We start from the raw sequence: 144,179 nt of genomic DNA, 5'->3' as shown, positions 1-144,179 counted from the left end.
CAGTCATGTGTTGGTGGATTTAGCTGTACAAAAGGCTGAATTCTTTCAAAATGGTTTGATGCACCTTTTAGCATAGAGGAGTATATGTTTGTGGTGTTTTGGGTTTTGATTGTACTATGAAAACAATAATAAAAAAACTGCCCAACTAAATTGTCATGCACTTTGTTGTTCCTGGTCCCACTGGGCTAGAATGTCTTGGAAAAATAGCCCTGAACCAGATCTATGCTAAGTCACCAAGGTTTTGCAGCTTCTCGGATCATTTAGCAATGTTTATCACATCCTATTTTGACTAAGCACTTATTATTATTTTTAAAGGAGTGGCCTACTAGTGTGGAACATAAGACATGCACACATGAAAACATGTATTCAATGAACAGGAATACATCATGAACTGTGTCGTTTAGGAAATGACAACGAGGAAATAGGAACTAGCCTATTTCAATTAAACAGAAGGTACTTAATATAACAAGAGAGTAGGAGACTGTTACAAGAGCTACAGGTTTTGGGGAGGTCAGGTATTAGCTCTTATAATTTATATTAACCCATTATTCTTATCTATATTAGCCACATGACTTAGTACCTTTTTCAGCAGGGTAGGTCACATCCTGCTTCTCCAGTGTCTGGACAGGACTATTGAAAGAGCTTCCTTCTTCTTAGAATACTCCTGTTCTTCTTGCCCCGCCTCTACTTCCTGTCTGGTTGTCCCGACTATACTTCCTGCCTGGCTACTGGCCAATCAGCATTTATTTAAAATATAATTGACAGAATATAGACCATTGTCTCGCACCAGGGGTCCTTGCTATTTTGGGGCCAATGCCTAGCCACATACTGGAAGCCTGTATTTCCACCCAGTGGCATTTCTCCTATGGCTACTCTTTCTGAAACCTGTGCCGGCTACTCTCACTGCCATCAAAATAACTTCCACAAGAAAGGTAGTCCTGACAAGGACTCCAGAGGCATTGCCAACACCCACGTTCCAGGCTCCTACTGCGGCCTTGTTGACAGAATCCAAGCTGTTCAGAGGGGATTGGAGATGCACTGTTGACTGTTCATGAAAGAGCGGATAATCGGCATGGACACTGAGGTCTGCAGCAGTGAAATGGTGAGAACAAGCTGATTGCCTCTTAGTGTGGAGACAGATGACCAGGGGTCTGCTCTCATTGCAGGATACTATTTCTTCCTTTTCTGTCTACTTTTTCCGTTTGAGAACTTTTGTGCATGAATACCATATTTGTATAATTTCTATGCCACCTTCTCCAACTTCAAATTCTTCCCATGTCCTCTCCTATCCATGATTTTTTCTTCTTTAGTCATTATTGTTACGGCGAGGTGGTGGTGGTATAGACCTTCAATCCCAGCACTCAGGAGGCAGAGGCAGTCACATCTCTGAGTTCAAGGCTAGCAGAGTGAGTTGCAGGACATGCAGGGATGCATGGAGAAACCCTGCCTTAAAAAAAGAATAGAAAAGAAAAACTAATTGTCATATTGTTAAATGTATGTGTGCATGTGTGTATATATATGTGTGTGTGTATGTATATATAATATATAAATACATATAATAATATATAAATATATATATAAATACAACTCATTGAGTCTATTTATTGCCACTCCTTTGTATAAGTGCTTAGGACTGACCACTCGGGATTGGATACCTGTCAGGGGCCTCATTCCTGGAATGAGATTGATTTTCCTTCTTTTAAAAGCCATTGATTAACTATAGCTCTTCATCTAGGTGTGGGGTCTCATGAGATTTCTCTCAACCATGTTGAAATGTCAACTCTGTTGTCATTGTGCAGGTCATCTTTGGACAATGTTGCTGTTAAGACTTCATGGGCATAGTTAGTTTTCTATCATATGTAGCAGATGTCTGAGCAGTTGAAAAATCCATAGGAAAACATTTTATGTCTTCTAAAACTACATATAATATTTGTATGTATAATAAGTATACATAAAGTATAATAAATTATATAGATAGTTTCAATGAAGTTAAAAAATGCTTCCTCCGAGACACACAGACTAAGAAAATCAGTTCTAGACTTGGCACACACCCCCCTTTGAGTTGTAGGCTACTCCTGTTGCCCATGGCTGCTTCCCAGAAGTGGAAGGTAAGATTGTATTACTGAAGACACCACACACTTTGGATACATGCTGAGGGAACTGAGTTAGAACAGACCTGGAAGCCTCCAACCTGGGAACTGGCTGTCCTAGTATCGATCCACGCTGAGCAAGCCCTTAAGGGAGAAAAGTAATTACCAGTCTTGTGCAGCTGTAATGTCTGTTTCCTGACTGTAGACACGACATGACCAGCTACCTCACATTCCTCTTACCAGAACTACAGCTGATCTCATCCCCATATCGTTCCTTCTGCAATGGACTGTATCCTCAACCTGTTAAATCAAACCAACCCTCCTTGAGTTGCTTCTGTTAGGTATTTTATCTTAGGAACCAGAAAAACAGCTGAACCACATGGCATTCACTTGGCCATTCACAGCTAGACCTCAGGAGGTCCGGGGGAAAGAGAAAGCTGAGGACTGACCCTTCACTGTAACATTTCATTTCTGGGGGAAGGGGGTCATATTGAGGATGTTTGTCAAATATCAGTCTCTGTGTACAGGAATTCGGGAGGTGTTTGAGTTGCATTATGTTCTTCATGAGTGTGTGTTTCATGCTATATGATATTAAAATTATTTAGAACAGAACAGGTAACAAAAAATTAGAGAAAATCTGATCATGATAGTTTTAGTCACCCTGAACTGCTGTGAGGATTAGATGAGATACTGTGTCTAAATTCTCTGGTACAATGTCTGGGACTCAGAGGAAATGGACTCCTTACCTCCCAGATTCCCAGCTTCACTTTTCCACTGTAGTGATGTGTAGTTCACCAAAGGCTATCAGTCTCAGTATTTCATTTTGTCAGCACAACAAGCCAGTGGTTTCAGGAACAATATTATTCCCATTTTAAGATCCTGGGACCCAGTTATTGTAGGTCACTGAAGGCAGGGTGAGGAGAACCAGGGTCTCCTGATGGCTTGATCTTGGCTGTCTCACCTCTAACTTGGGCTGGGCAACAGTGACTTTTCAAGAGCCAGAGAAAACTTGTTTGAGTCACTACCTCTGGGCAAAGCTTTCTTTTAAGGGAATAGAAAAGAGAGATGAAGTGGAAACAGCCCCTCAGTCAGCTGGTGAGTTGCTCTCTGCCTGGATACTCATGAAGTTTTTAAATTCACACAGAATACCATTCTCTCTATTCTGCAGAAGGGTTCCTCACAGATGCTGTTGAAATCCAGATGGGTTCAATGATATCACACCTGTAATTGTGCTTTGTCAATGATTTTGTTGTAATATAAAACACCATTGTTATTTCATCAATAGATTTTTGGGCTAAGTGCTTTGATATTTCAGCATCTCTCTAAGGTTCACATCCTTTCTAAGGTTCCAATAAATACAGGTTCAAGGGGAAACCATAGTTCTTTTTGGAACTGGTAAGAATGGGTATCTGATGAAGACTCCTTTTTGCTTACAAAGAGTTAGTTCAACTGAACATAGAGATCATGAAGTTATGCTCTAGTGTGTGTGATATGTGGACCACAGTGTCCTTTTCAATTTCTCAACAACCAACTTCAATTTATTCAAAATTCTTTCCATACAGTGGGGGTAATTTCTAATTTACAATATCCGATATGATTCATTAATCTAGAAAATTAGATTTTAAGGGGAACATGGCATACATTTCCAAAAATTAAAATCGGGTTCTCTGTGTTCATTCATTTGCTTTCAAAGAAATGTTTAGGCTAGCAAATGCAGAGGAAAGTGATTTAGCAACATGAGTGCCTCTGTTTATAATGCTTCATGTATGATTTAGTCTTCATGGGGCTCTCTAGGAAGCAGAGGGGAGGGATGATAGTGAAAACTCAAGAGTGTTCATTCAGAGTGAGAATAGGCACAGGAAAAGCATTCTGGGCACAAAGGCTGACGTCTGGGACAGGTAGTGTGGAGTGTCACCCTAGGGCTTGCCACCAAGATCCCCAGAGGAGTCTCTTAGAGAATGAAAGTGAAGCAGGAGACAGACTTCCAGGCCAGGCCATTGGAGGATGTTGTACGTAGAGCCACTTAAACCCAGAAGCTGCTCTAACCTCTCTCACTGTACAGAAGATATTGCATGGCCCCGCCGCGGACAGCAGTGCCATTTTAATATGCGACATATTGTAAGCACTTTGAAACACCTAATGAATATAAATGTACAGTGGTGGTGTTTTTATAGAGAAATATTTTGAGGATGAAAACAATGATGTGTAGAAAGTGGTTACACATCATACTTTCTGCTCACATTCCTTTTCTGCATAGACCCAAAGCACTCTAACGACGGCCTTCTGAAGCAGTCTGGAACCATTGGGGGCAGGGGCAGTGAATCATTTTTAATCAATTAAGTAATGGAAAAGAAGATCAGGAGAAACTCATAATCATTTCTGTCTTGCTGAGCAGTGGGGCTCATTTGAATTCATCTATACTAAGAGTAATTCCCTACCTCTTCGTGGCATGCCTCATCTCTAAAACAGTGCCTCCCCCGCTACACAGCACAAATGCAAGATTAAACTAATTGGCTATGGCCTGAAATTATTATAAAAGTTATTCAACTTCTCCAAGATTCCTGTTTTCACATCCAGAAAGCCATGTGGCTTTAGGATTACTTTTAATATTAGAAAATTAGACACACTTATTTTTCAGTGTAAGTTTTTGCTGTTCTTTACAATTTCCTTCCTGGCACACCACACCTCCATTCAGCTCATTTCTATAAAGTTATATTTGATCACAGTTATGTAATTCTCCCACTCTAAAGAATGGACACAAAAGAATACATACAATAATGCAATTATGAACTCCTGCAAGCCTTTTTGCAATACCAGCCTTAGCTATGGAGGCTGAAGAGATAGCTCAGCTGGTAAAGTACTTGCCACACTGATTTCAGATCCCTAACACCCACACGAGAAACCATATATGGTGGCATGCCCTTGTGATCTCAGAATCGAGGAGATGGAGACAGGATATCTGAGATCTGCTGGACAGATAGTCTGGTTAGATCAATGACCTCCAGGTTCAGTGAGAGACCTAGTCTTACAAAGTAAGGTGGAGAATGATAGAGAAATCATCTAACATCAGTGCCAGCCTTCCACGTGCACATACCCCCGTGTACATGTACATCTGTACACATGCACACACACAACAACAACTTTTGCTATGTAATTAATCATATGTTAAAACAAATTTCCAGCTTTTAGCTCAAGATTTAGGGGTTGACAATTTTATCAGTTAGAGCTAGGCCAACCTGGCCAGTTCTCATGATCTCAGCTAGCTCACTGGGGCATATTCTATCACTCTAGTGGTAGAAGCCCCTTTTCATGCATTTGGTTGTTAATCAGAAGGCTACACAAATAACTGGAGCAAATATCCTTCCTATTCAGTCATTAAACCAAGTTCTTTACACTGTAATGATCTCAGGTTCCAAAGGCAGCAAGACAAAACAAGCCCAATGTTTAAGCATTTTCAAGTCTCTCCTTGGAGTAAGTCACATGATCAGGCCCAAAGCCAGAGTGGGCCAGTACTGCCTAATGGTATGCAAATAAACGGGGGAGGATACTCACAACCTATCTCAGCATCATCATGGACAGCAAAACAGACACTTTTCTAACCTTTCTGCACTGTGATCTCCTTGTGAGTAAAGGGATCCCTTCCTGCATCTTGCTTTGCTAGAGACTTTGGAAACAATCCTCACACACACCCTTCCGCATGGCTCAAAAAAATTCCACTTGGGGGGACTTTTGTCTCTCACCATTACAGCCTATTCTGAGAGGTCTAGATACCTTAAAATTGGACTAATTACAAGAGCTCTTCAAAGTGCAGCTTCAGCTGGACAGCAGTCACCAAGTTACCCCACAACACGAGCTTCGATACTACCCACAATACCAGCTGAAACACGCATCAGCTTCACTGATGAGAGGGACCCATCACGTGGGTGAATGGATTGTGTCTACCCTTCCAAGACATTTAGATCACAAGTACCCCCACCTTTCTGATGGATTGGACCACATGTATCTTAATATGTAATGTGTTTCCTCTATGAAACTGCTGGATCAAATGATTTGCATCATTTTAAACAGATATCACCTGGCTGCTTTCCAAAGGACGTGACAGCTCACAGTTGTTTCAGGGACTGGAGCATGTAATCATAAATCCTCTGGCATGAATGGGCCATGGGGTTCCAAGGTCATTTTGGCAGGCACATGAACCTCATTGCTACTTTAATTTGTACTTCTCCAAGCCACTGATGAAACTGAGGGTTTAAATACATACTTTGACCATTTGTGTATCTTTCCTTTGAATTACTTATCCATATTGTAGACAAATTTTCCTATTCAATTGTTTCTCCTTTCTTGTTGTTTTGTAAGAACTTTTCCCATGTAATTAGAATTGTTGTTTTATTTTTGGCTGCTCTGCAATTTACTTTAGTACAGAGTTTGCATATTGATTTTTTGTCATTTGGAAATTATTCTACATATGAAGCAAGTTTATTTGTTTGAAAATGGCTTCTGTTTCCCTACCTGGAGTATAAAATTTTTCCTGAGCAAGCTCCTTTGTTTTGTTTTTTGTACTAAGAATTTTATGGTGTTATTATTTACATTTTCGTCTCTCGTCAAACTGGGATGCACTTTGCCAGGTGATCTAATATAAAGGCCAAATGCTACTTTTTCATCAAAAATATCAGTCACACTCCTATCACTTCTTAATAATTCATCCTTCCTCCATTGAATTGAAATAGCATTTTTAACATCTATTAAAATTTAATATGTGCTGGGATTTCTTTCTCTCGTCTATTTCCCTGACATTTCCATTTTGATTTGATTATAGAATACTCTAACAGCTGATACAACAATCTCCCTAACTATTGCATTTTTACAGACTAACATTGAACAATTTTTTCACTCCATAGAAAGTTTTATATAATTAAAAAATTTCATGTCACTAATTCTTTGGAAAATAACATTTTATGTTATTTAACTTAGCCAAGAATTCACAAAGTTTTTTCCATTTGTTCCTTTTTAAAATGTTCTTCAATATCATTTGGCAATTCCCTTCACATAAGTCCTTCATCTTTCTCATGAAATTTGTGTCTACTAACTTCATTCTTTTTTTCAGTGTCTCACCTGGATCATTCCCATCTCTAGCTTATATGGCCGGGCAGCCACCTCAGGTCACCCTCCTTCCTCAGGTGATGAGAAGAGGCTGTTCCCTTCTTGGAGCAACCATATATTTTCCAGATTTTCTTCCTCTGCACAGGTCCTTCCAAGTAACTGAACTCGAGTCCACAGAACATGGCAGACACAGTATTCAGAGTTTAGGCTTCCTCAAAAGCAGCAAAGCTTTCATTACATGCTTGTCAGTTGCTTACTAAGCTAGGAAGTAGTACAAGCTTCTTAAAGCGTACTGCAGAGATTGATTAGCCTAAGTTTCTTCAACTCTATGGGATGAACACTTAGTCCAGTCTATCTAACTTGACTTCACATTAAGGAGACGTTAACTTTAATACAGCAGGCCTCTGGTTTCGAAGATTCTACGTCTGCTAGTGCTGCTTCGTGCAATGCTTCATGTATGTTGAGATGATGATGTGTACTAATATAGGCTAGCATGAGTTACTACTGCTATCTCATTGCCACCTACCTTCTAAATACTCTTCTCGGATGGAATGGTTGTTTTCTACAATGCCTAGAGCTTTGAGGGTGCAATCATAGTAACAGTCCAGAATGCATAGAGAGCTGTGTCTCTTCCAGGGGTTGAGTGGATTATATTGTTTTCTTACCTTACTGGATTTGTTTACATTTCCAATATAATGATGAAATATTAATAGTAGGTATACTATTGCTTTCATGTGTCTAAATAATGAGCTTTATATTCTACTCTGGGCTGTTGTGAGCTACTGAGTTCTGAAAACCTGTATTTAAGAAGTGTCATTAACTAACATATCTTTTACTTGGTAATTTAAAAAAATTATGTGTGTGTGTGTATATATATATGTATATATATATATGCCTCATCTATCTCTATTATATGTTTATATATTATGCAATATTAATTGATAGAATGAAGTAACAATTTTCTGATTTGAACTATTTGCTCATTCCCCAATACATTTATCTTTCAGTTATATTATAATGCTCTCTTGGTTGAATTCTACTTGAAAACAGCATATTTAACTATTGTTCTGCTAAAGGAACATAGCAATAAAATGAACCCCAACAGCATTCTTCTGTGCTCATAGATCAGCTCAGCCATCACCAGAGAATCTCCCTCTTTTAGCAGATGGGAAAAAAATACATAGACTTACAACTAGGCAATGTGCAGAGAGTGAGAGACTTTGGAGCACTCCGTCCTAAATAGGATGTCTTCATCAAACCCCTTCCCTCAGAGAACTTTGAGGAAGATACAGTAGAAAGAGTATAAGGGTCAGAGAGGACAGGTGACATCCTTCTGGACACAATGGGGCTGATGCACACATGAGCTCACAGAGACTGGGGCAGCATGCACAGAGCCTACATGTGTGGAAGCCAGACAAGGTACCAGTGCTAACAGGGGGAAGTGGACGTGGGCTCCCATTCCTAACCAAGAAGATATTGCTAACTGACAGTTGTTAGCAAAGGAAAGATCAGTTTTCTCAATGGAGTTTCAGTAGGTATAAAAATTGTACGTACTGGTAGGCCCCATGAAAGAATCAAGCAGAAGATAGAATATTAGGACTCAAATGTGGAGGACACAGAACAAATAAGCAAGGAATATGAAAAGTTAAAAAAGAAACTACAAACAAGGAGTATGCATGAAATGTGGGATACCATGAACAAAACAGACTTTCAAATTGTAGACATAGATGAGGGAAAAGAATCCCATCAGTTGAATAGACCGGATCTTCAACAAGACAATAGAAGAAAACTACCCCAAATGAAGGGACGACACACCTGTACAGATATAAGAATAAGAAGCACACAGAATGAAAGACAGACAAGACCATGAAAGAGAAATTCTATGGCATAATGTAGTTAGAACACTAAGTATACAGAACAAGAAAGTGACCAAAAGCTGTGAAAGAAAATAATTTAAGACACATATAAAGGAAAACCCATCAGAATAAGAGCTGGCTTCTCAATGGGAAATTTGAAAGCTGGAAGAACCTGGATCAATGCATTCAAAATTCTAAAGAACTGTGGCAGTACTCTAGAATAATATACCCAGTAAAAGTGTCTGCCATAACTTGAAGATAAATAAAAACTTTCCACAATATAAATACCCTAAAAATTTATATACAAAAAAAACCTAAGAAAAGTACAGGAGCCAGTATTTTAGGTTGATGAGAGGAATGAGCATACAGAGAGACTGTGGGGAAAAAAATACAAAATCATAAGTATCACTGAGAAAACAAAATGAAAGAAATCAAAAACACCATGACTTCAGTTAACACACAAATTTCAATAATAACTTTAAATATCAATGGCTTCAATTTTCCAGTCAAAAGATTAGTTGAATAGATCAAGAAACAAAATCTCTGGGCAGTGGTGGCACATACCTTTAATCCCAGAATTTGGGAGGCAGAGGCAGGTGGCTCTCCATGAGTTCAAGGCCAGTGTGGTCTACAAGAGCTAATTCCAGGACATCTAGAGCTGTTATACAGAGAAACCCTGTCTTAAAAAACAAAAAAGGAAAGAAAGGAAGGAAGGAAGGAAGGAAGGAAGGAAGGAAGGAAGGAAGAAAGAAAGAAAGAAAGAAAGAAAGAAAGAAAGAAAGAAAGAAAAGAAGAAAGAAAGAGAGAAAGATATATCTGTTGTTTACAAGAAATATATCTGGTCATGTTGAGGAATATGCAAATTCATACACATATATGCATGCAATAACAATTAGTAAAAAAAGGCCACAAATTATAAGAAGAGAAGAATATGGCAACATTTGGAGGATAAAAAAGGAAAAAATATTGAAAAAAAACTAATGATATTTTTTACCTTCTTTGTTAATTATTGTTAAATATTTGAATACCTACATAAAATGTTTTCTCCTCTGAAAGTTTGAATACACACCATGATATGTAGAGAAGCTAGCATGACTTTAATGCACTACTCCTTTGTATACTAAGACAGTTCTTTTGAAGGTAAATAAAGGTAGGTGTGTATTTACAAAGAAATAAAACACACTTTAGCTTCAAGGATAGGTACCATCTTAGAGAAAAAAGGTTGGACAAAAGCAATCTAATCAAATAGAATCAGAAAGCAAGCAAGCATTGCTGTCCAAATATGTCACAAAATAGACTTCACACTAAAACTAATCAGAAGAGATGAATAGGGACACTTCATTCTAATTAAGAAGACAGTTAACCAAGAAGACATTACTATCCTAAACATACATGCACCAAATTCTTCTACATACAATTTCATACAAAATGTACTATTAGATTTAAAGACACAAATTAGCATTATTCCCCAATCGTAGGTGATGTAAAGACTGTACTTTCTCCAATAGACAGGTCACCTGAACAAAAAACTAAACAATGAAACATCAGAATTAATTGACATCCCACAGCAAATGGACTTAACAGAACTCTATTGAAGAAGGATGCTAAAAAGAATCTCACACTATCTCAGAATTGAGTATAATAGTTATTTCTTTAGGGGTAGACTCACAGATCACAATTCTCTGCACAAATGGGGAACAGGAACCGAATCACGCCGCTGGAAGAGAGGGCGAACACACTCTTTACATCGGCATATATAGTATAAGAGGTCATTCCCAAGTGGGCAGATAAAGGCTACTGGCTGTAAGAATTCCTTCAGTACCTCCCCCTTTAGTTTAAATAAGAGAGTTTCAAGCCTAATACAAAATTGTATACAATAAGAACAAATATCAGGTATAAAATAAGAATTACAGCCACCATAAACAGTAACAAGCAAGAAACATGGGATAAATATCTCAGCAATTATTCTATCCTAAGGAGTTTAAGTCTTGTATTATAAATAACTTGGCCAAGTCATAAGAGGAAAGTAGCTACAACTATCCTGTCTTCAACCCCATCGAACACATGAGAAGGAAAATAATATTACTTGAGTAAGCAGGAAGTGCAATCAAGCAACTTTCAAAAATGTACAACAAATGACAGAGACAACTGGCTACCTGGGCAATCACCCAAAGTCTCAATTGCAATGTTGAAGCAACCAACTTTGGCTAAGGCCTAGAGTAAATGACAGACCACTTTCAGAGGCAGAAAAAATTTCAAAACCATCTTACCCTGTCTTGGCAAGATCTGACAGCTTTTTTTTCTTGTATCCTGCTTGTCCTGTCCGGACATTGTGCATCTTGTCAGTGGTCGATGCATAGGCAGTTCCTTGCCCAAAGGCCAGTTTTGCCAAGAAGAAAACAAGCTCCAAGAGGAGCTTCTTCAGTGCTCAACATTCTCTTGGGAGTAGATCAGTGCTGCCAGGAGAAATTGTGTCTCACGTCAACACTCTGTAGCATATTTCCCCTACACACCAAGGAAGGCTCACTGTACAGCATAGGGAAACTTTTCTGTAATAGACAACATGTTGGGACACAAAACAAACCTTTCCAAATTCAAAAGGACTGAGAGCATCCTGGCTGCAATGGAATGAAACCTAAACTTGACAGAAAACATCTCTGGTAAATACACAGATGCCTGGAGATTATACAACTCATTACTGAATGAAGAATGGGTCAAAGAAGAAATTAAGAAAGGAGTAAAAACCTTCCTGTGACTAAATGAAATTGAAAATACAACAAAACTGAAGTCTGAGGTACACTGAAAGCAGTTCTACAAGAGAGGTTCTTGTGAGAAGTTCAAGAGAAGTACCTGGATTACCACTCAGCGGGAAAAAAAAAAGACAAAGACATCTTGAATTTTGCATGCAACCTCACTATCCTGAGTGAGGTAACGGAGACCCAAAAAGATGAACATGGTATGGACTCACTAATAAGTGGATACTAGCTATAAACAAAGGATATTGAGCCTATAGTTCATGATCCTAGAGAAGCTAAGTAATAAGGTGAACCCTAAGAAAAACATACATAGATCCCCCTGGAAAGTTGAAACAGACAAGATCTCGTGACAAAATTGGAAGCATGGGGATGGCAGGAAAAGGGAGGGTAGAAGGGAAGAGGAGGGAAGAAGGGGAGGAGTGAGGAGAACTTGAGGGAATGGGATAGTTGAAAAGGAGGAAAAATAGAGATTAGAGCAAGGAGAGAGATATCTTGATTGAGGGAGCCATTATAGGGTTAGCAAGAAACCTGGGTCTAAAAAAATTTTCAGGAATCTACAAGGATGATCCCAGCTAAGACCCTAAGCAATAGAGGAGATCTTGACTTGCCTTGTAGTCCAACTGATAAATATCTTAAATATTACCATAGAACCTTCATCCAGCAACTGATGGAAACAGAGGCAGAGACTTGCATTGGAGCAATGGACTGTGCTCCCAAAGTCTAGTTGAAGAGTGGGAGGAGTGAGAATATGAGCAAAGAGGTCAAGACCATGAAGGGTTCACCCACTGAAACAGCTTATGTGAGCTAATAAGAGTCCACCAACTCCAGCCAGACTGGAAAGGAACAAGCATAGGATCAAACTAGTCCCTCTGAGTGTGGTTGACAGTTGCATGGCTGGGGCAGATTGCAGGTCTACTGTCAGTGACACCAGGATTCATTCCTACTGCATGTACTGTTTTTTTTGGAACTCATTCTCTTTGGATGGATATCTTGCCTAGCCTAGATATAGTAAGGAGGGCCATGGACCTTCCCCAAAGCAATGTGCCGTACCTTCTCTGAGGAGCAAATGGGGGTGGGGTGGGAGGGTATGTGGATGGAATGGGAGGAGGGGACGGAGTGGAAACTTGGATAGGTATGTATAATGAAAAAAGATAGTTTATTTTCTTTTTACAAAATAAATAAAACAGAGAAGTGCTTATTAAAATTAGGAAAAAAAGCACACAATCAAGACTTAATGATGCATTTTAAAAATTTGGAAAAACAAAGACAAATCATATAAAAACTCATTTGAACTCAAGAAATAAGAAACATCAGGACAGAAATCAATGAAATAAAAACAAAGAAAACTAGACTGAACCCACAAATCTAAGACCTGGCTCTTTTAGAGGATAAACAAAACTCATGGCCAAACTAACATAACAAAAGAGGTGATAAAATTTAACAGAAACAGAAATGAACAGGAAAACATTAAAACAGATAGCAAAGAAATCCAAAATATTATAAGGAAATACTTAGAAACCTATATTCCATTAAGCTGGAAAACTTAAAAAATATGAATTTCTAAATTTAGACAAATTACCATAACTAAACCAAAAAGAAGTCAACAACCTAAACAGACTCATAATAAATGAACAGATTAAAATAGTAATAAAAAGCCTTTTATTCTCCTCCCCCCAATCTGTCTTCAAGGCAAGACAGATTAAAAATAATTCTACATGTTCCCCTCTAAAACGGTGTTGCAAGGCAGATACTAGGATATTGCTGTCATCAAAATTTTAGTTCTTTTATGTTGAGCAAATTGTCTGAGGGTCCACAGGCAAAGACTGGGTCTGGGGGAATTTCCAGATCCACAGAGCTCTGGCTTTTCTCCAGTGGTGACTTCTCTCTTCCCTTGAATGTGATATTATTCCTCTTTGTTTGCTTCTAAGAAGAGCTAGGGGAAGTGTGTGGAGTCCAAAGCACTTGGGCTCACTGATCATCATCATGACACAGTGTCACCCTGAAGTTACCTAAAGGGCACCGTGAGATGGTCGAAACTGTGCCCATGAACCACAGCAGCAGGCTGTGAAAAGGGTTAGTGTTCTAGTTCTCATATTGGCTTCTTTCCGTTCCTCCCTCCCTCCCTCCCTCTTTCTCTGCCTGACTCCCTCCCTTCCTCCCTTCCTCCCTTCTCTCTCTCTCTCTCTCTCTCTCTCTCTCTCTCTCTCTCTCTCTCTCTCTCTCTCACACACACACACACACACACACACACGCACAAATGACACATATTTCAGGAGCTGATGTGATATGTTGATACATGCTATTTAATGTTCAAATCAAAGTAGCTGACCTGTCTGTCACCCTCAATATTTGACAATTATTTCTGGTGAGCCATTAAAAGTTTTCTATTTTTAAATTTTCTATACACAGGGACTTATTTCCTTCATTTCACTTAGCTCCTGTCTATCTTTTTTGGTTATCTCACTGAATAAACTCTCCATTGCTTCTCCTTCATATGCTTTATGACTCTCAAACACTTTTGTAGACTCCATATATATAGATGAAATTCTTTTGTATTTATACTTTGTGTCTGGCTTATTTTACTTAACATCCATCCATGTTTTCTCATAGGACATGATTTCATGCTTTTTATGGCCCACTAGTATTTCATTTTGCATGTATTACATTTTATTTATCCAGCCACCCATCAGATGATAAACATAATGGGAGTGTAGCTTGAGCATACTGATTTAATCTCCTCAATTCTGTATGTAATAATGAGATTACTGGCTCATACTGTAGTCCAATTTGTAATTGTTGAGGAACTTTCGCACCCTTTCTCTGGTTGCATTTTCTTCACATTAACGCTAGTCATCACTCACCTTTTGATAATGTCATTCTAACCGACGTAAGATGGTATTCTATTATGATTTTTCTTTTGCATTTCCTACTGTTAAATGTTGCATCAGATACAGACCAGTCATGTGTATGTTTTCTTTTAAGACATGTCTAGAGGTTGGAGAGATGATTCAAAGGTTGAGAGCACTCACTGCTCTTCCAGAGGAGGCAACCTCAGTTCACCTACATCCAGTGGGCTATAGCCACTTGTAACCCCATTTCCAGGAGATTCTATGTCTTCTTCTGACCTCTGTGGTCACTGCACACATGCGGCATACACTCAAACACACAAACAGAAAGAGAGAGAGAGAGAGAGAGAGAGAGAGAGAGAGAGAGATGATAGAAGATAGGTAGATAGAAAAATAAATTTATAAAATATTTTTAAAAAAATAAATGTTTATTCACCTATTCACGTCTTTGCTCATTTTTTATCAGGTCATTTGATATTTGCCGTTGAGTGTTTTAATCTCTGTGTAGTTCATCAGGTTGTCAGGTGGACAGTTTGTAAGTATATTTTCCTATATGTTGCCTCCCATCATCTTAACAGCTCATCTAATGGCAACAGCTAAAGATCCACCAGCAGCTGAATTTGAATTCTCTCATTATCCCACAGAAGAACATTTATCAAATCTCATATGGAAGACCCACAACTGTCTAGTATACACAATAAGGTTTTATATTATTTTTATCAGGTGCTCCTCAAATTAAAAAGGTGGAGGTTTATAAACTATCACCTGAATTACCATATATAAATCCATATATTTGCTTTTATATGTCTGATTTCTAAATGTTGAATATAGGTTTGTCTGATAAAATCTTGATACCAAGACAGAAGTGGTACCAGGACATGTGCCCTTTGCTGGTTTCTGAAGACACACTTTAATCTGTTCTGAGAATAATGGCATGAACCCAAACCAAGGTGCGGGAAAATGATGGAGCATGTTTAGAACACTGGAAACTAAGAGAGAAGTAGAGCAACCGTTTTAGACTAGTGTAGGCAAGCAAGGGTGGACTGTCCTAGCTGGCTTTTTATTAGTGCAGAATCCAGAATCCAGATACAGAGCAACTCTGGAGGGAAGGGTTAATTTGCCTTATACTTCAGAATCATAGATCACCTGTGGTGGGAGCCAGGGCAGGAACTTGAGAAAGACAGAAACCTGGAGGTAGGAACTGAAGCAAAGGCCGTGGTGGAGGGCTGCTTACTGGCTTGCTCCTTATAGCTTGCTCAACCTGCTTTCCTATAGCACCCAGAACCACTAGCCCAGAGGTAGCTTCACTCACAGTAGGCTGGGTCCTTACATACCAATCTTCAATCATAACAATGCCCTACAGGTCAATTTGATGGTTGCATCTCCTAAATAGAGATTCCCTGTTCCCAAACTTTTGTTTGTGTCCAGCTGTCAAAAGTTATTCAGCGCAGAGCTTCTGGATACTATTTCGACTGAACTCCATTTAGTTATTCTGACTGAACTCCATTTAGTTATATCTTGGTTTTATTTTTCCTGAGTTATTTATCTGTCTTTGTGAGGCACATAAAATTGGTCGGTCTTTGGCTTCCAAAGGCCAGCAGATGGACTGCAGGAGATAATGGTGAGTCCCCAGCATGTTCCAAGAAGAGGAAGGATCTTCCCAAAGAGGAAATTCAAGTAAAACTACATGTAAGTAAACACAGGTGAGTGTGGGCTGGTGTGTGAGGTGCTAAGGTGGCGTGTGAGAAGAAAGCAGTCACGAGACAAGGAAGGGAAATTAGAATTAGATTGTAGGAGGCTCTATAATACCACTGAAATTTGATATAAGACAAAGGTAGGAAGGTTAATTTTTTGATGTATGTTCTGGTAAGCCTGCGGGCACTGGAAATTTTTGTTTTGTTTTGTTGTACACTTTTATCAGTATACTACCCCCTCCCCCACAGTAGAGATCAGTCTAACAAAGAAGGTCATACCCTTCAAGGCTTTAGCCATTGAACAAATCCTCCCTTCCCAAAACTGTAGGCATCTGACTGGAATTCAATTCTCCATCCTGTGTCAGGATTATCTTACTCCTAAGCTACCCAGTGGATCTGTATCTCTGTGGTCTTTCCACCCCTGTCCCCCAAACTTCCCTTCACTCTGCATACCATGTATGTTCAAAGAGATGTCCTCAACCCCCTACTCTCTGGAGCTCAGAAATCAACCACAGAAGTCGAAGCTAGCAAGCTCCTGAGAGGTGATACCATAAACCATCACAGATGCACTGGATTTAAAATCGTATTTTGTCTAGCCACAGCATATTATAAAAGTAGAATGCTTCAAGGCTTTTGAAAAATAGAAATAAACAAGACTTCATGCCAGAGAGAAGAAACAACAGATGAATAAGGAGATTGCCTTGCTTTATTTCTGCGTGCCATAGCCTCTCACAATCAGACAGCAAAGCTCTCAGCTGCTCTGCACATCCCTGTGAAATACCTACCAGAGCTCCTCACGGGCAGGCCCAGCTGGTGACATCTCTTCAATACTGGGACAACTGGGCATACTAAAACTACATTTTCAATTTCAATCAAAATGATTTATTTTGAAAGATTGGGAATCCAGGCTTCAAAAACACGTTTTGTATCAAAAGATAAGATGTGTGTGTAATAACGCCCCATGGAAGCTGATTGTTTCAGCTGTAAAACAAGAGCTCTAAAAAGGAGAAGGATTTGGAGAGTAAGGTGGGGTATTTAAAAAGCTCTGTATTTCCTAACTTCTTTCCCTCTGCAGAAAAGAGATAGCTTATTTGTTCAGCCGTAATTTTAGCAGCTTCCTTTTACTTGTGGTGAGGACAGTGACTCATCCCCAACGACGGCTGGAAGTCAGAAGTCGGACACTGAAAACTCCCAACTGACAGGAACATTAACTGACGCACAGTTCATTAACCAACCAGTTAAGCTAATCACTCATTTATTGGATGCCTAAATTTTTCATGCTGCAGGAAATGGGAAAGAATAATAAAATATAATGTCTTCTGTTTATGGTTTTGTTTTTATGTGTGTTTGTTAGTGTGCAAATATGTACACGTATGTGAAAGAACTTTTCTATTTCTGCCTGGAGTTGGGAGTTACAGGTGGTTGTAAACTGCTGTATGTGGGTGCAGAGATGTGAACTCGGGTCCTCTGCAAGAGCAGCAAGTGCTCTGAACTGCTGAACTGTGTCTCCAACCCAGAATATAATTTTTTGAAGATTACAGTCTAACTATATAAAGGAGACCTACAAATGAATAACTAAAATGCTGAAGAATAAGGGAGCAGGGAGATATTTAAAATTGCTTGCTGCAACTCCAGAGAACCCAAGTTCAGTTCCCAGAATCCATATAGGAGGCTTAACAAGGTCTTCTAACTCCCAGGGGATCTGATGCTGTCCTTTGGCCTCTGTAAGTACCTGCATGCCTGTAGCATACATATACATAAACTAAAACAAACCCTTATAAATAAAAACAATGACCTCCGAGCAATCCAGTTTGTTAAATTCAGTGCTGAGGGGTTATGAACTTAGCTGAATATGGGATTTGGAAGGAGGCAAAGGAGAAGAAACACCAGGGTTTTAAAGTCAAGAGGGATAAATGGGAAATGTGGCAAAAATCAATATTTATATTGCTCAAGGGGGTAGCCTTTCCTCTGCTAATCTTTTCTGATATAATCGAAATACCTGAATTTTTTGTACTTGTAGAATCTACAATGATAATATTAATGATGATAACCTAATATGGTCTATCATATAAAAGCTAATGACACATGTCTGTATGCTATATTGAGCCCACAGACTAGAAGATTTCAATTTCTTTAATAGTCAAATAAAAAAGAAAATAATTACACTGTAACAAGTAAGTGCTTGGGTTTAAAATTAGGCAACCATAATGTAAAGCTAATTAACTTCTCACAGCACCAGATATTAAAAACAGGTAATTCATAGTGTTGTATGACATATGATACAACACACATGTTTATTATGATTGCCAGAAAATCACTAAAACTCATTCAATGTCAGTTCCTTTCTCTCTCATTTTTAGTTTGAATTGGTAGTTATTGCGTGTAATCAAGGAGTACAATGTGATCATTTGAAATATGTGTGTACCGAGGAATAGTCAATAAAGACAATATCTTCAATGTGCTATCTTTGCACATTTAAGGTCTACTTTGCTTTTGTTGTTTTTGGAACCTACAAAAACTGAATTTCTAGAAGTAGAGAATCACATGTCTACCAGGAATCATGTGGCTGCCAGATGTTGTAGGTGGGAGCTGATGTTGAGAATGGGGACAGTACTCACATGGTGGATACTACATGTAGGTGGGAGTGGATGTTGAGAATGGGGACAGTACTCACATGTGACCACTACATGTAGGTGGGAGTGGATGTTGAGAATGGGGGACAGTACTCAAGCATTTTAGATTTGGAGGAAGGGTGGGTCTTAAAGATAGGCATGTAGCTTGGCAGCGGGAAGGATAGTTATTAAAGATAGACATACAGTATGGCAACTCTAGTCAACAATAAGTAGTTACATATTTCGAAACTACTAATTTCCTTTTATTTGGAAGTTAGACCTAGAGGCAAGATTACATTCAGGTGTGCTCATGTCACTTGGGCACGTAAAGCTTCTTTACACATGAACTTTCATCAGACAATAAACAAGGGTAGACAATCCTCTCTGAGGGATGGCAATGGTCATTGGCTAGCAGCAATGAGAACCACTGTTCATGAGTTATTCTGTAGTGCTGACATTTGTCTATCACTATGTTGCCATCAATGATAACAAGTATTTCCAAACAAAAGATCAATTTATATGAACTGCTTTCTCATCCTGAGTAGAATCTTACTTGAAAATAAGATGAAGTTTGGCTATTACTTTTAATTACCAGATTTTAAAATAATCAACACCATCAATTGCTGTGGAACAATGATCTTATACCCTGTAAATATTTTTTACTTGTATTTTAATAAAATGCTGATTGGTCAGTAGACAGGCAGGAAATATAGGCAGGGCGACCAGAACAGGAGAATTTCAGGAAGAGGAAAGAATCACTCTGCAATTGTCACCCTGCCACAGAGGAAGCAAGATAAGAACGCCTCACTGATAAAGGTACCAAGCCACGTGGCTAACACAGACAAGAATTATGGGTTAATGTAAGATGTAAGAATTAGTTAATAAGAAAGCCTGAGATACTAGGCCAATCAGTTTATAATTAATGTGGGCCTCTGTGTGCTTCTTTGGGATAGAACAGATGTGGGATCGGGTAGGACAGAAACCTCTAGCAACAGTCAATATCTCAAAATTTAAAGAAACATTATGAACTTCATTGTTGCTGCTATCAGTGACTACTGTGATCTGCTAGATTGCAATGTAGGAGACATCCTTCAGTTCACAGGTCCTTGCTGAAAGATGGCTATCATGTGGTCAGCAGGTGCTCTTGTGCACTGGCCTTACACCTTTCTGCCATGATCCTGGTTGGATTTGATTCCTTCCATGCTTTTGGCGTGAAAAAATATCCCTTGACTAACCAGTTTACCTTCTACTGTGAACCCAGCATTAACTGCTCTCCCAGCACTTCCTGTTCTCTCACTGGGAGTGAGTCCTAGAAGCCACAATTTCCAACTGTGATTCTCCTCTCCTATTTTCTATTTTTAAGTAACTTTTCATTACTATCTGTTATAATGTTTCCAGGGACATTCTATACTCTTTTAATATGGAAGCTTAAACATATTTTTCTTCTAAAGGATAGTTGTTGGTACTTATTCCCCCATTTCCCGTGAAGTTTGCCATTTGTCGCCCCTAGGATTCACATTCTATTCTTACATACACGTATAAGTTGAATATGATATTCCCTTATATTTTCTTGGTAATCACTTTCTAGAAGTCATTTTAATCTGTTCATCTACATTTATTCTTACATGTTCTTTTTCATTTTTCAATATTCTTAAAAGATTATTGTTGTAACTGCTTACTAATGTAATTCTTTAAGTTATGTCTTACTTAACTTAAATTCTGACTTAAAAATAGTCACAGAGACTAAAGTGACAATCAGGGAGCCTGTGGGGATCTGACCTTGGTCTGCTGCAAATGTGTTATGGTTGTATAGCTTGGTGTTCTTGTGGGACTTCTAACAGGTGGGAGCAAGGGCTGTCTCTGACTCTTTTGCCTGCTTTTGGGTTCCTTTTCCTCTCCTGGGTTGCCTCCTCCAGCCTTAAAGTGGGTGTGGGTGTGTGCTCATCTTATTGTAACTTGTTACAACATGTTCAACTGATTTCCCTGGAAGGCCTGCTCCTTTCTGAAGGGAAACAGAGGAACAGTGGATTTGGCAGAAAGGGCAGAGGAGGGGGCTACGAGAAAAGGGGGAGTGACACTGCAGTTGGGATTTACCAGGTGAATTAATTAAAATGTTAAAAGGGGGAGATATTATTCTAATAGTTTTATTTTAAATGTTTTAAATCTTTATTTGGTTGAAAATGGCATAGACTTAACTAAGCACTTAGGAGTATACAGTTCGGTGAGTTTTAACATATAAGCTTGAGGGGTAGCATTAAATGATTAACTAAAATATTTCTGAAGATGATTTTGGCTAAGTGATCAGATCAGCACAAAGTATGTGCAGAAGAGAGGCGAGGAACCAGTCCAAAGGTTTCCATCTGGTGCCTTTCAGATATTAAATGAAGAGAGAATGGAAGAAAACAGCAATGCGTGCTTCTTTTATCCAGGAAGAACCCAGTGTTTGACCTAGAATTTTCCTCCAGATGGATGCACATACTATTATGTAAAAGACATCTTCCCACTCATTAAGTGGAAATATTCAGTGGAAAATATTGATACAAAATTATCAATTTGATTAATATTAGGGCTGATATCAAATTATCCTTTTGTCCCTGCTTTGATGTTCTTATCCTATAAAGAATCCAAATACAGATAGTAAAACTAAATCAAATCAATAAAGATTTAAATCTTTATTTAAATTACCTGATGCTGAGTGTACACACTAAAACTACCAGGCCTGAAAAGGGACATGCAGAGAGTAGTCTTCTGTCTAGAGAAAAACTACTCAGCCCCTTCCTAAACTGTGGGTGCTTAGGGAGTCTAAACACCCACTGACCACACTGAGAAGGAGAACATGAGCTGATGGAATGAAGTAATCCTTGTCTATCAAGACAGTCTTGTCCTGTAGGTCTAGTGGGAAGGGGAAACCACAATTTAGTTAAAAGAAGTGATTTACATTCTTTTTCCAGACAGTCCTCAGCAAGCAACAAATGGCCACTAAACTTATCTGACATCATAGCAGGTCTGCTTTGATGTCTTTTTCAACTGTAGAGAGTTTTTCTTTTTAATTGGACCCTCGGTTATAGTTTAAGTGTAAAATGTTCCCCATGGGCTTTTATGTTTGAACGCTTGGTCCCTAGCTGGCAGTGCTCTCTGGGAAGGTTCTGGAATTTTTAGAAGAATAAGATGCGTGGAGAGAAGTAGCTCACTTGTAATTCATCCTGAGGTTACAGCATACGCCCTCTCTTCAGGCCCACCCTCCGTTCTCGGGCTGTTGGAGCAATGTTAGTAGTTACCTGTCTCTCGATACCATAGCTTTCCCACCATGATGGATTATAAACCCTTAGACTTCAATTCAAATAAACCATTTTTTCCTTAGATTGTCTTTTGTCAAGTAGGTCATTGCAATCCACCAGAAGAGTGACATACATACCCTGATACCTGTGGTCACTTTCAACCTAAAGTGTATATAAACTGGAAGGGACAGTGGTCTCAATACAGTTAATGCTGTTTTCAAAAAGGTGTCTCACTCCATTTCTCTTCTGTACTACTGCCTTCAAAAATGGGGCTTGTCCTGGATACCTTTGGACCTGGGCTGTCTTGCTGAGAGATTCCCTCAAGCCTTGTGTTCAACAGAAACCCCACCTAGACCCTGGTGAAAGTGAAAAACTACAGAAGTGACATTTTCATTCTGCAGCTGAGTCAGGCATTGTTCCACCCACAATTCTAATGAACTTTAATCTTGCTTGTTTAAACAATGGGATTGATGCTAGGGACCCTGTGGAGAGCTAGAGAAATAACAGAGCATGTAACTCGATAAAGTACAGATTTCTCAGAATAATTATGTATCTCAACCTCACATGTGGGCCTTCTATAATTGCTGGTTCTATTTCTCCATACAATCGATCACAGAACAAATGTCTCTGTAAACTGAGTCAGGACTGGACAGATAACACCTTGCACTAGATCTTAAGATCAGATCCTCTATGTGTTAAGCAGCAACTCTACCCTGGCCCACTCTCCTGTCTCTGTTTTGCCTTTATTCTCTAAACAAGAGGTGCCATGACACAGCAGCTGCATTGCTTTACATGTAATACTTAGTTTATAAATGATTTGGAGATGAGAGCATTGAACAGGCTCTATGTGAATGCTACACTATCTTATGTAAGATACTTCAACATCTCTAGATTGGGCATTCAAGAAGTCCCTAGAACCAAACACGCTATATATGCCTGAGGGAGAATAGCACTTTATCAGTTCACAGGTTCTTCATTCATGTTGTAGTATTTGTGAGGATAATTTCATATCTTGAATACAGCATGATAGGAATTTGCCTTCTTTATCCTCTCCTCTTGTCAGGACTGAGTGTACCCCTATATGAATGAGCATTCATGATGTGAGCATGACCATGTCAAGCAAACGCAGACTTCAAATTCTTCCTCCCAGATGACTGCATGATGTCACCTTCTGTGACTTCTCCCTTACAGAGACCTCCTACCAGTATTATTTGACCTCTTTGATTGCTCATGCTGTATGTGTTAAATGCACTGAGTACCTGGGTTTTGGTTGCACCTCCATCAAAGCACACAGTACCCCTGATCCCAATTCCATGTCACTTGTGGCTATCTTTCTTAATGTCCCATTGCTGTCCTCTAGGGTTCTAGGACCAGCCATTCAGGATGCAGCATCATATTCGGGCTCCAAGTCCTTACGTGTCTCTGAATTATCATGTGATATTATTAAAAAGCAGTATTAAAATTGAATTATTAAGGTGATAAAACCCCAAATGTATTCAAAGAGCAATAGGATGTTGACTGTAAAGATGCCTTGCTTCATTTTCAGCAAGTGCATGCATTCTAATCCTGAGAATATTTGTGCAAACGTGGCTATCCTTTTCATTACGGCTTCTATTGTAAAAAAATAAAGAAGTACTCTAGAAATTCTAGTTATTGTTGTTCATGAAAAGGGGGAATGCTTGAGGTACTTCTGCATTCTCAGTTATAAAAAATATTTCATGAGTTTATTGTACTGTATCAAAATGATAACAATCTTTTTAAAGGTTAGCATTATTGTTGCTACATGAAAGCACAATAAAATTTGTTTCAGTGTTCTATTTAGGCAGACAGAAGAACAACCCACTCTAGGAGAGAGATGGACCTTGCACCTGTGCCAGAGGATCCACAGTTGCTGTGCTGTGAGAGAAACACGTGACGGGAACAGATACACAGAGAACAAGTTACTCGGGACCTGATCCAACAAATTGAGCCTATATTCTGTTCATGCTATCTACGATTGCTTCTCCCCATTATGTTGTAAAGCCTAAGACACGGATAGGCAAAAATTACAGAGAACACAATATCCTACACTGTCAAGCTCTCCATTTTTCTTTTTAAAGTTAGAAATTTCTTTGGGGGGGGGGTGTCTGGGTGCACAGTCTTGGCTATAGCAATACATTTTATCAAGATTTGTACCATCAGGAAATATCCATGGCTCATCTGTCTTCATCATCATCCTCTCCTAGACTGAAAGAAATACCTAGAGAACTAGAGGGTCTTTGAAAGTTTTCTAGATCCAGTTTGGTTTGGTTTGGATTAAGACTAAGGGACAGTCAGATATGAGAAAGGCAGTTATGCAGAGAAGGTGGTGGGATCTATGCTTTCTTCTAAAAACCGAGAGCCTCCTGACTTTACAACAAGAACATTTATGAAGACTCATAGCATGCAGAACACAGATAGACTCCATGTTTCAGATTGCAGATCCTCTAATCAAGATTCTTTACCATTTCCTTTTAAATGAGCAAAAAGATAAACATCCATGATATAACCTACAAGGGGAAGGATACATTTGTAACAGAGGCTGTGTATACTGAGAGACAGCCAGCTCTCAAAGCTGTTGCCATCATTCTAATCTGTTAGGGAAGTATGCCAGTTAAAGTTTAGAAGCATGTCTCAATGAGACAACTTTCCACAACTCTTTCCTCCTCTGGCACTTTCCAGAGCCACCACTGTTTCTCCAGGATCATTGCTTACTGCTACTTCACACAGCTGCCCCACACAACAAACTGCCCATTTCTAAACCAGAATGATCCTGTCATTTGTGAAAAGTCAATTGTGCCAGTTTTTCTTCTCAATGAATTTCAATGATCTTTTGTTTTTCAAGATTCACTCCAATGTTCTTGGATGGCCGCAGATGTCCTGTGTTGTTCTTCACATCCTGCAAGTTCTTATTTTGATGGGTTCATGCCAGCTATGCTTGACCTTCCTTTACATGGAACAGGACAATACTATCTCATCCCAGAATTTACATATGTCCTATTCTGTTCTGTTAGAAGGCCTCTTTGTGGATTATGTAATGATTTGTTATCTGCCTAAGCAAGAGCAACAAATAAATATCCCCTTCCTTTTGGTTTGCTCTTTGTACCATCCACTCCCATAGGATCTGTCATCCTCCTTGCTGACCTCCTTCAACAAAATTGGCGCCCATGTGGCCAACTAAAATCCACTTAAAACCTGAGAGAGCTTGAAAAGGAATTCTAGACACAATAATACAGAGTTTAACACAGCTTCTTGCTGTTTGCTGGCAGCATGCTGCAGCTCCTTTAAGAGAGGCTTTCCTGATTCAGCAGTAGCAGAAAAAAATCTGCACCATTTTGAAATGCTGGCTTTCTAGGCCAGTGCAACCTCTGGCTCTTTTAGGAGGCTGAGCATTTAAATGGAGTTTGTAAGCAGCATGTTACAGAATGCTTAATGGCTCAACATAGACCAGCTGCAACTTGAAACTGGGGCATGGCTTGCAGAGGTGGTGAATGGACTTCCACCATGTTGAACTGTATATACCCTAGTAATGCTGCAGTTCAAGTTCATAAGAAGCACTTACTATTTTAAGAAGCAGTCCTGGTCATAAAATAATTATAAATACACAATAAAGACAAATTCATCCTTCAGGGTTCCTGTTCATGAAAGAGTCTGCTAGACATTCTACAGAACACAGAAGAAAGTGACTGACAAACTGCCAATATAGGTAGAAGTGTCTTCATGGAAAAATCTGCTAAATACTATATGCCTGTAGGCTGAAATTGGATGTTCCAACATTACAGAATAACTTTGGGTGAATATCCAGGCGGCAAGAATCTTCTTTTTTATTAAACAGAAAAGGGGAGGTGATATAGGATTCCCCTCTGTATGCTATGAATACCATTGGTTAATAAAGAAACAGCTTTGGGCCTATAGCAGAGCTATAGGGGAACAGAGCTAGGTGGGGAAAACTAAACTGAATGCTGAGAGAAAGGAGGCAGAGACAGAGAGAAGCCATGGAGCCCCACTGGAGCCAAATGGAACTTTAGCCGGTAAGCCACAGCCATGTGTCAATATACAGATTACTAGAAATGGGTTAAATTAATATGTAAGTGTTGTAATAGGAGCGGCGGGCTGCGTCCCCGGCACCCAGCGGCCCACATGGCTTATGCCCCAAAATAATTACATGGAAACTGTATTCTTTTAAACACTATCTGGCCCATTAGTTCCAGCCTCTTATTGGCTAGCTCTTACATATTGATCTAGCCCATTTCTAATATTCTGTGTAGCACAACGAGCTGACTTACCAGGAAAGATCTTAACCTGCATCTGTCTGGAGTGGGAGAATGATGGCGACTCACTAACTCGGCTTCTTTCTCCCAGTATCCTGTTCTGTCTATTCCGCCTACCTAATTTTCTGTCCTATTAAAGGGCTAAGGCAGCTTCTTTATTTAACCAATGAAATTATTAACTCCTCCATCATTTCCCCTTTTTCTGTTTAAACAAAAAAAAGAAAGGCTTTCACTTTAACATAGTAAGATTACATATAACAAAAGAGTTGTCAAGCAAGAATTACAGTTACAATATTTATATCTATCTTTTATCATAACTAAGGAAAACTATAACTATCTATTTATTCTTCAACTCTATCAAAGACTCCAGAAGGATATAATATTACCTAAGTAAACAAGAAATAAGAAAACTCTAGAAATGACAGAGACATCTTGCTGCCTGGACAGTCACCCAAAGTTCCTCTGTACCGTTGGGGCATCCATCTTCAGCCTACAGGCCCATAGTTTTCAGCAGACATTTCCATGAAGCAGGAAAATTCCAAAGACAGTTCAGTCACTTTCTGCTGTGTCCTGCAGAATGTCTCGTAGACTCTTTCATGAATCAGGAACCCCGAAACACCATCTCACCTTTAGGCAAGTTCAGCAGTTCTTTTTCTGCGGGTTCTTTGTGTCCAGTTTATGCAACAGTCCAGGCATGAGCAGTTTCATGCCCAAATGGCTATCAAACTCCACAAGGAGCCTCTTCGATGCCCATCATCCTCTTGAAGTAGATTGGTGCTGCCAGGAGCAGACATGTCTCATTGTCATGAAAAGCCCTAAGTTATTAAAACATTAAATGCCATGTTCTGTAGTCTTTGAAAGATATGAAGAATGCCTAATTGAAATATATCTCTATATATCTAGAAAATCTAACTAACATGACTACAAGCTTGACTATTATTTATGATTATCCATTAGCAACCTATATTTCCTAATTATACATTATATTTTTAAATGAACTACACAATCACAATACCTTAATCAAGATCAGAAATATGTATACATATAACAAAATTGACCTTAAAATTTATACCAATGCAAATTATTCATATCTATATCATATCCCCCTTTAAATGTAAAAGAATATTCATAAACAATATTTGGGAATATGGGCGCAGTGTTTTTCTCTCCAAACTGCTTACAGCTGAATGGGGGCGCTTGTATTCAGATCTTTCATGGTGTAACCTGTGTGTCAGGGTCATCTCAGTCGGCAGTTGAATGAAGTAATTTTCTGAAGGTGTTTACAGCAACCTTTCAGGAGGGCGTGGTCTATCATACCATATTGGGATAGACGCAATCCACAGAGTCTCATCCTCTGTGAAAACAAAAGAAGACCCTCTCCAAAGCATCATATACTTAGACCCGTATTCTAAAATCATAATACCCTTATATCCATTCTGGTTTAGCTTGGCATAATAATGAAATGTCTCTCTGTACTTAGCTCCTTTACAGTCAAAAATTTTAAAGAAAACACAATAATACAAAGAATCCAGACTCTCTGTGAATTTTCCATTTTTACGTGGCTTATTTTTCTTTATTTCTTTTAATCTATAACTATCTGTACTCTGTCTCTTTAAAGACTTTACCCTTTTTTTAAGACATTAACTTTATTTTTTATATATATTTTTTTCTCTCTCTCAAGCCTACGTACATTCATCCAACAGTGTCTGAATCTGTACTATTGTGAATCTGTAAATTTTTTAATATCCAGGAGCATTTCTTAAAATGTTAAGCAATTCTCAAAAACTTAAGTTGCACCATGTAGGGGTAATATGGTACCGCCAGTGTCCTGCCCAGTCTAAACCTTAACTGCGCTGTTATTATGGTAATTACAGTAGTTCCTGCCTGAGACCAGCTCCTGCCTCAGAGCCATTTGGTGTCCCTGAGCCACACACAGTTCCAGGCACACAGCAGTCCACATTGCCATCAAGCAAGCCGTAGCAATTTATTCCAAATGCTCCATTCAAAAGCTTTGTCTCCCGCAGGAGCCAGACAGAGATCGCAATGGCGGCATAGCCCAGAAAGCCGGCATTTTAAAACAGCCAGTTTTTTCCTGTTGCTGAGTCAGGACAATTTCTTTGCCGCAGGCAACCCACAAACAGCAAAAAGCTGTCTTAAATTCTCTCTGTGTCCTTTTTAAGCCCTCTCAGGTTTTACATGGAGTTCATAGCACGTTGGGTGCCACTCTGTAGTAATAAGAGCGGCGGGCTGCGTCCCCGGCACCCAGCGGCCCACATGGCTTATGCCCCAAAATAATTACATGGAAACTGTATTCTTTTAAACACTGTCTGGCCCATTAGTTCCAGCCTCTTATTGGCTAGCTCTTACATATTGATCTAGCCCATTTCTAATATTCTGTGTAGCACAACGAGCTGACTTACCAGGAAAGATCTTAACCTGCATCTGTCTGGAGTGGGAGAATGATGGTGACTCACTAACTCGGCTTCTTTCTCCCAGCATCCTGTTCTGTCTACTCCGCCTACCTAATTTTCTGTCCTATTAAAGGGCTAAGGCAGTTTCTTTATTTAACCAATGAAATTAACTCCTCCATCATGTAAGAGTTAGAAAACAAGAAGCTAGAGCTAACAGGCCAAGCAGTGCTTTAAATAATATAGTTTCTGTGTCATTATTTCAGGTCTGAGCTGCCAAGCAGCTGGGAAACCAACAAGCAGTCTCATTACAACAGTCCCCAAACATGTTGAACCTTCCCTGACCCAGGATCTACTCTCCTTGGGTTACTTTTCCCCAAGCTATTCTCCTAGGCTGCCTGCTTTGGTTCATATCTTTGCGTAAATACCATTTTCTGTATGAGAAAGGAACACCGGGCTGTACTTCCCATTAGGACCACTCTTTTATCCCTTAATTCTTACCTTTTTTTAACTGAATAATTTTTAAAATTCATTATTTTTCTGATGTTATTGTGTTTACTTTATCATCTGCCTCCCTTTACTAGTTATAAATTTTCATGAAAGTTAAAAACTATGTTTTTTTTCTTTACCCTCTTTGGATATCAGATATCAGGACACTGTGAAATAAAAACTCACTGTTATTGAATGAGTGTTATGGGTGGATGATGTTTTGTGAAGCATGAATAAATATCTACATCAATCCAGTGGGGGCATCAATGGATTGACAGACCAACATAGATGATGCACCTGAAGTTCAAACCCGTGTCCACACTCTTATTCACAGACTAAGCTCTCTGACACAGGATGAGGACCCTTCCTAGCATTGCCAATAGTTGTAGTACAGCAATGAGTGAAAGCAAATGAGGTAGGTACTAGTCAAACAGGGAAGTTAGTGACACTCATTTTAAAAAAAAAGACTAAAGACTTCCAACCTTGCAGGTCCTAGAAAAGAGAAGATCCCAATTAGTGGATAGCAGAATTTACTGGTATCAATTTGCTTACAAGGGAAATAAGTTGGTGACTTTAACAGATTTTAGAACGTTTGAAGACTATTTAAAGGGTTAGGTGGTGTGCTTTTAAGATTGCATCTACGTGCTAGCCTTTTAGTGACATGTAGCCAATGTAGTCTAGAAGACACCAGCTTGCCAGAGTGATTTCACCAACTCTTCAAGAAAAGGGAAATCCTTCATGCCTAAACTAATTTTATCTAGAGGACAGCTTGCCATCATGGATATGAGTATCTCAGGAAGCATTCTCCTGGCTCTAGGTCTATTTTAATACAGATAGAACACAGATGAGTAGCTACAGCCAGGCATGCGAGGCAGAAATATCTCTTGGAGTAGAGGCAGCTGTCTATAGTACCATCCACAATTCTACCTGCAGTTGTCTTCAGACTGCAGTGGTTTTTCACACTTATATGTAGATATTGCATACAGGAAGAAAGACAGGGTCATTTTTAGAAAAAAAAATGTCTGTGATCAAAGAGATTTTTGTGGGTATGTGTGTCACCAAAAAAAACCTCAGAAAACAAACAAAAATGCATAAAATCCTTAACCAAGACTACACTTTGCATCAGGACAACCTTAGAACCCACCTGTGTTCTGTTCAGGTTCTTCCCACAAATCCTACCTTCTTGGATCACTTTTAGAACCATCTCCCATCCTTCATGTCCAAAACATTCACTCTCTTCACTAAATCATCTTCTGTCATCAGGAAGACTAAGTTTAATTGATAAATCATTTTCCAGGATCCTTACTGCCAGCCATGTCCCAACTAATCCATCATTTCCTCAGACCAATAGTATTTCCCATCATTTCTCTCCCCAGCACAAAATTCTCCTATTTTGTGGCTTTATATTCTAGAGCTCGGGCACAAGCTTGTTGTACTGTTCAACAGGGATATTTATAAGAATATATAATGTATAGTGAGCTTTTCCCATCTCCAGAAACCCTGGCCATGTCATGTGATTGTAATATAGAAATATTGAGAAGCATGTGTTAGCAAAACTGTTAAGAGCCAAGATGTTCTGCAGCAAGGAAGTCATCCTTGTCTCCCAAGGATCATGCCTTGCTTGTACCTCCTCTTCCACATATCACTCTGTCTTCTTGACATGCTATGCTGCCCCAGCTTCTGGATCCTCTTGATAGCTAAGACTTTATATACTTTTCCACATATCACTCTGTCTCCTTGACACACTATATTGCCCTAGCTTCTGGATCTTCTTGATAACTAAGACCTCTATTCATCTTTGTTCCATCCATATAAAATGCTACCTTTTTCTCATTTGACTGTTTTTTGAACACCCATATATATTTCTCTTGAAAAATAAATGAATAAATATTATACATTATACTATAATCCTGAAGTAGAATCAATTGCTCTACCTTTCTGTCTCTGTTTTACCCTTATTATCTCCTTTCATTACACCTATAATACCCAATTCCACGTTTTTTTCTTAAATGGTTAGAAATTCCTTGAATTCAGTGATAATATTATCCCTCTGTGTTTCCAGGCATTCAGTAATGTTCCTGGCACATTGACAATGCTCAATAAATGTATGTGTTGAAGAATGAATGTGAGATTGATACCATTTTAAGAAATTTCTGTATATTCTTTCAAATCAGATTAAAGTTGGTAATGTATTTCCCCTGGATAACATATTACCCAGAAAAATAAATCCTTAGTTTTGCATCATTGTTATGAGTACTCACCCTTCCACAGCTGAGGGCAGCTAAATTCAGGGGGGTTGTCAAATTCAGATTAATGAACCACTCTCCTGGTGATCAATTTTTAATTTCTGTGATGGGACTCCAGAAAGCTACAGCTAAGCAAGTGTCTCCTATGGTTCACAAAGGATCTCAAGAGCATCACCACACAGAATTGTTTCTCTGGGGGAATTAAAAGTTAGAAAGCTTTCCCCCTCCCTCTCGATACTGAAGAGCAGTCCAAATTCCCTGGGAGGAGGGGGAGGGAAATGGGAAACAGGGAGGAGGTGGAAATTTTAATTAAAAAAGAATAAAAAAAAAGTTAGAAAGCTTTTTGTGCGTCTTAAATCCCGCAGCCCACACCCCAAGGCCTACTGGTGTAAACTGATAGATACTTAGCAATGACGAACTGCATTCTGGCTTAGGAGGTTGTAAACACTACAGAGAGCTCTCCCGCCAAGGTTGGGAGAACACTGTTGATAAGATTCTAGTAGCTGACCACAGCAAAGGAAGCTATAAAACTCTTCACAAGTGAATCACCTGCTGCAGCACTATGTTCCGGGGTGACTGGCTCTTCAGGACAGACAAGTTTCACTCTGCTCTCCCAAAGAGAGGGAGCCTGGGCCAGGTCCCAGGGTCTGAATTTAGTTTGAAGCTCTTCCCTATCCCTATAGCCCATCTTTCTTGACCTTTGAAAACAATAAATCCCCACAGAACAGATCTGCTGGGAGATCCGCCATGCTATTGCTAATCACAATAGGAAATTGCACAGGCTCAACCTGTACTGACATTATCTCAGCCCTTCTGCTTCCGGCCTCATTGAAAACTAATCTAATCAAACCAGGCACAGGAAAAAGAAAGCAGGAAGACCTCTGGGAGGTGCTGGTGCAGGAAGTAAGGTAAGGTGAGGTGAAGGGGTCCTCAACTGTTTGGTCACCTTATCGCTTCTTCTCAGGTCCAGTTGGGTCCAAGCTCTCTCATTAGACTCTCCTCGGAGGCCCCCGTCAAAAATGTTTGCACTATCCTTCTAGAATTTACACTATTTACACTATCCTTTCAGAATACATTCGGCACCTTTTTTATTAATCTTTACATACACATACACGAAACTAGCTGCAATTAATGGGGCATACTTTATGTATGGTGCACTTTATGGAATGTTGTTGTTGCCTCCAAAAATGTAGACACAGAAGGAGGGGAAAGCATGAGTGAGAAAAAAAAAAAAAAAAAAAAAACAGAACTCTAAGGAAGATCTGACCTTGCTCTTGGGTCGAAGAAGGTCTAGGTTTAAATCCACCTTCTGTCCATTCATTTGGACATTACTAACAGTAGCCATAATCTGTTGAGCACATGTTACATATAATACATGGTACAAATAATTCATTAATTATACAGCTACTTATCGAGTATTTCATCCCCATTAATCATCATTATAGGTTCCAGAGATGCAGCTAAATAAGACCATCTTAATACTCTAAGACAAATATGATCTTCATCTACCTTGTACATTTAGGAAAACAAAGTTTTAAGAAATCAAATAACTATTTACAGACACATAAGGGCAACTAGTAGACCCAAGTCTCTGGATTCCAAAATCTATGCACCAAATTGTTTGATTCATGTAACAACTTGTAAACAAATGATATTTTTTGAGATGAAGGTGTCTCTTCTGTCAAATGTGGATATTGAGCCTTCTCTTAAGACAAGTTCTCTGTGTTGACTTCTTCATTGATACATTATTAATGGATCTCTTGACAAGAGAATCTCAAAATGCTTTATAACCCTTCTTTGTGTGACCCTGAGCTGTTGGAAGAGAACAGAGCCTCACTTACATTCCAATGAGTTAACCTCTTGCGTTTATCAAGCAAAAAACAGATAAACAAACCCATTTCATCCAAGTTCTATTTGGCCCTGCCCGACCCCACCCCCGATTTTCCCAGAGGTTCAAAGGAAAGAAGGTATTTTTGTTCTTTGCATTTGTTTTGTTCTAAAATTTTGAAAACAGGGCCAGTGATTCAAGGAAATTTGCTTTATAATTGTGGGGTTTAAAGTTTAGAAAAAGCAGTTTTCTTCAACTAAAGTCTAGGAATAAAATAGGTAAGTGTTTTCTTGACTTGGTGGAGCACACTGAAGTAGGCATCCTGTGTGGGTAATACTACCTTCTTAGTCCGATTATATTCATGTGAAGGCGGCAGCAAAGGGCTGGGAAATGGCATAACCCTTACAGGGGGACCTGCCGCTGAGCTACCTTTTGTTAGAGAAAATACATTAAGAAAAGAAAGATATGTCAATATGTCACCTTGTTGAGAATACCACCCACTATGTCTTCCCACCACAGAGAGTTGTTAGAACACTGAAGCCAGTTTTTCTTTACTTTTAAACTCAAAAAAAGAAATATGCTGGATGTAAAAGGAAGCACCTTACAAGTAATGCACATCAATCATCAAGATGAGTGACAGGTGTCTATCCAGAGTAAAGGAGAGCAAAATGAGTGAAAAGGGATGAGTGAACGTTGTCTATCAGAGCAAAAGTGAAAAAGGCTCTATAAATTGCATATTAAGATCAGTGAATGCTGTTTTCACGATTTAATTCTAATTTTTAAAACCGTTTTTAATTAACCAATTTAATGTTAAAAAACTCGAGGATAGCTGTTATACAACCTCCCCTGAGTTTCACACTAGAGTCCATAGGCCCAGGAACTTCACCAGAGGCCAGAGTAGTCCTAGGGACCTCAGATTAGACATGCCCCACTAGTTGCTAACATTCTTTGAAACCTGCCCAACCATGACAGATGTGCCCCCTTTCCTCAGCTCCATACAAGATCCAATGGCCCCAGCAGCCTTATGAGAGATCAGGCTGGACCTAGGGACCCCAGAAAAGACATAGCCTCCTGCCCACATAAACCCCTTTAAACCTGCCCAACAACCCCAGACTGTACCACCACCACCACCACCCTGGGCTCCAAATCTTGGCCTTAAACTTCGGAAGAAGATTTCTACTTTACCAGAGGCCAGGGTGGATCTAGGGACCCCAGACCTCAAAAACCCCAGAGTGGACACCCTCCTGGACTCGAAGACTCGCAGGTCATCAGAACCCTTGACCATTTAGATGAGAAGATCAAAGAGAAAAGACAGGCAAGCAAGCAAAACATCCATCCAACAAAAACAAATGCAGGAATCAACACTTAGACCTATAATCATCCCAAATTCAGAAGTCTAGCTGCCACTATAAGAATACAATCAATAACATAAGGGGCAATATGTCATCACCAGAGCCCAGCTATCTTATAACAGCAAAACCTGAACAATTCTGCAGAGCCGAAACGTAAGTAAATGACTGTAAAATGATTTTATGAAGATACTAGAGGTCCTTAAAGAGGATATGAAACTTCCCATAAATAAACTAAGGAAAAGACAAGAAAAAAATTGGAAGAAATCAGTAAATCCCTAAAAGAATGCCAAGATAGCCAAGAAAAAGAAAAGATGAAAGAAACTTTTCAAGATCCTGAAAATGGAAATAGAGGCAATAAAGAAAACACAACTGGAAGGAGTTCTGGAAATGGATAATCTGGGTAAGTGAACAGGAACTATGGATACAAGCATCCCCAACACAATATAAGAGATAAAAGAGAAAATCTCAGACCTTGAAGATACCATAGAGGAAATAGATTGATCAGTCAAAGAAAATGTTAAATTTAAAAAATGCCTAACACAAAGTATCCAGGAAATGTGGGACACTATGAAAAGACCAAACAAGAATAATAGGATTAAAAGAAGAAATATGACTTGTTGACAGAGGTTTCTGTCCTGCCCAGTCCCACAGCTGTTCAGTACCAAAGAAACAAGAGAGGTTTACATTAATTATAAACTGGTTGTCCTATTAGCTTCAGCTTCTTATTAACTCTTATAACTTACATTAATCCATACTTCTTTTCTGTGTTAGGCACTTGGCTTGGTACCTTTTATCTGTGAGATATTCTCATCTTTCTTCCTCTTGATCTGGGTGATGACTGAAGACTGAGCCTTTCCTTTCCCAGAATTCTCCTGTTCTGGTCACCTATACTTTCTGACTGGTCTTCCTGCCTATGCTTCCTGTCTGCTACTGGACAATGAGCATTTTATTAAACAAATACAAGTGACAAATTCTTACAGAGTACAAGATCATTGCCCCACAGGGCTATTAAACAGAGAAGTTGGGTGTGGCTGAAGATGGATACCCCAACATTGCAGAGGAACTTGGGGTGACTGTCCAGGCAATCAGCCGCTTCTGCCATTTCTCACATTTTTTTTTGGAAGACACTTGCTTGTACTTCCTGCTTACTTAGCTAATATTATTCTTTCTTGGGTCTTTGAGGGAGTTGAAGATTAGATAGTTATAGTTTACCAGGCACAGAAAGCAAGTTCTGATAGAAGGTAAATTATGCATAAGGCTTTGGACTCACCAAGATAGAATAGATATGAAATATTTTCTCACAATTTGTCAAATACAAATGGACTAGACATTGTTGGTGTATATATTGCCTGTATATATTGCATATAGTCGTTGCACTTATTGTATATAGTTTTCTTATATTAGTTATAGCTTTTTAAAAATTTTAGACAAAAAGGAGAAATGTAGTAGATTTTAATTGTATTTTAATAAATAAAGACTGCCTGAAGATCTGAGAGCAAAATAGTCCCACTGGTCAGCCTTACAGATCAGATGGTGGCACACACACATTTAATCCCAATAGCCACACTAGTTGTCATAGAAACTGGGCAATTCATGCCTTTAATCCTAGTGGTACATGTCTTTGATTCCAGCCCAAGAGAAGAATATAAGAAGGGGTGAGACAGCTCTCAGACAGTCTCCTCTGAGATTTCCAGAAGCAGGATCACCATTTCAGCCTGAGTTAGCTGTAAGAGCTGGCTGTTTTGCTTTTCAGATCTTCAGGTTGAACTCCAATTTTTGATTCTGAATTTTTATTAATTATGCTTCACCAACTCAAAAATCCAGAAAATATATTTAACAAAATCATAGAAGAAAATTTTCACAACCCAAATAAGGACAAACCTATAAAGGTACAAGAAGCTTGCAGAACCCAAAATAGATGGAATTAGGAAAGAAAATCCTCTTTCCACGTCATAATCAAAACACTAAACATACAGAACAAAGAAATAATATTAAACATGGCAAGGGGAAAAGGCCAAGTGCCATATAAGGGTAGACCTATTAGAATCACACCTGTCTTCTCAACGGAGACCCTAAAATCTAGAAGGGCTTGGACTGATGGAAGCAGTGGAGGGATGGGGGAGGGACCAGGAGGACAGGACAGAGGAGAAATTGTAGTCAAGATGAAAAAAAAAATCAAGGATAGATTTGTAGGTTTGGAAGGGGCTGAACATTTTGTTTGTTTGCTGGTGTCTTTAGAGGAACAGCCTGGCTTCAATTTTAACAATCCTGACCCCAACTTTCTCATTTCCAGTTTGTGAGTAATAAGGGCAGTTAAGCTACAGGGCTGTAATGAGAACTAAATTATGCAACCTGGCTTCCCCATAGTCATAGTGACTGGCAGACAGCAAGTGGTCAGAAAAGTAGGCAGAGAGATACACCACACTTACGTACTTAAAATCTGTCAGGTGTGCTAATTTTCCAACGAAGGTACAGCATGTATATCATAATGAACAGACATCATCAAAGGGAATCAGCTGGTTAGAGAATCCAAAAAGCCTTCATAAGAGAGTCAGAGTGTGACAGGGGCCAACTGGAATGTAAAAGAGTATTTCAGGCCAGCAGATTAGTGTGCAAAAATAATACAAGGAAAGACCCAGGTCTGCTGAGGGCATGGCAGCACTCCCTCCCTCTGAGATAGAGCACAGGGTAGGATGGAAAGGTTCAAGAGGGGAATAGGAGCCAATCATGGAGATCTTTGGTGTTGCTTGGCTTTTGCTACAGTTTGGTGTAGTGGCTATTTGCTCCACCTTGGGCTATCTGGCCCAGTAGAGATGGTGCTTCTTGTCTGTCTACCTGTTCTCTTATAAGGAAGGAGGGAGAGATGGTGCGTGTAGATTTTTTTAAACAGTTTGGTGTGTGTTCCTAGAAAAGTTCATTGTTGAAATCTTGTTACCAAGATTGTGATGATAGAATATGGAGCCTTGGGAAGTCTTTAGGTCATGAGGGATTCGCCTTTGTTATAAAGGCCTTCTAAAGCATCTGAACATATATAAAGAACTATATATGTCCTTGTGCCTTCCTACCATCTGTCAAATAAGGACATACAACTATGAGACATCCTAAAAGCACCTAGTAGCCTTCACCAAACCCACTGGCCCCTTGACCTTGGTCTTCTGAACATCCCAAACTGAGAAAAAAACATCTACCATCTATAAAGTTTCTAGTCTATTATATTTTGTTGTAACAACATGAATGACGAAGGGAGTCCTTTAATAAATGTTGTTATGTGCGTACCATCTGCTACATTTTACTTGAAGTACTGTAGGAGAGAAAAAAATGAGGAGATATTGACCAAAAAGCCATTCACAAATAACTCCTATCCAGAGTGAAGAGGTCATAAAGAATTGTGACTGAGCCAGGCAGTGGTGGCTTACATCTTTAATCCCAGCACTTGGGAAACAAAGGCAGGCAGATCTCTGTGAGTTAAGGCCAGCCTGGTCTACTGAGTGAGTTCCAGGACAAGCACCAAAGCTACACAGAGAAACCCTTTCTTTAAAAAAAAAAAAAAAAACAAAAAAACACACAAAAAAGAAAAGAAACATTGTGACCAAAAAAACAAAATATACAGTACCCTGTTCTGTCTCAGACTGTCTCCCCAAGTCAACGGACTTCTTTGATTAATATCCTCATCTCTGCACCTGTGAACTGAGATCAATATTTCTTACATAGTTACCTCACCTGAGAACAAGGGTGAGAGCTGAGAGCATCAGAGAAAAGAATGATGAGAAGCCACAGTGGGAAGTGTACAGCACCAGCAAGGTGAAAGAAACTGTGAGAGAATGAGGATGATGGTGACATCAGTATTGTAGAGGTGATGGTCGTGACAACAGAGAAACCAGAAAGCATCGTGGTAATGTGGAAATAAAATGGAAACAATGAGGGTTGTTATGTGCCTGACTGTGACTCATTCCATCGTTCAACAGGTACTCATTTTATACTGGATATCATTTCAGCTCTTAGCATGCGGGATTAAGCAAAAGAATGTTCTTGTCTAGCTTTTTACTGGGAAAAAATTAAAAATACAAGAATGGTCATATAACTATTTTGTCTTTAAGAAAAAAGAAAAACAGGAGAGTGAAGAGCTAGGGGATTGAGCATGCAATGATAATAATGAAGATGAACCTGGTAACAGTCCAACTTCCTCAGTGAAGTTTAAAAAACAGAGATTGTCTAATGAAATCATGGATCTTGGAAGAACTTCTATAACCACCACTTTACCAAACCTCACAATTCCTGTCTACATTTTAAATATTTTCCTTATACCCACCACTACTTTCAATGCTCACCCTCCATCAAGGAGACTTCTCTTTACAACAAACAGAAATCATTACAGGAAACCTCAACCAATCAGAATGCAGAGTTGTAAGGATCCCACTCCTAACGGATGCATCTATGAAACAACTCCACCTGCACCTCATGCTCAGGGAGCTTTGCAGAAAGGGGGTGGAAAGACAGGAAGTCAGAGGACCAGGGAATTGGCTATGAGACTGAGTCTTCTAGTAATGTCCCATACAGTCTCACTAATGTGACTACCTACACATTATGTAAATTAGAAGACCAATTGACATGCCAAAGCAGGCAAGGCGAAAGCCTATACGGCCTCAGCTACAGTGAACCACAGGAAACTAAGACATGCTGAGAGTAGGAGAAATAGTCTTCTCCAAGGAGGAGCACACCAATTGGTTATTCAAGACCAAATGATCAACCCTGAAGACATACACATACGTAACATTATTGAGACTGAGCAGATTATAGGCAGAAATATATGTGTGCGCATCTATATGTATATATGCATTTAACAACAATTAATAAGAAAGAAGCCATGAATTTGAAAGATAGCAAGTAGGGATATGTGTGAGGATTTGGAAAGAGAAGAAAGAAAGGGGGAAATGACGTGATTATTATAATTTCAACAATAAGTAATTTTTTTAAAAAAAATCAGAGCTCTGTAGTTCGGGTGACAGATTCTGGTGGGTTCTGGCTTTGGTTTCTTACTCTGAGCTTTGTAGGAGGTACCTGATGGAAGGTCTAGGGTACCATGGCGTTTGTATGGGCTGGAGCCGGGTGTAGGCTGGTCAAGATGGCAAAGGAAGAAGGACTTTACAGATGAAATTTCATTAGGTTTGTTCTGAGCTCAAATGATCAACCAGTCCAGGAGATAGACTCTGGTTATATCTTTAATAACACAACACAAAACAAAACAAAACAAAAACAATAATACCAAACAGGCTTTTGAAGCTTGTGCCTTGTCTCTAAAGACTTCTGTCCACACAGAAGTTTCAGGAGCCCAGCACATTTCAAGGGTTGACGATATCAATCTTCCTGGTAAGAAATAATAACCTGGTCCTAATTGACTTTGGCCTTAAGTCTGTGTTTTTGTCCTACAGGAAACAAAGTTTATGGTGGGTGGAGAGAGGTCATTAAAACCCTGGGCTCTCTCTGCCCAAACAAAGAACACACAGTGACTTCACCCATCTTGGTATTGGCAGCTAGTACACAAGTCAGCTTGGGCAAACCCTGAAGTAAACACCTAAACAGCTGAGAAAGACAAGCAAGCGAGTGGCCAGCAGGGAGGCCTGGAGACAATTAGCAGGCTTTGCAAAATGTTTAAATTTGGTGTAAGTAGGAGAAAAACCCAGAGGGGCCTCTGGAAGACCATCAAAAGCAGGGACCGTTGTAGTCACATTTTTGCTTCTCGTCTTTTAGGGTTATGTTTAGCAACTAAATCAGCAAATGTTTGGTTGATTGAATTTAGAACAGAATGAAAGAGAAAATGAGTAGGTGAGCAGAAACAGAAATTAACAAACAGGTGTGGGCCTAAGCCAGGCTTCCTGTTGCCAGCTGAGAGACCCCGGCAGGGGGCTGGCCTTGAGCTTCAGTTTCTTTAATCTGGGAAATGAAGATAATGAGCACGGGTACACCAAAGAGCAGCAGCAAGGACTACGAAATCACACGTGATTTACAATAGTCCTAACGCAGTGCCTGGTGCCCCGCTGTGCTCAACAAACGCTCAGCATTAACAATCATCTTCCTTCTCAAACCCAGGGTTGTAGTCAAGAAAAGATGCCATTCCTCAGGGCTAGAAGAATAAGACACATGAGCATATTTTCATCAAATGACTAGTTACATCATCAATTAGGAAAGCCTTGGTCCCTGTACTGTTGTTTCTGCCCCACTACACCCCAAACAGAAAGCAATGCACATGCATACACATGCTTTTATCAATTACTTCATAGACTTACAGTGTTAGATGCTATGGATGTCATATACACAAATGTACAGCATGGTGTAGAGGAAAAATTCTGTCCCTCCTGGTCCCGCAGTCATTCAGTCCCAAATAAACACACAGAAGCTTATATTAATTCTAAGTTCTTTTGTCTATTGCTCAGGCTAATTATTAATTAGCTCTTACAATTTAAATTAACCCATAATTCTTAGCTATGTTTAGTCACGTGGCTTGGTATCTTTTCTCAACAATGCATTCTCATCTTGCTTCCTCTGTGTCTGACTTGTAACTGCATCTCTGCCTTTCCTCTTCTCGGACTTCTCCTAGTCTGGTTGCTCCACCTATACTTCCTGCCTGGTTACCGGCCAATCAGCATTTTATTAAACCAACACGAGTGACAAATTTTCACAGTGTACAAGAGCATTATCCCACAGCATTAATATTGTGATATTTTGTGAATTCATACCCCAAAAGTTCCACCCTTCAGAGTTTATCCTATTTAAACAAATAGACACATATGAAACAAACAGGGGCTGGAGTGATGGATCTATGGTTAAGAAGAGTACAACATGGCTGCACACACTTTTAAAGGCAATAAGCAATTGCACTGTTTACAGGAAGATCACCAAGGCTTGCTGGCCAGTCAGCCTAGAGTCAAAGTCGCAAGTTCCAGGTTAGGTAAGATGACCTGTCCCAAGGAGAAAAGATGATGAGCAATGGAACAGGGCACACACTGTACTCCCCTGATACATCACAAGGCACACACATCCTCAGCACACACACTATTCTCCTCTGATACATCACAATGCACACACATCCTCAGCACACGCACTATTCTCCTCTGATACATCACACTGCACACACATCCTCAGCACACACACTGTCCTCCCCTGAGACAACACACTGCATGCATACATCCTCAGATCTCCATACACATACATAGATATATACATGCATAAATATTTTTTTAAAAAATTAAATAAGATAGAAATGGATTAATTAGAAAGCATAGAAACAAGAAAACTTAATAAGTCAATGAGTTGTTTCTATACAATAGTTAGGCATTTAGAGTTAGTGGGTATATCCTGAAAGGTAAAAACAATTTGAGAGTGTATTTAAATATATTTAACTCTTATTAAAGGTAAAATTTAAAAATGAGAATCCATAAGAGGTCAAAGTGGCTAAAAGTATTTTGAAATTTCATTGAAGCACCTGATGAAAACTGCAATTTCTCAGAAGATATAACTAACCAAAATTGACTCCAGAAGGAGTAAATGTGACTTTGACAATAATCAAGGCTCTCATTTACCTCTTTTCCTCCAAGGCTGGACATGAACACTGCTGTGTTGAATAAGAACAGCCCTCCTGAGCTTGGGTCCATTGGGGGAGGGAGGGAAGGGCTACAGAGACAACGGAGGCTCCTGAAGCCCTTCCTTCAAGGATATATAATTGTGGTTAGCAGTTGCTGGGTGGAGAAGACCCTGTAGCACTGTTGCTGACTGTAGACTGTCTATGTTTCTATAAATGACCCCTACTGTTGCTTCTGTATGTAATCCAGAAAAGTCATTTCTTCACCAAGATAGACTCAGGTGGAATCATTTCTTTGGGCTTGCTGCTTAGATTGAACAGAGACTCCCTAGACAAGTCATGAAACATAAAACAATTTTCAAATCAACGTCTGTCGTGTCAGATGAATTTTACTCATGAACCCTGCATGCAGTAAAAATACCTATGCTGTTTTAACTCTTCCGTGAAAAATGTGAAACATGTCCAATTTTATTTTGAAGCACACATAACCCTGATAACCAAAATCTGATAACGTAACGGAAAGTCAAACATGTTATTCCTGTTACTGCCATAGCCAATAGAGAATCCAGTTTAGTTAGCTTGCCCGGCATCTGACCAGTCCGGTTTGGTCACCACAACTTCTGGGAGAAGTGAGATAATGGTGGCACACGAGCAAGGTTTTGTGGAGCGAGAAGGTGGGTTATGAGCCTTGCTTCCTTCCACCTGTCTTATCTAATGGGAAGATTCAAGAGAACAAACAAGGCCATAGAAACCCGTTATCAGAAAGAAAACACACACATATAACTGTTTTTTCTAACAAATTTAAAATCATAATGGAAGAAATTCCAAATAAAACATGAAATATCTGAGAAAAATGAAGAAAATTGAAACCTGGGTGCGAGAGACTATAAATCTTTACACGGGATATGAAAAGATGCTCGAATACATAAAAATTTACCTTGGTTTCTTAGTAAGAAGACTAAATTTTAATATGTAAATTTGTACCAAGACAATTAATTTTAATGCATTTCTACCAAAATCCATATGTGGTAGTTTTGAATTAACAAAATGATTATAAATTTAATTTGAAAATTTTTAAATTTAAAATTGGCAAGAAAACTTCGTAAATAATAAATGGTAAGGTAGAATTTTAATTATTGATTTTAACATAGTAATAGTTAAATTTTATTGTATTGCCTATAAGTATACAGCATCTTAAAGACAGAAGATGCTTCAAACGCCTGGAAATATAGGAAACAAACATAATAATTAAAGATGTCACTAGAGTGAGGGGGCTAATTGCTTTTGTATTCTTCCCTATGATTTCTCTATAGTTCCTGAACGTTTAATGATATACATGTATTATTCTCATCAGGACAAATTTGGTATGACTTTGGAACTACCTACAGGTTGTAGGTAGAGGCAGTTAAACTCTATAGAGAAGCAAGTGGGGTACAATCAGTATTAGTTCTACAATCTGCTATTTATTGTATATAAATGGTCCCAGCACAGAGAGAGAGAGAGAGAGAGAGAGAGAGAGAGAGAGAGAGAGAGAGAGAGAGAGAGAGAGAGAGAGAGAGAGAGTTTTGTCTGGGAACTGTTCACCATAGCAACAACTAATTTGAAGGTGGACTAAGGGATGGGCTTGGGCTCTAGAGATGTCCGCCAGTCAATTATGTAGTAATTCACTATTTGAAAGGTCTTGAATCTTGTGGCAAGCTAGATTGGCCTTTTGTTTCTCCTGTTGCTAAAAGGGCTTTGTAATTCTTTGGGGACCAAGGACGCTAAGATTGACAGACTCTCGGTACTTTAGTGTTACTCATTTAAGAAACCACAAAACTGAAACCTAACAGATTGGAGTTCGTGCTTTTCCCTAGTACAGATAGTCACCTGCAACCCTGCCTGCAGGATTCCGTGATCTAAGCTTGAATGGTAGGATTGGAAAGCCATATTAAAGAGTTCATACCCTATAAAATCATCAAATAACAAATTTAATTCACAACAAATCTAATAAAAATAGCAGACCTGCTGTGTAAACTTTAAAACTAACTCTTGGTCTTCTTCACAACCAGATTAGTACCCTAAACCTGCTTACGTAGACACTCTAGATATCGTGACACATACCATTTTTTTCTCCCAATTAAAAAAAAATCTACATGTAATAAGTATGAATATGTTACTAAGTAAAATCATAAATATAGCATATAATAATATCCGTATATAAATATCATTGGCCATACAGCTAGTTGTATTTAAGCAACCCTATTATTTTAGCACTTTCTTAGTAGTATATTTAGAACCATATTATAAATTACTATGTAGTAGACATTGCCCATTTTTATTATATGTCACTCTCAGGAAGTTCTCTAAACCTTATCAGAAACTAGATCTTTAAGACTGATTTTATTTTTAATCACGTGTCTGTGGATGTGTCTGTGTGGGGGTATGTTAAAGTGAGTGCTAGTATTGATGGAGGGGAGAGGCATCAGGTACCAGAGGAGCTAAAGTAACAGGTTGTAAGACACCTAGCATGGGAGCTGGGACTTGAACTTAGGTTCTGTGTAAAAGTAGTGCATGCCCTTCACTGCTGAACATCTCTTTATACAAAAGAAGTTGTTTTAATGGAACTATTAAAAGGCGCAAACTGTCAAAATTAATTCAATTCAATTCTGGTAGATACAGGATGAAAACCATTTGGTCAGATAGATCTTTCATAATAAAAGTATGCACCCTGCTATAAAACAAATTTTTAAATGTTAATACTGAAAGTAGAGTGGGTTTGGTATGCAAAGACACTTAAGAACTGAGGAAATCACCGGAGCAGTGTTCCTAACTGCTGCTTTCCCTGATGTCTTAGTTTGTTCCTGCCATGAAGCCCTGTTGCTTTACCACTGACTTGATAGATACACATCATTTCTTCCCTTCTGAGAAGTATTATTTTTACCTAATGCAGGCCAAGCTTTGCTGATCCCTCTTATAAATCTGTTGTAATATGAGCTGCAGGGCTGCGTCCCTGGCACCCGGCCGCCCGCATGGCTTATGCCCCAAAATAATTACACGGAAACTGTATTCTTTTAAACACTGCCTAGCCCATTAGTTCCGGCCTCTTATTGGCTAGCTCTTACATATTGATCTAACCCATTTCTAATATTCTGTGTAGTACCACGAGCTGGCTTACCAGGGAGAATCTTAACCTGCGTCTGTCTGGAGTGGGAGAATCATGGCGACTCACTCACTCGGCTTCTTTCTCCCAGCATTCTGTCTGTTTACTCCACCCACCTAAGGGCTGGCCTATAAATGGGCCAAGGCAGTTTCTTTATTAAATGAAAGTAACTCCTCCATCATAAATCCGTGTACCATTCCTAGTAAGTAAAAATTCCATTCTGGAGACATCCTTGGCTGATTTGAACAAAGATTTATCCATCCATATTCAGGTTGATTTTCCTCCAAGGTTTTTGGTGCCATCTATTGGATCAGGACTGACCTTTCTCCTGGGCCATTTTGATGAGACAAGATTATCAAAGACAATCTGATGTCTTCTTTTGGAGTGTCACAGCTGGGTGAGCAGTACCCCTACATGTAAGTAATCTGTTCCCTTTGGATTGAAGTGCCAATTCCCTTTAATTTCTTTTCTGTTTTTTCCATATTTGGTTTAGTCTTTTTGCCCTGATTTGTCTCACTACTCAGGGCTCTTCTAGATTCTATTAGCCTCACGCCAACTACTTTTTTCTTTTTTATTTCAGTGACGTGACCTCTCTGGAGAATTTGGGCTAGGTAAAAAACTCAACTCATTATACCTACAATTGAGTGGCTCAAAGTTCCCAAATAAGCAATGTGTATGTTGTTCTGTGGGTATGAATAAGAACGCACAAGACACAAAAAAAAATCTGAAATCACTCCCTGTAAGGGTTTCCCAGCCAAGACCAATAAAAAGTACAAAAGTTTATGGACCCAGTGGTACCTGTGATATAACTACTAGGAAAGTTGAGGCAGGAGGATTGTAAGTTCAAGGACAAGCTGGGAAGCTTAGTAAGGCCATGTCTCACACTGAAGAAGAAAGAAGAACCAAGAGGGTTGAGAGACTCTCTCAGGTGCAGAGCTTTTGCCCAAGCCCAAGAAAGAAAAAAGAAAAGGATGAATAGTCCAAGAAATCTAAATGTACTTAGAGTTTTCCTTCTGGTCTGACCCAAACCCAGGGGAGCCTTCCACCTGTCACTCTGATACCACCACTCTGTTGGGGTCCGGTGCCAGCCTGGACTATAAATTATTTCTCGGGACCAGTGGGGAGGCATGGGAATAAAGGCACAACTCACAAAGCTTTATCAGGAGGGAGATTCTCAGAGAACCCTCATGAAATCCTGAGTTCGCATCCTGAAAATTCACCACCCCACTCCACCCCTGCTTATTCTCCAAACAGCTTTCATACCAAAATGTAAACTGAGGAGGAAATCCATTAGCATTCTGTTTCCTAGGTAACCAGGTGAATGACTTTAGTCACCTTCACACCTTTCTATGGCCTCTCTGTCACATCTTCCTATCTTTCTGCCCTGTATGCCAGCTCTGTCACATAGGCTGAATAAACACCTCTATCCCAGGCATCCTGCAAATTACAAAGAAAAAGCAGAACAACATTAGCATATCCTGACCCTTTGTTTAGGATGGCATCAGTGCTGAAGACTAGGCGACCACCTCCTTTGTGGCAGGTGCAAACTGGCCTGAAATTCTGGCCCACCATACAAACTAGAAATATGGGCCTTATAATATATGGCCCTCCAGTACTCTCCTGCTCCTTCAGTTACTGTAGAATCCTCACCAGCACCCTCCCACTTTAATTCCCACCATTCCCACTGGTAATGAATATGCACAATATCTTCAAACGTTGGTAGTGATGAAGAAATGGCCTCTTTTACTCTTACAATCTTTAACATTGATTAAGGGGGGGTTGATCGTTGGAAATCTCCAAACTAAACTAAAATCAGTTTAATGAAGACTTTGGAAATGTCTGATGTTCTTATAATTCTGAACTCTCTAAATTCTATCAACTGGTACATTATTCTGGTTGACCTTAAGATCCTAAAGCTTGATGAGAAAGTACATGCTGTTTTAATTGTAGAGGGATTGGCAGCTTTACCCTGAGCTCTTCTTTGAAAAAACCTGACTGGTCAATACTCCTGTCTTCTTAACAGAGTGGAAAAATCAATCACCAATTTCAGAAGCTGTGTAAGGGTCATCTAAAGGAACTAGTACAGTCTTCGTAAGAGCAAAGGCATCACACTTTCTCTGTCCACTTTCTTCGATCATGTTCTTAAATTAGAGGCTGCAAATTTAATTAGAATCAGAAGGTAAGATAGCAAACCCCTGTCCCATGAACTAATAGGGCTTGCTAAACAATTTCACAATACACAGACTCAGGGAAAAGGAAAATTATGGACTAAATAAAGCTAATGCTGCTGAGAACAAGCACCTACATTACGCCTACATAATGCCAATAACAAACATTCCGAAGGAAGATTGGAACTAGATGGCTGAAATTGACAGACTGGAATCTGGTCACTGTAGAAAACAGCAGATATACAGTGTGCTTCAAATCTTTACAAAATGAATTTAAACAACAGGATAGAAAGAGCGGCATTTCTTCAGGGACTAGGAACTCACCTCTGGAGCACACTGCAGTGGAGAATTCCTCCATGTGTTTCAGACTCAAACAAACTTTACAAAAGGTGCCTCCAAACTCGGACATGGTAAGATTCAAGAAAACACCAGCTTGATGCCTCTACCCAACTCTGTAAGCAGAAGACTTAAATCTGAGGCTCAGTTTTTCTAGTAACTAGCTACACTGCCTTCAGTAAATTATATTGTTTATTGACCATAGTACTCTTATCTGTAAAAAGTATCTCATAGACATAATCATGGTTTAAAGCTCTGTTTTGTCTAAAATTTTGAGATTGGCATGAAGACATGGAGAGCCCAAAGCACTTAGAGTAGCACTGTCCAGTTGGATTAGAAGAAGGCGTTCCACAGTGTAGAACATTGTTGTATTCTCAACTCTGCTCAGATGGTTCAGGAAAGTCAGTGGAGAATGGTCTTCAAATTCTGTTGTTCAGTGAGGTCAGAATGGCATCATGGGAATATTTATGCTATGGACCTAAACAAAGACTTCACATCTTCAAGTTTATCTGAGTCAAAATCTCAGGTGTCTGAGATGCTGGTGGGATGTCTGCTTCTGACTTCACAAGAGAAAAGCACATCATTACCTTCCTTATTCTGGCCTAGAAGCATTGCTTTGGTGTGGAGAAAGCTGTATGGCTCCAAACAATTGTAAATGTTTGAAATCCCAGTATTGATCCTGAGCAAGTATATGACTACTGACTTGGAAATCAATTCTTTTGTAAGACAGATAGTTTTAAATGTGTTTTCAATAAGATTGAAAGGCAATTCAATCTAAGCTGTCAATAAACAAATCATTACCAATAATCTATATGATAAGTCACTGATATGATTTTCTGTGTGTAGAATTTGGAGGCATTTTTGTAAAAATGTTGATGATGGTCTGTTATTTGTTAGAATTTAAAGAAAATTAACAGAAATAGGATTGATGCTAAATTCTGAACTGTTATCCTTTGAAAAATAATTTAACTGGAGCAGCAAAAATACATTTACCATATATTTTTATTTTCAGTTACTTTGAATTATTTTTAAATATATTTCTTGTTTTGACTAATATATAAGGTAATTATTTAGTGATAATAACCAAAAAGCTAATGTTTAGAGATAATTCTCACAGACAGTGAAAAGTTAAATGCCAAGTTTTACATTCCATTTTGATGCAGAGAAACATAGTGGGGCTTTCTAAGAAATAGTCTTATGTATAAAATTAATTAGAGTGGGGTAAAGTTCTATGTGGAAAATCAAATATGAAGTTATGTTCAAAGACTAGAAAGAACTTATGAGAAATTTTTAACTGTTAAAGAATTGAGTGTGTGTATACTTACAATGAGAACAATAACTATCAAATTCCTATACTATTTTGATGTCTCTATAAACACTTAAACCTTTCTGTGTTTGTGATGTGACATTTTCTTATACACTGGACAATTTGGTGAGTGAAATGGGGGTGCGAATGCTTTCTTGCTCCCCTCAATATATTATACAGAAGCACTGACAGTAGGCATACACTTCTTGCTCCAGAGAAGCCTCTCAATATATCCTGAATTGATTGATCAATTTAGCTAAGGACCAGAGATGATGGCCTAATTTAATGAACAATTGGAACACTCGGTGACTGAAGCCAAAAAAATTATATCAGTAAACTAAGGAGGTCTTGTCTTCATTCTATACTGAAGCATAACAGAAGAAAAACCAAGCAATCTCTAAAACAGCAGATTAGATGGTGCTGTGCAAGTAAACCTCGATTCAACGACTTGACAGTTCAAGCATGGGAGTGTTCGGGGCAGCTATGGCTACTCAGTCAGATCAGGGGCTTTCTTTATAGGGAGCTGGGAATGAGACACACGGAGCTTTCAAAGTGATCCTTACTGACTAGACAGTAAGGTTTAGAATGTTGAGATGAGGAAACCTCCTTGGTTTTCCCCCCTCTGTTCTTACTCCCCTCCCTAAAAGCAGATGATGAGATTGTGGACAAGGAAGAGTGATTTCTTGGTCTAGCTTTATCTCTTCTTTATTTTGGAAGAAAGAATCCTGTTTGCTTCTTTCTGTATATAACTTTTGGAATAGAGACACATGGGGCGAGGAATGTGCTTGGGAAATATGGTTTGTGATCCATCAGAAATTGAAGCTATAAGTCCAAAATCATTAGGCTGTGTAGCTGCAAATTCAGACCCCATCCTCCAACTCACTCAGCTTACTGACAATATCTGCCTGCGCTGCCTCTTAATCTCACAGGGAAAGTGGTGGGGGTGTCTCTAAACTTCCAAATGAAAATTAATTTGTGGTATGGAGTTAAGTGGGAAATATTGCTGGAGAGGACACAGCCCACACACACATACACACACACACACTGTTCTGGAATATTCTTCTACACTATGTGAAGATATGTCACTGTGATTGGTTTAGTAAAAAACTAAATGGCCAAAAACTAGGCAGAACTTTTAAGACAGAGAGAACTCTGGGAAGAAGAAGGCACAGTTACAAGGAGATTCAGAGAAAGCATGACACAGAGGAGATGAGGTATAAGCCATGAGCCACATGGAAGCACATAAATTAATAGAAATGGGTTAAGTTGTAAGAGCTATTTAGAAATAATCCTAAACTATTGGCAGAGCTTTCTTGATTAATAAAACATCTCCATGCTGTGATTTGGGAGCTGGCTGTTGGGACAGACAAAGATTAGCTATACACAAATGAGATTTGACTAGGGAGACAGAGGGATATTTTGAAATACCAAGTGCATTAGTCAGGATTCTCTAGAAAAACAAAACAGATAAAATCAATAGTTATAAAGGGGACTTATTAGAATGTCTTACAAACTATTCTAACAATGACTGTCTACCAACAGAAAGTTCAAGAATTCAGTAGTTGGTCAGTCCACAAAACTGGTTGTCTAAGACGGTTTCAGTATATGCAGGAATCTCTCCAGAAAAATGAAAGTAGGCTCTAATGCCAGTGAAAGAGTGGACTTTCCATTGAGAGCAGGGACAAGCAGGCAAAAGGTAAGAGCTTCTTCCATGCCCTTCATACAGGCTGCCACCAGAAGGTTTGGCACAGATTAAAGATGGATCTTCCTACTTCAAATAATGTAAGAAAAATACCCTTACACATGTACCCAGAAGCTTGTATTTTAGTTAATTTCAGATGTAGTCACCTTGACAACCAAAAATGGCCATCACACCAAGTGAAAGTCTTGTTAATTAAATGTGTCCTATCATGTAGGGCAAGGTATAACACATTTATCATATCCAACCCAATGTATCTTGAGTCTTAACCCATCAAATGGGAAAAAGATGACTGACAACATGGAGTTGCTATAACATAGTAAAGATTCTTCTGAATATACATTGCATAAATATGGGTGGATGGATGGATGGATGGATGGATGGATGGATGGATGGATGGATGGACGGACTGACGGATGGAAGACAGACAGATGATAGATAATGAGACATATGGATAGACAGATAGTTTTTAGACATGTAAAGCATACATGGAAAATCCAGTCCAATAGTATTTTCTCTAATTCACTGCCATTTGTTTGCTAGATAAGTGTGATTATGCCTCTGATATGGTAAGTGGGATCTTTTATGTGATTTCTTATGGTCCTGACTGAAAAGTTCAGTGATTAGGTTGAAGTACTTTCCTGTCATGAGCATACTGCTGTCCTAGCCCAAGGATACCCCCAGAGGATAAACTCTTAGACTAAGTCTTGTCAGACTTTATACAGGGCAGAAATCATAAACTGAAAAATATGATTCTTAGTGTGAAGGACCTAAAATGATATCTAGGCAAGCTTCTGATTGATTGATTGATTCATTCATTCATTCATTCATTCATTCAGCAAGGATTTGGTAATTGTCTACTATACACTGGCTATACATGTACACTTAGTATAAAAGTATAAATTATTTCCATTTACTTCCTGTTCTGTAGTTCCTTTGTGATATGATTTTAAAGCTTATCTCATCAAGAGAGTGTTTTTCAATCCCTTTAATTTGGGATTGATCATGTGACCTGGTTTTCCTAATCTGATTTGTTGATAAGAACCTTAGCAAAACTGACACAACCCGTTTCCTGAAAGGTTTTTATTAACCTTCCTTGTTGCCCTTGGGAATCTTGCAGCCTCTTGGGTGTTAGCTATTCTACCAGATAAAAAATGACACATGAGCACACAATTACCCTGCCCCCATACCCTTGCTGAAGCGGATATGTGTACAGAGCCAGTAAGTGTTTCCTAACTACAGATGTATGAATTAAGCCAACTGATGCCACACTGAGCAGAGATAATTGTCCCAACAGAGCCTCTCAAACATGAGGACCCACAGTACCCTGGGTAAATGCATAAGAGGCTTGCTGCTTTACGCCAAAATGTTTCAGAGGTTGCCCTTGACGCAGAATGAGCTAATTGATGCAGTACTGGACACTGGACAGCAAGAAATGCAGAAAATGGCCCTACTCTTGAGTAATCATTGTTCATGGGGGGGGGGGTAGAGTCAACTGATAAAAATTTAAGAAGGACCAGAAATGGTAAGACTGACCACCGAAACAGGATAAGGTGATTGCAAGCACCTGCAGACCAAGGAGGATCAAGGAAACCCCTCTGAAGAGATGGTAATTAGATGGAGATGCCAAAGCTGAGCTAGACAAGGTTGGGAGCAGGATTCTCTGAGATAGTGTTCTTTGAGTTGTGGAGAGACATAGGATCCCAATTCTGAACGCGCTGGGGTGCCTTGTAGGGGACTGCCAAGGACTTCCTGCCAGATTCCAGATTTCCTGAATTGAAACCACATGGCCTCTTGCTCAGCTAGGACAAAAGAGCAGGAAAGACACAATCAATGCACAGTTTACAAGAGGAGCTCCTATTGTCTTTGTTCAGAGTTGGCATATTTGGCGCTGGCACATGGGGAGTTTTCCACTTTACAGATTTGTCTTGGCTGGAGAATAAACTTCAAGTGTGTCTGAAAGAGACAGGGAAATACCCTACAAAGACAGAAAGATAGATGATGTAGAAACCGTGAGAACCAATGGTTCAGAATAGCTTTTAAGCAAAGTTTACTTCCTAGTCCTATGACATGAAGGATTTTGATTGATTGTTAATTTTTACTTCTTTCCTTGATGCTCAGGCTATCATATGAAGTCTGGTCATAATTTAATAGGAATGTTTCAAAAGGCAGGAAAACTATACAGGAAAGATAGAAGTGCAGTTGAGTGTGAGATGCCCTAACAGTTCTGCAATTGAGAAGTGTGGGCTAGCCTGTTGGATAGTTCTTAGTTAAGGAGAGAGAGAGAGAGAGAGAGAGAGAGAGAGAGAGAGAGAGAGAGAGAGAGAGAGAGAGAGAGAGAGAGAGACTGAAAGTCAAGAATAATATTTACCAGGGACAGGAGAGATCCTCGGTGGTTAGGAGTGCTTCCTGCTATTCCAGAGAACTCAATTCAGTGTCCAGCACCCATGTCAAGTGGCTCATGGCCCCTAACTCTTATCTCTGGAGGATCCAATTCCTTCTTCTGACCTCCTTAAGCACCAACACACATGACATATATTTACTTGACACACTCCTTTATTATTTACTATTTATTACATAATAATAAAAATAAATCTTAAGAATATTAGATAACCAACTGGCATGTTCTTTCCCAGTGAAGACAATTTCTCCTACTCTCAGAAATTCTTAAGTCTATAATTCTTTATATAGAGTTGAGGCTTCTTGAATTGTTCCCCATTCACAATGACCTATCTATTTATGCAATTAATATTTTATAGATTGAATAGGTTATATTTATGTAACTAGAAATATACATAAATATATATGCATATATGCAACAACATTGAAAGAAAAATGGTACCATGAATCTGAAGGAGAATAAGAGCATGAGGTGTATGGGAGGGTTTAGAGAAAGGAAAGGGAGAGGAAAAGTTACTTAATTGCTTTATAATCTCAAAAAATTAAAAAATAATCTATACTCTCAAAAAATAATAAAGAGTAACAAAAAGAATTGTGTCAGTATAATATAATACAAATTGAAAATTACCTAGTACATCAATACTTGTGTGCCTTTGATAAAAGACAAAATCAGATGAAATAGTGATGAAAATACCAGAAAAAACAACATCAAATACATGTATAGATACATCATATGCAACAAAAATTCTAGTAGAATCAATCATTGGACTTTTAAGATCTTTGCTAAAAAATAGAACTAATTTAAAATAAAATTAGTCATGATAAGAAGGGAGGAAATGTGGAGAAAGGGAGGGAGGGACAGAGGAAGAGAGGTAGAAAGGGATCAGAGAGAAAGAAAGGGAAGAAATGAAAAGGTAAATGAACGCAGCTATACAGAGATCATAGTATTAAGTTCACACGAAAATTATACATAGAAGAAACAAAACAAAGGATGCCACCTTTGAGCCAACAATAAAATATATTTGAGATAAACTACAGCACCTTCCTGGGCTAGAAGATCTATGGGTGCTAGGACACAGGGATGTTCTGAAGGGATGCTTTCTCTTCAAAGCTGCTATCATCTTTGATTTTTGATTTCTCTTAGTTTATAAATGTCCGGAATGTTGTTCTAGAGAAGAACATAGCACTATTTCTTACTATTTGCTGGTAGGTTCTTTCTCTTAAGGTTATTTGTATTATCTTTAGAGGTTAGCATTGCGTTTGGATTGAGGTGTGCCCCGGCTGTCCTAGTCATTAGCTGGGAAGCCCTGCCAGTCCCAATTTATTTTTTTCCAAACTAGTCACTTCTGTCAATGCAAGAGTACAAACACAAACGAGGCACGCATTCTAATCTTACTGAGAAATCTTTTAAAACTGCCGTAGGGTTTTGGCTGAGGTAGGCTGCCAGATGGAATTTGTACAGGGAAATAACCTGAGAAGAGGTAAAAAGGCTTCTTCTTCCTGCAGTTAGTTCTAAAGGATCTAACAAAAGACTCAGGAACTCAGCAGAAAAGAAATTGTTAGAAGTTGCCAGCAGCCCGGAGATGAGGCTAACCCCACAAGCCCAGAGATGAGGCTATCCCCATCCTAAGCCAGCCACCTTCCTGGAGTTTGGTCTTGTTCCAGCAGACCCCATACCATCACCAGCAGGAACCGCCCTCTAATCCAAGGTCTCAGGAAGAAAACCACTGGAGAACATGCATTGACAATGAACCAGTCTTCTCTAAGGGTGCTGATTCATGCGGTCACATGGTGCTTTTTCCCCTAGTATGATATTGCCCCACACAAGGACAGTGGTCACATGGTGGGTTACCCTGCCAAGATATTGTTTACACTGGTCACTTCCTTGTCCAGGAGTTGTTTAATGACCATATTTGATAGTTGCCTCATAAAACTGCCCTCACCATGCCAATTTCCAAATGTGCCAACAACATGCCCTCTCCCTTTCTATATCCACTCAGCTTTGATTGCATGTTCTCTAAAATAAAGGAGATAGCTGGCCCAGAAGGGTCTAGGGACTAAATCAATCAGAGAGCTCTAGGAAAAGGCTGAGTTGGAAGGTTCTAAAGTGGCCGGCTCCCAAACAGGTGAAAGGTTTTGTCTGGAGAAACGTGCCAGCTCTTTACTTCAAAGAGAACCATTTTATCAACTGCAATATAGGTACACTAATTGTCACCATCCATGGGATTTTCATGGTGTGAAGGTCAGAGGGATGATGGAGGTGAAAAGTCTCACCAGTATTCAGCAATCAGTGGACGGCCATTCTCAGCTTACCAGTTTCCTGTCTCCGTTCCAAAAGGCTCATGTGGTTAGTAAGAGATTGTATTCCTCTGGAATCAAGTTCTGTTGCCTGAGCTCAGCGCCCTCTCTCCTAGGCCTCATTCCCTCTATCAAGATGGAAACAGGAACCACCAGACATCTTCAGTGTGCTTGCGCTCATTTGTGACTGAACCTAGAAATGAAGTCATTTGAATTCCATAGGTTCACAAAGAGAGGGCCCATCCAAACGGTCTCCAGTGAGAGGAACTGAGTAGGGGTTGAGTGCAATGGGGACGACCACAAGGTCAAGGGTTTGACCTCTAGAATCAGAATCTCTACAAGTCAGCTATGAAATACCATGACATCTCTGTGACTCATCTATAAACTGACTGCTTGTAAAGTGGGGATGATAAGCAAACACATGCTGTATAGATGTGAAGACTTGAGTCTACGTGAGACTCTTAGCAAAATGCCTGCTACTTAGTAATAGCTCAGTGGATGTCATTTTCCTCTTATTATTTGAGAACTCCATAAAATCCTATTCTTCATTTTTGATCAAATTCCCCCTTTGCCTTTCCCTCCCAATCATTCCCCAATACCATTGCCTTCCAGCTCTTACTTTAAACCAACCAACTTCACTCACAACTACCTGTATGTGTGTAGAACCATCTGCTAGAGCATTGGTCACCTGCAGGGGCCATTCCCTGAAAACAAAAACCTGATTCCCCATCCACAAGCAACTATCAGGAGCCAATGGCTCCTCAGCTAGGAGAGGAAATTCATGGGCCCCCATCCATCAAGGCTAAGAATTGTGGCAGACTTGGCTTGTGCAAACAGTCACAGCTGCTATGTGTGCAATGGTGTTGCCATGTCCAGATAATAATAATTCTCTGCATGCATGCCCTGCCTCTAGCTTTCACACTCTTCCTGTCATTTCTTGTTATGATTCCTCAGCCTCAGGGAAAGGAGGTACGATCAAGCTGTCGCATTTGCATCTAGCCATTCCATGGTATATTTATTTGCACAGTGATCAGTTGTGGGTCTGTGTACCACCTACCATAAAAGAAGCTTCTCTGATGAGGGTTGAGAGCTACACTAATCTATGTGGATAAAGTCAAGAACTAAGGAGCAGTTCATTACTACGTCTATTAGTGGAATCACAGTATTATATTCTCCTTAGGATCTAGAACCTAACCAGCCAGGATTTTTTTTCTGTTAGCTTTACCAGGTATTAATTTTATATTATTTTTTGGAGTGGGTTGGGCTTTAAATTCAACCAGAAAGTGCTTGGTTATCCCCATGATAGTTGTTTTGCTATTACAGCACTGACTGAATAGACATATCTTGCCAGAAGAGTTATATAGCAAAGGGTTCTTTGAAGGGTAAAAATATTGATCACTTTTCTTCTCCTTATTACACACAGCACCATACAGAACTATGAAAACTAGCTAGTAGGGTTGGCCCTAGTTTGACTTCACCACTATGTGATTCAGATATGCAGTGTCTTTGGAAATAGGGCTTACCATCGAGTTCTAGAGAGAAACCAAAAGCAATGACAATATCCTATAGTATTTGGGGTGTTTACTGAAGAAGTCAAAAAGAGGTTGCTCATTCCTGGCACTGGACTCTATGTGACAGCCTATGGTGTCCAGGAGAAACATTCCCTGTCTGTTGGAAAAGAGCTTCATTTAATTTCATGTGTACAGATATATACTTCAGGTAGCTGCTGCAGGAGTAGGTTTCCACATGCATTTCCAGGGTCTTTAGTGTCCACCCACACATCTCCTCTACCTTTCTCTTCCACCCCATCTCACTTAACCCTTCCCATTCCATTCTCCCTTTCTCCCCATTCTTAGCACCTGTGTTCTGTCCCCGCTCACTTGATATCTCTCCCATTCCTTTTTACTAGTCTCCTGTTTTCTATGGGTGGGTACTCTGACTTAAATACATGTCTAAGGATCCAACTGCAGCATCCATATATGAAGGAAAATATGTGGACTTTGTCCTCTTGGATCTCAGTTACCTCACTCAGAATGATTGTGCTTCAACTTTTAGGCATAGGGAGAGACTTTGTGGTGATACAGACAATGTGACTAACGGCATCTTACAAAACTGGAAAGCTTCTGTTCAGCAAAGGATACTCTGATTCAAATAAGAGTGCAGTGTACAGAAGGGGAAAATATTTGCTGGCTCTCATCTGACAAAGTGTCAGTTCAGGAATATACAAACAACAAAATCCTAAACATTAAGAAACCAAGCATTTCAATTTAAAATTGGGGCATGTAAATAAATGAAATTCTTGAAAGAAGAAACTCAAATGTCTAAGGAATGTCTTTAAATATTAATATATTAGCCATTGAAAAATGCCAATTAAACTACTTAGAGATTATCTTACCTTAGTCATAGTGGCTAAGATCTACAAAACATATTATGATAAATACTGGCCTGGATGTAGAGAAATAGGAACACTTAGTTCATTAGTGGTAGGGTTGTAACCGGTGCATTCACTGTGGAAGTCATTTCTCAAAAAGCCACAAATAGATCTGCCATATGATCCAGATAAAGCAGTCCTAGGCATATACCCAAAGGACTCTACACCCTTCTGATAAGTAATGGATCTCCAGTTATTGGATGCCTCCACTGATGCAATAAGACAAATCAGATTGAATTAATAAATCCAGATTTAATACACAGAGCAAAGCAACTCCCAGGTCACTCTCAGAATGTCAGGAGAGAAATCACACAGCAGGTCTAGTGATGGGGTCATAAGTACCCTATAGGCGTGATCTTGAGCAGCGCAGTGGGAGGAACTGACCCTTGGTGGACTTTTGTAGTGGGGAGCTGCGGGCTGTGTTCCTGCTGCCCCAGCTCCTGGTCGCCTGGCTAGCTCATGCCCCAAAATAACAACACACAAACTGTATTCTTTTAAACACTGCCTGGCCCATTATATCTAGCCTCTTCTTGGCTAATTCTCAGATATTAATTTAGCCCATTTCTAATAATCTGTGTCGCACCCCAAGGTGCGCTTACCGGGAAGATTCTAGCCTACGTCCATCCTGGGTTGGAGCTTCATTGCATCTGCCTCTGAAAGGAGCTGCATGATTTCTGAGCTCACTTCCTCTTCCTCCCAGCATTCTGTTCTGTTTACTCCGCCTATCTAAATTCTGCCCTATCAGATGGGCCAAGGCAGTTTGTTTATTAGCCAATGACCTTCCTCCATCAGACTTTCTGAGGGGCGGGGTCTGGAATGGGAGGAGTGACATCAGAGCAGAGGTTCTCAATACCTGCTACAGAAATACTTGGCCATCAATGTTCACTACTGCTCTATTCATGGTTTTCAGAAAAATGGAAACAGCTTAGATGTCCATCAGCTGATGGATGGATAGTAAAAGTGTGGTACATTTACACACTGGAATAGCATTCAGCTATAAAAAATGAGATTATAAAGTTTCCATGGAAATGCATAGAGCTAGAAATAATCATTCTGAATGAGGGAACCAAAACCCAAAATATTATCTTCCATATATGTCAGTGCTATAGAAACATGTTCTAGCTGTGGAATGATGCTGGTGTTTGAACTCAATCATAAAAGTCAAGGTTAAGGATTTAGGATCACTCTACCTCTGTGTGCCATACCCCCATTTAAGCCATACTCAGGGTTGGTATTGATTAATGAAATTGAATTTGCAATCCCAGGACTGACTCCACTTATTTCTGTGACTAAAGAGAATCAGGTTAAGGTCAAGTCTACTGTCTGGCAGACCTGTTAGCATTTCTACACCTACATGTAAAAGAAAGGGATGAAAACAGGTGGTCTGAGTGAAGGGACACAGTAGGGCATCACCTGGAAAAAGTCTGGGAAGGGACACAGTAGGGCATGACATGGAAAGAGTCTGGGAAGTGATGGTTTGAATGAGAATGGCCCCCATAGGTTCATATATTTGAACGCTTTGTTCCCAGGGGGTGGAACTGTCTAAGAAGGATTAGGAGGTGTGGTCTTTAGGAGGAAGTATACCACTGGGAGCAGAATCAGAGGTTTTAAAGCCCATGCCTTACCCAGCTAGCCCTCTCTCCGTCTTCTGCTTGTAGATCAAATGTAAGATCTCATCCACTGCTCTAATGTTAAACCTGCCTAACTTCTACTATGGTTCCCATCATGATGGTCATGGAACTTAACCCTCTGGAACTATAAGCCTTAAGTAAACTCTAAGTTTCTTTGGGCATGGTGTTTTGTCTTAGAATAGAAAAGTAACTCTCTCACACACATACTCAAAGATAAACACATATACACAGACACACACAAGCACATACGACCATCTATGTCTCCACATACACATATATACATTCACACACACACATGTTTAAATATGCATAAATATTCACACACTAACATGCACAGATACATAAATAAACGCACACTCTGACACATGTGGAAATACACTAATACACATATGAACATTTTATATATTCATGAATACTCATACAAATACAAGCAATAGTAAATATGCATGTACATGCACACAAGTTCACACATAATACATAATAACTCATATGCACACACACGTACATATAAACACCTTTACAAACATGAAAACTTAAAATTGAATGCATACATTCACTCTCACACATACTTATAAAGATGTCCTGATATGTAAACACACAAACACTCTCACTTATATACAAATACTAGCACACACATGCAAAAGTCACACACGTACAAACGTAAATGCACATTTCCCCATGAACAAATTTATATGCACAAATCCACTCTCATACAGAATACTTGTATGTTCATGCACAACAAATATTCATACAGGCACAGGTCCACATGCATATACCCACAGTTACACATATGCACACAGATCATATACAAACACATGCATACTTTCACACATGCTTTTACACACATATACGTATACACACATGTTTCCATGCACATGTGCACACTCGTGCCCACTTATATATACATGTACACAAACACTTTAATGTATTCATGCATTCACACACAAATATGTACACCCACATACATATGTGCACACATATATACATATACCCCAGAAGGGTATAGACTAACAAGATAAAGAATTGTGGGAACTAAGATGAGAATCAAAATGTGACACAAAGTCAAGGGTAGAACTTACTCCATATGTCCTCCAGCCCACCTTGTCTCCACCTGTCTCCATCTGTTCCTCATAGCCAACATTCTCAGAAATACTTATTATACTTGCTGAATTTTTTCTGTCCTCTTCCAGACATCTACTTCACTCTGTGCTGGACATATTCCCAATACTCCCCAAACAGCTTCTCTGGTGAGACTCTTTTCATAGCTATTTTGTTTGGCCATTTGATAGTACCCTTCACAATGAACTTCTTCTTCCTCATCAGCTTTTCTACTTGTTTCCACAGCATCCTGGTCTCTTGAGTCACCTAATATTTTCTTGCTTCCTTGTTGACTCCTTTGAAAATGTTTTCATCTTTGGAATTATTAAATATTTAAGCTCTATCCTTTAGAGCCAATTCCATAAGATTCAACCTCAGACTCTCTTTCCATTCTCATCCTGGTAATCTTATTTATGGTCTTAATTATCATCTATGTCCAATGACCCTCAAAATTATGTTTCTGAATCAGTCTTCTTCAAAAACTTGTATATATATGTATATACAAAAATCTATTAAACATTTTAATTTCAGACTCAAAAGTGCTTATGATTTTAAAATGGTTTTAAAATTATTTTCATGAACAAACCTGCTATTCCCTGTACCATCAAATGCCTTGGAATTAAGTCAACTACACAAACAGAAACTGGAAACTGGTCTCTATCCCTCTACACCATCCCATCACCAACCACTATTGAACTCATTGCCTAATAGCTGTCTAATCAATTATTTTGTCTCTATCTCTGCTGCCAATAACTTAGTGTCAGACATTTTGCTTAAATATGTCTAGATAGTTGTTGCATTAATTTCTCTACTTTCTCTTGTTCTTTGTATTAGTCTGCTCCTCACACATTGGGCTAAAATATTATTTTTCAGATTATAGCTTGATTGTATGAGATCTGCAGTCTTTCTCCCTCTACTTGTCCACTGCCTGTGCCATGAGGACCCAGAAGATTGTACACAACAGTGTACAAGTTCATAAATTTGTATTTTACTTATTTGTGATCCCTGCATCTTGTTATCCACTGTATCCCATGCCCTCTTCCCTTTGTCTGAAACAGGTCATTGCTCATCTATCTTCACCCAGCCTTCTATACCCAATTCTTTACATTTTACAGCAGCAAAAAATAAAGTAATTCTGCAAAATGCTTTCATAACATCATCACACAAAACTTCTTCAGAGCACTCACACAGTTTATTGCATATATTTTATTGGTTATTAATTCTATCTTCCTCCCCCAAGGAACTGAGACTACATTTATTCTAACTGCTATTTTCTCCCAAGTCTGTGGTCTACCAGTTGGCATATGACAGAGACTGAATCTTTGCTGTTGAATGAAAGTAACACCAGAGAGGGTGACCAGAAGTTCTGTGACTAGAGCTAAGCCAGTCAGCTTTGTTTGCTGGTGGTAGAGTCCAAGACACCCCCAGAATTAACAGAATTTATGAACTTGTACAATGTTGTGTACAATCTTCTGGGTCCTCATGGCACAGGCAGTGGACAAGTAGAGGGAGAAATCCTCTCTGATAGGTAGATCAAAGCAATAGTGCTGTTCTTTTTCCCAGAGAGCAAGCCACCTATCCTTGTGGATATAGACAGAAAATGGGGAATTAGGAGGAGTGGTTAGAAGGCAATGCAGGCAGAAATGCAGACAGATGGATGAATCACAGGACCAAAGCAAGAAGCAGTAGACACAGCATCTGGGGAATCTCTCCACAGAAGGCTTTCCCACAGGGATGCTCCTTTTCCCACAGATGATAAATGCAACACTCTCTACTGTTCTGTCTGACCTTGTCTGTGCTGGTTCTAGAATCTTAAGACTTAGTTCCCTGCAGTATCTCTGCCCCAGTGTCTTTGTCTTACTTTGATTTGTTTTTGGTTTTCATACAGATAGAGCCTCACTCTTAAAGAAAGGAGATAATTGAAAATAGCCTAAGAGCTCTTGTGTCCTTTCCCTGCCTGGAAAAACAAAGAACAAGCAGTACACTGTCTTGTGATGCACAAGTCACAGGTTTTGCTTCTAGCACAGTAGCTCCTGGGGAGGGAGGCATAATAACTCAAGCAGCAAATGTTTGCTAAGAATGGGAAGGAAATCACAGAGAGGAGCCTGAACTCACTCTTCTGTACTGGTCCCAGCCCAACCACCACCCTGCCTCCTTATGACCTTGGGTAGATGGTTATCTCCTCTGTAGTTCTACATTGTCCTTTGAAAGTGGAGTTGATGATAATTTTTATAAATAAATTTGAAAACTTACTATCCTAAGATATTATATGAAAAAAAACATTGTGGAAGATATTATTCCTTAATGGGACAGAATGCAACTTCAGTATTTTATATATTAAGTACCAAGAGATATTGGATAAATTTCATAGCTGTTTTTATAGTTTCCAAGAATAGACTTGGAAAATCAGCACCAATCCCAATGTGATGTCCAGCACCATGCTTCTATAATCATGAATATGTATTTGAATGCTAAGAGAATGAATGGCAATACGGCTTAGGCAGATGATGTCATGGGATAAACACTGAAAGTCTTCCTGTAGCATCAATTATAGCTAATGAAATATAGTTTGAAGTCTGCTTCTCTTTAAACCACGATGAGCATGCATAGATTGAAGCACAGAATGTAAAGTTCCCATTTCTTCCTAGAACTAAGAACTAAGAACTCAAGAGAATTTGGGAGAATTGCTGAGTGATAGCCCAGTCCGCCACATGTATGAATTTATTTTCTTTACCTATTTGGGGATTTGGTGGGAACACTTAGTAGTAACAATCTAAAGAATATAAAGGGACTCGTTAGAGATAAGAAATCCGTCATCTGAGGAAGGAATGAAGAATGTGTGATCCCTTCTAAATCACTGTTCTTTGGTATTTCTGCCAAAGGAATTGAGAAAGTACTAAAGAAAAACAATCAATTTACAGTGATCTAAAAACTAAGGTTTAATGTTTCTGGGCAACTTCATGGCAAAAATTCAAAAATGATTTCCCATGCCCTAGATTAGCATTATTGAGAAAAGCAAGCACAGAGAAGAAGCCTGGGACCTTTTCTCTTGCTCTATCACTTAGATTCAAGTCACGTGATTAGTCTACTTAGGAAACATTGAAGACTACAGATTATCCACTGTGAAAGAAACCCTTAAGACAGAAGATGCAGAGAAAGGGCACAGGGTGGAAGATCCAGGCTCTGAGACCAACATGGTATAAGTAATTTATTTAAGTTCTAGTCACTGCATCTTTAAATTAAGGGATTGAATTCAGTATTTCAGATTCTCAGAATCAGAAAGGACCTAATGCAATTAGATTCAGTCCTTCCCTGATACAATTGTTTGTCTTTTGTTTGAACATTTCCAGAGCTCAGAAGGCTTTGCTATCTCTTCACATCTTTATTGGGTGACAAATGACATTGTTCATCATGACAATGAATAATACCATGCATTTCCTGCTTAGAATTGGGAATCAAGAGACTTGAGTTTTGTCTCCAGATGACATAACCAACTTTTTACATTAATTTTCTGGACCCAGATGTTTTCGTCCATCTCTGCTTTTATATTTTATTTGGGTTGAAATAAATGCTTTGCACTTAAAGAGACATAAATTCACAATCTGATATATTATGGTATACTAACATGAAAACAACTGCTAGTGGGTGGCAGATCCTGCAGCTCCATCTCTAGAAACTGATGGCTGAAGGATAGAAGTCTCTAGAACTTACAAGAAACTCTCAACCATTCTACTTGATCTCCAAGTAAAGATTCCCTCCACCTGTGAGCTTTCATGTACATTCATCTTCTCCTTTGCGAACAGTGTAGAAAGAAGCTGATGTTAACCAGGAAAGAACAGACTCTAGATTTGAACTTTGACCACACAGTGTCTCTGTTATGCTGGTCATAGTAAACTTTAGGATTCAACACCACTTTGTAAATAGAGACTGTGTTTTGTTTCCTGGATGCCCAGACCCAAATAAACACACACAAACTATATTTATTACAACCTTTTTGGCCAATGGCTTAGCATATTCCTAGCTAGTTCTTACATCTTAAATTAATCTATTTCCATTAATCTATGTATCACCAAAAGTTTGTAGCTTACTGGTAATGTTCTGGCATCTCTCTCAATTCCATCTTCTCTCTCTCTCTCTCTCTCTCTCTCTCTCTCTCTCTCTTTATCTCTGTTCAGATTTCCCACCTTGTTTTACTCTTTTAAGCCATTTACCAAAACAGCTTTATTCATTAACCAATAAGAGCAACACATATAGAGAAGTACATCCCACATTATCATATAGAGTCTGATAAGGAAGAAACAGGAGGAAAGAACTAGGGCCTCTTTTAAGAACCCGGATTTTCCATTTTCAACACAGAGGGGTTGTGAAAATCCACAAGACCAGCTGAAGTGTCAATATCTTAAAGCTGGCAAGGCCTAGGTAGTGATACCACAGATCAGCTTCAAACTTTTTAGGATGACTTAGAATGGCTCCATTGGTGTCTACTGTTGAGTCATCCTGTATCCTGGCTTTGAGAGTGCCCTTGTAAATGGACTCTCAGTTTGGCCACATAAATTGCTTTAGCCATTAAAAAAGTAACAAAGTTAATGCAAACAGAAGTTGATGAAATATTTTATGAGTTCTCTTTGCTTGTATTTGTTATTTAATTGTTTGTTTGATTGTTTTTTCTCCCTTGCTTCTCTACACATGTCATGAGAACAGACCTGAGCCAGGTTGCTGGGTGAGAGTGAGAGTCACACAAAGAGTGGACTCAATAATCACAGCCATCCCTGCTTGAGGCTATTGTCTCTAAACCCAATGATAGATGAAACCCAACGGGAATCTGAAGAAACACCCATTCAAGTACAGGTCAGATTGCAGTGCTGTGTTCCACATTGTATTTTCATAGTCCACAAATAACAGAAGATTATTTTAGACGTCTAACTCTCAAGAGTATCTCATTATGCAACATTCTTATGGCAAATTATGAATAAAGAGATATTATATTTTATTTGATATATGAGAAACAAAACTGTTTCTTTAGAAGTCCACATCTGGTAGAAGATGTCCTTGGAGATGACATCACCACATCGTCCCACATCCTGGGACATATCACCAGGTATCATTTGCCAAATGCGACTCTTGAGATCTCTGCCTGCATCCATTCTGTGGCAGACTCTGAGATCCTTTTGAATTTGTTCTGCCCTTTTCCCAAAGACAGAAAACTGCTCTGATAGGCAGCCACTGAGAAGCAATGATCTTTGCTTGCTCACTGTTTCATTTCAAGGTCCTCCTGTGGCCACTTCCAAATTGAGATGGTCAGTTGAAGCATATAGCCTTTCAGAGTCTGTCAAGATGAGGCCTATAGTTCTTAGCATTGATCAAACAAGAGCAATAGCTCTCCCAAATAGTTTGTCTTTCCTAACAGCATGAACCCATCAACCTCATCTAGACACAAGGAGTGCCCAAAACAGAAATGCTAAATATTAGAGGAATTGTCTTAGTGGGTACAGTGCTCACTGCTCAAGCAGAGGGGACTTGAGTTTGGATCTCCAGTGCTCATCTAAAAAGCCAGTCATAGACATATACAAGTATACTTTTGTACTAAGGAGGAAGACACAGGAGGATCCCTGGAGCTCATTGGCCAGCTCATTTTGTTTAATCAGGGATCTCTAAATTCAGTGAAAAAGTCTGTCTCAAAAATTAACATGGGCAGTGATAGAGGAACACAGTTGATGTTAACTTCTGGCATTCACAAACATGTTCACCCACAAACACCTAAGTATACACAGATAATAACAACAAAAGGTTTCCAAAGAATGACTAACCTATAACCAAATGGTTAAGACTGATTTCAGGCATCTTTTCCTTGTTTCTTATCAACATTTCCTACATGGGAAACCATTGGCATCTCAGTAAAGGATAGCTAGAATGTGCCCATAGCTTCCTGGTTAATGACTATCTCTGGGCTCATTTTCATCAGAAGATATCTCAAAGATTTATTTGCCTATGCTGTTGACTTCATAAGCTCTATGCTTCTTGGATCTGAAGATCCAAGGGCATCTGATCTTAAAGATCTGTCCTCACCCCAGCATGAGGCTTTCTGTCTGCTCAGCTGCCTGTCTCTTCCAACTTTAATCACCTCAGTTAGCAGTCTTTCAAGCTGTGGGAAGATAGGGCCAAGGAGATAGACCTGTCCATTCCAAGACTCTGTATCCTCTGCAGAAGGAAATCCTGAGAGAAGTAAAGTCCCAAGTCAGTAAGAAAGGAATACTCTGAACCCTTTAGAAAGGTAGGTGCAGTCTTAGCATCGTGTCCACTCTCTGTATTCAGGACTTGGTCATCGAGAACATCTGTAAATCCAGGCACTAAGCTGGTCAGGCTGCAAAGGTGCTGGACTTCCTGGATCATTCATCATCGAGAATAAAACTAATCCCCCTGTAGAGCACACTAGATATGGAAGAAAGCAGAACCAGAAATCAGGTAGCTGAAGAAAGCACTACAAAAAAAATCCATACTCAAAAACAATAGGACTGAGTAGGTCAAAAGCCCCAACTACAGCAGAAGGAAAAGGAGAAAACAGAGTTACAGACTTCCTGAGTTCAGTTCAGTCTCTTGACACAGATCTGGGAGTTCTCGAAATTATACAATTCCAACAGAAGTTAGAGAGGTGCCAGATTGTGGTGTTGGATGAGGTCTCACTGGTAATTAATTTCCCAGGTAGAAGAATTCTTTATTAATTGTTAATGTAGAAGGACAAGCCATCCAAGTTTTCTTTCTCTCAAGAATCCCTTATGTTTTAACAAGCCATTCATAGGGATATTTACCTTCCTCCAAGAGAACTTGTGTAAAGGCCAGGAGGGCAGAGATCAGTGTACTGAGAAGTATGGTGTGTAGACCTTTGTTTTGTCCTCTCTTAGAAAAAGTATGTGACCTAGGGTTGACATGATTCTTGGTGCAGCTTTCCTTGTTGGTGTCTTGGAAAGGTAGGTCACTCTTCAGGAGTCTTTTCAGGAACCTCCTCTCCCTTGGTGGTCTGTGGTTCTTAATTGTTCTATTTTTGTTAGTTCTGTGGAGGAGATACTACATGGAACTATACATGATCAGCTAGCCAGGGAGCTCTTTCTATCAGAAAGAGTTCTCTCTAAACGTAGAAAAATCCAGTGATGTCAGCTTGCTCCCGAGTTTAAAAGTTCTGACATCAGAGAAAGAAAGGTGTTAAGGGTGCCTACGAAATAAACCCATATTGCTTCACAAGTAGATATGTCATTTTGTTTGGCAAACATTAATAGCACAAAACATGAAGTAGAAGCTCAAAATGAAAATTATCTCCAACCTTTATGTTAATGTAGAACTGTTTATATCATCAAATATATTATAATATATATATCAACTATAAGTACTCACATTATAACTTATTAAAAACATGAAACAAGCTGGGCTTTCACTGTTTACCCTAGAAAGGCAAGCTTAGTTCCAAAGACACTGTTTGCCCAGAGGAAGCATTGGCAATGATCCTTATTTTGATGATTTGGTGTGATAAACACTATTATCTGAGGGCAAGTAGCAGGCAAAAAGCCTTTCAAGAGAGTAACAAAACTAATCTTTACTGGATTTGTCATAAACAAAGCATCCGATATTCATGCAAGAAACGAGGATCCATTCTGGGCAATCAGCCACCGTTCCCCCTCCCAACCTGCAGAGGAAATTCAATGCAATCAAACCAGTCAGCAAACAGTCCAAAGACTCTGGGATTGATTGAATCTACAGCATAGATGTGTTTATAAGGCTTCTAGTGAGTTAGCAGTCAGTGTCTGCTAAAGGGAAGGCAAGAAAAACAACTGAACATCAACAAAGACTTACTTTATAGTCTAAGTAAAGGTGCTGATTTCTGCTTCTGTCTTCCATGCACTGCAATAACTTAGCATGGATCAACAATTTTGCCCCAAGAGGAGCTGTCTAGGAGGTGGTAGATGCTCTTTGGAATAACCACAAATAGATGTGCATGAGGCTTGACTTTAGCAAAGGGTCTCTGAGCACCATTTCAGAGGGGCCCTAGAAGTTAGAATCTATTTTCAAAAGTTGTCTGTTTCAACTCTAGCTTCCTCCAGGGAGTACTGTCCTGGAGATGATTCATCCTTGTTGTAAAAGGGCCCTGGTCCTTGTGGCTAAGACAAAGACTTCAGTCCTATCTTCAGGGAGTGAGGCTCTCTCCCAAGTCAGCACACACTTATATCCTGGCTTTTGTCTCATCTTTTCTGCAAGTTGTAACATTATTGTAGGCAAGAACAAGATACATGGAGAATTTCTTTGCCCTGTATTGGCCAAAACAAACAAAAAATCACACTTTCACTTTATATATGTTTGTTGATGGAGCTGCGGGCTGCGTTCCTGCCACCCAACTCCCAGCCACCTGGCTAGCTTATGCCCCAAAATAATTACACGGAAACTGTATTCTTTTAAACACTGCTTGGCCCATTAGTTCTAGCCTCTTAATGGCTAATTCTCACATGTTGCCTAGCCCATATTTAGTAATCTGTGTAGCACCAGTCTTACCGGGAAAGATTCAACATGTCTGGCCTGGCAGCTTGCTTCATCGCGTCTGCCCTGGAGAAAAGAGGCATGGCGTCTGCCTCACTTCCTCTTCCTCCCAGCATTCTGTTCTGTTTATTCCACCCACCTATGTTCTAACCTATCAGACCAAGCAGTTTCTTTATTAACCAATGACCTTCCTCCATCATATGTTATATTCCTTTTTGTGAATATAGACAAGCATTTGTACCCAGTGACAAGATTTATGGATGAGGGGCCTGGTAAATTATGTGAAAACTTAATGTTTTCCTATTTCAGAGCAAAGCTCAGATCTTTATCTTTGCTGATTTGTTCAGATACAACAAGTGCAAGTGCATGTGTGCACAATCTATTCCTACTCTGCCACCCATCTTCAGATCCCCACTCCAGTGAAATTCTGTTTCCTTCTCCTCCCTGTAAACACATTTGCATGTTCCTTAGGAGGAAGCACGCATCAGCAGTATGCCTGTACCATCATACCGCCATGCATCCTGCCCGACCACAGCCAATGCAAGCACCTCCATTGAAAATCACGCAGTCCTACTTTATACTCTGCTGTTTTGTGACAGGCAGCATTTTTACAGTTAGACTGGACTTTCATTTTGAGTGGAAAACAAAGATAGAGTGTAGGTCATAGTGCAGAACAATGGTTATATTTAGAGGAAATATATAAATATAAATATAGTCAACCATACGAATATGGAGGAGTACACTTGAAAATATTTCCATGTTCTGTAGGGCCCTATTTCCTTTCTGATTATGAAATAGCTTAACAGTCAATAAAAAAAAACAAATTTTATACAGTGTATTTGATCCCAACTGAGCCTTGAAACATCTGATAAAGGAAAAAGTTGATCCCACTACCATGGTATGGAGCCGAGCAGGTCATCCATCAGAGGAAACATGCTCTGCCCTATTGAAGAGCGTTGCTGCCAAATCCTTCTCTGGGCATGGAACATAATTCATGCCCCAATCACAGCTATGGTTATTAAATTGAATAAGCAGACTTTCTGTCCTTCCAAAAATCATGAACATGGATCTGTTCTGCTCAGCCACCTGGGCATTTTCAAGCCTGGATTATCCTTCATCTTTGGCATCTTACAAACTGGTGTTAATCCTTAACTTGGAATATAGATGTCCTAGATAAAATTTGCAGTGGAAATTTTTACAAGCACCAGGATTCAGAACAGCAGCACTCTCCACCGCTCGTGTTTTCTAATCTTCCTCCAAGGCACCGAAGAGCAAGTGCTACCCTGCATGAGCTGGGGCTGCACCTCCTTCCCAGTGAGAGGAGCAATCTTGAGACTGGACCAGATGCTTAAAAAATTTCATCAATTACTTCTCGGAAATGCTCTCCGTTCACATTAGTGCTCATCTTAGGGTTTGTAAAGTCACAAAACAGCAGAGAGAAAGGAGCAGGAGACAGAAAGAAGGGAAGAGCTAGGAAGAAAGAGCACACAATGTCTTTAGATTTCCTGCTGGCACACTCTCAATAGGCTTCCCTGAGTTACCCTGTCCTTTAGAGCTCTACCCTTTCTTGGCAGGATTCAGCAAGCCCATGAAATTGTAACATTACACAAGTTCATCCAAAAAGGACATCTGAAATTATATAGATAGCCTTGGGTGGAATTTAGGTATAGGGATTCTGCTTTTAGTTATTGGGTGTTTCTACCTGTTCTGGAAGTTGCTAGAAGCCTAGACTGAGGACAACAGAGAACAAACTTAAACCCTTTGGACTGCTTGCTCAGAACGAGAATAGGTTTTCCTCCATAGCCTTAAGCATGCTAGACCTAAAAATGGGGGAAAGAAGTGATACAAGGAAGCTTTGCATTAGCAACAGCATGTTTCATCTTGGCACACTGGAATACCATGGCAGTTCCCTGGAACGCTGTGTTCAAGCTGAAAGTGGCAAGGTTGCTTACTCTTTCCATAAAAGAGTCATTGGAGGCATGTGTGAGTTACTCCAACTGTGTAACAAACACTGAAGGAAGACAGCTACCTCTGCTAGAGGACTCAGTGCTCACAGAAGATTAAAGAGACTCCGTCAACAGCAAAGAGAGGGCTTGGCCTGCTGGCAAGTCGAATGTTGGGTTTTGTATGATGAGAATGCTTTTGGGAAGGTACCAGGGCCTTACATAGGCTGGACAAATGGTCTTCGAGCCATAGCCCAGGTGGAGTGTTTTCTGTAAAGCATGTTGCTAGGGAACACAATTCTCTAGACTGACTGGCAGCAAGTTCCTATAATCTGCCTGTCTCCTCTGCCTACTGCCGGGGTTACAGGCATGCACAGCCATGCACAGCTTTTACGTAGATTCTGGGGATCCAAATTCAAATTCAGGCTGAGGCCTCTTGTTTACATAGTGGGTGCTCTTACCCCCTGAACTATTTCCCATATGCTTGTGTATTTAATGCCATAAGCTGATTCAAATTTCTCTGGAGTAGCCGTACTGTTTTGCATCTCCAGTTGCAGTGTATCTTGTTCACTGCAGTTCCAGCTTGGTAGTATCCGTATTTCTAGTTGATCTATTCTGATAGGGCTTCATTGGTATCATGGTTTGAAATCTTCATTTCCCTATCATATAATACCATTAAGTATCTTCTTATGTGTGTGATTGCTTCCTGTGCATCTTCTTTGGTGGGGTATTGTTCAAATAATTTGCCAATTTTAATTAAAAACTTTTGTAGTTAAAAGTTTTTTAAAATATAGTCTTAGAATAAATTATGCGCAGATACACAAAACTCACACATTCTCCCAGTCTGTAGATTGCTGTCCTTTGCACTCTGTGTTACAAAGCCAAACATTCAATGCTTAATGAAGTCCAATGGGTATTTTTCTTTTATACCATCTTGTTCTTGGCAGTCTGTTAAAGAACTCTTTGCCTAACCTCTTGTCTGATTTTTGCCATTAAACCTATGATTCATTTTGAGATAAGTTTTGCTGAAGAGTTGAGGTTTAAGTAGAGACGGCTTTAGGTGGCATGGAATGGCAATGCAACTGTCAGAAAGGTTCCACTTTCTCTTTTAAGTTAATTTTCAGCTTTGCAAAAACCAATTTCCCAAGTATATTGGTATCAAAATGCCATGTTTTGTCCCATAGGCATGTATAATTGCTCTGTGTCAATCAAAACTGAAATAAAACCTTTAAAAATATTGGACTATATTTTATGGGTTTGTCTTTGGACTCCTTATTCTATTCTACAGATTGTATTTTTATCCTTATATTTGGTTACTTTTATAGAAGATTAGTTTGATAGAAGGTCTTTAAAATATCATATTAGTGAGACATTTTCTAACTTTATTCCTTCTTTTATTGCAATTTTATCTCATTTGTCTTTAAATCTGAGTTTTAGGAGCATCTGTTCATCCTATAAGGAACCATATTTTGTGATGCTGACTATTGTATCCCTGTGCATTTAGATTTTGATCTTCTTTTCACATAAATCAACTGAAAATACTCAACTAAAAAATACTCCCAAGTGATTCATCATCAGTATACATTGTTAAACTCACATCTAAGTGCTGATTCTAAAATTATTCTTATTTTGTTATTATACCTGCCACATGGATATTTGTGTCATGGCTAATTGCTGGCTGTTTCATTTCTTCCTATCTAATCTTTAGTCTTCTTTACTTATTGCACTGGCAATGATTTCTAATGTGATGTTAATATCAAAATTCCTTTTCTTGATAGGCTACACCTGAATCTCATAAAATGGAGCAGAATAGTTACAAAGATGTCTCCCTAACTTCCTCCTATTTGAAGTCATGGGAACGCCTGGCCCCATAAATGTTGTTCCAACCACTACTAGGTGATTTCACGGTGGTGAACTGCTTCCATGTGGAGGCCACTATTTTCTCTTCTCCCCCAAGGTCATCTCTACTTGTTTCCAATATTCTGAGGTTTGAGCACAGATGCTAGACAGACTCCCTGAGACCACTATCCATTTCTTACTATGCTATGCCCAAATGTCTCCTTGAGAGGGAGAATCTCCAAAGGCAGAGGAGTAGCTGGGTTGTAGTTGCTGTTGTTTTCTCTGAGGCAGAGAGTGGAATCCGTTTACCAGCACCTCTTACTACCTAGGAGAAAACCGCTCTTGTGACTCAGGAGACTCTGGCCAATTGCTGCAAACTTCTCATCCTGCAGTCATTGTGTCTGCTTCCTTGTCATTCTCTGGCGGGAAAATAATTAGAAACGATGCTATCCCTGAAGGACTGCTGGAGTCTCTCTGCCTAATGAGGCGATAAATCCTCTGCACCACACTGCAAATGCAGAGGGAGGAAAGTTCTTCGCAGGTGGATGTGAAGAGAAACAGTAACTGTGCGCCAGCATCCTGCGGCAGCAGGAGACCCACACAAAATACTAGGCATTGCGCAACCGAAATGAGGCTCAGTGGAAACCCGAGCCCTTTTATGGTTTGCTTTATAAATCTATAGGTGGAGAAGGTCCTACATCAGTTGGGAAAGCATGAGAGCCTTACTTCTTCTGTGTGTCTGTGTGTGTATGTGTGTGCATTGGGTAGAACACAACTCGGTGAGCCACAGTCATACTCTTTATTCTAAGCTACGGCGCCAACATTTGCAAAGACCTGAGTAAAATGAAGAAAGAGTCCTTTTCATTGCTTGTAAAATAGAACCCAGGTCCTTGTACACTCTCCCCTGGAGTTACAGCCTTCGACTTTTAAGCACTGTATTTTAATTTAATTTAATTTTTAACATTTATTTACATTGTTTGATATTGGATAATTTCACACATGTCTATGATGCAGTCTGATTACTCTCTGCTCCCACCCCCTTGCACCCCGTCTCATCCCTATCGACACCTTTCCTCCCTACCAGTCTTCCTGCCAGAGCCACGTTTTGTCTCACGATCCACTTTGCCAGCCAGAGCCGAATACGTGAGGTTAGATTAGAGCTACTCATGACAGCCTGCTGGGGCCACCAGGGGATACGCAGCTGAAGGCAGTGGTTCCTTCTCTCCGTAAGTCAGTGAGTAGCAAAGTGTTCCTCAGTAAAAGTTGGGCCCCGCTGAGTCCATCCTCCATCCATGCCAGACTGCCGAAGGGCACATTCTTCTTCTAAACCGGAACCAGATGCTATCAGTTCATGGCTCCCTAAACTTGAGTTTGTGATTCCCTCCTTCTGGTTTTTTTTTTTTTTTTTTTTTTTTTTGATTTCTATTTTAAACTTGAGACAAGGTCTTGCTAGGTGACCCAGGCTGGTCTTGAACTAGAGTTGTAACTCGATCAGCCATTTAAGTTGAGATACCCATGCCTCAACCTTCAGGGCGGCTGGGATCACAGGACTGCACCACTAGGCCCAACAAGAAAGACTTCTAATCCTGAACTTGCATTCATAATATTATAATAAGTTGGGGTATTTGGGGGGCTGGGGGAGGAAACTTTGTCTCCAAAAACCTCATTTCTAGAAATCAGTTCAACATAAAAAGTGTTATGATCATAATTCCTGGGATGGCACCCAGGGAAGTTAGTGTTTAAAAGCCACTTTTTGTAATCAGACTTTTGGGGTTCAAAGCCTGCCTCTCCCTTACCAGCTCTGATCTTGGCAAGTTTCTTACCTGTTCTCTTCATGTCCCCTGCGCAAACTGTAAAATATAATAATAGGAGCAACTCCTAAGTATTGTAAGGCTTAGGCAACATATGTTTCCAAAGCACTATGAGAAATCCCTGGTCCCAGGACCCACTTCCAGCACACACTATTATCTCCTGCTTTTTATGATGAGCCAGGACAGATCTCTCATCGATGGAAGGCAACTTTCTACTTGAAACTGTAAGCCAACATCACAGCAATGTTGGAGCTGGGTCACATTCATGATAGTTTCTCAGGAAGATTCTTGGACTCCTGCTCCTCAGAGAGGTAGTTTCTTTGCTTCTCAAGCTACATACCCAGTTCTTCCTTTCTGGGAAATGACCCAGCATTCATTTAATAGACAAAGCTGGTCAGTGGTGGCGCACGCCTTTAATCCCAGCACTTGGGAGGCAGAGGCAGGCGGATTTCTGTGAGTTCGAGACCAGCCTGGTCTACAAGAGCTAGTTCCAGGACAGGCTCTAAACCACAGAGAAACCCTGTCTCGAAAAACCAAAAAAAAAAAAAAGACAAAGACAAAGCTGAAAGGACGGAAGATGTCTCCGTACTGGTGGCGTTGGCAACCTCAAAGGAGTGGCTGATAAAGGAGCAGAAAGATGAACGCTGAGAAAACTGAAGAACTCTGCTTCCAGTCCTGCATCAGAATGCCTTAGCCCCATGCCATGCAATGGCGCATGCTCGTCTTTACTCTATCCACCACTTCCGTACTCAAATCTCCAACAACGTGACTTCCCTAGGAGAGCCTTCTCTGAAACATCATGCTGTGCTAGACCAGTTCCCTTGAGCCTCCAGTGTATGTCCAAAGTGTCCTGGATTCTTCGATGTTATGGTTATTTCTTTGCAAAATGCATAGTTAACATTTGTCTGTCCCGGGAAAACAGAAACCCTCTGCCTCATTCATTGTCATAGTCCCAGCACTAAGTAGAGTGTTTGAACTTAACTAAAGCTCAGATAAATATGATGGATTGAGTGAGTGAACAAAGAGACATCTAATGTAAACTGTTCTATAAGCTCACAGTGGCTCCCCATGTGCTCACCTGTCATCTCCCCCTTCTTCCACTGTGTCTTGTGCATGGCAAGGACTTGATTCTAACTTTTTAAAAAAATACGAAGAAAAAAAAGATCGAGTTTCCTCTCAGGCTAAAATGGTGAGCAAGATCAATTTATAACTTAGTCTTTAAAAGAAGCATGAACAGGGAAGTTGGCTGTTTCTTTGCCCTATCTATTCCATTTCATCAAGGTGATCAATCCCTATAATCTTATGGTGGTCTCATGCTTCTTGGCATTTCTAAGAACCTTTAAGATTTCTGTTCTATGTGGTAGTTAGGCAGGCAGAACAGACTAGAATGGTTACATTCGTCTGAAATCAACATGTAGGAAAGGCTGAGTCAGCTGTCCAGACTCCTGACCCACTAAGGACAGCAGTGAAGGGGTTCCCAGGCCCTGAAACAGTCTCACCTGCCCCAGGGAGAGGAAGACCGAGCTCTACAACATAGATAAGGGCGAGCTCTACAACATAGATAAGGGCTGTAATAGCCAACACCCCAAAAATCACCCAGGTAGTTAAGGCATTGACATAACACTTGCTCATTATTTCCTCCATCAGTTTGGCCAAGAATATGCTTTATATAATAAGGTATTATCGCTGGAATTCTGACAGGCCTCATGAGAGATAATGCACACCTAGATTAAAGCAGACTTCAAAGAGAAAGATTTTGCAAATGAGTTGCTGCAAGAGCTTATGGAAATGATCTTTGATTTATGTGAAAACTTAAGATTTTATGATTAAGCAAAAAAGACAAATTAGAGAAATCTACTCCTTCTTATTTTATTAAAAATGCAGAGATCAGCACCTCACAAAACAAGAAAAAATATAAATCATATGAGTTATATGATGTATATGCACATTTAAATATAGAAAAGCTACATGAAGTGATTTATGTAGGTATAAAGTGCATATAAATGCCTAAGCATAAACAGAAATGTGCTGCTTTCATTAATCAAGAGATTCCCACAAAACTTCAGATCTGAACGTCAGTCCAGCATTACCAGATGATAGACATGTGGCCTCTGCTCTCACAGGGACCACACCTTCAGAGCAGGTGAATTTCACAAGAAAATGAGATTTGTGCTGACAAAAGAAAAAAACCTCTTGTCTTTAAAATTCATTTTATGTATTTCTGAAGTGAACATTCAGAATAAAATTAGAAACATATGATGTGCACATATGTACATGTCTGTCTGCATGCACAGACATGTATTGATACATTCATATATGTAGCCACACAAATACTAACATGTCGTGAATTTCTAGAACCCATGATGGGATCCAGCCTAGACCACTCCCTCAGTTGGTCAGTTTTCATCTGTAACACTCTGTTCCCACCTCTTGCAATGCATGTTAATAAACTGGTTAATGACCACTAGACAAAGCCTTGAGTGGAGAAGCCCACAGAGAGTGGGCACAGTGTGAGCTTCCAGTCGGGCTGCTCTGTTTTGAGGTACCTGGCAGGGAACTGTCCAGCTGTGGTCCTTCTATCAGGAAGTAGAGAGTCAAAAGGTTTGAGTTCCATAGAATTAAATGTTGTGGAAACTGTTTTCTGAGGTCAGTCTTGGGAAGATGGGACTCTCTGTGACTGGGACAAACTAGGTCCTTGAAGGGTACAAAGTAGAGTTTTTCTAGGGCCCAGTGAATACCAAAGCTAAGGAATCTGTCACCAAATGAATGTAATTAGCCAAACAGCAGCAGGGGTGCAGACCAAGCAGAAATTAATAACCCAGCATCCCCATGGTTGCCAGGAAAATATAGGAAACTCTTTTTTTTTTATGGTCTCATTTTTTATTGTAACATACTTGAGAATTACTGGAGCCAAATATTTATTTTATCAATGAGTACTCGAATTTACCAAAATAATTTGATAGAAAATGGACACTGTTAAATTGAACTGTGGATGGATAACACAGAATTCTACATATGATATGGGAGGTCTTTCTTGGTTAATGAATAAAGAAACTGCCTTGGCTTGTTGATAGGACAGAACTTAGGTAGGTGGGCAAGCCAGAACTGAATGCTGGGAGAAAGAAGGACAGAGTCAGAGAGACGCCATGGAGCCACCAGAGACAGAAGTAGAACCTTGCGGTAAGCCACTGCCATGTGGTGCTATGCAGAGGAACAGAAACGGGTTAAATTAATATAAGAGTTAGACAATAAGAGTAACAGAAATGGGTTAAATTAATATAAGAGTTAGACAATAAGAAGCTAGAGCTAATGGGCCACGCAGTGTTTTAATGAATATGGTTTCTGTGTGATTATTTCAGTTCTGGGCAGCCGGGACAAACAAGTGGCCTTCCTGATGCTATGTATACTTACATTCTGAACACTTCGTTCAGTATATTGATACTTACGTTAAAAAATATTTTATGTTCCATCTCAATATAAAATTTTACTGAGATTCTGACTGCTTATTTGATAAATCTAGAAAAATGAATCCCCTTTTGTTTTAACATTTAGTCTCTGAAAAATGCCTTCTATACTCCAGGTCTGTCTAGAAGACAGTAAATGGGCACCTTTGCAACATGGTCTGTGGAGACAACGTAAGGCAGAAAAGAGGATCTGGGTGACAGTGAGCTACAAGAACAGTCAGAGATTACTAAAGGTCAGCCAAGCTCATTCTCCATCACCAGTTGTTACAAAATCCAAGTATCTAGTGGATTTGGTGGGTAGGCGAGAGAAGAGTGTGGTGGTCTAACACAGATTGATTACCCAACAGACTTCAGGGTTTCCTTGCTCATGGACACTAAAGTACATCTTCTAGAGTGAGGATCTGAAGCATTAATCAGGAGTGCCAGTAGATTTTGTAAGTGTATGTAGCTAAAGGTTTGAAAATGTTTTTCCATCTAAAAATAATTAATAACAAAATGCATTTCTCCTATAATCTGGGCATAGTCACAAATGTCCAAGTCCCCTGCTTTGGCTCTCAGAACGCTGCCAAGACTGTCTCCCTAATTCTACATTGCCCACGAGGCTCTCTAACTTGAGACCCATACTGGGTGACTTATAATTAAAACGATTGCAATTCTTTCTTTAAAGCTTAATTCCAAACACAATTTCTCATTTGTCGCACAAGGGCATAGCACACACAGTGGCCCATCTGTGGGGAAATTAAGGAGAAACGGGCAGACACACGCCATGCAGAGCTGATATTAAAATAATCACTCACACTTTCCTGGCAACACTTTTTAATAAGTGTCAAATCTTTATGGCTTTCCTTGGCATTTGCATCCTCATCCATCACACAGAATTCTTACCATATTTCTTCCTAAAGGTTGTAAAAATCAATGCAGGGGCTTCCCCAAGATGATCAATTAGTCCACATCCACCCCTGGGCTTCTGATCTACAAGAGCTTTGGTGGCTCATATTGCAGTAAGAAAGCAGGCTGATAACTTTGTGATGTTCTCAGGGATAAGAGACAAGATACAGTTCCAGCCCCAGCCATGTGCCACATCATTTCACTACTGCCTTGACCAAGAAGACTGGAACCTCCTGGACCAAGCTTGATGACAGAGGAGACACATACATCCTCAGTTCTCCATAGACACAGACTGGAGCTAGGTGAGTGGACCAGAATATGGTGAGTTTTATTTTAGGGTACAGGGAAAGAAAGCATCACCCTGGGGTGCTTGGATGCCTGCTGGTTCTTGTGAGATGAGCTCTGTATCATTTATTTATTGTTTAATTCAGATATTTAATTTATGTGTATGAAAGCTTTGCCTACATGTATATATGTTCACCACATGTGCCGACTTCCTGTGAAGATCAGGAGAGGGCAATGGATCCCCTGGAACGGGAGTTAGGATGGTTGTGAACCATCATGTAGCTTCTGGGAATCAAACCCACGTCCTCTGTAAGATCCAGGGCTCTAAACCCCTATTCCATCTCATCAGGCCAGAGAGCGTTTTTGTTGTTGTTGTTGTTGTTGTTTTTATGAAAAGGTGACTAGAAGAACAGAAACCATCAAGGTGGCAGAGCACACTAGCCTGTGGGTCTTGAATTCTAGTCTCAGCTCTTCCAGAGAGAGCTATGAAGCTCTTTTCTGTGGTTCTAGCTCCAGACTTTCCTGCGGGATTCACCTATGTGGTTTCTTAGACTGAAATTGATGGGTGAGGCTATAGTAGAGTATTTAGAGGCCATGATGTTAATCTTGTCTGAGAAGGAAGTGATACTAGAGACAGAAGTGTTTCCAGTATCTTCACTTTTAGGGTAGAGACCTACAGTTCTGGCACTTCTCCAGACACACCCAAGAAGAACAGAGAATCACAAACTCCTGTCCTTTTCACTCATTAAGGCTGAAAACCAAGCCATGGTGAACCCTGGTGTTGCAGAGGTAGCCACGCTACACCATAACTCCTTGGCCTGGGGAATTAGCATAGGGAATGAAAATCCCCTTCCTGCTGGTAGAGATAGGCACCAATTTAGCTGACATGATTATTATCCTAATGAGTATTCTCAAAAGCACAAAAGTCAAAGATTTTGAAGTACATACGTAGTTGTCGAGTTGTCAACCCAAATCTGTTATTTCATAAAAACAATTAATCCATATAAGGAGAAGCTCAACAATTGAGGACAAAGCTAGTAACTCGGAAGAAAGAAAACTTTCTATTGACATTGTCCATCTGGCCATAGCCAATGGCAGCAATATCCTAAATGTTCTTTTGGGAACTGAATTCAGGCTCAGTTGGTGGTGGGGACTGAAATTGGAGTAAACGTTTGTAATGATATTTCATTTATATTTTAATAATAAAGCTTGCCTGAAGATCAGAGAGTAAATCAGCCCCACTGGTGAGCCTTACCAGGCAGTGGTGACATGTATCTTTAATCGCAGCAGCCACACTAGTTTGCCATAGGAACTAGGTGCTTGTGATGCATGCCCTTAATCCCAGTCCTAGAGAAGAATAAAAAATGGGAGGAGACAGTTCTCAGACACAGTCTCATTCTGAAATTCCTGGAGGAAAGATTGCCATTTTAGACAGAGGTAGAGGCAAGAGCCAGTGGCTAGCTGTTTTGCTTTTCTGACCTTCAGGCTGAACCCCAATTTCTATCTCAGGATTTTTAATGATCATGCTACAAACATTATTGGGCACTCTACTGCTGGCTAACAGTAGAGTGTCTTGTCAGGAACCATGTATCAAAAAGCAAGCTATTTAAACCAATATTTTTCTTCCTTATTAGACTTAGCTAAACATATGTGACTAAAAATGAGGGCAAAATGTTAGTTATAGATATAACAATAGTCTCTCACAACTGTAGTAGGGAGCTGCGGGCCTCTTCCCATAGCCCAGCTCCCACATGGTTAGCTTTATACCCGAAATAATGACACACAAACTGTATTCTTTTAAACACTGCTTGGCCCATTTCTATTCATGTGTGTAGCACCCCAAGGTGTGCTTACCGGGAAGATTCTAGCCTACGTCCATCCTGGGTCGGAGCTTCATTGTGTCTGCTCTGGAGAGGAGAGCATGGCGTCTGTCTCTCAGAGGAGCTGCCCTGCATCTGCCCGGGAGAGGGGAGCATGGCGTCTGAGCTCACTTCCTCTTCCTCCCAGCATTCTGTTCTGTTTACTCCACCCACCTATGTTCTAACCTATGAGGACCAAGCAGTTTCTTTATTATTTAACCAATGACCTTCCTCCATCACACAACTCCTAGGTTGACCCCTAAACCCATCATTGACTACCTGTGTGACAATTCATCTGTGACAATTTGCTTCTCTTCCTTCAAACTTATTTTCTCCAGGCCCCTAGTCAGTAGGTATAAAGTTTTATAATACAATGAATGAATTCATCTACTTACAACACTGTACCTTTAGTTACCAACATGGGAGGGTATATCTCATGTCAGACATTCTAATAAAGATAATATTAATAGTAACTAGTATTCTATCTCATAAACTCATTATGAAAAACAAATTTAGTGCTTACTTTAGTATTTTGCCTACTCTAAGGCCCAATGGCTATCTATGATGGGGGCCTATGTCAGTCGTACAGAAACTTACTCACATTAATTCAGTGAGCAGCTTATTGTAGACACACACATTGCAAGACTTCAGTGCTGAGGACTTAATTGTGTGCTTGCAGGTCCATACGTTGAATTCCTGACCACCAATGTAAATGGGGTATCTGAGTGATGAATAGTGTTAGCAGAGGTCCTGATGGTGATGCCTCATGGTGGGATTGGCACCTTTGTAAGAGAAGGACACATCAAAATGCTTCTTCCCTTACTCTCCTTGCCATTTGAGTATAAACTGAGCAAGAGGCACCCATAAGTCAGGAAGGTAGCACATCCCAAAACTGATGGTGTCAACATTTAGCCACCAGATAGGGATGGATAAGACAAATGATTGTTGGGAGTCTGTGGTATTTTGTAATCTATAACAGTACTTTCTTGTTGGGATTCCCAGCCCACAAATAATGGTATGGAAACTTGTTATTAATTATGAAAGCTTGGCCTTAACTTAAACTTTGCCCTAACTAGCATTCATAACTTAAGTTAACCTGTTTTTATTAGTCTTCATTGTTCTACATGGCTCAGTTACCTCTCTTCTCTACCAAATGACCAACTTCTTCAGTGGCACATATCTAAAGTCACCCTGAGTTCCTCCCTTTGCCCAGAAGTCCTGCCTAGTCTCTCCTGCCTAGCTATTGGCCATTCAGCTTTTTATTAAGCCAATCACAGTAATGCATTTTCACACAGTGCCATAAAATATTCCACAGCAGTTATGGCAGCCTGAGTAGCCTAAAACACAAAGGTACCAAGAAAGGCCTGTGAGGGTAACAGCACCTTTAAAAGGTGAAATTGTCAAATCAGAAAGAGCAAACACTCTCCATGTGCATCTACCAGGCACTGTATTATCCTTTTCTACAGCTCCAACACAGTACGACCCTCTGACTTCAGTCCATACAGCCATCTGATTATAGAATCCCTGAGCTATAATTCAGATCTCTTATAGAAGATTCAAGGGTTCAGCATTGTTGGCTTCGACCAGGTTTGCATAACATGTGCACTGGGGAAGATGACCTTTCCTCGGAGCCTCAGGAATTAAGTTCTTGGTAAGGGTGTCAGGCAAGTGGGTCAATGTAACTTTTGAAACACAATAAGGAAAATAAAACATGGTGTTGATTACTCTTGACAGTGCCTACAAATTAAGTTCTGCCAGGAAAAAGATCTGAGCACCTCTGATGGTCCACCTAATGGAATTAGTCCTCAGGACCATTCTAGCTTATTCTCAGCAGCCAACACGCCCTTGTTTACCACATTGCCAAGAACTGGTTCGACAGCCAAAATTCTATTCCACTCTCCTCTAAGGCTGAAACGGAGGTCCCTTCCAAAGGAACATGGATAGCGCTGAAAGGGACAAATGAGTTTTCTACTACAGTCTTGCACCCAGAGTTCAGATAAATGTCAGTCCCCATGGAGCCCCGAGTTCTCTCATCATTTCTAGCTCTTCAGTGTGACCTTCCGCCTGAGAAACCAAACTAAAGCTTATCATTTGCAAATGAAGAATGAGAACAAAAGCTCTTCCAAGGGAAGGTGGAAAAGTCTTTCTTCCTGGGTGACCCTCCTGCTGTAGGAGACAGTGGCTCTTGTCTGCAAGAGCCTGTGCTCTCTCCCTGCTGTTGAGCTTTGAGAAAGAAAAACATTTAGAAAGTAAATATGTAAGTAGAAGCCCATTTATTTCTTCTTATGCAGATGGAAAAGAAGAGTTTCAAAGAAGCTTTTCTATAAGCACTAGCTTTCCTGATAGCACGTTTATTCTGTCAAGCGAGACCACGACATCTCGGAAGACTTTGATTCACCTGTGCTGATCTTCAGCTGTGACTGTGTGTCTCTGTGCATGTTTGAGTCGTGTGTGTGTGTGTGTGTGTGTGTGTGTTTAGGAATAGTGGGAAATTTTCCTGGTGACAGTTCACGGTCAAAAGATATTTTCTATTTGCTCCTGGTGGCCAGGAACAAACAGTGAACACAGGCCTCCACCCCACTGACTGACCATCAGTCACTACATAATATCACAAAGCAGTTGTTATGTTCTTTTTCTTGAGTTAATTCTTTCATCTCTATACATTCTGCTTTCTTGCATTTAATAATGTTAGCAAACTAAACATCAAAGGTAATTTGCAATTACAAGATTAAGTCTACTTTTCCTGCCTTCCGAAAGTGTTTGAATTTTTCACTAAAGCAAGTGTTTTGTGTCTAATACATACTAGATTACATTTTTATATGAATGTATGTATTCTCTAAAATAATTCCAGGATAGCTATAACTACTGACACTTGGGCCATCACCTTCTGTGTCTTTTTGCATGGATAATACTCCATGGGTAGTTTAGGGTGCAATTGGGGATTATCATTAGTTATTTTTTTGTTAGAAAATGCATTTGTGTGTTCTATTGTGTTTGGTTTTGGGTTTATAACCTGTAGTTCTGTGCAGCATGTGGAACCCTTATTTCCCTTCTAAGTCTCATTTCTACATTTGCATTGTTTGTTTTTTGAGGGGAGTGAACTCTAACCTGTTTTAGAGGTGAGATTGTCTTAAATTAGGAAAATCTGGCATTATTTCCCCTGGCCTACTTAATTAGAGATCTTGGGTGTGGGATCATACAATGATGGGAGGCCACACCACCAAAGCCTATTAAACCACAAGCAAGCTTTATCCAGAAAAAGGAAAAAAAAAAATACCATGGGGCACACAAAGCTATAGCTCTGACCACAGCCAGAGATGATTGGATTTCTGTAGCTGTGGCAATGGGAACTGTTTTGGGGCCTCCTCTTATAGTAAAATCAAGTATGAGTCAAAGAGTTTTACAACCTTGAAGTCAGGCTTAAAGTCACACTACATTTTAAGTTTTGCAGCTTTGGGGTATAGGACATTAGGATGTTAATTTGGTGGCTAACACAGCCACTTTTTACTGTCTCTGAAGGAATGCAAGGCAGAGAGTAGAGTCACATAGGGGGACAGTTAAAAATTAAAGGAAAACAAGCACAGGGTCTCATAGAGGAAATAGTTAGGAGCTAACCTTTGTCTGCAGGACCTGCCTTGCTGGGAAGCCGGGAGGCAAAAGACAATTGTTAAAAGTTTACCTGTACACAGCAGCTGCCAGGATGTCTGCTCTTAAGGCAGAAAGTGTTTGTTAAAGGTAAACAGTGGCTGCCAGCTTTATTTTATTTTTTTTCTCCCAAAATGTGTTTGGGTTTACAGCTTTATATTTCTATGTTCCTGGACCAGACCCTTTATTTCTATTTTCTATTCCTGGACTCTTAAGGAGGCTTTGCTTGTAAGCAACAGAGCCAATAAGATTTAAAATACTTTTCTTGACTTAATAAAAACACAAATTCTTTTTTCTAAGATTATACTTAAGAAATTATGAATAGAGTTACTTCTGCTACCATTCTAGTCACCATGAGAAAAAAATAAATCTATAGTGAATATATTTCACAGAGAAACAAAGCCAAGGGATATAAATGGTGAGGCAATGGATCCTAGATCAAAAAGTTACTAAATCATTACCAAAATAGTTGAGCAACTTGAGTTTCAATCTGTGTGTAGGAATTCTAATGTTCTATAACCACACTGACATTTGATACTGTCTTTTCAAGTTTGGATAATTTCAAACATGAGTAGCATTTTTTATACCTAACTTCATTGATAATCTTTATATACATCAGCTTTTCATCTTCTTATCCCCTAAGATGAGGTAGCTATTCAACTTTTTTTCTATTTTAATTAGACTACTTCTTATCATTGATATTTAAGGATTCTTTATGAATCATGGATCTAAGTACCTTTAAAATTTGGATTTTTCTAACATTTTTCTCTGTGCCAGCAAGTGATTTCAGAGAATAAAAGTTACTAATTCTAACACAGTTTAGAGTAATTATATTTCTGCTTTATTGATCACTCTATTGGTAATAGATCTGGGACATCTTTGCCCAATCTAAGGTCATAAAGAATTGTCCCTGAATGCTATTCTATAAGTTTCATAACTTTGTGTCTTACATTGAGGTTCATGATCATTTTGAGTTCACTTGTAAAGTTTCTTGTGTCTTGTTCTTCAATGTAGTTCATGTTTGAAATGGTTAAATTATCTTAAGTCCTGGTCTTAAGATTTCTTAGCTGGAATTGCAGCACAGCTTTTACACTAGAGCATATTGTACTTGACTACTGACGTAAAACATTTCTGAATCCCACATCCAAGACGGTTGATATGGGATCCCCTCTGTATGTCGTGAATACCATTGGTGAATAAAGAAGCTGTTTTGGCCAGTTGCTTAACAGAATAGAGCTAGGTGGAACTAGGAGGGTGGGGATGGGTAGAGGAGTTGGGGGAGACTAAACTGAATGCTGGGAACAAGAAGGTGGAATCAGGGAGAAGTCATGTAGCCCGGCTGGAGACAAACACTGAAACCTTACCTGGTAAGCCACAGCCTCGTGGCAATACACTAATTAATGGAGATGGGTTAACTTAAGATATGAGTTAGCCAGAAATACACTTAAGCTATTGGCCAAGCAGTATTGCAAATAATATGGTTTCTGTGTGATTATTTCAGGACTAAGCAGCCGGGAACAAACAAGTGGCTCTCTGTCAATTGTGAAGCTTCTATATTCTGACTATTGAGAGTAGGTGCTATGATGACAGTCAAGTGAGATTTGACAGCAGTTCCCTCTCATGTTTTGAGGGGTCTCAGTCTCTGGGCTGAAGTCATGTCCCTAAGACACCTGGATGAATATTCAAGGAATGCACCCTCCAGCCTGGAGTTCTCTTTTCACAGGCGCTGCTCTCCAGGGCTCTGTCTGACCAGAAACATCCTGCATTGACCTCCTACCCCTAGTAGGTACCCTGTACACTCACTCTAGAATACTGCGCTCAACCAGGATCCCTTCTCTACACTGTAGTCTAAATGAGAAACTCATAGAACCATGCTTCTGCTTGTTGCTCATTGCCTTTCATCTGTTATCAGCAAAGCCAGTGGTTCATGTACTTTGTCTGTCTTGTTGTCTGGTCTGGTGTTCAGCTGTTTCATGAGAGTGGGTAAATCTTTGCAATCCCATATTGGTTTTCTACAGTATGATTTTTAAGAAATAGGTTGGTTTTTTTTTTTTCTATTTTAGGTCAACTAATCATATAAAAGCCTACCCTACATACAGACAAATGTTATCCCAACTTGCTATATCTGCCAGCATTTACACAGACGGGAGGCAATCATTGATTATATTCTCATGGAAGTGTATCTGTGGTTGGCTCTAATATAATGATTTTTGAGTAAGTATTTATCATTGATGAATTTGCCAAATGTTTTTAAGCAGCTATAGTCACTAAGGAAAAGTATAGGGGGAATAAATTTGTGAAGAAAATGTTAAAACCCTTGACCTCAGTGAAGCAACTTGTGTATGTAACTGCTAGAGACAGCTTCTTGCATGTGTTAACTTTCTATAACATCACTGTCATGTGGAAAAAGTGGTGCTCTCCATTTAAAGATGGGGTAACTGGGCTGGGGGCAAAACTTAGGTACAGCACCTGCCTCAAACATATCAAAGCTCTTAGTTTTAGTCTAGTGCTGAAAAGAAAAAAAAGAAAGAAAAGGGGGAAAGATAATCTTATTACCTTACTCAAGGTGCACAATTATTTCATTTTAACTGTGAGAAACTGAGAGCTAGGATTTAATGGCGGTGGTTAGTTCCAGAATCTTTGTCCTGGGTGACTACATGCTGCTGTTACTGGAGAACAAATCAACAAAATGTTGTGTTGGAACACACCAGGATTCATATGCGCCACAATAGCAAATTAGGCCTAGTGAGGAGATACGATAGAATATGTTCCTACACAGTGTCCCAGACACTGGGTTTTCAAAAGGTGACATAAGAGGTCTGGAGCTAAATAAAACAACAAGGGAGGCATAGACAATTGGGAAAAGCATTCCAACCAGAGAGAATAAAAGGCAAAGACCCCGAGGATCAAAATGATGCTCTCCAGGAGTCTCAAGGAACGCTTTGAGGTGGAGCAGTATGAGAGGAAAGATGGTAGTTGGCAGGAGGAATGTATGTGATCTGTGTAAAGTGTCTCTTGGTCCACAGTGGCTCTCCCTAAAGTAGTGGCTCTCAATCTGTGAGGTGCGACCCTTTTGGAGTTGCCTATCAGATATCATGCATATCAGATATTTACATTACAATTCATAACAATAGCAAAATTACTGCTATACAATTTTTTTAATTTATATATTTTAATATATATTTTTATATTAAATTCATTAGGTAGCAATGAGATAATTTTATGGTTGGGGGACAAGCATGAGGAACTGTATTAAAGGGTTGCAGCATTAGGAAGTTGAGAACCACTGTCCTAAAGGGTAGACAAATTGTCATTATCTTTATTCTCATCACTATTAGCATATGAAAGCTCTGAGAGAAAAAACGACTTGAGAGACTGGAAGTATTCTCCACAGGACCAGAGAAGCCTTATTAGAATTAGGATGCAATCTGAGTGTCTAAGAATGAGACCTATTCTCTTCCAAGGGACACCTAGAGTCCTCTTATGACATGTGAATATGGTTGGAGCAGCCTGTGTCTTGAGATGACTCAGTGCTGAGCACTGAGATATCAGCAGCTCCAAAAGAGAAAGTTAAAAACTAACTTTCCCTTCGGAAGAGTGTTCACGTTCTAGACAAGCCTCACAAGAGTTAGGTGATCTCAGAATCTCTCCACTCCCTACCCTGGCTTCTCACCAAGGTCTGGACTGAGAAAAGAAGATGCCACCAGGACTTTAAGCCACTTAGAGCAAATTAAAGTCCAAAAAATCCTGCATTCTTTATATTGATCGGTTTTATGATTTAAGCATGACAGGGACACGGCAGCTCATCACAGGAGACCAGCTACTTGCAGAAGAAACGGGGACAGCCATGAACAGGTCTTTTCAAATGCCAAGCAGGATTTCCCACACCAAAGCCTACTGAGTCTTCTCAGGCAGCATCCGACACTTCTAGCCTTGACTCTCTTTCTTTGGGACCTGAGATGGCTGTGATGCCTGGGCTGTCCTTTCCTTCCACTCCATGGGGAGGAAGCACAGGAGAAAGATCTGAGCTAAAGCCTGTTCTGGTCTGCTTGTTTCCAAATGTCTTAGGGAATTTCAGTAAGAAAGGCCTGGCCCTAGTCCAGACCATGTGAACAGAATGCCAAGGAAGTACCTCAAGGCTAGCTACCAGATGACCATTAACCAAGGCCATGCAGACTAGCCCTCAGACCCCAGCTGCTCGCAGACCCTCTGGTGAGGCACTGTCTCAGAAGTTCATCAAGTTAGAAGGAAACCACTGGTTCTCACTTCCTGACACAGAACACCTGGAGCTTAGGAAGCATAGGCGCCTTACCACTGATCCCTCCCACAGTAGGCCCAGCCTTGCTTTTATTTCCTTTTTCTTATGCTCCCATTTCCTTGTCCTTTCTTTCTGCTTCTCCCCCCCACCCCTGTCTGCTTTCTTTTTTCATTCCCTTTGCTCCTCCCTTTTCTGCTATCCTCCCTCCTCTCCTCTTTCTTTGCCTCTCCTATCTTCTCTTCTCCCCTCCCTTTCCCTCTCCTCCCCTCCCCTCTACCTTCCACTCTTTTCCCAACCCCTCCCTTCCTCTCCCCTCTCTTCTTCCCTCTTCTCCTCTCCACTCCTATTTTCCCCACCCCTCCCGTCTCCTTCCTTTCCCTCCCCTTCCCTCTCCTCCTCTTTCCTCCCCTCCTCTCTCCTCTCCTCTCCTAGAATCATTCCTATGTACAGTCAGGTTTGGAAGTCTCAGAAGAAACATCATGATCAGTAATCATAGGGCCAGACAGACAGTGAGAAAGGGCAGAACAGACTGCCTGGGTAGTGAGTGTCAAAGAAACTCAGGTCATTCTGAAAACAAGTGGCCACTCCTTAACTGTCAACTCCTTCCCAGTAGAAATAAAATTTTTTTTTGCTATTTCCTATAAGTTTTCAAAAGACAGAAATACGACTTTTAGCTTTAATCACAAAATTCCCTAGTTTTTAAAAGTTTGCAATTAACACAAAATGTACACATCTCTGCACAGAACAGAACATACCCGTGGGATGCTGGGGCCCAGAGATGCTCAGGTTCTGTTCTCTGCTTCCAGCTCTGAAGACTGTAGATGATGCTAGGAGCCCACCTGTCCTGAAAGAGCTCATGGCTTTGTATTCAGGCCCACCGGTCCTCATGGAATTCTCTTTTTTGATGATTTGCCAGATTTTGGAGACCTTGGCCTGACGATCCCATGTGAAGACGCATACTTGGCATGCTTTCCTCTGCAGCATCCTCCTGATAGCTGTAAGAGCTGCTTTGATGAACAGCAGCTGGCAGTGCTTATCCTTACAGAGTTCATTATCCCTAAGTCTTCTCCCATCCACCCCACCTACAACTGTAAGGTGAGTTGTTTCCGAATTGTAACATTTGTAAGAGGCAACAGAGGCATGTGTTAAAATGTAGTCTCCCCTCAGAGCACGCGTCCCATTGTTCATTACTAAAACCATCACAGAAAATGAGGAGACATCTCAGTGAGTGAGGTAAGTCTGGATCTCCAGCAGTCATACAGAAAACCCAGGCAGGGCAGCACGTGCCCCAAAACCCTAGTTTTAGAGTGCAGAGACAGGTCCTGGAACCTCAGGGGCCAGCCTGGAACTGTAATATCTGGAGAGACCCTGACTCAAAAACCAACGTAAGGAAGCAATACTGGAATACAGCCCAAAGTAAGCATCTGGCTTCCATACATAATTGCACACGCATATGTACTACCCACCAGAGGCATACATACAGAAATATACACACATACACACACATACATACACATATACACACATATAGAAATACACACAACACATATACACATATACAGAAATATACACACATACAGAGAGAGAGAGAGAGAGAGAGAGAGAGAGAGAGAGAGAGCACCAAAATCTTTTTTGAGAATGAACGTGACTTTGGGTTGATTAGTGAAAACCCATCCAGGTGGCTAGTTTATCCTGGCATTTCCTGCACAAATTATAACTCAGTAGCCTGTGCTGGAACTGGGATGTCCGGCTTTTAATAAGGCATTTCCAGCTAAACCAGAGAGAGGTGGTCTGTGGGCTACACTGCTGACTTAGTGAAACAGGAGAGAGTAGAAAACTGCCCATCTCCAGGGTGGAAACAACGAACCTAGGGAGTGGTCTCCATGAGCTCTAGCTGCCTTTCCAGACTGGCTGCATTATCAAAGAGCGGCCAGTCAGCAGGGGAAGGGAAAACACATTCTAATTGCTAATCTCACACTTTCCTTTTTCCAGACTCCTCACAAAAGTAATTTGTTAGCTCTACTTGATTACATAGTGCTTGTCACTCTTCAAGTAAATGCCTGAAGGCAACTGGTAATTAATGAGGTGCATATAAGCATTGTGATGAGCAATAAATATATGCTGAAAATATGCATATTTTTATGAAAATATGCTGAGATCTAGCACCCCAAACTGAAAGCACATGTCCAGAGGGTTTCCTTTTTGTTTATTATTTTACAATCAGGAATTGTATAACGAGCTCAGACAGGGTTGACTTTCTATGTTATGAGCCCTGGGGTCTCTCTATTGCACTGATTTCAATGGGTACAGAGACCTTATTGAGGGAGGCTGTTTCCAGGAGCAAAATTAACTGGTAGGATTTACATTGTGTTTCTATTTGTCACAATCACAACACGATTATGTGTATATAAAGATATAGACATGCATATATACACACATAGATATAGATACACAATACAGTCTGGTCAAGAGGTGGATTTCTTTCTTGATTTTTGTCTTTAGTTGGCTACTCTTCTTTGGTGAGCACAAGGCAGAGAGCCCAGGGTATAAGTGGCCCTGATGGCCTGCAAAGGTAATATATATTCTGTGCCTTCTTCTCCCAGACAGCTGGCTTAAGTATTTACTGCCTGCACAGTGAAGTTGGATACCTAGGTTTGAATCCTGGCCCTATCACCTGTCTCTGCATCCTAGAACTTTACACCTGTGTGCCTCAGTTTCCTCACATGTCAAACGGGGCAATAACCTCATTTGTAACCTCATTACTTTTATAAGTAATAAGCTAATACTCATGAAGTGCTTAGGAGTGGGCCTGCCATGTAGTAAGAACAAAGGGTGAGTCCATGGGGTTCATATGCCCTGGTCTCCTAGGGAAAGAACCTCCACATAGGAAGTTGGGTTAGGGGACCTTGTGGTTGACTTTGATCTCTCCATTTTCCTCTGTGAACCACTTGCTATGTTTCCATTGTGCTATCAAAACTGCATGCCAGCTTCTTCTCTTACACTCACACACACACACACACACACACACACACACACACACAAGTGAGGCTTTGTAGCACAGCATGAATTTTCAATACAGTCTGTCTCATGAGATTATATGAGCTGGTATTTTATTAGAAACAAATTCAGCAGCTAAAAGGAAAGCTTGGCTTCACCCAGGGAGTTTCAGAGTCCCAGTATGGAGTGGATCAGAACCATAGGCCTTCCAGTTCCTGTTGGCACTTACCATAAGAGCAGAGTGTATTGCTGTCAATTGCACCCTGACTCTCCAGGAGTCTATGAGTGGGCAGTTTCTACCAAAGTCTGCCCTTTCACTTTCTACCTAGTCGTTCACCTTTGTCTTCAGGAGGGATGAAAACTGCAAGCTCTTTGCTTTTTCCCCTTTAGACATTGTGTGCTGAGACTCACAGGCACCTTTATTTTCTGCTCCGGCAGCTGCTCCAGGCAGAAGACGCCTGCCAAGTGTTCCAGATTGCACACGGGCACTTGGAGCTCACGCTTCGCTGTACAAAAGTCGGAGCTGACGTTCTAGAAAAGAGTTAACACTTTGGGTAGCAGCCTGGCATCCTCTTCTGTGTGGAAAGGGTATTCCCAGGGGAGGTTAGAGCCTCCATAGTAATTACAGTCTCCTTGACTTGGCATAACTTTATGGTTTCTAAGTTCTTACACATGTGTGATTTCATTTGCATCTTTTAGCAACCCCAAGAGGCAGTCCTGACAAGGATTAGAGAGAAGTTGCACAGAGATGAGAGAGACGCAAGCTTCTGAGATTCATGCTAGTTTGCCTCTTGATTTTCAGACTTCTGAGCTTCCCACTAGTAGAGTGCTGCATTCGTACACTGTTTTAATGCACTATTATAAAGTAGTAACATAAGCAGAGTGCCATCTTTACTCCCATGAGTTAGAAGGGAGGTTTCCATTGGCACCAAATCAGTCCCGCTACAGTAACAAATGTGCCCTAAATGCCCAGAAGTTTAGTCACTTCGTGTTCTCTTATTCTCTAAATTATCAGAGTCAGATTATTCTCTGGGATGGTTTTTCTTCCATGTGGTAATATGGAAATTCAATTCTCTTCCATGCAATAATTCTGTTTCATATTATAATTCTTCCATTAAAAGTATGGCTTTGGTTCCATCAGTCAAGTAGCTGGTTTGCAGTTGGTGGCTGCTGAGAAGAGAGATGAGTGTCCGGATGCAGCTCCTGATAGGCCACCTGTGCTTCAGTGGTTCCCCTGAAACCTATGCGCACACTGACTCATTATGTAGAGTCCATGATATCTGTGTCCTTGAACGTTTTGTGGCTGAGCCTGGGAATAGAGCACATCACCCCTCCTCTCATGAAGCTTTTCAGAACCCAAGCACGACCTCAACCCAAATAAAAGAACTACTCCCAGGAAGAATAAACAAAACAGATCTTAGCAAATATAACCATCTTTTCCACAACCTTAAATACCATCCTTGCTCAGTCCCAGTTGTCCATGAGAGGTACAGAATTAAATTTAATGTTCAAACATTTTCACTTCTCTGGTGTCAATGTCTGCAGGAACAACTGATCTATTTCCCAAAGCTCTAAACAAGATAAGTGAGACTGTTGTAAATCATAATGGGGGAACAGACCAGCATGAGGGCAGAAGGGCAGGACTCCAGGAACATCCCAGAGACTCAGGGGAAATACCACTCACTCATTTTCGGAGTCTCATCTGTATCTACAAATGATCTGGGCAGACTTCTAATACCGAAGCATACTCTAAAACAAATCATTAAGAACAGTACCATATACTTATACAAAGGAAGATAAATCAAGCTGAGAATTAGCTATGCTGACTACTGAAGATAAATTAACCATTACAACTGAGTTAGGTGTGTACTGGAAGCTAAAACAGAAAGAGCACCAGGAAAGGGCATTTTGAGCTTCATTATGTACTCAGTTATGTGAACTGCATTGGTGTGTGGAGCAAATAGATTGATAAGACCTTTATAGTCATTTTCACTCATTGGTCAAAAATTATTAATTAGTAGTGACTATATATTAGAGATTTTGCATTGGACCAGGCAAGTATAGATTCTAGACATATATTACATACATTGCAATTTTAACCAAGCTAATCTACCCATTTATGATGAGAAAAGTGGAGGTGTGGGCTGAAATGTCCCTAACATCATCAGTGGCCAAGTCTAGCCTCCAACTCAGCCCTGTTTGACTCTCAAACCTGTGCTCTTTTTATAAAATGATAGCTCCTTTTATCACATAAAAGGAAGCATGCAATTAAGTAGACACAAGAAAAAAGTAAATGGCTATACTCTATTTTTATTAAAAGAAAAAAGTTGACATCTAAAGGAACTTCAAAGTTAGCAAGCCCACAACTTTCTTTGCTAATTCAAACCATGTGTGAGTCAAGACTCAGTTCACCCCTGGGGATGCCAAGAGACCTGCATCCTGCCCTTGACAGGGCAGAGGGTGGTAGAGACGTTGGGAGAAAAGGACTCAGGTGAACAAACTGAGACCCATTGGAAGGCTGCAGAGCAGAGGTAACAGAGGTGAGCTGCTGTGTCTCCAGAATTCTAGTCTCAGATTGGCCGGCAGTGAAACTGAAGCTAACACTGTGGAAAAGAGTTTTCACTTTTTTAAGTAAGAGCACTTCAAATCATGAAGAGAGGAAAATATGGACTCTGCCCATTTGTTTTCTCCTTACGTTTGCTGATGGCACTATTGCTTCTCAACATTGCTATATCAAACTGCATCTCAGTAATTAACAGCTATTCCCAGTTGTCACACTGCATTGACTGAGAGGTTAACAGTACAGCCGTCCCTAAAACTAGAAACAGACATCCTGGACAGGGATGGGCAATTGATAAACCTCTTTTACCTCTCAAAGGCATGTATCCACTGACTAACACTGGGCACCCTATCAATGTCAAGAGATGAAAAATCCTTTGAAACATAAACCTCTGGGAAGCTACAGTTAGAAGTCCAACAGAGTTACAGTAACCAGACACTGCAAAACCCACTCATTTTTGGACAAGGACAGATAACCATCTATAAAAGGAACTGAGAAAAGCAGTTTCTTTTGTAAAATATACAATGTCTTTTAGTGATAAAAATCACAGTTTTGTTCAATTTCACACTCAGTGGGATTAGGTTTCTAGAGTGAGATCTCCTCCCAGGCATAATAAGTCCCACACATTTTAGTGCAATGAAGGTATTTTACTTGCCCTGCAAAGCTTAGGAAAGAGTCTGCACTGCAACTCTGGCCACGGAGAAGGAAAGACTTAAGACTAGTCAAACTTGTTCTACCATTCAGCAAACTGCGTGACTTTAACATTTGTGGACTATCCCTCACAGGTGAAGAAAGAGAAATATCAGCATGAAAGTGAGCACCTCTGTTAGCCATCTTTCCTGCTGGAAACACAGCCTGTGATATGGAGTACTTGGAAAGTCACATTACAAGAAGCACATTATAAATACCATGCCACCAAAGCAGGACAAGAGAGTCTATAACCTGAGCTACTGAATTAATCAACCAGCGATGTATGATATGGAAGCTGTCCTTTGGAGCTGAAATATCCTAATGTGTCTAATGAGAATCTGAGAAATGGCAAAGGGTAGGAGAGCAAAGGAAGCAGACTAGAAGTTGGGAAAGAGAGAATAAAAAACTTTGAAGATACAAAGAGATACAGGACAGAGAGTCCTGGTCAGTGAAACTTTCTGGCCCCCTTGCAAGGATAAGCCCGTTCCTAAACCTACATGCACCTCAGTGAAAATTAAGACTCTACAAAAATCATTGGTATTATCTTCACAGAAAATTCCATATTTGTTTATTTCTCTTTAAAAGTCTTGCTGTGCCCTTCAAAGCATTCAGGCTGTTGCCCCACACAAATGAAGAGGAGCATCTTGGTGGGTGGTAGAGAGGAACAAGCACAGACACAAACAACAGCACAAACCGAGTGACCTGGCCCTTCTATAATACTGAGATCATCTGCAACCCAGGAGGGGGTGATTGTTAGCAGAGAGCCATCAATAAAGACCCTAATGGAGCTGCAGGAAAAGCGAGCCCAATCTTGTGCATGCCTTTCCAATTAAACAGATGGTATCTGTATGCGAGAAGAAATGTCTGTGGGGAGATGTCCTTGTAAGGATTAGGTTGTAATACCAAACTTACACCCTACCCCCACAGTCCTAAGAGCCACATATGAGGTCCTTCCACAATGCATGCTTTATAACTAGGATGGGCTCGTCCCTGACGGCAGGTAGTGTGACATGCTGTAAAGATGAAACTGGTGGGGATTGCATCATAAAGGTATTTTTCTCGTCTCAGTTTCAACTGCCAGAGATTGAATAAGACAAGTCAGAGGTCAAGATTTTGGCTTTGGGGTTGGGTGATCCTAAGTAATGTCAAGAGGTTTGCTGTCAGATTATTAAAAGTCCTTTAAGGATAAAAGCATAGGGACCTTAGGGAGAAGGAGCATAGCCAACTCATGGGAGAAGAAACTCCTTTGCATTTACTGGTTAGTGATTTAAAGCAAGGCACAAAGATTTTGGGCTTCTGTTTCTTCATGAACAATCACAGACATTATATTAGGCTTGTATAAATATAATGAGGTTGCATTATAATAACCTAATCAAAATGACAGAAATAAGTAATATTCATTAGATATCTATTATGTAGCACATATTTTGAGAGGCATGCCAGTGAGAGAGGAGATGCCATCATAGTGATGAGAAATGAGAAGTGTTGAAGTTGTAGGGAATATGAATTTCTTATTCAACTGAGGTGAGTTAGTGGTTTTAATAAGCAAGAGAAGAATTTCTTAGATAAATGAAGCAATACCAATACGGAGCAAGGTGAGTGATGAACAAGATCCATGCCCTGTTCTGATTCCTTCCTTTGCGTTTGAATTCCCACCATGAATTCTGTTAAGCTTTGCGCCCTCCCAGCAATTTTCTAACATGTGCATTTGCTTTGTTTCTACACCCATTCTCCCTTCTTTAGTTTGCAACAGCCTCGAGCCTCCTCTAGAGATCTGCACATTTCCCAACACTCTATAGTTCAGACAAATCTTCACCTCACGGTCTCCTAATATCCTGGCTATACTGCAGAGTGCAGGTGAGCTGGGTGAGAATTATTTGAGCCAGTCCTAGTTGGTCATTAAACGAGGTCATTAACTGATGACCATTTGCCTGCAAATGTCAAGATGTTATTATTTTTTACCACTGAGTAGTACTCCATTATGCAAATGTACCACATTTTCCTTATACATTCTTCAGTTGATGGGCATCTAGGTTGTTTCCAGATTCTGGCTATTATGAATAATTTGCTATAAACATAGTTGAGCATATGCCTATTGGAGGAAGGCCACTTGTTCATTTCCTGGCCACCCAGCAGCTCAGACCCAAAATAACCACACAGAAATTGTATTAATTAAATCACTACTTGGCCCATTTGCTCTAGCTTCATATTGGCTAACTCTTACATATAAAATTAACTCATCTCCATTAATCTGTGTATCACCACATGGCTGTGGGCTTACTGAGTAAAGTTCCCAGCATCTGCCTCTCCAGGGCTACAGGGCTTCTCCCTAACTCCTCCTTCTTTCTCCCAGCATTCATTTTAGTTTTCTCCATCTAGCTAAGTTCTGCCCTGCTATATGTCCAAAACAATTTCTTTACTAACCAATTGTATTCACAGCACACAGAGGGGAATCCCACATCACCTCTCCTTTTCTGTTTAAATAAAAAGGAAGGTTTTAACATTAATTTAGTAAAATTACATAAAACAGTTATCAAGAAAGAATTACAATATAATATTTATATCTATTTTATCTTTTATCATAACTAAGGAAAACCATATTATTACTATCTATTATTCAACTCCATCAAAGACTCCAGAAGGATATGATATTACCTAAGGAAACAGGAAATGCATTGTAAGCAACTTTCAAAACTCTAGAGTTGACAGAAACATCTCACTGCCTGGACAGTAACCTAAAGTTTTTTGTAATGTTGTGGCATCCATCTTCAGCCTACTGGCCCTTAGTATCTGGAAGACTTTTCCATGAAGCAAGAAATTTCAAAAACAGTTAAACCTATATTGACAGTTTTCATTCACTTTCTTCTGTGTACTGCAGAATGTCTGGCAGACTCTTTTAGGAAGCAGGAACCCGGAAGGATCATCTCACCTTTAGGCAAGTTTAGAAGTCATTTTTCTGTGGATCCTGCATGTCAAGTTCAAGCAGTACAGGCAAGAGCAGTTTCTTGCCCATGTGGCTAACCAGTGCCATAAGGAGCCTCTTTGATGCCCATCTTTCTCTTGAAGTAGATTGGTGCTGCCAGGAACAGATGTGTCTCATTGTCATGATAAGCCCTAAATTCCTAAAACATTTTAAATGCCATATTCTGTGGTCTTTGAAAGGTTTGAAGAATGCCTATCTATCTGAAATTCATCTCTGTATATCTAGAAAATCTAAGTAACATAACTACGAAATGGACTATTAAAGATGACTATCTATTAACCTGTATTTCTTAATTATACATTACATTTTTAAATGAGCTGGAAAAACACAAAAATACCTTAATCAAGAGCAGAAATACATATACTCAGTATAACAAAATTGACCTTAAATTTGTATCAATAAATCAAGATCCATACCAAATTATTCATCTCTATATCATACCCCCTTTAAATGTAAACAAACATTTATAAACAATATTTGGGAATATGGGAGCAGTTCTTTCTAAACTGCTTCCTGATTTTCGTTGGGTGAAGTATTTTCATTGTGGGTATTAGGAAAATATCCTAATGGGCTGCTCCACCAGTGCAAAGAAATCCAATTAGGTCAGATTAAACCAAATTAAAATGCCCATTATTTTATTAAATACAGTGCTCTTGGGTGGCTGAGCACATGGTGGGGAGACAGAAAATGGAGAACACATGCAAACCCAAAACCATGTGTTCGTCCTCTGGGAGTCTACTTAAATACCTGTGGGAGTGGTCCTGACATGCTGGGATTTGGATCCAGACCAATGCAACTCCCAGACCAGGGGACTAGGATGGATGCCAGGGGCTGGAGCTATGCTCCAGACTTAACATTCCAGACTCTTTGGATATAGGGGTGACAGGAAATTGAGGTGATAATTATGAGCCACATTTTAGGCTCTCTTTGGGAAAAAGTGCATAGACTCAAGTCTGGCTACTTCCTGCAGGCATGGGGCAATGTGGGGGAGGGGAGAGCTGGGTGTGGGTGGGTCCACATTTAGCAGGAGGTATGGCTGGAAATGCATCCTATTTGCTGTCATCCCAGAGATGCCAGGCATTTGTTTCTTGAGGGAGATAAGAAAGCAGGTGTCTAGGAGGAAAAAAAATATTGTTATTACTGGTCCTATGAAATGGGGCTAGCCAAGAGATGAGACCATAGCAGATGAAACCAGATTTTAGTCGGCAGGTATCCCTGATCCAGAAGAGGTAGTAGGTGTCCTTGATATAGGAGAGCTGGTGTCAATGAAGTCCCAGGAGCTGGTACAGGTGCTTTGGGTGTTGTCCTGGGAGTATTTTGTAGGTTGGTCTTGACTTAGGCAGCAGGAGTAACCTGCAAAATATGCTTAAAACTGGCTGGGGTTAAAATTAAAAACCTTGGATTTTACCAGACCCGATTTTGGTGTAGTGATAGAACTTTTCCAGGAACCTGTAAGAGAGCTGGAACAGATTTTATATTTTGGTGTCATAGCAAAAGGTGATTACTTTAGGTTAGAAAGCTATTAGAGGAAATTGGGAATGCTGAACCTCTGAAGGCTGAAACCTGTTCATCCTGGTTTATGAAGCCTGTTAAAGTACCTTGAGTTGTCAAATGTCTTTAGACAGATCTGGGGGGAATAGATGAGCAAAAATTGAGACAGCTTTTGGCTAGCAGACAATCCCAAGTCCTCTCCTTGTCCTTGGAGAACTTCAGTCTTAGAAGCAGTATTTGCCATTGGCTGTTGAGTGTAAGAGACCCAAAGATTTTTCCTGTGAGGGTGAAGATTGTTTTACCTGTCTTGGCAGGACAAGCAGATCATTTCCCTGGGTAAAGGCCTCTTTTTGCTTCTGTGTTGGTGGCTTTGCCAAACCCAGAGGCAAGTCTGGAGACAGCAGATCTTCTGTCTTCTTGTAGAAGCCATAGGGTGCTGCAAAGACTGGCATGTCTCTATGTTAGGAGCTCCATTTATGTTAAAATGCCATGATCTCAGATCTATAAAGGCACTTGAGAACCAAGTATCATTACCTGGTATTTTAAACTGGGCATATAAGCTAAATTTTTAGAGCTGTTTTAATCTGGAAGCACACATATACACAAAACTTAAATTCACATCACAAAAACACAGTTACACACTGATATAAACACATCATGGCCACATTATTTTAACAGAGAAACAGATAGGACAGCCTTAGGGACCTGTGTCAGCTGACTAGGTGTTGCAAGTGGGAACAGAAACATAAGGATGAAACATTTTTGTAGAGTTTTAGAGTGGAAGGACAGGGAATAAAACAGATTTGTTGTCAGAAATAAAGGGTGGTGCAGTAGCAGTCTGAGCATGGACAGCAGATACCAGGGAACCAGCTACGGAGAACGGAAGTCCAAGCACCCAGCCTGTGCTGGGGACTAGATAGAAACCTGTGTTGACACAAGCTAGTGAAACTGATGAGCAAGTCCTCTCGACAAACCGGCCGCATCAAGTCTCCTTGTCAGGACAAAGTGCTAATGGGGAATTGGATGCTTTTATGGGTGCACAGCGGCAAGCAACTTTGGAGCACTTTGGAATGGAAGTGGGGGCAGTGGCCACTTTTATGGGCATGAGCCTTGTAGACTTAGACTTAGATCTCTGAAATGTTTGTGCAGAGGTGGAAGCTACAGAGGGGCAGTAGTGTGTGTGAGGGGCAAAGCGCTGATGACGAATAAGCAAAGAGAAAGAGGCAGAAGTGGGGGTGGGACGAAAGAGCCTTCAGTGGTCAGTGAATGAACACACACAGAGAGACAAAGCATGCGACTGCGAATGAACAAAGAAAGAAAAGCAGAAGAGGAGGGAAAGAACGGAGTGACACACACACACACAAAAAAAAAAACAACAACGCTGGCTTTGGATCTTAATTTGCTTTAAGTTAGATCGTTGCAATTTTAAAAAGTTTTTAAGAGCCCACTTAAGGGTGTTTGAAATCTGCTAGTAATTGAAAAAAAAAAAAACACTTTAAATTCAGGGTACATGAGAAATTGGCTGGGAACATCTTCCATCACCCCCCCCCAAAAAAAATCTCATCTCAGCAGGAGGCCTGGCCACTACTGTGTGTGTATCAGGTTTTTGGCATGGCCCGTGACTTCAACAAAAGCCCAAAAAGTGAATGGGTCACCCCAAAATCTTACCTGCATGCAGTTTAAAAGAGGAACTCACCGAGTGAAGCTGAACTTGCCTGGCGGAGCGCATGTGCAGGAGGCCCATTTTCCTGCATGGCCCTGGACCCTGGGATGTGGGGCCTGGGCCTGCAGGAAAATTAAGGCCCCTCAGTGGGACGCTCCATTATGTTAGGAAAAACTCCTAAAACAGGCGGCTATGCTGGCACAAAGAAATCCAATTAGGTCAGATTAAAACAAATTAAAATGCCTATCATTTTATTAAATATGGTGCTCTCGGGTGGTTGGGTGCATGGCGGGGAGACAGAAAAGTGGGGAATACATGCAAACTCAAAACTACGTGATCCTCCTCGGGGAGTTCACTTAAATACCCTGTGGGAGGGATCAGGACCTGGCATGCTGGGTTTGGAGTCCAGACCAATGCAACTCCCAGGCCATGGGGATAGGATAGATGCCAGGGGCTAGGGCTATGCTCCAGACTTAACAGTGCGGGTTCACGGTTTCCTTTTAGAGGGTCTTAGTGCATCAAAACACATTAGTCTGGAATTAATCCACATGTTCTCATCTTCTGTGGAAACAAAAGAAGAACTTCTTTTCCAAAGCAGCATAGCCTTAGACCCAAATTTTGAAAACAAGATACCTTTATAATATATATGATGATTTAGCTTAGCAATCCCCAGAATCAAATGTCTCTCTGCAGTCAAAAAATTCAAAGAAAACACAATAGTATACATAATCCAAAGTCTCTGTGTATATTCCATCTTTGCATGGCTTATTCTTTTTTACTTTTTTAAATCTATGACTATCTGTACTCTGTCTCTTTAAATACTTTGTTTTATCTTTTACAAACCATTTACTTCCTTTTATAACTCTCTATATTCTTTTTCTTCTCTCTCCCAAGCCTATGTACATTTGTCCAACACTGTAACCCATTTAGAGGTCTTTTCATCTGAATTTATCTTTATTGTGTATTTGTAATTATTTTCTGACCAGAAGTGCTTCTTAAAATGCTAAGCACTTAAGAATCTAAGCTGTGGCATTGCTAGGGTATATATGGCACTACCTACTTGCCTCGCCCAGTTCAGCATTGTGGAGCTATTCACTTCCTTGGAGAGCCACGTACATTGCTCCATTTTTAGGTACACAGCCAGTTTATGTTGCCATTTTGTTTGGGTTCTGTCATTTATAATAAGAAGAATCCCGATTACCACTAACCTAAAATGAGTGCATAATCATTCAACTAAAAATATATAAAAGTATTATAGAGGGTGAGGAGATGGCTAAATAAGTTAGTGTTTGCTGCACAAGCAAGCAGACCTTAGATTGACCGCTCAGAACTCACACAAAATGAGAGGCTGGATGTGATAGCATATGCCTGTAACCCCAGCACTGGAGAAGCCCAGTCAGGAGGATTCCTGGGATGTGGTAATGAGCTAGATCAGAGCCAGCCTCATGTTCAATGAGAGATTCTGTCACAAAACAAGAGGTGGGATTAAGAAAGATGCTTTATTTCATCCTCTGGCCTCTGCACATAGATCTGCACATGTACACATTAATTTTTAGTAGAGAAATATCACAACATAATAAAATTATTATGTTATGAGTACACAGCATATTTCGGCCCCCTTATACCTTTCTGAAGTTCCCTTACAATCATGTGGAAACATCTTCCTGGGTGTTCCTAGACCCAGTGACTCATGACTTCCTGAGAAGATTGTTCTCCTTAGTCCAGTTTACTAGAGTCATGGTACAGGCAGCCTTCCCAGATACCCAGAGTACTTAGAGATGCCAGACTGCTGAAAGAGATTTAAAAAGAAAGACATTTGGGTCTCAGAAGGCAGACCTGTAGACAGTTCACGTAACAATCACCCATGCTCAAGAAAGGCATGCCAAGAGACAGCTATAGCAGAAATAAGATATCAAGAACAGTCCTGAGCCTGCTGGTGCCAGGAAAGCTAGTCCCAAGGTAAAAATATGCCTTAGGCTGGTTTCCATGCATTTATTGAACAAAGTGTTTGATGGCCTTAGAGATTCAAAAATAAATGATCTCTGGTCCCGAAGAGCCAGAAGCATGGTGTGTGTAGGGGATGAATTTTTTCTGTCCCCTGGAGCGCAGTTAGCTTAATAAACTGATTTGGCAGTAAAACCCCGAGCATCCTGAATATGTGTTGCTATTGTTCCAGGCAACAGTGTCAGTATCCTGTGAAGCCAGCAACTTCTTCTCTAGACTAATGGTGAGTACTTTAGTGAGTTTCAGGCACGATTCTAAGCACTTATCCTGTCGAATCCCAATGCTGTCTAGTCACGAATGCATGCTGCTATTGTTTCAGGAAATAACTTCAGCATTGCATGGAGCTAGCAACATCTTCTCTAGACTAATAGTGAGTACCAGGTGTGATTCTAAGCACTCAGCTTGTCAAATCCCAATGCATTCTTGCTGTGGCCTTATGACTTAGTAGGGATCGTTATCTGCAAGCTAGTGATGAGGAAACTAATCCTCTGAATGGCTACATGGCTATACAATTCACAATAGTCCTCCATGATCTCTTCTATGAGCTAAGGAATAAGAAACGTACGCTAAAATAAATCAACACACCACTTTCTTCACTATGAAAGTCTTGTCTTTTGAACAAAAATCAGCAGGACTAGAAATGTGATTGGTGATGTAACATTTGTACACGCTGGTTCAAGTTCCTTAGCTTGCTACATGGTAACCTTAGTATGTGGACTGGGAGCCATCTGTGAACTAGACTTTAATACATCCTAGACCCAGATCTTAGACTTTCACAAAGGAGAAAAGCTAGGATTCAAACTCAAACATATCTGGCTTCAAAGTCACCTCTCTTAAAACTGCTGTCACCTACCATATCCTAACATTCATTTCTGTAAATTCATCCAATTTCTGGGCTATAAAAGCTGGGTTTATCAAGACCTTGGGAGGCAGTACAAATGTGGAAGTTACAGGACTTTAAGGGTATCAGTCAATATGCATGTTCCAGCTAAGGTTCCTTCTCTGCCCAGATCTAGATAAAGGTTGAAATTCAAATTTTGGGAAAATTTGGGTAGGATGGAATGAGGAGTTCCCCCAGTGGTGACTTGAGGGAGAGCAGAAGAAAAGGGAGACAATGGGGTCCTCCATTAGCAATAAGATCTGCCATCTTGAAAACTGTGGCAGAAGGAAGCTATGCTACTTGCCTGGGTTCACAGTTATTAAACTGAAGAGCCAAGACTTGAGTCCAGAAAGGGAGTTCTGATCTATGTTGACTCACTCTGCCTATACATGCTCGGTGACCTGCTATTGCGCAGGCATACTCTTGGGGGTCACCATGATCCCACCCAGTCTGTGCAATGTGAGACAAACTCTTAAACATTTCTACATGATGGTGCTTGTTCTTTGTAACTGGAGAACTGTCCTACTTCACCTCTACAGACGAAAAGGGGGAAGATAACAATAGAAAAATCACAAAGAAAGCACTGTGTCCACAAGCATCAGATGCTCCCTGTGCCTAAATCAGTTTCCTGAAACTGTTCATGGAATTGCCACCAATGTGGTGCTGGGGAAAGTGGGTGAGGACAGGCTGACTTGTTCTTCCTTCCTGATCCCAGGCTCCCGCTCTCCAGAGGGCTTGGCGTGTGATCAACAAGTCGCCTGATAAATATGCAGCAGGGCTCAGGCTTAATAAGCCCCGCAGCTGTTGCAAACTTGATGGGCAACACAAAGCCATAGAAATCTGTGATACTGGGAAACCACAAGCCATCTATGCAGGAGGCCCTCTCCGTGAGTGTCCTGGACACAGATGGACCTGGGATACTCCAGAGACACAGGACGGCTTGTTCCAGACTGAGTACCTACTCAGGGAACTTCTTCTTTCCTACACAATTTACCTCTTTATCTGTCCAGTTTTGAGATCTCAACACATGCACACGCACACATACATGTGCACACACGCACATGTGCACACAACACATGCATTTACATATGCACACATGCACATGTATACACACACACACACACACACACACACACCCTTTTCCCTATCAAGTCAGAATGCTCGCTCAGAGGCAGCCAGAGTGGAAAGTTCTATAATCCTCACATAGATGTGGGTTAAAATCCAAGCCTCATCTCCTGTAAAGTCTTGTCGATCCATTTAGCCTCTGTGAACTTCAGTTTCGTCTTTAGTAAAATAGTCTTAATAATATCTGCTATGGTGTAGCGAGGATGGCTTTCAACGGGGCACTGAAAAATTATCAGGTGCTTCATAAGCGTGCAAGTATGTGTGTATTCGTTTGTGTATGTGTCCGTGTCTGTGTGTGCATGAGTGTGTCTGTGTTCACGGAGCTGTAGAGGAGGTCCAAGAATAACCTCAGGTGTCGGTTCTCAACCTCAACTTTATTAGGGACATGGTCTCCTTGTTGTTCATCACTGTGTAAGTCAAACTGGCTGGCCTAAAAGATTCCACCTGTCTTCTACCTCACTGTAGGACCTGGGCTAGGGCTGTGAGCCTTTCCTCACCGAGCTACCTTCTTGAAGAGTTTTATGAACGTTTTGCCTATTTTCTTGTTCTGCCTGTATCCCCCCTCTTCCTGGTATCGGCCACCTAACTCTCCTTTTCCACTCTGCATGTAGTAAAGATAAATTCACCATCATGGAGAGAGGACAGCTCTACCTGGACAAACATGACCTAATCTGCACAATGAGATGCCATCTTACGGCATTGGTTGGAACTATTAGAAAAAAAAGAGGGTTTGTGTTGAATGATCTTAAAATCAAGAAAAGCAAGTATGAAACTGGTGTGGGTGCCTCCTCTCCATCAGATGACAGAGACCAGTAAGGAAAGAAATAGAGCAGTTCTGAAGACATCTGAGCTTCTGTGTCCAGCGTTCCCACAAGTCCAAACACATACAATGCTGAAGGCATTTTGACCTAAGGTTTAGGCAGACTGCAGCACACGTAAATTAAATAGACCTGGTGTTACCCACCTATATGCTATCCCAATGTTAATAATAGCAAAATTTTATTTTATACCAGCATCTTTGCAACATTCCTTTCCAGAAATAATCATCAATGCCACTTACATAATGACAATTCTGGGCAACTCATTTATTTTTGCCTGTGAGTGTGGACCAAGTGTTAAAAGCATCAGGTTTGCACCACCTCCTACACAGTGTCTGTGATTTGACACAGTCTTGCATATTCAACAATGTTAATGGATGCATTTTGCTTTAACAAAGCTAGCTACATGGTTTTTGGTGTCTAGAGATATATAGATTATGATTCATAGCATTTGTAGGCTCTTAGGTTTAGTGTCTGCCATCAGGATCTTTATTTTAAAGTGTGCAGATTTTCCCGAATCATTAAGGTTTTGTTTACATGCAAACTACAACTTAAATCTGTAGATCAGTTCCATGGGACTCTGTGAAGGAATGCGTTGGAGGCTAAGCAGTCAGCCTCCTCCCTTTAAGCACTCTCTCATGCGGCTTCACTTGCATCTTTGCAGTTTTTCAGGCAAGTGCTAATTGTGATCCCTCTCCCTTATCACTAATTTGATTTATTTCCAGGTTATCCAAGCCAAAGGAAAAGGCCACTGTCCACGAGAAATCTTCATACCTGGCAGATTCATGCCACTTCTCAGTTATGTGTGATAACATCAAGAACTCTGAGGATCCTGCCCCAATACAGCACGCTCTACCCTGTGTGTTCTAATTGGAACCTGCCTGCCTTTGGGTCCCTAGTCACAGCTTTCCCTCATCCTTGTGAGGGTGGAATTCTTAGACCTTTCTGTTCTTTGACTTGTGCAGTTTACCTGTATCACTCAATATTGATGGTGTTTTGCTGTGAGAGAATGCTCTTGTATACTGTAAAGAGTTGTCATTCATCTTAGTTTAATAAAACACTGATTGGCCAGTAGCCAGGCAGGAAGTATAGGCAAGGAAACCAGACTAAGAGAATTCTGGGAAGAGAAAAAGAGAGACGCAGTCACCAGGCAGACACAGAGGAAGCAAGATGAGAATGCCTCACTGAAAAATGGTACCAAGCCACATGGCTAAACATAGGTAATAATTATGGGTTAATTTAAGTTGTAAGAGCTAGTTAATAATAAACCTGAGGTAATCAGCCAAACAGTTTATAATTAATATAAACCTCTGAGTGTTTCGTTGGCACTGAATGGCTGCAGGACCTGGTGGGACAGAAGCTTCCGTCTACAGTGTTTCTTTTATAACTATAAAATTTTAAAGGAAAAACAAGCATAAATATAGAGAAGAAAATTTAGATCACTGTTACCCTTATTTTATAGAAATATTAACTATATTAATGTGTGTATATATGTATGTGTGTGCATGTATGTGTGTGTTTGTGTGTATATGTATGTGTGCTTATGTGTGTATAGACCCTCTTTCTTTCACAAATTTTATTCTTCATGTGCTTGAAATAATTATGATTGTTTTTGTTCCTCTGCTAAGAGTACATCTGAGTGCTCTTACCTGACACATCTTCTCTGTATTTTCAAAGTTGAAAAGTATTTCATGATCTGAAATATCCTTAATTGGTGCAATAAATCTCATATTGTTGGACACGAGACCATTTCCTATATTTCCTGGTTATAAATCAGAATGTCTTAATAATGAATTCTTAGAATGAAATTATTGGTCAAAAGCTATGCATTTTTTAATATCTGTGACATGTTAACAAATTGCCCTGTGGAAACAGCAGCTCCCATTCCCTTAGATGCCCACATCAGCACTGCTGTATTTGACTTCAAAAACTCTTAAAGCTATTTCCCAATCCAGATTGGCCTTACTTTACATGGTGGCCCCCAAGTTTGGTTATGCAATAAACTGATTCATTCTTTGCTATCCATAAGTATTGTAACATTTTACTATGTGTTTGCTTTCCTTTAGTTACATGTATAGAATCTACTGATTCATAAAACAAGTATTAATCTTTTCCAGTAACCATTTCAACACATTTCTTACTTGATCGAAGTTACTAATTAAAAAATTTTAACTTGAAAAAATACATTTGGTATTAAATATATAAAAAATGGAATTGTTATAAATATACACATTTCCAAATGGTTTACAAGCTACCTGAACATCCCTTGCAGGACGTGACTTTGATAGTTACCGAATAAGTAGTGCTATAGTATCATGTAACAAAACCCTTTTATCCTTGGGTTTATCTGACCTATGGTCACTTGATAAATCATTTTTTAGTATCTTGTAGAGCAAGGCATACTCTATAATTTTCCTCTCCTTTCCTTTTTCTTTTACCATATTACCAAAAGACTCCACTGAACTGATACATTTCCTTAATGCCAGCACTTAAGAGCCAGGAGCAAAAAGGTCTCAGGGAGTTCAAGCTCAGCCTGGTCACACAGAGAGTACAGGGCAGCCAGGGTTTCCCTCTGAGATCCCATCACAATGTAATTAATCCCAACAGAATTGATTTTGATACTCATTGAATTTAAATTAATTGTGGTCTTCAAACATCGAAAGTTTTTATCTAGAAATTATTAATTTCATTTTAACTGCTTCTATGTCTTTTCAATTTTTAAATTTTCCTTCATATGAAGTGTGTGTATGTGTACATGTGTGTGTGCACATATGTGTTTGACTAAATACTCACAGCTATGCTTCTAATTTTAGTAATCATGGTACATGAATTCCTTAATATGGTGATTTTATTTTTACCAAGTTAAAAATTTCATGTGATTTTTTTAGCTTTTACTAGATACGGTAAAGAGATTTCTATATAATCATTTTTATAAACAAACAACATTTGCACCAACATGTTTAATAAAGGCACTTTCATTATTTACACAGGACAATTGGGAATCCTTATTACTGTGTGTTGACTTCTGAATTTCTCTTTTTTATAGTAGTAGAATTCTAAGTATAGGTTTCAATTGTGTCTCTAAGTTAAGAGGTGACTTCATTTTGGAGAACAGCTTCAGTTCATAGTAAAACTGAATAAAAAGTAAAGAAAATGCCTAAACACTTCAGTTCCCTCCCCCCACATGGCCCCTATCCTGTATCAGTACAACCCATTTGTAAGAAACAGTGAGTCAACACCAGTTTAACTATATCATCCATGGTTCATATTTTACATGAACCTTTCTAATGTCACATTACACGACTGCAATTGCACACAGAACAGTCTTCTTGTCCCCAGCACGCCGCATGCCCTCCTCCTGAAGTCTAAATGCTCGTTGTATGCTCCACAGCTCTGCCTTTTCAGAACACCCAGTGCAGAGCGGTATCTGTTCCTGAAACTTGCCTGAAGGATTCTGCATGTCCTTTCCTGGCTTGTCAGTGTATGGTTTTAGATCCCAATGAGAAATGAACGGCAATTTCCTATTCTCCACATCCCCAACCACAGTGGTTATTAGCAGTGCTTTGGATCTTGGCCATTCTAATAGGTGTACAGTGTACTGATTTCTACTTCGCTAGTGATATATCGTGGTGAATATATTTTCACCTGAAAGCTGTGTATCATCTCTGATGAGGCATTTGTTCAGACATCTTGCCCGTTTTTTAATTGCATGATTTATTTTTTTATTTTTTGGATAATAGTCCTTCATAAATTATTCTCCCAAATATTTTCCTCCTGCAGAAATCATCCTTCATATGTGGCTTCAACGGGGCCTTCCTTGCCTTCCCAACATAGTGAGAGCTATAGCCTCCATATGAATGGCTTTACAGCATAAAGGCAAAATGGATTCTAGTTTCCCAATTATCCGTCACATTTAAAGGAGATTTATTTGCAACTGCATGTTTTATTGAATCATTTTTCACCTTGGATCTGTTAATGTGTGCATTAGTCAAGGTTTCCCCAACAGTACGTTAGAGAGTTGTGTAAGAGACTTGGGATGAAAGCCTGTGCTGTCTTCCAGAGCAAATCTGAGGACATAAAACCAGAGGAGTCAACAATGCAACACTCAGTTCAAGGCAGGAAGCCTGAGAGACTGAGCTCAGCTGCTGGACATCTTGGCGTTTAAAGAGCACCCTTCCACACTGAGGGTGGATATCTTTCCAGGAGAGAACAAACTTGCTTTCCTGTGGTTTTGTTCTGTAGGGCTCTCTACAGGTTAGGTGACTCCTTGCCACACTGGCAAAGGCAGATTATCCTGCCTATGGGTTCTAAAACCGGTCTCTTCTGGAAACACCCTCATGAACACACCAGGATATTGTATTTTATCAGTTTTTTGAGCACCTTTTAACCTAGTCAAACTGGCACATGAAGTTAATCTTCATCTGCTGCTGACTTAGTTACTCGGCTCTCCAGAAAGCTCACTAGTGAGATACACATGGTCTAGTCATGCCCTATTGTCTGTGTTTCCATAACAGGTTAAGCACATAAGACGAACTAGAGAAATGTTTTTATATTCTTCTGTAACAGTTCTCAAAGTGTGAACTCATCACTTTCTTTGCCACCTAAAAATAATCTGACTTGTAAAATATTTATTTTCTGCTCATTTATATTAATTTCCATTGCTAGCTTCCTTGTCTCATTGTTTTTCTTATATAATCCCTTTCCTCATTCAGCTTACTTGTCTCTCCTTTTTTCTGTTTTAGAGTTAGCTCAGCAGTGAAGAGCACTTGCTGCTCTGCCAGTGAACCCAAAAGGCCCTCTTCTGACTACCACAAACACACACCATCACGTTAACACACACATGCACACACACACGCACACACATGCATGCACACTCACACACACATGCACACACATGCACATATAATAAAAATAAAACAAATCTTATTTTAGAAAGAATTAAACATGCAAGGATTAGAATTCACCTCAGAGTTCAGTTTTAGCAATATTTTGTACATTCATATTCTTACTGTTGACTCTTAAATTCTTTGTTACTTATTTTTGCTTTTGTTTTTGGGTTTAAAAAAAGGAAAGTGATACTTTTCCCAATAATTATATGCATAAACTGCATTCTTGTCTTTAACTTTTCGTGTTATTACATTTTGGGTAGAAATTTAATGGTCTTGAAGGTAAGGGATGTAAAACTACTTAATTTCTATCTTGGTAAAATAATTTAGAACATACTTTGTGACCTAAAACAAGTACTAATTTTATAAATTCTTATCAGAACTTAAAGTTTAAAGAATTATTCTTTTTATAATGTAAAGTTCAGTACATAGTTATCAAACTCATCTTAAATATTATTTTTCATATATGTACCTAGTTACATTTGTTCTGCAGTATCATTTATTTATTTAAATTGGCTAGAACTTATTTTAGATTTAAGTTTTACATTTTTATTTGTGTGTGTGTGTGTGTGTGTGTATGTGTGAGTGTGTACCATGTGGCCGCAGCTGCTCTGAGATGCAAAAAGTGGGTTTTACATCCCCCGTAGCTGCAGCTTCAAGCAGTTGTGAACTTCCCAATGGAGGAGCTTGGAACTGAACTCAGATCTTCTCTGTTTGTAGTAGTGCACTGCCCAATGGAGGAGGTAGGACCCAAACTCAGGTCTTCTCTGTTTGATCGTGAGGTGCAAAGAAACATGTGTAAGTGGACTGCCACCTTTGCCCCCTGTCATTTCTTCCTTGTAACTTAATTCTTTTTTGCTTCATGTGGTTTGACATCATAGTGTTTAACAATTGTCAGCTTATTTGATTTTTACCTGCATCTTAAAAATGATATTCTCTGGTGTGCCAAAAATTTGATTTTTCCCCCAAAATTTCAAATTAGCCCAATTCAAATTTTGCCGTTGCAATTATACTTTCAATTTTAATTGATTTAAATTCATTTGATTTCCTTTGAATTCTAATATTCAGTCTAAATGAGAAAATAAACATTGAATGTTTTGAATAGTGCCTGCCAGATAAGTCCTCCACAAATGCTATTATTATTGTTATTAATATCATCTCATGCGTATTGAGAGCTTTAAATCTTCTCCAAGCACCACTGCTCTGAAGTGGTCTTGTTTCCTGTGTGTTTCAGGAGTGTGCTTCCTGAGTTTCTGGAGAACACTGCATGTCAGAGGCCTCTGAAGCTCCATACTTTTGTCTCTCCAGCATGCACCACTTTGTCCTCTCAGGAGTCAGCAGCTTTTCCCTTGCTTCTGCTCACTGGAGCCTGTGTGCCTCTAGAATCCTCCATTTCAGTCTTAACTTGAACGGCAGCATCATCAGCTCTGCGATCTGGCAGCCCAGAAGGAAAGAGCTGGGAAGGAGAAAGATCCATACAGTGGCCATTACGGAGGAAATTCTAAGACTTTTTTTGAATCCAGTCTCTCTCATCCAACTCTCTCTTGGCTGGACATCTTAGCCAGTGATAAGCTGTGTTCTGTGCAAACACTTAGCTACTAGTCTGCTGTAATCTTCTCATTAGATGCTGTAGAAGCGTTGTAGTTGCCTGTGGTGTAGGCTTGGAAGAGTACTGATATACGTAACAGCAGCAAGTGCCATGTTTTATGCCTTACTTCTCATGTTCCAGGAGTGCATGTTTCTGAATCCCTTTGAGAACAGTACTAACCTTATACTCAAGTTAAGACTGAAATGGAGGATTTTAAAGGCAAATGGGGGGCTGGGTAATAGAACCAAGGGAAAAATACCCAACGTGTATCTCTCCCTATACTGTTTTAAATTGAGGGCTATGAGCTGCATTTCCCCATACTTGTTATTGGGAGGACATATTAAGCTATTGGAACCTAACTTTAAGTAATATTCCCAGTTTTCCCAGAGGCATCTGAATTCATAGCTGTTATAAACATCCTCCCATTTATTACTTTAGTGTTCTCATTCTCCCTCAAGAGGTATCCTAGTTTGGGACTTAAATTATGCAATTTGCATATGGATGATCCTTTTAGAGTTGCCTGCATGGCAGGTAGGTATGTAATGAATCAGCTCCTTCTGAAGGGGATGCAGCTCAAGCCAAAAAGGAAAGAACTTTACAATCAACAGGCAAAATCCACTGAATCCATGTGCAAGACTGTGCCAAGGCTACGCTCCTGAAGACAGCCCCTTTCTTCCTCTTGATCGAGCTCATTTCTCAGAATCACTAGACCCTGCATGTGCGTAGGAAACTAGACCAGGTTGTACTTGGTGAGCCGTGTTTCTCACCCAGCCAGCTTCATAACCAGAAGCCACGTGTCTGCTCAGCCTCGCTCATCATCTCTGAGTTCTCTAGATCTAGGAAGCCATGGCTGACATACATCTTGTAGTAATGAAGAAAGGCTGATGAAACCATAATAAGTTACGCTGAACCGTGAAGGTAATAACTAGTTCCTCCAATGTAAACCTGACGGCAATGAGTTTCCTCATTCCACCTTCCCAGGCAGCCTGAGCTATAATTGTTCTGCATGAGCAGCTGCTTTGCAGACAGGCTAACCAGCCAGATGTGAGAGTCAGTGTACATCCTACATAATGACTAGGCACAGTTGGCAACAGAGTCGACTGCTCTTCAGGCAGATCCTCTGTTCCAGTGTATTCCCCAAAAGTCAGTGTGTACCACATCCCCCTCTGTATTGGCAGGTATCAGCAGAAAGCCCCAGTGGCAGCTAAAAGGCTGCTCAGGCATCCTATGACCTCTGTGTGTGAGAAGGAAGTGGGGGCACAGGGCCTTCTCGCTCTTCTGCTTCAGTCACCTTTAAATCCACCAGTGGGAAGAGCACACTCGGCTTACAGTCAGCGCAGCAGAGGGGAGAGGATAGCTACTGATGTCAGACTCACGCTCCTCTGTCGAAATGCTCTGACCTCACTCTTCCTTGTAAGAACGTGCTCAGGAATGCGGCACGTGAATCCAGACATCCCTGGGTTCACCTCTTTGTCCTGGCCTTGATCTCAGAAAATATGTTTGTTTTCTCAATAGCTGAGATCTCCCTTCTATAAAAGGGTGAATCCCTTCTTCAAAGTGTTAGCTTGAGGCATTAGTGAAATGACATTTCTGTGTCTAGCTTGAGCCTGCTACTTAATAGGGCTAGTGAATATTATTAGCCTTTATCCTGTTAATGCTAGTTGAGTGAATGGATGGAGGTTGTATTTCTAATTAATAATGAATGTATAACCTGGCCATGTCAGGCTTTATGCTTGGGATACAGGGAAAATAGTGACAGCATTAAGATGCCATCCCTTCTGCCATGACTACATGCATCAGTGAAGCCAGCCCTTAGCTCTGAAGTGTAAGTTTTAAGATAACACTGATAATTGTGGTCTAAGGTGGCATTAAAATCTTGGGCAGAACAACAAAGGAGCCTCGTCTCAGGGAAGACCCCACTGAAGATGTGCCATCTCACAAGACATGGCACAGGTTCAAGGGGTGAAAAGGAGTTAAGCAAAAAGGGAGAACAAACAGCACACTTGGAAGCTCTGTGTGCAAAAGAATGGCATGCTGCCAAAGAATCAAAGGGTAGTGGTATGCCATTGAGGTTCTTAGTGGGCCGTGGGACTGGAGGTCAGAAGGAAACACATGTGTCTGATGACTGCTTCTGCACTGTCTGTATTGGAGTTTGGAAAAGCTGAAGTTGAGTGACATTTTGGTCCAAAACAAGAGAATTTATTATGTTGATCAGCATATTTATTTCCCTTTTCTGTATAGTTAATGAGCCCATAATGCAGGCACTTAAAACAATCATTTCATTTTGATCATAACTTTGTAGGTTGGGAAGTTCCAGGCCTCACTAGAGGTCTCCTCTATGATCATAAACAGATGTCAGCCAAGGTTACAGCCATTGGAAGAATGAACATTCATGATGGCTACTGATTATACCTGAAGCTCGACTTAGGCTGTCAACTAGAATGTATGATAGGAGCTCTGTGCATGGGGACTCAAGGTGACTGACCTGAAATGTTGGCTCATTTTCTACAGAGAAAGTATGCATCAAAATACGCAACCTCAGAATTTCCATAGAAACATCTCTGTTGCCCATTGTGGGTAGAATCAGTCCCAAGAGCATTGAAATCGCAAAGAAAGCTATACCAACCCATCTCTTCATCGGGAGTATGAATAAAAGTTGAGATCATGTTTTAAAACCACTACACAGGAGAGAAGAAACAAAGCCAACACTGACTGTAGCAAGTACAGGGAGAGATAAACAATATGATGAGGCATGTGGAGATTACCCTTGATCTTAGCAAGAATAGGTTTTCTGGGATGGGAGGTTCACATAGCTTAAGGCGCTTCTCAGGAAGTACAGCTGAAGTGAGAAGGAATAGATGATACAGTAAAAAATGATGAGCAAACAGCTCTCTCCAGTTCCCATCCGCATCTTTTCTTCATTGAGTTCCTAGTGGAGTAGCTTTAAGTTTGCATAATCATTGATAGGAAAATCATAGCTTCAAGGAAGCAAGTACAAATTCAGAAGAAAGGGGCATAACTAAAAATGTAAGGTGCTTGAGACGGCAGCAGAAGGGTATCAATGACTGTAGGAAGTAAAACTAATCTTAGAAAGAAGGAGGACCTGCAGTTCATGGTGTTGTTTACCTTGGTGTGTCCCTGCTTTCTGCTCTGAAGTTCTCCAGAACCCACAGCTGATGCCCTTCAACACACAGACTCTACCAGCATTAACCTGGCCCTTGCTCTCCATGCATCATTCTTCATACTTTGCAGCCTGAGCTAATCCTCAGTGCTTGCTTCCTGCTGAAATCCTCATAGTGCCGAGGACAGAACAAGTGAGTTCAAGTAAGGCCTTAGTCATCAGACTCCTCATCAAAGTGTCTGAGTCACAAACTCAGAGATCCGAAGAACAGAGAGATCTGTGCTCCTGAACATCTAAAGTCACCCCTGGACACAGAGTGGACCATCAATGATCACACCAAGTACTTCTATGCTCTCATATTGAGGGCTTTTCAGATATATCTGCTGTATCCTGAAGCAAGCCCTTCCCTGGCCAATAGTAGATTCCTCCAGAGAATGTGATGATACCCAAATTTTATTCAGAGTTTATCGAGGACCTACTAGCACATGCCAGACACTTTGGCTTGAAGACCGTCCATGCCTCAGACTCGACAGTCTCCCCAGGCAGTAGCTCTTGGCTTTTATATTCTGCATCCTAAACGCCAAGTTTCCAGCTGCCTTAGAGCAAGCTGCTTTATTTAGACAGCAAACAAAACTTTTGGTTAGAGGTTTTGAAAATAATGCAATCTATTTTTCCTTCCTCCTAGCTATTTTCCGTTCTTATGTAAGGTTTTCTCTACAAAGTTCTAGCCCCACATCAGAAAACAGCAGGCAGCACACATCTAATATACTCAGAAAGAGAGGCAAAGCCCCCCCGCCAGGCAGTTCTGGACTTGCCAGTTGACTTTGGTCTTGCTGGACGCTTTAGCCCATGAAGTTTGCAGCAAAACCAAGAGCTCGGGTGAATTCAGAACTCACCATACCAGCGAACAGTTGGAGTTTAGGTAGAAGCCTAAGCCAAAGACAAAGCTGAGTATTTCAAGAAGGGACACTATCGGCTCATGACTCCTGGAGGAAGGGATGTTTGTGTCAAGGAGAGCTGAGGTCAGTTGAGACCCTTTCACGCAAGTCTCCCTTTCTGAGTCCCTCATTTGGTGTGGCATTTTCTTCTTAAGCATAAGCAGGTGACTTTAAGCTGAGAAGATGATAGGTATCATCTGGACGTTCACTGACTAGTTAAGGAAGATGTTCAATTGTTGAGGAATATTTCTTTAACTATGTAAAGATGAGTTACATTTGTTTAACTATGTAAAGATGTGTTGTTGTTTTACATTGCCTGCCTAAGGCACCTGATTGGTCTAATAAAAAGCTGAATGGTCAATAGCGAGGGAGGAGATATTGGTGGGACTTCTGGATAGGGAGAGTAAGTAGAAGGAGGAATTTAGGCTTGGGAGAGAAAGAAGAAAGAAAAGGATATTATAAGGAGATGCCAGGGGCCAGACAGACACAGAGAAAATAAGACATACTGAATGAAAGAAAGGTAAACAACCCCAAGGCAAAAATATAAATGAATAGAAACAGATTAAATTGAGATAAAAGAACCAGTGAAATAAGCCTAAGATAAGGTCAAACATTTATAATTAATAATAAGTCTCTGTGTCTTTATCTGGGAGTTGGTTGGGGGTCCCCCCCAAAAAACCCAACTACATTCAATAAGACTCAGGGGGCTGCTTCTTTGACTAGAGTGGTTTTCTCTGCCAGGGAATGGTATCAATTTCTGTTATCATTGCTAAGACAAAACATCTGACAGCAGTCAACTTACAAAGAAAGGATTTACTTAGGTTTGTTGTTTACTAAGGAGTGCAATGCACCCCGGCCAGAAAGCAGGACTACAGAAGCCAAGGCACTGGTCACATTGTGTCCATAGTCCAGAAAGAGAGCAGACAGGGTGTCAGGCTGGGATACCAAACATCAAGGTCAGCTCTAGTTACCTTATTCCTCTATCAAGACTCTACCTCTTGAAGTGTTACAACTTTCAAATACAGCTCCACCAGCTGAGGATCAAGAGCACAAACACAGGAGTCCTGGGCAGGCAGTTCACACCCAAACCACAATGGATACATAGAGTCCTAACAACCTGAGTTTTCTGGATCCTTCCTGACAGTTTAACTCTATTTCCTGTATGCACATTGCCCAACTGCACACAGATAGAGGGAGGATGCTGCAGTGGTGGGATTTAGTGCACCCATCTGAACAGCTAACACTTTTGCCTCTATGTCCAACTACAGATTCCTGTTTAATTGAGTAATATATTTTAATAATTGTTCTTTTCTGAGCCTTGAAACACCCAGTGCAATAGTTTTTAATTCAATATAAAGTGTCTCTTGATACTTTTATGAATCTTTCAATACAAATGAGACTACAATTAGCATAAATGGCTGGAGAATACACAGTAAGCTTAATCCTTCACGTAGTGCCAACTCGAAAATTAATCACTTCAACTGAAAGAAGAATGGATAAATTGCACCTTTGATACCGAAGTGTGTTTTCAAATGAAAGTATTTTGTCCTTTCATTTATTGGTGAGGAACTAGAAAACCTTTCCTAAACTTGTCTGCTAAGGAGAAAAGAAGTGAATACTGTTGTGGGAGCTACGGGCCTGCTTTCCTGCTGCCCCAGCTCCCGGCCGCCTGGCTAGCTTATGCCCCGAAATAACAACACACAAATTGTATTATTTTAAACACTGCTTGGCCCATTATATCTAGCCTCTTCTCGGCTAACTCTCGCATCTGGACTAGCCCATTTCTAATAATGTGTGTAGCACCCCAAGGTGCGCTTACCGGGAAGATTCTAGCCTATGTCCATCCTGGGTCGGAGCTTCATCACATCTGCCCTGTCGATGAGCTGCTTTGCATCTGTCTCTGAGAGGAGCTGCCCTGCATCTGAGCTCACTTCCTCTTCCTCTCAGCATTCTGTTCTGTTTACTCCACCCACCTATGTTCTAACCTATGAGGGCCAAGCAGTTTCTTTTTTAATTAACCAATGACCTTCCTCCATCAGAATACTCTCAATGGGTCTCACCAAAAGTACTGAGTCTTTAATGGGTGCTCCCTGTAACCTGATATCTGAAAGGGGGTAAGAACCTCATCTCATCCATGTAACAGGCTTTAGAGAAGCAATTCCAAGGGGGCAGGGGAAATTGCTTAAAAATAATCAGCTAGCTCAACTGTCAAGAGCTTGCTCTGCTCTTGTGGAGTGCCTGCATTCAGTTCCCAGTACCCACATTGGGAGGCTCACAGCTGTCTACAACCTCTGCTTTAGGGGCTCTAGCGCCCTCTTTGGAGTGCATGAGTACCTGCAGTCATACACACACACCCACACACATTCGCATACACATAATTCAAAATAAAGACTAATAATCAAAGGTATTACAATGACTAGCTACTACTGTTTCGTTCTGCCTCCCCCATGACATAGATATATTGGTAAATACTAGCTTTCCACCATTTGTGGCCATTTGTTTTCTAGAAGGCTCCAGGACATCTACAGTGGCACCGTTGGAAATATGACAGCATGAAATGGGGCACATAGCTTACTACAGCTCTCAGCCTGTCTTCTTGTTTCTCCATTGTTCATAAGTAGCATGGAGCATCCTGTTACTTTACAAACCAACTGCTTCCTTTCCTTCTAGTCCATATGAAAACCAACATCCCATCAATATCTTTGCACTTTATATCTCACTGATGTGGTTTCTCTCCAGCCATCCATTCTACTGTGTCTACACTTCATTGTACCTTCTGTTTGGGGCATGAGAGCTTGGCCTAAGAAGAAAGATGAGTGTTTGAATTACATGGCTACAAATTTGAATCTGAAGAACTCATCAAGATGTGTGAACTCAGACAAGTCATCCCATGTCCTTGGAGCCTTTTTCTACTAACTTGCAACATAAGAATAATCATACTTACCTCAGGGAGTTACTGGAAGTCTTGAACAGAATAATATACATAAAGTTCAAGCTAAACATCTTTAAGATTAACTGCTCATGAATACCAATAGTATTCAGAAGACTATTCTAAACTGTCAGCACTTGAGGTTCCAATTTTGTTTTCTAAATGTTCTGAAGTCTGACAAGAAAGAAAGAAAGAAAGAAAGAAAGAAAGAAAGAAAGAAAGAAAGAAAGAAAGAAAGAAAGAAAAAGTTGAGCCTCAGGAGCCATTTCTCTTCTTCTCTCAACTCATCAGTATGATCCTTAACACAGTTGGGCTTTAAGCTTCAGCATTTGTGGCTATTGATGGCTGTTCCCTGAGGCTACTAAAGAGCAAAAGCCTTGTTAAACCACTTCTTAGTTCCATCCTTACTGCCCAGGAGTCCCCTGCTGCTTTACCTGCTCCTCTCAGGTCTCCCCTGCTTTCCTCTTTCACTGTAAAGGAGTTTTGTGAGTTCATCGGAGCCATTTGGATAGCCTCGTCTGAAAACCAGCTGATGGGCAACCCTGAGCTCCTCTGCAGTCTGTTCTTCACTGTATGTTCTAACAAATTCCCAGGTTACAAGGACTCAGACATGGATATTTTTTGAGACTCTTTTCTACCTTCCAAGGTTTCTATTTTCTTCTCTTCTACTTTAAGTGGTGTCACCAAATGACCGTTTCTACAAACCTTACTTCAAGAAACTTCACATCTGATAAAAGGAGTTCATTGCGGAAGCCCTAGGAAAAGGTAGAGGCATAACTTTCTTCTAGGAACCAATAGAATAGGATAGGTACAACCCATTTTCACCCCAGAAATTTTTGCATGATCGAGACATATAAAACATAAAACAGATATTGAAATCAAACATTTAAGTCATAGTAAATCATAAAGATTTTGATTTTAAAAGAATCCTCTTTATACAATCTTACCCATTTTGAAAGCTGAAGAGACTTTACATACTAATGAAATGGATGGGCTTGTTAGTTTTACATAAAGAATTAAATTATGGTATCAAATACATATTTGCTATCATATGATCCAAGACATCTTCAACATCTTTCAGAGTTGATCAATGTTTTGATTTTATAATCATCAGCATTGAGAGCACCGCTTTGCATAAATGTGTAGTATAAAATGGTAGAAACATGATCGGACCATTTCAGAAACGACTGAAAATTCTTCTCGAATACCAAGCCAAAATCCACATGGGGGTTTATTTTATTGTGACACTCAAGTCAGCAACTCTAGTAGTAATATTTTAAAAATCAAACCTTCTAGCATAATACTATCTAATTATATACAAATATGATACATGTTGAAGAAAGATGGTAGGAAAAAGGTCTCTATTTCTGCAATTAAATCATTAACTTCTATGAGACTAAAAACATTGTATATACAATAAAATCTTTACAATTCATACCATGCAGGAGTCTGGAACCTGAGCCATGTTGTTTCTGATAGCATTTATTGGCTTCATGGGGCGTGATGGCATGTACTTTGTGCTCAGATCCAAGGCTTGGTGCTGTCTCTTGATGTGAAGTTAGCAAGTGCTGCCAAGGACCCTTCATATTCATTAAGCATTTTGTTTTTAATTAATTTTTACTATTCCATGCTCAGAGACATTTTTCTGTTGTTCATTCTTTTTTGTGACCTCCTACATTCAGTAATGCACACTCCTATTTCGGTCATGACCTGAAGCTTAAGAGGCTGTGCTGTCTGCAAAGATTCAATCAAGGCTAATCTTCCCTTGTGTGACTGGAAAACCAGTGTCCTGTTTATTGCTACATATGAGCTAACTGCCCTGTCCTAGCATACGAACAACCTGCCTGTTACCATGGGACAACCTTTGTCTCCAAATGTTATTACGTCAGTGTAGTTATCTGCGAACACCTCCTCTGGGCCAGACATGGTCCAAATGCAGATAAAGTATATTCAGTTCCACTTCTGCAAAGGCTCATCAATCCCTGGGTTGCCAGTGGCAGTTTCTCCAACCATTTTCTTCTCTCTGTTCTTTTGTGAAGGTTGCCTACTAATAAGGTGAGCATCCAAACTGCCTAGGCTCCCACAAAGCCAGTATGTGCAGTAGGATAAGGTTGCCTACTAAGAAACCACTCCTGCCCAGCCTCATGGAGATATCTCCCCTCTGAGAATTCAGTGCATGAATTACAGATGCTCATCATTTGATGCAGGGTTTTAAACTGCCTTGGGATAGTTCCTGATGATTAAGTCATTTTCCCAATCAAATGTAGGTTCCTCTAGGACAGACTCTATGTCTTCCATCCTATATCCCACAGATCAGGGAGTGGGGAATTGAGAACCAGGAGGTGGAAGTCTGTTTAAGCAAGTAGGAGCTGAAGTCTTACTCTGGGAAATCCAGAAGCAGTTTATGGCTATTAGTGTTCATTACGTGTCACTCTCCTTCTGGGAAAATGAGGAATTATACCCCCTGGCCCTTATAGTCAGGTGTGGTCATGTGACTCAGCACATCCAATGAAACACGATGAGAAAGGACAATTCACTTTCTAGAATTTGTAACTGAATAGCATGTCCTCCCTGTCTAGTTTCCATAATAATTCCTTAGATGCTGACATTCCAAAACAGAGCAGAATAAACAGGAATGAAGAAAAGATCTGCTTCTCTTAAATATTAGGACTTAAAAAATTAAATATGCAAAATGTTAAGATAAAGTAAAATGTTGTGTTTTCACAACCCTCACACCTAAAGCACAGAGGACATCATGAAAAGGGGTGAAAAGATTGTGAGACCCAGAAGCCCAGGAAGTCGGCTGCCAGATTGTCTCCTAAAAATGACAGAGACAGATGCTCACTCATTAAATCCCAACAATTTGCCTGCCTAAATAAGACCTGAACAACAACAACATCAGTAGGCACACAAATGTGGAAGGGGGAAATCGCATGAGGCCTCACCACTAGACAACAGAGCACAGGCAAAGATATACTGCTAGGGGAGAATTAGTCTTCTAGAGATGAGCCCCTTGATTGGTATCCAATGCTAAGTAGTCAGTCCTGAAAACACATACATATGATTTACACTAGATAGACTCAGTGAGTTGTATTTATATATTACATATAACAATAGCAGTTGAAGAAAAAAGGACCATAAATTTTAGAGAGCAAGGGGAATAAGAGGGCCAGGGAGGAAAGAAATTATATAATAATGTTTTAAGACAAAAATTGCAAATTAAGAAAATATTTATGCTTTTAAAAATTTATTTTAGAAAATATATATATAAATTGAGAAGTTAGTGTATCCATATTCTAACCTACTTACAATTTCTTCTATTATTAAAATTTTACTTAGCATAGTACATTTATTGTAATTAATGACTTACCATTAACATGACATAATGGTAGTAGACTTAAACCTACATTTTATTCATATTTCCTTAGTTCTATCCTAATGCATCTTTTCTGCTTCATGATTTACAGAATGCCACATTAACTTTACTAGCCGTGTTTCTCTCATGCTTTTTTTAGTTTAACAGTTTCAAAGTGTCATCATCATGATAGTTTCCATAATTTTGAGTAATAATACTGGGGCATGCTGGGAGATGGTTCTCTGCTGAGTTTGTCCAGGGTGTTTCCAGGTTGGAAGAGGAACATGGAGATAAAGATGTACATTCCTTACAAAATCTTAAGGATGGGACATTCCTCACACTATCTCAAGGATAGGATATTCTTCACACCATCTCAAGGATAGGACATTCTTCATACCATTTCAAGGATGGGGCATTCTTCACACCATCTCAAGGATGGGACTTTCTTCACACCATCTCAAGGATAGGACATTCTTCATACCATTTTAAGGATGGGCATTCTTCACACCATTTCAAGGATGGGGCATTCTTCACACTATTTAAGGATGGGACATTCTTCACACCATCTCAAGGATGGGAATTCTTCATATCATTTCAAGGGCAATGGGTTAGTTATTTTTCCCATCACTCTGAGCAAATACCTGCATAAAGGGGAAGAATTTTAGACACCGAGAGTCTAGTCAGTGTGAAGAACATGGCCTAGCAGAGGGTTTTTTAGTCATGGTGGCTCTTTAGCTAAGTCTCTCCTGAAAAATCCTCAGTGAGAGGCCCAGGAATGTGCATCATCAATTTCCCAGGTGATTTTAAATCACTTCAGAGAACTAGCCATCCTGTGCCTCTTGTTTAGACGCACTGTTTTCAATCATATTATTCCATCCAGGCCCGTGTTATAGTCTGAAGTAAGAGCAGTTCAACTTGAAGATTCCTTTAGTCTTAACCTTCCCAGCCTTATCCAAAAGTCAAAGTTCAAAGTTCCAAGACTCAAGACCCCTTTAAACTTCCAATCCCAATTCACATTATTCTAGTATACGGTGGCAGAGCGCAGAGTCCGCATTCTCATTTCAAAATGGAGGAAAACGGGCAAAGTGTCTCCCAAGTTCTATAGGCTCAGCTCCGTGCATCACCTGCTCAGGTATCACCTGCATGGAAACCAATGCTGCTACACAGTGCCTGGTCTCCCAGGTTCCATAGGTTCAGCTCCACCCATCACCTGCTCAGGTAACCCCTGCATGAAAGTCAAAGCTACTACATCCTTCCTTGTCTCCCAGATTTTCCTTTGTAATTTCAGTGGGCTGGGATTATAGATAATCACCATCCCCAGTTCACGCTATTTGTTTTAAAGGTGAAGAACCTGAGGCATGAGCTCGCGAGGGGCGGCCTCACTTGACCTAACTGCTCAGCTTTGGGTAGTGCTTGTGCTGCTGTCAGCCGCATCTCTTGGTTAAGATAAGAAAATATGCAATAAGCCTTTACAAATGTTGGTGGAAAGTTCCGTGAACCCAACTCTTGCATTCCACTTGCAAAATAGCACCCGGTGGGGGAGCGCAGAGTTGCCACAGACTTGAGAGCAGCTGGACTCCCTGAAACAAGCTACAACAGTTCTGACCAGTCACCACCCACCACCCGTTTGCTCAGTTATTTGATTATATATGTGGTGGTATCAAAACTAACTACCCATACTATCGCAGAAAATAGCTTTTATCAAATTGAGTTCAGTACTTGTGTAGTCTTCCTTTTGCTTTTCATCTTACAGACTCAAATCCTTTCTAATGACAAATCAGAAGCTTCACCACCCATCTTTCCAAAGGTTTTTCACACATTATTGACCAAGAATCTGTGGTCATCATCTGCATTCCTGGGATCTCAAGGCATTTAGTTTTGTTTTGTTTATAGCCAAAGTTATGCAAAATTCTACTCTTGCTTTTCATATGCCAACTCATGGAAGTGCTCACTGTATAGCCACTTAAAAATGGGCTTAAGAGCTAACTTAGATGGTGTAGCATTTCCTACGTAACCCATCAGTCTAGATCAGATGAAAATCCAAGCTAATGCCAGGAATGTTTTCTCTGTTCTCTCCAAAACTTATGTCCTAAAAAACATGGTGTCTATATGAACTTAGAGCAGTAACGGCCAGCACATCTCTGCATCTTCCTCAGAGAACTGAAGAGCAGGTAAATGTCTGCCCTCCCATTCCCTTCTTGTTCACAACTGCTTTGATAAGACTGCAGAGGAGCTGGGCCTTGAATCTATCCTTGACATTTGGAGACTGGCAAGTTTGAACTCAATAGGTTAGCAAAAAGGTCAAGGGAGACCAAAGGAAGCCACACTTCTAGTCTGCTGCTGCACCTGTGTCCTAACCCGGGCAGCCCCTCAGCTGCCAAGCCATGCAAAGCAGGTCAATCTCACTCTTCCTGTAGCAGAGGCCCTTAATAAACTCTGACTCTGATCTTGGAGAATCTAAGTTAAAGCAGAAGGGACTGAAAACTGACCCCATGAGCAGGTTGGTGCGATTCAAGTACTGAACATAAGCTTGAATGAGCAACAGAGTAGAGATCTTGCTGGAAATTTCAGGAGCATAACTTGTAAGACAATACTGTACCAGAGCCCACAGTTCTCAAAGTTAAATGTGACGTGGTCTGGCCACCCTGCCAGCTTGTACTGATCCGAACAGAGCTGCATAGGAAAGCTTCCTGATAGCTTGTTAAATGATGGTGAAATAGAATGTCTCTAAACAGAAGCAAATCTTCGATCAAAAAATATTTCTTTCAAACCTTAATGAAATGTTAGCACTGAGTAATTAATATGGAAATGCTTGAAATGAACAGATCTTACTAATGCCAAAATCGAGATCACCTGACACAAAACAGGCAGAAATATGCACACACTTGTTAGGATTTTCAGATGATAAAGGGGACTTTCTCCTCCAAGTAACATCTCTTACTAGACTACACAATTCAGAAGCAATTTAAAATTTTAAGAAACATTTTAATACTTTACTCAGTGCTCATAAAAATTCACATTTGGGAAGCTTCAGTAAACATGAGCTATTACTAAAATTGCTTATTAGATGTTTTGTTTATTCTCAACTACATTTGCTCAAAAATCAGCACAGGCTTGCGCCCTCCAGTTATGAGAACTATTTTCCAGAGTTGTAACGTATGAGGTAAAGTGTGCACTCCCCCTAGCCCACAGGTAGAAGCCCCTTCTTCTAACCCGAGCACCAGCGTGGGCCCATCAGCGTTTCTGCACTACCTCACAAGCAGGATGCAATAAGTCTAATGCAGTGCTGAAAACGGAGCATGTCAATTTAAACTACTACTTCCCGAGTGGTTAGAAAAGCAATTTTCCGAGGGGCAGGGTGGGAAACAAATCCCACAGCTGAGAAGTTGCTGATGTAAATTTCCTTAAATGAAAGATATTTATTCATGACCACAGTGGGCTCAAAAAAATAATTCAAGGAAGTTGTTCTCACTTTCCCTGGAGCACACAATTCTCAAATAAGTGATCGATAGCTGACATGAGCCGAACAGAAGGATGTGCCCGAGATCAGGAGGGTAATTACGCACGGTGATGAGCTGAGGAAGGGAAGCGGGCAAGGACAGCAGCATCAATCATGACGTTAAGACGTCTCTCCCTTTCCAGCTGGAAAAGAAATCCCTGACCAGTTCTGTTCGGCAGAAACTCACCCGGATGCGTGCTTACTACACTGCCACTGGTCAGAACTCCCCAGGGGAGGTAGCGAGAATTAGTAATAGGAAGCAATGTGATTTTGTGCCCCTTTAAGAATGCTGGAGTCACTGGTAACTTGAGCCAGCTTGGGTGACTGTGGGCTGTGGGAGGTGAATGAGACATGAACCATTTGGGCCTGTAAATATCTGTTTAATTTCCCTGGTGGGAATTGAGGCTAGAACATTTGCTTCATTTAGTCCTCAGAACAAAATATCCACAGCTGGTGCCAGAACTTTCTGCCTCTACAAGCTGGGCCAAGATGAGAAGCTAATATGGAATCAGCCTAGCTCTTCAGCCCAGGGCAGTTCTCTAAATATCCCCAAAGACTGGTGAACCCACAAGCCTATAGAAGAGAATGGAATTAACACAATGTGGCCAGTACAAGGAATCCTGCAATGTACAGAGAGGTCAAGCCCTTAAACTCCAGCCCTAGGAATGGAGCAATAGTTGCTCAAATGTGGCAGTGGTACACTATGTTATGGCCTTCACCAGTAAGATTTGCTAAATAAAAAGCAATATCTCATGACCACAAAACAACAATAAATATATTTATACACACCTGCAAATATATTAATGGCTTTCAAGATTAGTAAAGGAAAAAGCCAGAAGCAGGAATGCATATAGCTCCTATCTTTGTAGAAAAGAGTGTGTACTTTAAAATATGTCTATGCTATCATTATATGTACATAGTAAAAACTTTAAAAACATCAAAAGATTACATACTCTGAGAAGTGAGGAATAGAAGCCATAAGAAATACGGAGACAACTTTATAGTTTCTTTGGTGTTTTAATTTTTTTCTCACAGCGAACATGTATTAATTAGAAAATTAAAACTCAGCTAATTATCCTTCCCCCTTTTCATGAGGGAGCATGGTTCTAACAGTCTGAAATGACCTACCAAGGATTCACACGGACTCTGCCAGTGAGCAGTTGTGTGGATCTGTCTAAGTAGCCTTACAGACCTTTCAATAAATGAAGAGGATGGAGTAGACTTGAAGAGGTCAATAGGGGGTAACTGGGGGTAAGGATGTAAAGTACTGGGGGCTGTAACCGATGGTGCCTCCATTTCTCTGCATCCCGTGTGGATCCAGCCATTTCTAGCCTACACACGTGAAGCTTCTCTGTGTGTGTTATCGTTAAAGAAAGAGCACATTGATTACTTGTATTGGACGGCTTTCAGATGCCATGGATGGTACAGCGAATATTTAATATGGGTGCTGGTTATTGACGTGTTGGTGGCACATTAACTCTGGAGTGATTGACTTGTACGCAGCGCTTCTGTCACTCCACACAGTGAGGCCACCAAGAAGGTCCGATTTCACCCCCAGTTTAGTTGAAGGAGGAGGCCTTAGGAACCGCTCTTGGCATGGTCTCTATCCTGCAATACAAAAGTTCTGAAACAAGAACAGAGAAGAAACCTAAGCACTCCTAATTCCACGAACTGAAAGTGGTGGGATGCCTATCAGGAGAGGGACCTAAACTTTGGTAGTTCTGTAACACTTCCTAAGCAATTTTAACATGCAGCCAGCTAGAAGCGACTGCATCCAACAGAGTAGGGCCCAACACAGAGCTTCTTATTGATTCTACCTGCCCCATTCTCCCACATTGAAGAGAGACTTAAGGCCTATGGCAAACTCACAAGCCTTTCAAGTGAAAAGGATGGAGCAGACTTGAATGCTCAGGGGCTGCAGGAACCTGCCTGCTGCTGTAAGGAAGAGTGGAGAAGCTTGGCTAGGGTTTCTAGATGTTGTGCCCATTTCTCCGCATCTGCATCTGTTCCCATCAGTAGCTGGGCACTGAGTAAACTCCCTAGGCAATGGTACTCTGGGCTGCTTCTTGACTGCTTCTTTGTCATAATGATTGCAATGCAAAGGGTCTGCTGCAGAGGTTTGCTTCCTGCTGCCTCCTCTAAACCCTCACACGAGTAAAGAGGGATGCAGATATTGCAGTGTGTGAGCTTGATATGCATTTATCTGTAACCTCAAAAGCCTGAGTCATTGTCCCCTAGGAAGAGATGAAATTGTAGCCCATTGGCGAGAACCCCAAAAGAAATAAGTTCAGACCCGAACACTCCTGAGATAACCATGCCTTTTGGGGAAGAATGATGCAGGGTCCCTTTAATGAACAGGATATACTCACTTGGGTTTCCTGTTAATTTAGTGCTCATGTTAATCTCAGCAGAGGAGTCAAAATTTGCATTTATATGGAGGCCAAATACTCTATCAAAAAAATGTATTCTAAAATTTTGTTTTTCTCTAAAACCTAGTGAGGTCAAAATGGCATCACTACTGATTGGTAAGGATGCAGAACAAAGAATAGCTTTTAAATCAGAGACATTCAAGTTTAGACCTAGTGTGTATTTTTTATTTCAGTAACCTATTATCTCTCTGAGGTAACACTCTAACCTATAAGAATATTTTTTCCTAGGTTGATTGACGATCCCCAGATGTGTTGCTCCTAACAATGGTGGTTCAAATGCTAAAGACACCAAATTATAGTCTATCTTCATTTCTTTCCTCACCTTGGTTTTGTTTTTTATCCCAAACCAACAGGAGATGAAATAGACTTACTAAAGTAATATGAATCCATTCTGATACCATAACAGGGAGCTACTGAATGTTGCCTAGACAAATAAAAACAGCATACTATCTTTGGGAGGCCTTATGTGTTCCATAGGCTCTACAACCAGTAAAAAGAGTCCATGAAAATGAGCATCGGAAACAAGATCCTCAGGAAACTCGGAATTGTTCAAGAAGGAAAAAAGACGAAGAAATCAAAAATATGAGGAAAAATAATACATTTATTCACATGTTTGATCAGCCCAAGCAGGCAGAGAATATATACAACCTAATGTTTGTTCTTACTCTTGGGCTCCCAGCATTCACTCGCTGACTCTCAACTCTCATCTCCATGCCCATGACTACTCAGGGCTCTCTCTAGGAATTTGCCTTTGGAAAGAACTATCAAAGCCCCCATGCAATATTAGAAACATAGCTGATAACATTTCTGATAGTTTCTTTTCCTCAGCAACATAGACCTGATTCCCAACCCTGAGCTGTGCCGATCCTATCCTTGTCTGAATGTTATCTGCATATTATCCAAATAGGTAAAAATACATTCTGGATATGGATTTCAAATAACTGAACCTAAGTTACTTTCCAAACAAACTTTCTCTTTGGATCAGAATCCACAGCATGAGCTGAAAGCATATGCAGAGCATTGCGAAGGTGACTGACATAAACAGAAGCATGAGCCTGGGTAGGTAAGGACAAAACAAACCCAGCCCCATCAAGAAGGTTTCTGTTGAACCAAGGTATGGAATTTCAGGAAAAAGCATGCAACTGGAGATCATAATATTAAATGAAAAACACCAACTTTAGAAAAACAAATTCTTTATGTTTTAATCTCATTTTTGAACATCTAAATTTTGCATATATTCACAAAATCAAGTCTGTTTACTGATAGGAAAGAAGATCTAAAACTGTTCAAAGTCGTGGTTCTCGACATGCGGGTCATGTCCCCTTTGGAAGACAGAGGACCCTTCACAGGATCACCTAAGATCACCATCCACATATCAGATATTTCCATGATAATTCATAACACTAGCAAAATTATAGTTATGAAGTAGCAATGGAAATAATTTATGGTTGGGGATCACCACAACATGAGAAACTGTATCAAGTGTTGCAACATTAGGAAGGATGAGAACCATTGGTTTAGAGGAACAAAGGCACCTAATGGGTAGAAAGGGGAGGTCAGGAGGTATGGGGTTGCCCTCATTGGCTTTCTGCTGCTGTAATAAGCACCATGGGCCAAAAGCAGCTCGGAAGGAAAGGGGTTATTTCAGCTTGCAGGTAATAGTTTATTACTGAGGGTTGCCAAGGCAGAAACGCAGGTTGGAAACTTGAAGCAGAAACCACAGAAGAATGCTGTTTCCCTAACTGCACACTCCAGCTTGTTCACAGTCAGCTTTCTTATACAGCTCAGGCCCACCAGTTGTAAGAAGGAGGCTGCTTGTTGGTTCCTGGCCACCTGGATATCTTAGACCCAAAATAATCACACAGAAACTGTATTAATTAAATCACTGCTTGGCTGTATTAATTAAATCTCTAGCTTCTTATTGGCTAACACTTACATTAATTTAACCAATTTTTATTAATCTGTGTATTGCCACGTAGCTGTGGATTGTTGTGTAAAGTTCCCAGCATCTGTCTCCGCTGGCTCTATGGATTCTCTCTGACTCCACCCTTCTTTCTCCCAGCATTCAGCTTAGTTTTCCCTACCTAGCTAAGTTCTGCCCTACTATAGGAACAAAGCAGTGTCTTTATTCATTAATAATAATCACAGCATACAGAGGGAAATCCCACATCAACCACTCTAGGGGCTGGTGTTTCCCACAGTGGACTGGGACCTCCCATAACAATTAGTACTCAAGCCGGGCGGTGGTGGCGCATGCCTTTAATCCCAGCACTCTGGAGGCAGAGGCAGGCAGATCTCTGTGAGTTCGAGGCCAGCCTGGTCTACAAGAGCTAGTTCCAGGACAGGAACCAAAAGCTACGGAGAAACCCTGTCTCGAAAAATCCAAAAACAAACAAACAAACAAACAAAAACAATTAGTACTCAAGAAAATGCACCCACAGACATACCCACAGTCTGATAGAGGCAATTCTTCCACTGAGGGTCCCTCTTCCCAAGATGTTTCAGGATGACAAACAAGTTTAAAAATCCATCACATGAAGTGCATGTTCAATGTGCAAAATCGACTTATATGAAAATGTCACTATATAAAACAGTTCTGCATGTAAAGATGCACATAATGAGAACTTAACTAATAATAATAACAAAAGAACCAATTAAACCAGCAGACAAAAGAGCACTTCTGTTGACACTGAACTGTGTCTATCCTATCGCCTACTTTGTACTTGACTTTCTGATGCGGTGGAAGCAGAAGTCTCCCTCACACAGTCTACTTCCTTCTGCTCCAAGGTCTCCCTCCGTGAGTGCTCTGATGCCACTCATTTCTGGACACCCTCGTGGGCTTCTGTCATCTCCTCTCCATCTTTGTTTTATGTTTTTCAGGCTACTCCTTATATGCTGTGTTCTCTTGGGAAGAAGTGAAAACAGACAAAGACACAAACCTTTAATAGGATCCTCAGCCATGACTTCAAGTACACCAATTGTGGAGTCACTCCAAAGCCATCTTGACACCTGCTGCTTATATGAGATCCAAGTCTCAATATTCAACTGCTGTATTTGCAGAGATTAACCACTTTGATAATTTACCGATTTTGATAATTTACCGATTTTGAGTCTGAGACTCAGACTCAGTTGCTCTGCCATTTAAGAATGGCGTTTCTCACTTCTAAAGCTTAAATCATACATCATGGAACCTTCTCAAAACTGACCACATACTTGGTAACAAAACAAACTTCAACAGATACAAAAGAATTGTAATAACCTCATGTATCTTATCAGACCATCATGGTTTAAAACTAGAATTTATCAGAAACACTAATTCCAGAAAGCCCACAAACACATGGAAATTAAACAACGCTCACCTGAATCATCAATGGATCAAGGAAAAAATAAAGGGAGAAATTAAAGACTTCCAAAAATTCAATAAAAACGATCACACACATACCCAAATTTATGGGACACAATGAAAGCAGTGTTAAGAGCACTAAATGCCTACATAGAGAAGCTGGAAAAATCCCACACAGAACATTTGAAAATGTTAGAAGAAAAAGAAGAAGAACACTCACCCAAGAGAACTAGATAGCAGGAAATAATCAAATTGAGAGCTGAAATCAACAAAATAGAAACAAAGAAAACAATACAAAAATCAATAAGACACAGAGTCGGTTCTTCGAGAAAATCAACAAAATAGACAAACCTTTATCCAAACTAACCAAAAGACAGAGAGAGAATATCCAAATTAACAAAATCAAAAATGAAAAAGGGGCACATAACAACAGACACTGAGGAAATCCAGAGATTCATCAGGTCATGTTTTGAAAACCTGTACTCCACAAAATTGGAAGACCTAAAGGAAACGGACAACTTTCTGAATTAATATCACTTAGGAAAATTAAATCAAGATCAGATAAGGAAATTAAACAGACCTATAACTGCTAAAGAAATATAAACAGTAATAAAAAGTATCCCAACCCCCCCCCCAAAAAAAGCCCAGGGCCAGATGGTGTCAGCTCAGAATTCTACAAGATTTTCAAAGAAGTACTAATACCAATACTTCTCAAATTATTCCACACAATAGAAATAAAAGGAACATTGCCAAACTCTTTTTATGAGGCTACAATTACCCTGATACCCAAACCACATAAAGGCATTACTAAGAAAGAGAATTACAGACCAATCTCACCCTTGAACATTGATGCAAAAATACTAAATAAAATAATGGCAAATCGAATTCAAAAACACATCAGAACCATCGTCCACCTTGATCAAGTTGGTTTTATCCCAGAGAAGCAGGGATGGTTAAACGTATGAAAATCAGTCAACGTAATTCACCATATAAACAAACTGAAAAATAAAAACCACATGATCATCTCATTAGATGCCAAGAAAGTTTTTGACAAAATATAACATCCCTTCATGATAAGGGTTTTGGAGAGAGCAGGGATACAAGGAACATGTCTAAACATAATAAAGGCAATATACAGCAAACCAACAGCCAACATCAAACTAAATGGAGAGAAAAGCACAGCAATCCCACTGAAATCAGGAACAAGACAGGGCTGTCTACTCTCTCCATATCTATTCAATATAGTTCTTGAGTTCCTAGCTAGAGCAAAAAGACAACAAAAGGAGATCAAGGGGATACAAATGAGAAAAGAAGAAGTCAAACTCTCACTGTTTGCTGATGATATGATAGTTTACATAAGCTACCCCAAAAATTCTACCAAGGAACTTCTACAACTAATAAACACTTTCAGTAATGTAGCAGGATACAAGATTAACTCAAAAAAATCAGTAGCCCTCCTTTACACAGATGATAAATGGACTGAGAAATCAGAGGAACATCACCCTTGACAATAGCCACAAATAGCATAAAGTATCTCTGAGAAACTCTAACCAAACAAGTGGAAGACTTGTATGACAAGAACGTTAAATCTTTGAAGAAAAAAATTGAAGAAGATACCAGAAAGTAGAAAGATCTCCCATACTCTTGGGTAGGTGGAATTAACATAGTAAAAATGGCAATCTTACCAAAAGCAGTCTACAGATTCAATACAATGCCCAGCAAAATTCTTCACAGACCTTGAAAAATGGTACTCAACTTTATATAAAAAAGCAAAAAAAAACAGGATAGCCAAAAAAAAAAAAAAAAAAACAACCAAAAAAAAACCTGTACAATAAAAGAACTTCTGGAGGCATCACAATTCCTGACTTCAAACTCTACTACAGAACTACAATGCTCAAAACAGTCTGGTAGGAGGACCAATGGAACCGAATAGAAGATCCAGATATTAATCCATACACCTTTGAACACCTGATTTTTGACAAAGAAGCAAAAAATATCAAATGGAAAAAATCATATTTAACAAATAGTGCTGGCATAACTAGATATCAACATGTAGAAGAATGAAAGTAGATCCATATCTATCACCATGCACAAAACTCAAGTCCACATGGATCAAAGATCTCAACATTAAAGCCAGCCACATTGAACCTTATAGAAGAGAAAGTGGGAAGTACATTTGAACGTATTAGCACAGGAGACCACTTCCCAAATATAAGTCCAGTAGGACCGACACTGAGAGAAATAATTAATAAATGGGACCTCCTGAAACTGAAAAGCTTCTGTAAAGCAAAGGACATGGTCAACAAGACAAAACAACAGCCTACAGAATGGGAAAAGACCTTCACTAACCCCACATCAGACAGAGGTCTGCTCTCCAAATATACAAAGAACTCAAGAAATTGGACACCAAAAGAACAAATAATCCAATAAAAACATGGAGTACAGACTTACACAGAGAACTCTCAACAGAGGAATCTAAAATGGCTGAAAGACACTTAAGGAAATGCTCAACATTTTTAGTCATCAGAGAAATGCAAATCAAATCAACTCTGAGATTCTACCTTCCACCTATAAGAATGACCAAGATCAAAAACACTAATGACAACTTATGCTGGAGAGGCTGTGGGGAAAAGGGAACACTTCTGCATTGGTAGTGGGAGTACAAGCTCTTTTGGATATCAGTATGGCGATTTCTCAGAAAATTAGGAAACAATCTTCCTCAAGACCTAGTAATACCACTTTTGGGCATATATCCAAAGAATGCTCAATTGTGGCACAAGGACATGTGCTGAACTATGTTCATAGCAGTATTGTTTGTCATAACAAGTACCTGGAAACAATCTAAATAACCTTTGATTGAAGAATCGATAAGGAAAATGTGGTACATTTACACAATGTAGTACTTCACAACAGAAAAAAATGACATCTTGAAATTTGCAGGCAAATAGATGGATCTAGAAAACATCATTTTGAGTGAGGTAACCGAGACCCAGAAAGACAATTATCACATGTACTCACTCATAAATGGATTTTAAACATAAAGCAAAGAAAACTAGCCTACAAACCACAGTCCTAGAGAACCTAGACAACAATGAGAACCCGAAGAGAGACATACATGGAATAAACTACGTGGGAAGTAGAAAAAGACAAGATCTCTTGAGTAAATTGGAAGCATGGGGATCATGGGAGAGGGTTGAAGGGGAGGGGAGCAGAAGGGAGGGGAGCAGAGAAAAATGTAGAACTCAACAAAAATGTAGAACTCAAAAAAAAAGAAGAAGAATGGCATTTTTAGGACAGAAAATAAATTCTACAAGAATGCCACCAAAGATGTATTCTCTAATCTGATGGCCTCTAGAATGTGTGGCCGAAGGTGCACTTTGAAGCAAGTCCAAACTGAAAAACATAGATGCCTGATGTAAAACATTGCTCACATTTAGAAGGCTTCATATACACAAATTGCACAATATCCCTAACTTTACAGATTGTATAGGGAAATGAGAGCAGTTGAGATATATTGAGTGAAATACAACATGTTGTTAAAAATGCATATCACTCTCTCTACTTTCCATGTTTCTGGTAGAAAATGGCAGTTGTATATTGTGCGTGCACGTGTGACTCGTGTGATGTTTCTGCTGGACATAATGGGCTGGAGGCTTTAAAAGGCTGACTCCGTAGGGAATCACACAGGACAGTACCTGAAGAAGAGTAAAGACCTGAGCCAAGATCAAACAATGATTTGTTGGGCAGTGAAAACAGGAATATTGGTTTTTCAGTGAAAAGGGCAGCTAAAGAAGGAAACATGGCTTGGCCTGTGCTCAGGGGAAGAGGAAAGGACAGCAGATGCTGACCTACTTCGGGAGTTGTTTGGTATACCTGTATGTAAATTAAAAGTCTAGTTTCGACCTATTCCAGTAACCAGGAAACAGCTTTTACTGAATTCTTCATTATGGATTATTTGCAATTCTCTTGTAAAAGGAAATAAACTGTAGGTTTAAGTTACTGCCGCTTGAAGACCTATTATTCTGTGAAAATACTGGGTGAGGCAGTCCTCAGAAGTGAGAGACTGTAACTTGCTCATCCTGCAAGTTATCAAGTACATTATCTCTAACTTCAAAGTGGCACTCTACGAAATTAAAGATATTTTATCTCAGAAGAGAGATTTGCTTCCGACTATGAATTCAGGTCTGAACACTAACCCTAAATATGTGCTGAGATTTCTTTTAAATATTCATTCAGAATCGCCTGCAGGAGAAATACTGTGCTTGCATATAAATACAACTTGAGGAAGAAGTTCATGGACAGTGAAGCCAAACAGATCTGTGCTGCCACCCTGGTTCTGACTGGTTGCTCTGCTTTTCTGAGCCTAAGCAGTCTCCTCTTAGAACTGGAGCTGACAATCCTCACTCACTGGCTGGCTAAGAACTTGTAGTGGGAGCTGAGCATCTCAGTGTCTTCAAAGCAATGGACTTGATGGGAGCTCAGAGAACAGGCAGAAGCACCCATTCACGCCCATCTGTAAATGCAAGTGCCTGGTGAGAGGACGGTAGCCTTGACTTTTCAACAACCCTGTGGACATCAGGTGGAAAGGAAAAGCCTAGAAAGGATGTCCAAGGCTGCTCCTAAGATGCCAGAAGAACCAGCCAGGATCTTTTCACTCTGACTGTCTTAAGCAGTCTTTGGAACACTTCAAAATGATCAGTGTACAAGATCATGGCATTTCCATAATAAATATAGATTTCTGTTTCAATTTCCCTTAAACAAACTGGTAATCAGTATTCCACTCCAACATGTAGGCTTCAAGAGACTGAACATGTGCTAATTAGATTGCAAGTCTAGTCTTTGAGAGAAATACAGAATCTGATCATTCTGCCCTTCATATACATAACAATAATCAAAGCATCTCTACATTGATTATATATCCATCTCTGGAAGAGAATGAACATACTCCTTTTTATGTTGTGATTTTAATTCTTAAGATACACAACAGGACTTTGAACTCCATTTGAACCTTGACGATAAAAATAACCTTAACTTATGTGACTCTTCCAACACCAATTTGCTCTAGCGACAACCAAATGTTTCACTGAATGGAATGGAATAAGCCCATATGTAAATGACTTAGTTGGGAAAAAATAAGACATTGCAACATCCTTTCATGGGAAATATAAACCTACTGTAGTAGAGGAGAAACATGTTGACCTGACCAGAGCTACCTGAGACAACATTGTTCAAACTTGGCTGTAACCAAGAACCCGAGGACACATTTTAAAAGTGCGTATACCCCCGATTCTAACTGGGTTTCTAAGAGGGGAAACAAAAGTATTCCTCCTAGGAACTTCAGAAAATGTTAAGACACGAGGCTTCCAGGCTCAGGGAGAAAATGATGAGAGAATGCAAACCCAGAGGTTAGATAAAGTTATCTACTTCTACTAGACATCCTAATATTCTTATGCTGGGAATTATTCTGACTTAAATAAAGTGGTACACATCAAATATTTTGAAAGGGTGAAAATAATGTCTCTAAGTCTCAAGTGAGCAGCTTGAGTTCTGTAAATTCATCAGTCACCATAAGGTGGATTTATTTCAGGCAAACTAGCAATGATGAACGACGTCAGTTGAGGCACTGGTGAAGCACGCACTTCTCTCTAGTGATTTCTGTTGCCAAGCTAATGAAGAGAGAGTGACATGCATGCAGGCATTTAGAAGCCAGACTGACATCTGAGATTAACCAGAAAGGAAGGAATAAGACCAAAATGGAAGGATGTCAAAAAAGCCAATGGCTAACAACAGCATTTCCCTATCAGCTTCTAGGAAGGATTAGGGAGGTTCCAGTGTGCTTGTAGAGATGGATTATGTCATAATTTGAGTAGCAAGGTGAACATCATGTGACCCTCTGAAGCTCCAGGGTCAGCATGCGGTAGGTGCATGGATAAACTTTCCTCACCTTTATACAAGATACAGAATGAATTCTAGTAGCCCCACCCCCTTATCCTCCCTCGCTTCGGGATCCTAGCATCACAGCGCTTATCAGAAGCCTTGTGGAAGAGCTTGACCATCCCAGAAGATTCCACATCCACTAGAGAAGTGTTAAATTAAATTGGCTGATGTGGCTTGGCTCGGGGTTACAGGGCAATCATCTCACTCTACAGCATTCATTTCTACAGGCCTCATGCCAGCCTGGAAACGGTCAGGAAGAGCTGTATGAGGTCAGGAAGAGCTGTGTGATAGCTGTGAGAGATGCCTGTGGCCATAGCCAATGGGACCAGAATCAGAAGGCATCAGACAGTGTAGGCTGACGACAGGGTAGTCACCTGACCCATGGAGATTTAGTAGGACTTCATGGCTCTTCACTGCCATTACAAGGTTGAAGACATTAGCTCCTTGAGCCGGTTCTCCATCTGCTCAGGGAATAAAAAGAGCATCTGAAGGGCTTGAGTCAGAAGTCTTGTGAGGTAGTTATTGTAAATCTCACAGTTGAGTGGCTCCTGCCTGTGAGCTAACATGTCTGGTGAGGAGATGGCCACCATCTGCAGGAAGCATGGCTGAATTGTAAGGTCTGTTTAGAATAGGCAAGCAAGCATTCCCTAGGGGCCGAATTACCATTCGGGGTCCAGCATCTTATTCTCACTCATTCTTTAGAGGCTGAAGGGAAAAAGAAGCTGGAAGGGGCTGGCCTCCTGGAGACCAGCTGGTCACTTTCCTGATCTGAAATTGATGGCCCTTTGATGTGTGCGTCATGGAGCCTTCACCATAAATCAATACTGAATTTGTATCGAATATGCCAACGAGTTAACAAAAAGAAAGTAAAGCTGGTTCTTTAGGCACTCATAGTCTTTCTGGCCACTAATTTGCAAGCTAAATTGAATCATCACCATCAATTAAATTCCTCCTGCTTCATGGCATAAAATGTTCATTTTTATTTTCTTGATGATAGAAGGGAAGTGGGGAGGCAAAAGAGAGTCACTGCTGTCTCATCCATGTATTTCCTTGAATTAGACTATGCTTCTCCCTTGAATTCATCTAGCTTCCCAAGTCTAGAAAAATAAGGAACGACTATATTTCCTGGTTCCCTACTTACTGCCTTTGCTATAATCTCAGTTACTTGTTAAACTCCCACTGACTCTATCCAGGTTAAAAATTTATCTGCATAGATCTTTATATCCGCTCCAGTCCCCAGGCAGCCATGAAATAGCAGCTTTTGCAATGAACCTCATCCAGAGAAGGGTTTGTCATTTCCAGATAGGACCAGCCAATAAAATATTAAAGTCTTTGCTGTGTCCTCAACAGCCCACCACTAGAAATCAACTGTTTCCTCTATCTGGGAGGAAAAGGATACTCAATGCCCTTGGAAAGAAATTGGCCGACTAAAGAGCCTTCCCATGCAGCTGCAGGCTCTAAAGTCCTCCTGGCAACACCACTGCGCGCCTATTCCAAACCTGCCTGTCTCATCCCACCATAGCCCAGCCTTGCAACAGAGACAGGATAAGAACACCTTAGCCTGTACGACATTCAATTTCTTTTCTCTGTGTCTTCTAACTCCTAGTCGTGGCTCACGTGTACAACAACAATGTCCATTAGACTTGATATCAGCTTGAGAGAATTGAAAACACCAGCAATTAAAAGGCTCAGTAATATCCTGTGGCTTTACCCATCTAGTCTACTTTAGGAATGGTAAGGCTCTTCAGGTGAGATCCTGAATCAAAGATTTGGGTATAAGCTTATGTTAGAAAGCACATTGAGGGAAGAGAAGGAACCAAATGAGAATGCATAGTAATAAGTAGATTACACAATTATAGGTGATCTTCACTCAACCCTACTAGATACAGAATGAGAGATGATGTGGAGGCAAGTTGGTGTGCCCTATGGGTTGGTAAAGAAGGTAAGACCCTTACCCATAAATTCCCATCTCTCCATAAGGTTGCTTCTGTAGCGTCTTCACCTCCTCTGCCCCAAAACATTCAGGTTCCCTTATAGGCAGAGTGTATTCCAGACTGTAGATCATGCTGGTATACCAATTAGTTGAAGAGACATAACCCAGCACCAAGGGTCTAACAAAGCATCACCCCCTGGGGCTGAGAAGATAGCTCATGGGTAGAGTGCTTGCTATTCATGCATCAGAACTAAGTTCAGATTCGTAGCCCCCATATAGAGAGAGGTGTGGAGACAAGCGGGTCCTTGAGTTCCTTTTCCAACCAGTGTAGCTGAAATCATGCGCTCTGGGTTCAGAAAGACCCTGTCTCCAGAAAATGGGAGAAACAAGGAGAAAAGTGAAAGAGGAAGACAGCCAGTGTCAGCATCCAGGCTCCACATGCACATGTATGGGCATGCATGGAACTGGACTGTCTGCCAGAAACAAATCTATTCGAATGGGACACCAGAGCTCTCTTCGGCTATCAGACTATCAAAAGAATGGATTCAAATATATTAGAACATCCTCAGAAACCTCCTTCTGGGAAAGTAAATTGGTGAGGTCCTGGGGAACATCCGGATTTGGAGCTTGTCTCCCGGGGAAAACAGTACAACATGTCAGATGACCTTGCAAGAGAAACTGAGGCAATGGTGGGCAGGGTGTCATGTTTTGATGATGAAGTTGAAGAGTCATTGGTTCGCTTGTCCTTCTTCGTGATGTAGCTACATGAAATAGTTGTCTTTTCTCTACTTTTCAATATTAAATATTTGGCTTCTTTTTGACTTATTGTGGAAGGGTGACAAAGTCTGGCTTATTGTAGTCCATCCTGTGACACCCCTAGACTCAAGTGACAGTAGTACTCAATAAAAAAGAGCAATTTCTGAATATTTGTCAAGAATTCCATACTTACTGCTTGCTGTCTCTTCTGAATATTAAGATTAACTACAAATGGGATGTTCAGTGGAGGCAGCTTGGTAGAAACTGGGAACGAAAAATGTTAGAGATTTTGCTACATAAACAATATCATAGAAGACAAGAATGACCATCATTCATTTGAGGATCTAAAGTTGTTTAAATACATTCTAGTGGGTAATTAAAGGAGACCAAAGAGAGTAGTGAGGAAGACTCAAGGAAGTAGTAGTATAGTAGGGCTGGGGATGGAAGGATCTAGAATCAGCCAGGTCACAGAAGTTGGGGAGATAGCAGTCTTCTACTAGAGAAGCCTAACTCTGAACTGGGTCACAGAAACCTCAAATAATCTCTTTTGCTTTTGATGCCTTGACTAAAGAACAAAAGCCTGGTTATTGTTGAGTGTTTCTGTAGATACTTACATCTTGGCCACTTAGCAGGATTCTCAGTGTCCTGGCAATGTCAATAGAATATAGGTGCATGTGTGGGACAAAAAGAAAACACGAAAGAAGAATCTATCATGAGTCTAAAAGTCAGAGAAGAAGAAATTGAGACTATTGTAGATCATAGACAATATAAAAAATCTTTGATCTGGGATCTGGCACTTACAAAGCCATCAGTAATTTCTAGTTAGAAGCTTTCTATCTTTCCAATGCCCTTGGTGCCTTTCATATCTGAATTTATGCAGTATCTATTGGAACAATCATGATATTTCAGCTGTCTGTTGTGTAGACCTCACCATCTCTCTCTACTATCAAATGCAAAAAGGAGAAGACCCTCATTGGTAAGATTAAATATTTCTCTTAAAAACCTATTTTCTCCCATCCTGAAGGTCACCAGTATAAATTTTTATATTGAAAAAGCATCATAGATGCTTCTCCTAATGAGGTGCTTTTTAAAAATAGCAGTCTGTACGTCCTGCAGTGTTTCATAAAGAACTTTTATGTGACTATTGGCTTTCCAGAAATAAACACGTCAAGGCTATATACTAAGTGTGACAGCAAACAGCAAGGCTGTTTAATGTTAATGACACCTGAGTGAAGGAAGAAAATAAGATTATAAAATGGGAGAGGCTTGATAATTAAACAGGAGCTAGAGTGAAAGTAGCCAAGTGGTTGAAAATATGTGTTTGGGATCTAATAGCCCTCTAATCTCCAACCTCAAAAATTAATTTTTCTTTCTCTAAGATTTGAGGATCCTGGCCAGTACCTCTCAAGACTGAAGTGAGAGTTCACTTATGGAGGCAGAAGAAGAAAGTGTTCAGCACAAAATGATTATGAATGTACCTTGTGTCAACATGATCATCACATAGGGGCCATGCATGCTGGAGCCAGAGGCTGCAGAGTAGGAAGGCCACAGGGACAAGGCACAGGAAATGGGTGTAGTCCCAAGCCACACTGAAAACTACTATGTTCTCTGTAGAAAAAGCAAGACTCCTTCCTGGGCAGAAATTGAGAAGGAAGAATTCTTTCCTGCTTTGTATGCAGGACCTGGTTTCAAGCCTGTTTACTGGAGGGTTTTCAAATGAGATTCATAGCTGGGGAGTTCAGGCAAAAGTGAAGGAACAGAGGCTCCCCTCAGACTGCTTCCTCAGCTGGTTTCCTAGTGCTCTATCTGGAGTGGAGTTTGAAAATTTCCATTATGCCACCTGGAGTCTGTTTTGCCACAGGGAAAAGAAAACACGGAGCATATTTGAGATACTAGTGTACATATAGTCCACTCTTTTTCAACGCGACAAGCTTCAGGAGTGAGTACAACAGAAACAGCCATTCTCAAAGCACCCCTTTCCAGGATAAGCACCCGAGTCTGCACAGACACAGACCTGCTATGGAGTAGGGTGGGAGTGACTTCCTTAAATGACAGTTCAGATGCTAATCAAAGAGGTGTTTGGGAAAATAAACCTCTTTAAAATGAGATGATTCTCATTCCATTTATATTCCAAAGTAAATCCCCAGGCAAATGAATTGGTTCCTCATAGGTGTTTTTCAGAGATCCATAAATGGTTTCACTGTGAAATCCCAAATCAATCTATCAGCAACCTTCCAGGACTTCGCAGCCAGCACTCATCCAATCATTGGAGATTTATGTCCTGCTAATGAACCTTTGACTATCAGCATTAGTATTTCAGGCATTCTTAAGCTAGCCACACTCTTAGAACCCAAGTATCCAATCAATCCCTCTCTTAAGAATGAGGAACTAAGCTCCTATTAGTAAGATACTAGTGATGGAAAACATCCAGTTCGACCCATTTGAATCAACAAGCAGGCATAGGGTGGTGTCTTCCAATATGGCTATAGATCAAAGACAGCAGCAGCATCTCATCTCATCACTCTTCCTCATTGCTGACTTAGTTTTAGGTATTCTTTCTTTGATAAAACAAAGGTATGTGATAATGACCTCTACCACACACCCAGCATGTCTTGGATTCTAACAGAAATAGAGTTTCCAAGTTCCAGCAAAAACCATACAGCTTACATTTATGGGTCAATCTGACTTATACATCAATGTACTCATGCCCATAGAGGTGAGGTAAATGTTAGTGGTCATATCTATGTCAAATTCCCCCCAAATAAATCACAAGACAGAAGGGAGGAGAAAGTCTCCATAGGCAAACAGAACTG

Source organism: Chionomys nivalis, chromosome 8 (assembly GCF_950005125.1).
Source record: "Chionomys nivalis chromosome 8, mChiNiv1.1, whole genome shotgun sequence".
Lineage (NCBI taxonomy): Eukaryota > Metazoa > Chordata > Mammalia > Rodentia > Cricetidae > Chionomys > Chionomys nivalis.
The sequence above is the reverse complement of the archived record's forward strand: the minus strand, read 5'-3'. Positions refer to the sequence as shown.